We start from the raw sequence: 142,637 nt of genomic DNA on the forward strand, positions 1-142,637 counted from the left end.
TTGCAGTGACTCCCTCGGAGCTCGTATTTCTTTCCTGTGGCAAAAAGTGCTTATTTCAGCATCCATCATCTCCCTCTTTGTTGTGTAGACAATCCGCCCCGTCGGAGGATTTGTGCTGTTATTATGAGTTTGTTTATTATTGGATTTATTTCTCCTATAAGCAAATGTGTTCACAACATTCCATCAGGGAATCTTCTTAATTGTCACATAAATGTCATCTTATGTAAATTGAATATTTATCTTTCCACAGAAGGGGTGGAGGGGAAAAAAAGGATAAACAACCTTCAGTCTTGGAGAGGGGAGGCGGTTCCTGTTTCAGTTCACAACTCACCCACGTGCCTTCAAAGTCAAAGGTGAGGTTGAAGAAATTATTGGATCATCTTTGAGGGACAGCCAAAAAGGAGGGGTTAGAAAAAGTTGGCAATGATGCTTTGAGGATATTGGGCCTGGCTCCCAGGTCTCCCCCTCCCCCAAACCCCGCCTGAGTCCAGACCACCCCCTCCCTAGCTGGGAGCATCTGAGAAGGCTGCAGTTTGCCCCCCACTTCTCCCCATCCAGAAGGCCAGCCAGGCTCCTTCCTCGAGAGAAGGTGAGTGCGGCGGGCGCAGCGGGCTGGGTGGGTGTGGCTCGCGGCTCCGGGAACCGACCCAAGGCCCCGCCAGCGCCCGAGAGCCGCCCGACAGCCCGCCTGCCTGGCGAGCGCAAGCTCTTCTTCCAGAAACTGCGAGGATCCCAGCGCACTGTTTGTGCACCACAAGGTCAAGTCGGGAAGTGGAGCCGGAGGAGGAGGGGCGAGGAGGCGAAGGGTGGGGAGAGGGGCGCCCCGCTTCCTCGCCAAGTGCCAATCCTTGGAAGTTGCCCCTCGGTTTTTAACCCTTTAAGGGGAGTGGGAAGGAGCAAGGGGGAAGTGGATACCCTCGGGCAAACTCCTACAGGGACCAGGACGTGCAGCCACCCACCCACTCACACATCACAGCGTTCCCTACCCCCCGGAAATGCGGGGCTGAGCCGGGCGCCGAGAGGCACTCGGGCGGGGGGAGGGGGCGACGAACCCGAGAGGGACCCTCTCTACGGACCGCCCCTCCTTCTTGAGGTCGCCCACAATTTCAAGTTTCCCCAGCCCGGGATGTTAGTTTCCATCAGCTCTGGGTGGGGGAGGAGAGCCGCGCCCCCTCCCCCAGACTCGCGCGCGCCCCTCCCCTCCGCTCCTGCCAGCACTTTCTGCTCACTTCTGGCGCTGCAAAACGCCACGCGATTTATTCGTTTCGCATTTTTAAACCAGCGATTTAACCAGCAGGGCCTAGAGCGAGGGTCTTCCAGCGCTGGAACCCCGGGAGGCGGGGTGCTCTGTGCAAACCTCGTTCCCTCCGCGAGTGTCGCCTTCAGGCTGTTATTTGCAAAGAAACGTCTTTTTGACGCAGGGAGAAATGGCAAATTTTAAGTACGTCATTAATATGGCGCCAAAAGATTTTTTTAAGTATAAGCTCGCATTTTTTTTTTTTAAAGGTTGCGGGGGGCGCCGCCCCGGTGTGGGGCGCGAAGGGGGCGGGGTGTGAGCAGAAAGTGTGAGTGAGAGTGGAGGGGCGGGGTATGTGTGTGAGTGTGTGAAGTGTGAGCAGACCTGATGGGACTTGCACGGGCGCAGCCGCCGCTTGGGCCCGGCCCTGGGGACAGGGCGGGCTGGGGGCGCCCCAGAGCCCGTGGGGAGTACAGGCCCGAGGTGCAGGCAAGAGAGCGGCCCAGCAGGGTACCCTCCACCCGGAGGCCTGCAGCGCTACCTGAACCCGCCGCTGGAGCCAAACAACTGGGCGGGGGGGTGGGGGGGGGTCAGGAGTGGAGATCCGAGTGAATAAGAAAAAAGTGGCTACTCCCCCTCCCTCGCTCCTCCCGCCTGCCCCCACCCCACCCCCACCCCAACACATTTTTTTTTTTTTTTTTTCTAAAGAGATCACAAGGAAGTCTTGGTTTAAAAAGAAACAGAAACATACACAGGGGGGTTGGTGAATGGTGCCGACCGCGGCCATCGCAGTTGGAGGCTATTTGGGGGGGTGGGTGAGAGGCGTCCATGGAGTTACTTTGCGCCCACTCCTAGCGTCAAGGGCTTAGGTCCAGCGCGCTGACCGTCCCCGGCCAGGGTGCGGTGCTGGGGACCCCACGGCCCCGGCCGCCTCCTTCGCCACGACCCCGGATGGATGCGCGCCCCCCGCCCGCCCGCGCCGGCCCCAGGAGCTCCGGGTTTCAGGAGCATCCTTCCCACGCCGGCCCCAGCCGCGGCGCGTAACCGTGGGTAGCGCCCCTCGGAAGGGCACCGCGGAGCAAGGTAAGATCCAGCCCCCGGCGACTGGCCCTGCGCATCTCCACGGCGTTATTTTGTGTTTTTGCAACAGATCTGCCAGCGCTTCTCGCTCCCTCTCTCTCTCTTGCTCGCTCGCTCCCTCTCTCTCCTGCTGGCTGCCTGTTCTAGGAAGCCAGCGCGCGGGGGGGGGGGGGGGGGGGGGGTGCCGATGCACAGCACAGGGGAGATTGCGCATGTTGGTCAGTCGTGTTTTAAAGAGTACATTGCGGGTAGGCTGAGAGGGGCGCATGCAACAACAACTTTTGGAAGGGTGAGCTTGGCGACCTTCTTTATTAATGACTGCGGCAAAGCGCCCCTGGGCCGGGGAGGGGGGCGCGGGCGGGCGGGGGCGCGCCTGGGCTGCAACTTGCCCCGCGGGCTCTGGCTGGGCGGAGGGGCTGCGGCGGGAGACCTGTGCGGAGAGGAGGTCGCGCGGCCGGGGACGTGGGTTCGGAGGACCCAGGGCTATCTGCCCTCCTGTCTCTCCGAGTTTCATTTTGTTGATACGCAGCACGTCCGGGCGCCGAACCGGGTCGAGCCGGTGCACATGACCCCGGGCTGGGCTCACGTGCAGCCGGTTCGGTCCCAGACACCTTCCGGGGGCCACCGCCTCCGCCCTGTCGCCCCCTCTCCCGGCTGGGTGCACGCGGGCTATGCACGCGGGGGCAGCATGCTCGGCTCCCGGGCGCGGAGGCTCTGCACAAATTAAGCAGTTTTTTGGAGGGGCGGGGGATACCCTTTCCAGGTGAGTATGGAGGGTGCACAGCTCCAGCGCGGGGGGCGCGGGCTGGGGTCGGGAGCAGCCCCCCCGTCCAGGGCTGCGCGGGAGTCCAGCGGGGGAGAAACGCTGCTGGGAGTGGAAATGTACCGGCGGCCGCCGGAGCGGCGGGTGCGCGCCCGCGGGGCGACGGCAGGGGGCGTGGCCCTTGTTTACCTTCTCCCAACTCTGCCGGTTCGCGTCCCGCTCTGGGGACGGTTCTGCAGTCCCCTGCCCTCCGCCTCCTCCCCGATCCCTGGGTGGTACTGGGAAGATGTAGGCAAGTGGCGCCCCGAGCTTGGGACTTACACACCTGACCCCCAAATGAGTGACATTGCAGCCCCCGCCCCCACCAAGCACCGCTGCAGTCCCTCTCCCGGATCCCCGGCCCCGCCCCGCCCCCGGCAGTGGCATCTTCCCGGCCTCACCTCCTTCCTCCCTCTCTCCCTCCCTCCTTCCCACCCACTCGCCTGCGCCTGCGGAGCGGCTTCTGCCCGCCTCCTCTCCGCCTGGGTGCAGACTTGTGGCTCCCTCCGGTCCCTTCCCGCTTATCCCTGGTCCCTGAGATACCCTGTGCTTCAGGCCAAAGAATTGAGAGGGGGTCAGCTTGGTGGTTCGTAGCTTTAATGTCAGAAAAGGAGGATGTCTGCGAGACAAGCAGAAAGGCTTCACTGTAGCTTCTAGAGGCCCAGGACACCCACCCTCCCCACACCACACACTCTGTCCCCCACCAAACACAGCTGCCACCCCCAAGGGGCTCGACTACTCTCACCCGTTACACCTAAGCTCCTCCTTCCGCTCCCGGGTCAAGGCCACCTCCCGGCGCCACCCCCTGCCCGAACCGCTTCCAGCCAGGGCTGGAGCCCCCCGCAGCCACCTCCGGCTCCTCCTCCCGGCTCCCGCGGTCAGAATCACGCCGGCGCGCCTCCAGCCTGCTGTCCCGCGGACTACCTTTAGGGGCAGGCTGGAGGCGCGCGCCACCCCCCTCCCAATCCCCTTAGCCTTTGCTGCCGGCCGGGACGTTTTTCCTTAGCACCTTGTCTGCTGGTTTCATGCCCTGGGCTGGTGGGGGCGGGAGGGGCTGTGTTTCCCTTTGCTCAGTGCCAAGGGCAGGAAGCATACGGCGCCTCTGGTCTCTGCAAATTCCCAAACCTTGCCCTTGCGCTTAGCATTCTCTCTCGTTGTCCCCACCCCCCCACTTTGGAATTCCAAGACACAAAGTTTTATACAGGGTCTTAAGTTTGCAGGGGTCATCAGGAGGCATCGCGTTTGCACTCCTAACCGAGGAGCTGAGAGGACACAACTGACTGCTACCTTGCTTTTGTTGCAAGGGGGAGGAATCCTAAGCTTTGAGGCCAGACAAGCTGTCAGGATGTCCCTTTAACGTTTATGTTTGCTAACTTAGTCTTGGGCCTGGGTGGTGGTAGGGCCGCCTGGCCCCTCCTCCCAGGGTGACATTAACTCCCTCCCTTCACTGGTAAAATTCCCAGTAGGACATTTGGCAGAAGAGCTGGGCAAGGAGCTGCCAACCGGGTCTGGCCCTGTTTCCTGGGTTCCCAGGGTGCTGGCTTCTCCCCTACCCTGACTTCCTTTCCCACCTTAGGGCCCCAAGTGAAGGCACCATCTCTCCTGTCCCATCTTCCTCAGGCGGGTTGGGACTCGCAGAACGATCTTAACAAGCAGAGAAGGAAAATAACAACAGAATAACTGTAAGAGGAAGGAATGAGTAATAAAGCCGACCCAGGCAGGGAGGAGGGCTTTCATGTTTAAGAGATGCTATTTGCTTTTTAGGTCACAGGCTGCAAAAACAGGCTTTGATCCGATCCGAAGTGGGCGAATAATTTATTGAGAAAGTTTGCATGGTAGGGGAAAAAAGGGATGTTTGTTTGATCTGGAGGCCTCTCAGTTGTCCCAAGTGCTGTTGGCTGTTGTCTAGAGTGGAAAAGCATTTGGTTCCACAGCAAATGCCTCACTGAGGGAAGTCCTTGCCCCAGGCAGCAAGACTTGCATGAGTGTTGGTTTTGAAACTGCTTAGCCAAGGGTCTCCCCAGCACTTTTGGAGTTGAAGTGTTTAAGGGTAGAGTTGTTTGGGCTCGGGATGCAGCAAATGTTTCCAGAACATTTCCCATCCAACGTGCTTTTCCTTTCCCTAAATGGCCTGGCTGAATGGCCAATAACACTGATCCAAGAGGCAGTCGGAAATCTCCACTTAGCTTTTGTTGACAGGTGAGGTGGAACTCTGATCCCCAGACCCCAAGGCCTTCCAGAATCTTGAGGTTAGGCTTTTGGCACTGATTTCCACATCCTTGAGGTTGAGGGCAGGGTATTAATCATTGTTCCAGTTATCAGGGAGGTACTTATCTTATACCCAAGACCCAAGTCAGAGGCTTCCAGTCCAAATTCTTCACAGCTCATCCAGCAGGCTCTTTTTGGGACTCACAGTTTTCCCTTTCGGGTCTCTAAGGGGAGGCCAAGTTGAAGTTGTGAAGAGGGGAATATCCGTGCCTTGCCCTGTCCTCCATGTAAGAGCCTCACCATGTGTCTCAAAGTTGAGGAACCCAGGGAGATTCTCAGGAAACCCATAAGAATCTGGAGTACCCCAACCATACTCCCGAGTTGCAGGTCTGTGCACTGTGTGCTGTACCCCTCCTCCCCCCACCCCCTGAGGTGGGGGGCAAGGTGTTCTCTCTAAGATCAGACAGCCTAGGTTTGAGTGCTGGCTTTGCAGTCACCACCTGTGGCAATTGCTCCATGCCTCAGTTTCTTCATCTGCAACTGGGGTTACTGACAGTACCTACCTCATGGTGGGTGTGTGGATTAAGTGATACATTGCATAAAGAAGACTAAGCACAAAGCCGGGCATGGGATAAGCACCTGATTGGTATTAGCAATTCTTATTATTAATAACCTGGATAGGACCCAAACGCAGCTGACCTTTGACTTCTCCCCTTTAAGGTAGGCCAGAGAGCCAGCTCCATTCTCTGAAGAAGGAACCAGAAGGACCCTGCAGTTGCCAGCGGGCAGTCATCCATGGAATGAGTGGGCTGAACTTTGCCCTCTCTTGGGTGGAGGGTAGGGTGTGAAGGTGCTGAAGGACAACGTAGACAAAGCCCCTTTCTGTCTCCAAGGATCCCCTTGGCACGTCCTCAGAACTGGGTCTGGAGGGTGGGTGTGGAGAGTGTGTTTTAGGGGAGTTGGGTGCCCCTGGGACAGGCGAGCAGTGATGGGTGTTGGAGGAGGGTTAGGATTCCCTGTGATTGGAGAAGCAAGTCTGAGGATCTGTGTGTACAAAATCACTGTTGTCACAGCAGTTACTGTCCCTGAGAAGGCATTAAAGTTAATGAGAGATAGGAAAGAGTGGGGCTCTGACCCCCATTTAAAACGGTTTAAGAGTATGCAGCTCTTGTTTTCTGAATGTCTGGCCTTCCCGACACAAGCAGGCTCTGAGGACAGGTTTTCCAGCCGAAATATCATTAAATTGTATTAGCATCTTATTACACACACGCCTTAGCGGTCTGCCTCAGACAGGGAGAGTTTTTGTTTCTCTTTGAAAGATTGTGTCTGGAATGGTAAATTGCCTGCTTGAAAGCCTTTTCCTCCCCTTTTTAAAGGAGGAAGACGAAATCCTGCTGTGTGTGGTGGCAGGCTGGGCAGGCCTGGTGGCCCCCAGAGAGGAGAGGCCGGAGGCCAGATTGGGCTGTTTTAACTGCCCAGGGAGCTGCTGCAGTAGCAGGCCTGAAAGACCCACTGTTTCCAGGGTCAGCTGGAGGGGCGTTAATGGAGGCCCAGGGTGTTTATTTGAGTTTATTTGCGGAGAGGTCTTTAAAGGGGGCTGGCATTGGGCATTGGTGTTTCAAGTCCAGACCTGAGGTCCCCACTAAGACCAGTGGCTAGTGCTGCCAAGAAAACATCTGCCACCAAATTGCTGCCCTATTACTGAGTTGACATTGATCATTAGCCAGGAGCCCAACCAAATAAAGCCTCTTAGAAAACGTGTGAGGTTAAGACGGGGAAGGCGGGCTGTGCAAACAGGTCGAAATCTGGGGCTGGGGTGTTTGCTCCCATAGGCTGTGAGCAGGCTGCTGGGCTGTGTGGCCCCACACTTCTGGGGGGAGGGGACAAGAGCACACTCAGCACTGAGTGTGCACCAAACTCCTGTCATGTGCTAGGTACAACTCTAAGGGGTACTGGGCACCAGCAAGGATCCAAACAGTTACACTTTTTCTTGTTGTGGAACATATACTCTGAAGGAAAAGGACATTCAGCAAGTAGCTCAACAAACACTTCTAAAGAAGCTGAGTAACTGGGTGGTGGGCTTTCTGTAGATAAGGCAGCTGGCATAGACCTCCGATGTTTAAGCCGAAACCTGAAGGAGGAAAGTCAGAGATGCCTAGATTGTGTAGACCATTACAGTCATAGAGCACACCTGTGCACAGGTCTGGAGGCATGGACTGTCTGTTTCAGGAAATGAAAGGAGGCTGGTTTGACTGGCAAGTGGTGGGAAATGGGCTGGTGGTCAATATGCAGTAGGCAGGGACCAGATCATATAAAGTCTTATGGTTAGAAGTTTGAGTTTTGCCCTTGATCAACAGGAAGCCTGTGAAAGATTTCAAATAGGACATATGACATGATCGATGTATGTTTTCTGAAGATCATTCTGGCTACTGTGTGGATCCTGGATTATGAGGGAGCAGTAGTGGAAGTTGGGAGATGAATGAGCAGTCCTGTGAGAGATGAGACTGGCCTGGACCAGCGTGGAAGCAGTAAAGATGGGGAAGGTGGCTGGATTCTCCATGTGTTCTGGAGGGAGCACCCACTGCACTCGCCAAGGGTCAGCGGTGGGGTGGAGGAGCCACAGCAAGGCTGCTCACTCAGGGGACTCTAGGACATCCATACTCCCAGAGGAGAGCTGTGTGTGTCTCCATAGCTGGGGAAGGTGTAAGAGTGCAAGCAGACTGGTGGCAATGGCAGGAAAAGGGGATACTTCTTTCCCAGAGTCTCCTTTGTGGTACTTTCTGTCCCTAAAAATAAGTGCCTCATGACCCTGAATATTCTCAGGGCAGACCTTGCTTTGGGAGAGGTTAGGGGAGCCAGCAGAGAGGAAAAACGAGAGGCCAAGGTCAAGTCTTGGCACCCCCCTGCACGTGTAGCCCTGGATTTCAGCTTTGGTAAGAATCCTCCGTGTCCTCTGTGCTGGGTTGGAGGGGGACATCATGGGGCAAAGCCTTGTCCTGCAGGGGAGGCCAGGCCTCATTTGAGTCTTCATTGGCCACTGAGAAGAGGCTTACCTGAGGCAGGGAGACCTTTCGAACAGACTTGGTTCAAAGAAAAGAAGCAAAGCAGTGGTTTCCCTCTGAAGCCTAGTTATTATTCCAATTAAGCCGCCGCAAAATCTGCTCCCATAATAACACGCTATCCAGGAGGACTCTGGGGTGTTTCACGGAGGAGCTGGCTGAGGGTGGGGTACAGGTCTGCGTGCTGACAGGTCACACTGGTCCTGGGCAGCAGGAAACAGCAGTAGGAAGAGATCCTGGCAGTCAAGGGGTCCTGTTGTCAGGGACCTTCCTTACTGCACAGCTCACTGCCTTGCTGAGGAGGCCTTCAGGTGGCTGCTGGTAGAATTGTTCACCTGGCCCAAGTCTGCTGTGGTATTAATAACCAGCACCCATATGGAATGCCAGCCACTGTGCTAAGGGCTTTATGCTGCTCTCCTTCACTCACCAGCTGATTCTGGCCCATAGATGTGTTTAGTTTGGCCCTCTCTAAGTGTTTTAAATATCTAAATCAGTTGCCAGCATTTTAAGTTCAGGAGATTTATGTATAATTCCAGATCCAATTTGTGTCTTTGGGGAAGTATGTCTTTCCCAGGGTCCCTGGTCTAGTGAGGGGTGGAGATAGGATTTGAACTTGGCCTCCCTGAATCCAGTGCTGCTGCTTTTATGCTATGGGACAGCCTGGCTTGCAAGTGCCTATTTGCTGGAAATGAAGAAAAATGCAGTTCATGTAGAGGATTTCAGAAGAAAACAGATGGGTGCATGAAGAGCACTTCTCCCCCTGCTCCTACCCCACCTGTGACAGCTGGGTTGGCAAGATTCAGGCTGGAGTCAGAGTTGTGTTACAGTCACCTCTGTCACATGCAGACCCCAGAGGACAGCAAGGATGGGCACGGATCTGGGTAGTGGAGTGTTATTGCCCCATTCACTCATTCAGTCTATGACCTGAGCCACTGGGCTACACAGAGGCAGAGTAGTCTCAAGGTCAAGAGGATGGTCCCCTGAGTCAGAGAAACCTCTTAGAAGAACTGTGATCTTGGGCAAGTCACTTAACCTCTGAGCTTCATTGTCCCCACCTGCAAAAGGGAAGCAGCCATTATGCCCGCCAGCACCAAGGGCCAGTTCTGAGGCCTCATCGGGGTCCCTGTGTGCCAGGATGCGCCCCTCCCCAAGCAATGGGTGCTTATCCGTTTCAACTCTGGTTCCTGCCTCCTTGGCATCCGTGCTCCTCTCCACCAGGCATGCCTCCAGACCTCCACACCCTCTGGAGAGCCCTTGGCCTCCACCTTTGCAGCTGGGCAGCAAGCAGCCCCAATGAACCTTTCATCCTGACCCTACTCTTGGGAGACATGGGGGTGGAGAAAAGCTCCTCGCTAAGGTCAAGTTTGAGGCCAGAGGGTCCTTCTGAGTAGCTCAGAGTTCTGGGTAATTGCAACCCGCTTTAGAGAGCCAGTGCTCCTAAGGCCTCTGCAAGGCCACAGTAAAATAAGATGACCCCTCCCAGGGCTCCGTATGAGTAGACTTGGGGTGACAGCAGGTGGCAAATGGGATTCACAGTGGGGTTGGGCAGCCTAGTTGGTTGGCAGCTGGGCTTTCTCCCTACTGACACTGGCTCCTTGTCCTTTGCTGTGTACAGTGAGGCAGCCCAGGGTCTAGGCTGACAAAAACATGGTGAAAAGCCTCGTGGGCTCCGAGCCCTGGGTCTGTTCTCTGAATTGGGACTCAGCCACTGACTAGCTGTGAGACCTAAGGCAGGTTAACAAGTCTCTCAGTGTGCTCCCCTCCAAGAGGGGACCAGAGCAGGCTCTGCCACCCAGGACTCTGCAGGATTAGAGGAAATAGTGGGTAGGAAAGCACTTCCAACAGGCAGGAGCTGACAAGGGCACAAAGGCGGCTCAGTGTGGGCTTGGGGATCAGACCACGTGGATTCAAATCCCAGTTCAGCCAAGTCACTAGCAGGACAAGGCACTGAGCCTCCTCAGTAAATGAAGCTAATAGCTCACAACTCCCCAGGTTGTTAGGAACACGAGATAGCTGAGTTGGCATGGGTAGGGGAAAGAGCTCAGTATGGGAGAGCCGCCCTTCTACCTTGAAGCTAAACATTGTAGTGGAGGGAAAGTGAGTTTGTATTTCTACCTGGAGAGGGACACTGAGGGGAGGGTGGGCAGCGCAGCCCCTGCACTCTGGCCCTGGCGTGGCTCAGGAGCCCAGCGTGGAGCCTCCCTGCCCCGACCCCAGTTCCATGCCCCTCTGGCTGCCACTCTCAGGATATGCAGAGTGTAGGCTCAGTGCTTGTGGGCTGGCTTGTCCCTCAACTCCGCTCACCTGGTCCTCCTGGAAGAGTCTGTCTGTTTCTGTGCCCTCCCTCCTCTGCCTCAAGCAGGGCACCACGTGCAACTCGCAGGTGAGAGGGGATTCCGTGGTGGGTGAGGGAGCTGGGGTGAGGCAGGTCCAAGTCACTGTTCACTCTGGGGCTACTGACCCCCCTTGTCCTCCCTCATTGTCATCTTTGACTAGGCTCTCTGTTGTGTGAGGCTCTGGGCTCAGGAGATGAGAGATGCTGCCCCCTCCCCCAGCCCCAGGGCCCATGTAGGTGGGTGAGAGAAGGGGGAGGCTGCCCGAGGAGAAGGCTAGGGCATGGCCTTCTTCTCATTCTTCCTCTGCAGCGGGGCGAGTGTGGGGAGGTAGATTGACGGGCAGTTTTCTGAGAGGTTGAGGATTTCCCGAGCCACCTGTGAGTATAATGGGGCCTACTTTCGTTGCAGATGGAAGAGAAGAGGCGAAAGTACTCCATCAGCAGCGACAACTCTGACACCACCGACAGTAAGGCCTTCCGTGTGGGGCTCCTGCAGGGAAAGTGTGTGAATAATTATCAGGACCACAGGCCCAGACTGGGGGAGTGGGACGTTGCTCCAGAGTCTCCGTGTTGATGAACGCATAAAGCAGCCCGGGCTCCTCTGAGAGCCCCCACACCACCATGGCCTTCAGGGCCTTGCTGTCCTCCTCCGCTCTGCTCCCCTTTACCCTCTCGCTCTCAAGCCCTGTGTTTTGCCCTGGTTGGAACAGATCAACTCCCCTCTGGGTCTTCCTTTGCCTGTGCTGGTCCGGGCTGCTGGGAGCACACCTCACTCCCTCTGGCCCTGCTGTTGAGTTGGGGCCCTGTGGAAATGTCCGCACAACAGGCAAAAAAACCTGTCACTCTTCATTATAATTGCCTAATCAGTGTTATTTCCTAATCAAGTGCCATTTCCTTATCAAAGTAAGCCCCTTGGTAAGAGAGGTCATGACTTGCTGACTGCCATATCCAGCTAGATGGGGCACATAATAGGTGATCAGTAAATGTTTGCTGAAGAAATTAATGAAGGAGCCTGACCTTCATGGGATCTTGGCAGTAGAATCTCAGAGATAGACTTATGTGGGGGCTGGGTGTGTCAGCTGGATAGAGGGGGACACTCTTACACAGAAAATGGGGCTTAAGGAGCCTCTTCTGAAATGCGGAGGCAAAAAAGTTTGTGTTAGGTGTGGGCTTGTCCCTGGTACCAGAAGGCAGCTCTTCTCAGATGCCCCATGAACCCAGGCCTGCGTGAGCCAGTCGGAGTAAAGAGGTCCATTCTGCCCTGTGTAGGAGAGGTGTGCTGCCAGGAAGATTCCCACCTAGTGGTGCCCTCAGGTGAAAGCCTGGAGCCCTGCAGCTGTAGACTTAGCTTGTTCACATATATGGTGAGCAGCTGGGATTGGGGAGAGCCTCAAGGCCCCCTTAGAGTCCCTGGAGTTCTCTAACCCCCAGGAACCTGAGGGTTCAGGAACACATGCATTAGGATGAGAAGCCAGTCCTCGCCTGTCTCTCCCTCCGGGTTTCCTTCACTGTCCTTTGGGGTCTGTTTGCTCAGACTCCAGCTTGGCTCTGGAGTCTGACCTGGCTGGCTCTTCCTCCCCGTGGCAGTAGATCGCAGCATCTGGCCGCCTGTGAGTGCAGTCACGCTCCCTGCGGCCTGTTTCAGTGTCCTCTGCTTCTAACTTTATTTCAGGCAAAGGAACCCTTGAAGCCCTAGGCACCTGCAGGGGAGAGCACCTGGCAGCTGAGCCCTCTATCTGCACTGGAGTTGGGCTGGGCTGTGGCATACTCCCTTCTCACCAGTCCCACCACTGCCCACCTAGGCTATGCTCCTTTGACCCATAGGAGTGGAGACCACTCTTAGTGTAGTCCCACAAGGGCCTTTAGAACCCGAGTGATAATGGGTAGTGTGTATCAAAGCAGTGCCATGTGCAAGGGTCTGTACTAAGACTTTACAGGCATGGTATCATTTAATTCTCACAAAAACTCTTTGAAGATAGTTACTCTCTGCCCCCATTTTATACAAAAGCAAGCTGAGGCTCAGACTGAGTCATTTGCCCATCCTGAGGAGCTAATAAGTGGCTGAGCCAGGGCTCAAGCTTAAGTCTATGGGTCTACTTTAGAGCAACCCTCTTGGGTCACACAGAAAGCTAATACTGAGTCCTTGTCCCACTGCCTTTCACCTCCCAAGTCTCTTCTGGTTGGTGAGTGGAGGAGGCGTCATGACCCCATTCATCATTGGAGAGGCCCAGAGCAGGGACAGTCCACCAGATGCTCACAGAGGTGTCCACCCCCTGAACATTCAAGCCAGAGCTTGCCTTACAGGTGTCCTTTCCTTGGACATGGTGGGTGGTGCTCCTGGCCTTCCAGGGGCCCCTCATGGGCTGTGCTTTCTCTGCAGGTCACGCTACATCTGCATCAAGATGCTCCAAACTGCCCAGCAGCACCAAATCGGGCTGGCCCCGGCAGAACGAAAAGAAGCCCTCCGAGGTGGGTAATGACAAGTAACCTGGAGAAAGATGAAACAGAAGTGGAAGGGTGACAGGAACAGAGACCTGTGGAGAGGGAGGACTGTTCGGGGGAAGTGCAGGTGTATGGGGAGAGAGGATTCCTGGTAGAGGATGCAGTCATTGCAAAACAAGACCAGTGTGGCTGAGTGAAGTGATTGAGAGGAAAGGGTGGGAGTGCCAGTTCTCATAACCTTATAGGTTGTTGTAAAGCTGTTCCTGTTGATCTGAGTGAGGGGAGGAGCCTTTCAAGGATTCTAAGCAGGGTAATGACATAGTCTGATGTTTTAATGAAAGGTCCCACTGACTGCTGTAAGGGGGGGGGGAATGTGATGGGCAAGAGTGGGAGCAGGGAGGCTTCTTTAGCATTTGTCCAGGAGAGAAATTATGGTGGCGTTAGAGCTGGGTGATTGCAGTGGAGTAAGAAGCAGTAGGATATGGGACATTTTGGAGGCTGAACCAAGAGTGACAGGATTCACTGATGAAGGATGGCGTCTTCAGAGTCGTCCAGTTAGGTCATCCACTCTTTATTATGCCCATTTCAGATGCATCTGCACTTTATTCCTTCCCTGCTTTGACCCTGTCTTTTGGGACAGGTAAGAGACGTTTATGACATCTGGAGCTGTAGAAGTTTTGGAAGTGGGGTAGACAAATGGACATGGGGTCCTGCCTTCTGTAGCCCCTGAAAATAACATCCTAGAACCTCATTGCTCCCTCTTAGGTCTTTAATGCATTATAGTGGGCACAGAAGAGACCTTTGGAACAGATGAGGCTGCAAGAGCCCTGAGTCCCCAGTAGGGTGGTTTTGAGTCTGACCTTTAAGAGAGACATTGTTCTGCAGCCCACAGGGCTTCCCCGGTGGCTCAGCGGTAAAGAATCTACCTGTAATGCAGGAGTGCAGGAGACACAGGTTCGATCTGGTGCTCAGGAAGATCGCCTGGAGGAGGGCATGGCAACACACTCCAGTATTCTTGCCTGGAGAAATCCATGGATAAAGGACCCTGGCGGGCTACAGTCCGTAGGGTCACAAAGAGTTGGACATGACTGAGCGACTTAGCACGCAGACACGGGCTGGACACTTTACTTTTTTTAACTCTCCTGTTATAGTAAGGAAACTGAGGTTATATATATAGTCAAGATGTGAAGTTCTTGGGGCCAACAGCACGAGTGTGAAGGCTCAGAGTTCTAGGGCAAAGCACTTGGCCCTGGCCCGGACTGAAGGAAGATATCTTTGTTCTGAGCCTGGCAACCTCTTTTCCCCTTCTCGCAGCAGTGGTGATCCAGGAGCTGCTGTCCTTAGCCAGTCCCTAGGGGTGTTTTCCACAGAACCTTGCATTTCAAAAAGGACTCCCCGCGGAGCTGGCCTACCCTGGGACTCATCTTTTATGGGGATTGGAGGTGGGGACGCCATTTTGAGTTCTGAAGCCTCCTGTTCTGATCCCAACTGTCCTCCCTTGGCCCTACAGTGGAGGGGTAGAGACGGAAGGAGAAATCTCCAGGAATGCAGTAAGGACTGGAATAAAATCTGGGAGTGAGGTGGGCATGAGAGGATGTTGTTCTTGAGACTCTTAATAGGGTTCTCTCCTTGGGTCGGGAAGATCCCCTGGAGAGGGAAATGGCAACCCACTCTAGTATTCTTGCCTGGGGAATTCCATGGACAGGAGCCTGGGGGGCTTCAGTGCATGGGGTCGCAAGGAGTCGGACACATCTGAGTGACTAACAGTAGCCCTGCTCACTGGGTGGACAGGCACTGGGAAGTAGGAGGCAGAGTGTGATAGGGCCCTGGGAGTCCCTGGGACCACTCTTCTACCCACACCCTCATCTTGAGAGCTGCAAGGGCTCCCAGTTACTACTTGGGCTGGATTAGTAAAACCCTAGCCACCTTTTGTGTCTCCCTGGTCCTAAAAGGCTGGAGAAGGAAATGGCAACCCACTCCAGTGTTCTTGCCTGGAGAATCCCAGGGACGGGGGAGCCTGGTGGGCTGCCATCTATGGGGTCGCACAGAGTTGGACACGACTGAAGCGACTTAGCAGCAGCAGCAGGTCCTGAAAGGCAGTAGTCACCCTGCTGTTTTGAAGCTGAGCAACCCGCCTCTGAGAATCTCACCTCCTCACTGCGTTCGTGGGCTATTCAGATTGGAGAATGGAGGGGAAGTTCTGGGGAGCCCCTGGGGCTGGCTTAGTTCCTTCCCCTAGCTCTCACTTTAAGCAGCAGGAGGAGGAGGGGCCTCTGCTCTGGGCGGAGATCCTGGGGACCTGGCTGCTATCAATACCCAGGATAGGCGGCCGGCTAGGGGAAACAGGTGTCAAGCAGAGGCTGAGGGGAAAGTGTGATTTGCATGGCGCTGAGAATTCCCCTCCCTCTTGGATTTTCCTGTGCAGGGCCTTTGAACCTTTCTCCACCTAAAAATAGAATCGAACCATTGCATGGGTGCTGAATGGGGACTGGCTGTGCACAGCCCTGGGTTCAAGCCCAGAAGCCTCTGCAGGGGCAGGGGGGCCTCTGACGCCCTCAAGTCCTAGGCTTCTGGAGGGCTGAGGAAGTTTTCCCTGTCTTGAACTGTTGCCAAGGACAAGCTTTTCCTCCCACAGCAGGGGGAGAGCAGCCTGCGAGGTTTCCCTCGTCCCCTAAGCGAGGAGACTGAGCCATAAGCCGGCATAAATTCCAAGTTTTCGTGGGGCAGAGAGGAAACTATCGATGAAAGCTTCCAAATGACTTGGCTCGTGAGAAGGCAGAGATGAAAGCGAGGATTTGGCGGCAGATAATGCTCACACTAAATCTCTTCACTGGCTGTCCCTTCTCTGTGAACGGGCTGGAGAGAAAGGCCTTCCTAATCTGCTGGTGCTGGGGGCTGAGGGCTTCCGACACCCTGGTGAAAGGGCTTCTGGAGTCCTTCCCGCTCGGTCCCAGAGTAAGAAGCCTGGGGGGTGGTTTTCAGGCTGTTCACACGGTCTGCTCCCAGTCTGGCTCAAGTTCCCAGCTTCAATACATGCAAGTTGATGTGTGTGGTGCAGGAGTCCCTTCCTGGTAGCTGCATGCAGAGCCACGGGACTGGGAGGTCTCTTCGTCTCCTCATCTTTGAAGATGGACAGTGATGAACGGGGATTTGAGCATCAGGAGTATTTAGCATGACAGCAGCACTGGCGCATAGAGAAGCCACCAGTTCTGGAAAAGGCAGGGAATGGGTTTAGACGAGACTGGCAGGGCTGCCCCTGAGATGATATGTGCACTCTGAGGGTGCAAATCAAGGGGCGCCCTACACACCAGAGGGAGAGGCCCCAGGCTGGAATAGAATGCTCTGACCAGGAGTCAGGACCCTGGACAGGGCCGAGGCCTTGAGGCCCAGCTTCTCGTTCTGGCCCTTAACCAGTGCGTGGCTTCCTCAGCCTGACTGAGAGGGGACTGCAGGCCTCGGTACTCGGGGCTGAAAGAACAGGCCCTGGGCTTCCTGGGAGGCTGGTTTAGGAGTTTTGGTGGCAGTACACTTAGTCTGAAGTTGGCCCCAGGATCCGTTTGGCAGTGGAGGGAAAAGGTGGGGCTGACCCCAGGAACACAGGCTGCTGCCTTCCTCTGCTCTGCCTGCCAGTGGGATCCCAGCAAAGCTGAGCTCTGTCCCTTGGTGCTTAAGTTGGTCAGGCCCGTCCTGAAGGAGAGGACGGGATTATCCTAGCCCGGGGGAGCCGCTCTAGGCCTTGGGTTTCTGGCCTGGCCTGTCTCACTAAATAGCATGAATGTAACTTTGTGGGTCATACCTCTGAGAGCCTGATAGAGATCACAGACCAGGGATTATTTTTTATTTTTATTTATTTATTTATTTTAATTTTTTTTTTAAATTTTTTTATTTTTTTATTTTTTAAAATAACTATCAGACCCTTATCCCATACCATTCTCAAGAATTCTGACTTGAATGCTTTGGAGTAGGGCCCCAGGCACCTGTACTTTTTCAAAGCCCTCCTGCTGGAAGCCAGGGTTAAGAACTACTGCCGTAGACCTTTTTCCATGATCTGCTAAATGGGAGTTTCCAGCTTGGTCCTCGCTGAAAGTTGAGGGAAGAAGGGAAGGCCTTCCAGCCTGCTTCAGTGACCTAAACAAATGCTGGCCATGTGGGTGTGGCATCACCCACAGCTCCTCCCTTCTCCCACAGCGACCATGGGACTGACAGGTTTCTGCTAAGCCCTCGGCCTGGCATGGGTGGGAAGGGTAGTTTGAGAAGAGACCTGGAAGCCAGGTGGTTTGGAGACTGCTGTTTTGAAGCCATGTCTTCCTCAGGCCTAGGGCAGAGAGGCAGATGGAGGAGCAGGCTGAGAAGTGAGGATTTCCCCGGACAGGCTCTCTTGAGGTAGAAAGCTGTGTTTTCAGGAAGTCAGAGTCCCCAGAAGTCAGCCAACAGGCAGGGAGATAGGTCTTTAGGACCTTAATGATAGTGATTAAACTCAGCAAACACTCGAGAGCACCTCAGAGGCCCAGCCTAGGGCCAGGGACACAGAGAGCGCAGGCCCTGTCCCTGGGGAGCTTGTCTTCTGACTGTTAGCAGGAAGCAGGTGCTGCACAGGAAGGTGTCCGTTACGAGGGATGTAGCCAGCTTGCCACTGAGGAACTGTGAGACTTCGGGCAAGTACAGTCTCTGTGAGCCTCAGGGTGGTTGTCTGTAGAGTGCTGTCCTGCAGTTTCTGTTCTGTAGGTGTGACGGTCCTGTCCTGGGGCCCGTGGAGCCTGGGGGTGTGGGGAGAACCCAGACGTGAGTGAAGGTGGAGCTCACATGCCTGGGATGGAAGCCTGGATGGTCTCAGAACGGGGTGGGCAGGAGTTGGGCTCCTTTTTAGGCCCTGGTGACAAACTGTACGTACCTTGAGTTGAGAGAATGAGGGGCTTCTCTGTGGGTTCCACAGGGGCCCTTCACCAGTGCTCAGCCTCTCACCCCTGGAGCGGGGCCTGGGAGAAAGAGGTGACCCTGTGAACAGCCTCTGCCAGCAGTGGAGGTCTTCCAGATCCAGTGTCTGTGAAAGTTCCTATGTAAGGATGGCCCTCCCTAGGAAAGGCAACGAGTGGAGGGTGAAAATGCTGCATTTCTGCTTGACCCATTGCTTTTGAAAATGGGCCCCTTCCCCCCCTAGGTGAACGCAAGGGTGGCCAGATGGTGTTGGGGTTCAAAGCCATGGGATAAATATGGTGCTTTCCTGGAGGAGCAGAGGTATTATCCAAATGTTTGAAATGACATAATATTGTATATTAAAACAGTGATGGCATATGTTGTAGTGAAAGGCAGAGTGCTCCCAAACTTGAGAGTAAAACAGGAGACTCTCCAGAAAAGGGTTTTTTTGCTTGACCCTGTGGTTTTGAGCCATGTTTCTAGCCAACAGCTCTTTTGCTACCTTGGGAGGCAGGCGGGTGGTGAGGGGAGCCCTTCCACTGGGCCTCCCACTGCTCTGGGGTGGGGGGCAGAATCCACTTCTCATACATTTGGAAACACTGCTGCTCCCGCCAGCTGGAAAGGCCTCCCGGCCTCTGGGACTTGTCTTGCAAAAGAAATGTGTGTAATAAATTCTCTTTAAGAGCAGGAAGTGCTGTTATCCTTGTGAAAGAGAAAGAGATGTTGAGTGTGTGTGTGTGTGTGTGTGTGTGTGTAAGTGTCTGACCAAATTAGCCTAGTGGTAGCTTGACTGGGACTGGGAAGCTATTTCCAGAGCCCTTCTCTGGTGTTTTATGCTTAATTTTAAGTATCTAAGTATGCTCTTGGCTGAGATACTCTTTATCAATTTCCAGTCCAAGAAAGAGATTTTTTTTTTTTAAGAGAAGAAATAGCAGACTGGTTTGCAGGCTGGATTGCATTGGTTAAAGCACAGGGCAGACCTCAGACAAGTGGTTTAACCTCTCTGAGTCTTGGCCCCCACATCTGTAAAGTGGGAGGATTAGGTGAGATTGTATATATAAAGCGTTTAGCATAGCACCTAGCATGCTACAGCAGGGCAATTACTTTTCACCGTTAGCTGTCCTTTCTAATGAGATGAGGTGCTCAGAAAAACACGGTGATTTCAAATGAGGCATTTGGTAGTAATTTTACTTGACTCTTGCAAGACAGACTGTCAAACATCCTTTGGGAGATTAGAGAGAGTGGCCATTCCTAGCTTTGCACTAGGCCTTCTGATGTGGATAGAAGGCAAGGAGAGGCTGTCCTGGCCAAAGCTATTTTCACTGGCTTTGGGACAGCAACCAAGACCGGCTCCTGAGTTCTGCCTGGAAGAATCCTTTGGGCCAGCCCTCTGCCTTCACTGTCCCTGCTAGGCAGGAGAGGAAGTTTCAGAGTTTAGTTATATAGGATTTAGAGAAATCCTGGGGTTCATTCATTCATTCACTCACTAGTCTCACAAACATTTCTTGAATACCTGCTGTGTACCAGGCACATGGTGCCACAAATAGGCACAATGATAAGCGGGACACGTAGTCTCTGCCTCTCTCAGCTTGATTATTAGAGGAGATGGACATTAAACAAATAATTACACAGATAATTGTGCTCAGTAATTACGATAAGTGCTGGGGCTTTTCCTTAAGTAACGGAACTTCCCCTTGGTGCCTCTCTAGGTCTGAAATACACTGTGATATATAATACTTCACTCTTGAGAAAAGGAAGCAGAAACCAAGGTCCCAGGATGAAATGTTCAAATAATATTCATAAATCTCATGATCATGTACAGGAATGCTGAGGATAGCAGAGTGAAAGTTGCCTGTTGTCATCATCTTCATCTGCTTTTGGAGATCATGTCAGTCTTGAGACATGACACGCTTTCTGGCATAGCTCATTTTTGGTTCTCCGTGGGGAAATAGGCTCAGAGAGCGAGATAGACTTTTCAGTGCTTGTGGTCTCACTCTTGGGAAGAGGAACTAGAAGGCAAGCCCCATGCAGTTTCCCCACGTCTGGGCAGAGCAGGGTCTCCAGCTCTCTTCAGAGCTGCGTTGGCACCTCTGGCACTCACATTGGTTACTAGGTTAGAGTTTTAGACCTTTAAACATTCTTCATACTGTTTGAAGAAGCTACAATTAACGTCTCCCAAGCAGCTCAGCAGAACTTGGTTGCTAGGCAGCAGACCTTGAAAGACAATTTGTCAACTTCTGCCAAAAGAGAAAAATAGTAAACATTCACATTCTTAGAAAATTGCTTGTTTTCCAGCTTCCAACTTCCTTGCCATGGCAAGGCCTCCAGTTCATCAGTGTCCGTTTTATTATTTATTTAGTTTTTGTGAATAATTCAGAGGCATTTTAGGAGAATAACTGAGCTTTTTTTTGGAAGCCCAACCTTTGGCTATTCAAGACAGAAAGGTGTTTGGGTTGCCCTGTTTGTGGACAGGTTTTATATGAGTATTCAGGGGTTCCTTTGGAAGGGACAGAGTCCCCAGCTGAATCCTTGGGCAGCTACCCAGAAAGATGGTGGCAGATCCACGGGAGGCTCTTCAATCATTCAGCCTTAGTTAGCACCTAGCATGTGTCAGGCCCTGCATGCACTGTTGCAGCCTGTAGCCTGGCCAGACCTCACTGAGCTTACCTTCTAGTGGGGAAGACCTGGCAGGAAACCAAGGGATACCAGTAGAGGGGCTGTGGGAGTCCAGAGGAAGCCCAGAACCCAGCCTGGCATCAGGGAATCCTTCCTAGAGCAGTTGTGGGCTGGAGTAACACCCTAAGGGTGAAACAGGCCACCCCCACTTTGGCAGGGAGAAGTGTCCCAGTGGGGTCCTCCCCTGTGCCAAGTGTGAGACGTGCTTGGAAGGGAGACTGACTACTAATGCAGTCGTGGCTTGTCCTGAGGGCAGTGAGAAGGCAGTGGAAAGCCACTGGAGAACTTGGAACTTGCCGAGGTCACCATCTGATTTGCATATTCCAGCCTTTGGGGAAACCCCTTGATTTGGCTTTGGGTTAATTCAAGGGCATTGGCAGTGAGCAGATGGCCAAGAGGGGTGAGATTGCAGAGGAGTGCTGGATGGCTCCAGAGTTGTCTGTCTGGGTTCCTTTGCCACTTCTAACATGTAGGACCTTGTGTAGGTTATTAAGCTGACCTGAGTCCCAGGTTTCTCTAATGTAGACTAGGGATGATAACAGCATCCACCTCACAGAGTTGGAATAGGGGCCAACAGTTAATTCAAGGACAGCCATTAGATTGGTGCTGGGCACACTGTGTTCTTTTAAGTGTTGGCTGGTACCTGTGAGATAGTGCTGCCTTTCCTCTGCTTCCATCAGTCCTCTGCCCAAGGGGCCAGTGGCATCCAGTCACACCACATGAAGCTTGCAACTCTCTTGGGACCAGACTTTCTTTCTCTCCTGAATCTCCTTAGCTGAGTTGCGCATGGGATCCTTTCCTGCTCTTGAGTTCCCAGCACCAAGCCTGTTCCTAGGACAGAGCCACCTCTCCCCCGCTGGTGTGGCTTGGCACTCTGTCTGCACCTGCAGACCAGGGCTGCCTCTTGCTCCATTCGCTCCACGTACTTGGGTTGTTTCAGCTCTGGATGTATCCATGAGGTGTCTCTCCAGTTCATGGGGGTTCAAAAAGCACTGCCAAGGAGCCAGCTGGGGTCATCAGACTTATCAGGTAACTCCCCAGAGGGGCCCTTTTATTCACTCATTCATTTAATCATTCTCTCAGTTACTATTTATCGAGCATCTACTATGTGCCAGTCACTCTGCCAAGCCCTGAGAATGTTGCAGATAACAGGACAGGTGTGGCAGGAGAGATGACAAGAAGCAAGGAACATGCACACACCAGTTAATTTTCAGAAGTATACATACTCGGAAGTGAGACAGGACCATGGGCTGGAAAGTGACTCTGTTGGGTGGTTGGCCACCCTGAGTTGGAGTGATCAGGGTGATCCCACGAGGCAGCATTTGAACTATAGCTCAGGAAAAGGGAACAGCAAGAGATTTCAGACTCACCAGTGCCTTTTTGGAGGGGCACACGGTGACACTGGGCTCTGGAAGGGGCAAGATGACAGGCTTTCCCTGGAGGATGGTTCCTAATGGCATTCAGAGCAACAGGGCATTAGATGTACCACGTAGGGCTTGCCAGGGTTGGGAGAACTTTGAGACCGTCACCAGACTGCTGTGGGTTCAGTTTACCCCTGCCGGGTCCTGAACAGGGGGCCCCAGAGGGAAATAACCTGGCCCCAGCCAGCAGAGGGAGGGAGGGTGCTGAAGGACAGCACAGAAGCACCCGCTACCTGAGTTTATGTTCTTATACCAGTTGTCTTGCTACTTGCTAATAAGATATGCAAATTATCAGGGCTGTGAAATCTTTGCCACATTTCATCTTCTGTGTAATTAGCATTTAATCGTAATCTCGTTTTAATTTTTTCACACTGACACCCTAATTAAATGTTAGGGTGTTAGTCTTAACAATTAAATTATATTGGCAAATAGAGTCTTCAAGAAACTTGACCTTCTGCAAGCAAGGGCCCTCTCTGGCTAGAAGCAGACGTTAATTAGATTTCTGCAAGACGCTGCCTTGAGCCCCCTTGGCGCCCCCTTTCAGTTGTCTCCTAGATTCAAGTGAGACAGCCAGCCAGGAGGTGGGGCCTCATGCAGGCAGAGGTTACCAGTGAATGGCCACCACCCCTGGAAGGCTGGTCTTCCAGGGAGGGGAGTGGGCTTGGAGTCGGGTCTGAAACCTGGAGGACTCCCTATAGTGGTTTCTCTTCTTTCTGTGACATGAACTCTCCTTTAACTTGTGATGTTCACGGGGAAAGTTGGTACCAAAGCAAGTCACATAGTGTCTAGAGCTGCCACCAAGTCCTCCAGCAGCCCTTGGTGGGGCCCAGGTGAGGCCAACCAGCTGGGGCAGACGAGGCACTGCCAGTGCTCCTGGGGCTGGGCGTGGGGGCTGCTTTGGGGTGGGGGGCCACAGATAGAACGCTGGGAAAAGAAGTTTCCCCGAGTGAGCAGGTGCTCACAAGGAAACCAAAGCATGAGGGTGTGTCCACTCATGGCCTGGCCCCAAGGGGTTTGGAAGGGCTTGGTTGAGAAGGAATTCAACACGCTTCTCCTTCCCCGTCATATAGAGCATGGCACAGCAGAGCGCCCATTGAATAGGACATATGGTACCGTTGTTCTTCAGAGACCATGGAGACCCTGAGCCATGGGAGGCTGTTCTCTAGGCTGTCCCAAAGCCTGGCCTCTCCCTCAGCTATTTGCCTGAGGCCCTGGCATGTAGTTGCCTGGATTCTTTTACACTTGTGACTGTGGTTACAACAACAAACATAATTTTGAATCTTCAACAGAAATTCCCTAAACAGACACTTCATGGCAGTATTGCATTCACACAAGCCTTTCTGCCAACTGATTTTTTTCCTCAGTATTTTTGCCTTTCCCACATGTCTTTCCTCTTCCCTCTAAGGTCCACTCCTATCCATCACTCAGACTCTGTCCTTGAGCAGATCTGAGCATGTAAATTCAATTCAACATTTATTGGAGATCTTCTGTGTGCAAAGCACTCTGCTGGGTTCAGGGAAGATGGGTTATTGTACTTACTGCTTTTGTGTCGTATTCTCATTTTGAGTGAGTGGGCTTTTAGCATTTGCCTTTTCCTGCCCTGGGCTGTGAAGCAGATCACCTGAAGACGACCTGAAACCATTCTTTCTCCACCTTGTCTCCCCACAGGTTTTCCGGACAGACTTGATCACAGCCATGAAGATCCCAGACTCGTACCAGCTCAGCCCGGATGACTACTACGTCTTGGCAGACCCATGGCGGCAAGAATGGGAGAAGGGTGTGCAGGTGCCCGCGGGGGCAGAGGCCATTCCCGAGCCAGTGGTGAGGTGAGCCGTGGCACCCAGGCCAGGGGCCACAGGGAGGGGAGGCAAGGACCAGGAGAAGGGCATGCAGGTGCCCGCGGTGGGCAGAGGCCATTCCCGAGCCAGTGGTGAGGTGAGCCGTGGCAGCCAGGCCAGGGCCCATAGGGAGGGGAGGCAAGGACCAGGAGAAGGGCGTGCAGATGCCCGTGGGGGCAGAGGCCATTCCCGAGCCAGTGGTGAGGTGAGCCGTGGGGCCCGGGCCAGGGCCCATATGGAGGGGAGGCGTGGGGCCCAGGCAAGGGGCCATAGGGAGGGGAGGCGAGGACCAGGCAAGGGGTTCCTTTCTAGTCTGTGTCTATTCTGTTTCTTTTGTTCTTGAAAAAACATTGCAGTGTTCCAGAAATACTGCAGTTTTACCTCTGAGGCCAAGGTTTTGAGCTTGGGTTCAGCTCTGGAGCCAGACAGCCTGGGTTCAAATTGCCTCCAAGTTCAGTGGGACCTTGGGCAGGGAATGTATTCTGCCTGGGCATCAGTTTCCTTGTCTATAAAATGGGGATGATAACAACAGCACCTGCCCTATGCAATGGTCAAGATGATGTAGAGAAATGATGTGTGGAAGGCCCTGGACCCAGGACCGGGCCCACATGAACACTCAGTGAAAACTGGCCGTGGATTAGCTTGATGTCGTTACAAACTGGGTCCCGCCAGAAGATCTTCTCGGGGATATCTCCAGACCTCTAACAAGTCCTTAAAATAGGGACAACTGTGCTCTTGGCTTCTTAAAACCTTTTTGGGGAGTTCTTGGGAGCAAGAAATCCAGTGCTTGGTACACACCAGATGTCCACAAAACAGTTGCTATGATCAGATTCTGAGGAGGGCCCGCTGCCTCCTAGAAATCAGGATTGGATCAGGGCTGAGTCCTCTCTGGGCTCGGGAGCCTTGTGGCCTTGTAGGTCAGAGAGACTCCTGTGTTCTTGTCAGGAGGTGGCCTTGTGGCCGTGGGCCTTGCTTCCAGTGACAGAATTCAGCCAAGTGCTTCTTCCTGCGCCCTGGGAAACCCTCCAAGTCATGTCTTGGGCCATAGGGGCCTGCTGTCCTGGCCCTCCGTCCCCCTCTGCACATCAGCCTGCCGGGGCTGGGCAGATTTATGTTAACTGACAGTCCATTCCCAACCTTGGCAGCCCTGGGGCTCTAGCTTAGGTCCATTTTGCCAGGGCTTGGGGCAAAGATTTCAGCTGTCACCTCCCTTGACATTGGCACTGATGCTTCCCTGGCAGCCACACCTATGATGGGCTCACAGACACCCAGTGCCTGCCTGGTGCCAGGCCTGTGCTGGGCATGTGATTACAGAGGCAAAGCACATACTAAGCCCCACTTGGTGCCCAGTGAGGATTGGGTATTGGGCAGTGTTTATCGTCCTGGGCTCGCAAGGCCTGTTATCTTTGGCCCTCTGAGAATCAGGGAAGCTCCAGGCCTCTCTGGACGAGAGCATATGTGGAGTTTGGAGAAGCACTTTATTCTACACGTCCTCTGCCCAGGGCCAAAAACATGGGTCAGGCTCCCAGCCAGCTTCACCCTGTCTACTCTACAGACCAAAGAACTGTAACCGACCTCTTTGAACCTGTTTCCTTCTCCATAAAATGGATCTAATAACAGTATGTGCCTGATAGTGTAGTGGTGAGGATTAGTTGAGAATTCACATGCTAAGGGCCCAGGGTAACAAGGCAGAAGGGTAGGCCGCCAGCTGGGCGGAGAGGGGTGAGTCCTGATTAGGCTTGGCCCAGCGGTTTGTCCTCTGTCCTCAATGTCAATGTCAGGTGGTTCTGGAAGCATGTGCTGGCCTGGGTGATTAATTGCAGATGCCGCCACACAAGTAGCTTGGCTTCAGTCGGTGTCTTATCTGTTGAGATCACGACGGAAGCATGTGTTCACACAGCTCTGGCCCTACTAGGTACATTCCCCACATACACACAGGTCTAGGCTGACTAGAGCCAGGCACGCCTGGCCTATCCTGCTCTTTGGAGAGGATAAGACTGGAAGGGGAGGGATGCTCCCATGGAGATAGCTCTGGGCCCCGTCTTTCCCTGTCTCCTTGCAGCCTGACACCTCCACCTGCCGGGCCACCTTTACCTTCACAGCTCTCACCTGGAAGCCGGCACAGCAGGCGCCGTGGTCAGAACTGTTCCAGGAGCTCTGTTCCTGAGAACTTGCTGTGCTGAGCCTCAAGTTCATCTTCTCATCTAATTATCATATCAGCCCTCTAAAAGGCACACTGCTGTCCCCATTTTATAGAGGAGGAAGTTGGGAAATTCTGGGGAATTCCCTGCATGACCGCCAGGGCCTTGTGGGCTGGGCCAGGAAGTCACAAGCCACAGGAACAGGCCCTGGGCTGCCTCTGTGTGGCCCAGAGAGAGTCTCGTGCCCCAGTCACCCTGGCTTGCTGACTCTGCCCTCCCCCACTGCCTCCCTGGCCCCCTCCATCCCTCTCTTCTTGCCCAGTCCTCCCTGGCCCTTGAGCAGGTCTACCCACCTCATAGTCCTAAATGTTTCTGGAAAATGAGAACCCCTCACTGTCACATCATGAACTGAAGGAGGGCCTGCACTGTTCTTCGGGGGTGGCCGAAAGACACAGCCCAGGGCAAAACCAGCCTCTGTTTTCTATCTGGTCTTCTGGAGTGAGAGGCTCCCGCCCCCCTGCCCTCAGATCCCAGCCCAGCCACCCATCTCCTCCCCGCTGACCTCGGTTCTACTGGCTGCAGCCAAGACTGAGGCCTTGACTGAGGGTGACGTCAAACCACCCGTGATAGGAGAGCCTCCTCCATAGTCGGAGACAGAAGAGGCCAGACAGGTGACGATGAGCACCCCGGGAAGCACAGGAAATGCCTTTTCTGTTGATAGCCCTTTAACCCCAGCTTCCCCGAGAAAGGAATGTGATCTTGGCCCCAAGAGGTCTGGCCAGGTACGTCCTGAGCACATAGTGTGGGTAGTTAGGCCATTAGGCGGTGGGCGCTCGGGCTATCCCAGACCCAGCTGAGCATATGCTGGGGACACAAACAAAGCAGGGTCGTGACAAAATGACAATGTTTTTGAAAGAATGTGTTAATTTAAATAAGAGCCTCCCAAGGCAAGGCAGAACTTTGTAGGACTGAGAGTCCTGCAAAGCAAATACTATTGCTTCTATTTGAAATGGTCTGGGATTGGGGGTGGGTGTCACGTCATTCTTGTTGCCTAGGACTTTCCTTGATCTGGGCATCTTGTGTGGCAGAAGGTGACTCTAAGCCCCTTCCCTTGTATCCTGGCCTCCCTCAGTCTCCTCTGGGCCTCCCTCCTGCCTGGAGGCCATTCTGCGCCCCGCCCCCCGCCCTGCATCCTACCTGCCCCCCTTGCCGACACCCGGGGCTCTTACTGAAGCCCCAGAACCGTTCCCGTAGCTGTGCCATATCTGTGCGCCCCTGGCCCTGCCTTCCCCTTTCCAGTCTGCGCTGAGTCACAGCCCCTGGCAGCCCTGCCTTCGACCCCAGGAGGCCTCTTGGGCAAGTAAGGGGCCTCTCAGCCCTGGCAGGGCCGGCCAGATGGAGGCCAGGCTCCACAGCAATAACCATGGCAACTGGTAGGGGGTGGGAAGAGCTGGCATTCTGAACTGGCATTAGGAACTGAGGGGCAGCACACGGCTGAGCCAAGAGAGGAAGCCATGCCCTCCCAAGGCAGAAAACCCTCATATTCCATTTCAGAAGGAGCAAAGTGATATCCAGAGGTCTTAAAATACACACTCACACGAATATAGCGCTTACTACATGCCACTCACAGTTCTAAGAGCTCCACACGTGTTCATCCATTTAATCCTTATGCCAACTGTGGAAGCTAGGTTCTGTTATCATTAGTCCATTTTCTGGGGCGCAGAGGAGCTAAATGGCTTACCCAGTCACACATTAAGTGGCGGAGCTGGGCTTGGAGACCTCGCCTTGTAGCCAGGACCCTTGCAAGCTGCCTCCGAGGCAGAGCCATGGCCTGAGAGAGGGCTGACCTGAAGTGTGACCCTGGGACTGTAGCAGGTGCCTCCTCTTCACCCCAGAGGAGCCCTGGCCTCAGATCCCCTGAGGCTACTGGTGGAGGAGGGGCTGGGGCTTCTGGGGGCCTTTCCCCAGCTTTGAAAGAGTGTATGGAAGGACCTGGGGGCCAGCCGGCCCTATCCAACTTGTGCCAAAGTGACTGGCACTGGGCATTGCCCAGGACGGCAAAGGGAATGGCCTCCTACAGCCTCTGCAGGGTGGGCAGGTGGGAGGAGGGACTGGAAGGAGGCAGGCCCTGCTTGGCAGCAAAGTCTCACACCTCACTTTCCTGCTAGCCCCTCAGTCAGGCTGGCCAACTCCCTGGGGGTGGCCCTCAGAGCCAGCAAGAGTAGCAGGCTGAGGGCACCCTCTCCTCATATCTTCTCTTGAATTCCTAGGATTCTTCCACCGTTGGAAGGCCCCCCTACCCAGGTGTCCCCTAGTGGCTCTGAACTTGGTGAGGGCTCCCAGCCTGATTGGCCAGGGGGCAGCCGCTATGACTTGGACGAGATTGATGCCTACTGGCTGGAACTCATCAACTCAGAGCTCAAGGAGATGGGTAGGTGACCTGCCAGGTGAGAATGGGACGGGGCCAGGCCACACAGGGTCTTTTTCTAAACCTCAGAATGGCCGTGGCCACTGCTGGGCTTTGGCACTGCACAGATCTGGGGAAAGTCCCTGCTATGTTACTGATGACTGTGCTTCAATTTCTATAGTTGTCAGATGGAGGCAGTAATAGCATGTCATTTACAGGGTTTGGGGGAGTGTTATATGACTGAGCGTGCACCCACACACTTAGTAAGCCTGACTGTTACATGAGGAGTGAGTGAGCACTTAGAAGTCTAGTGTGACACATGGGCCTGGGGTCAGCTGGTATGGGCCTTCTGGCTGAAGGCGCACCATGTCCCAGGAAAGGCCAGCTCTGCTGGATTCAGCCACCTTCTCAGGTGCCCCCCATACACCCAGCTCAGGCAGTGGGTTCCCCATGGCGGCGTCTGCATCCCAGAGACAGACACCCTCATAGCATCTGTGTGTACACAAGCGTGTGTGTGTGGTCACCAGCAGGGTCTGAAGTCACAACACCACACCAGGCCTCCGGGGCCTTTGCATGGTTGAACCCAGTCGGTTTTCAGACGATGGAGCTGGGGCCGGAGACAGTAAACACAGCGTGCAGGTAGAAACGCTCCAGTCCACCTGCTCCGAGAGGCTGGGCTTCTGACCCCCTGCCCTGCTATCCTCGCAGAGAAGCCAGAGCTGGACGAACTGACGCTCGAGCGTGTGCTGGAGGAGCTGGAGACGCTGTGCCACCAGAACATGGCGCGGGCCATCGAGACGCAGGAGGGGCTGGGCATCGAGTACGATGAGGATGTCGTCTGTGACGTGTGCCGCTCTCCCGAGGGCGAAGATGGCAACGAGATGGTCTTCTGCGACAAATGCAACGTCTGCGTGCACCAGGTGGGCAGCCCCCGCGGCCACCGCTGTGTGATGCTGGCAGGCCCCTGCCTGACCGCTCACCCTGGCTGTGGGGCTGTAGCAGCGCTGTGGGCACAGGCCCCTGTGGAGGGCAAGTGGGGAGAAGGGAAGGGTGAGTGCCCACGGTGCCAGGGCTTAGCCCCCTCGGCCAGATTTGAGTGATGCCTATTGGATGGTCTTCCCGTCCTTTGCCGCCAGCCTCCCTCAGACTCTGCCCACGGACCGTCCTGCCCCGTCCTCCTCTGCTCCTCCACTCACAACGAGGCAGCACAGTGTAGCGATGGAGAGCACAGCCTGGAGCCAGGCCACCTGGTTTCAAATTATGGCTCTGCCCTTCGCCAGCTGTGTGATTTGGGGTCGGTTTCTTGACCTCTCTGAGCTGCTGTTTCCTCAAGTATAAATAAAAGTAAGTCGTTGTGAGGATCAAGTGCCTTACTCTGAGTTAGAACCGTACAGTGAGGGCTGTTCATATTTGTTAACATTATTAGTATTATGAGCCAGGTTCGGCCTGACTAGGCTCCCCTGTTGATATTGAGCCCCACGGCTGTAGGTCTGGGGCATCTCAGGGCCTAGCTCATGGAAGATGTGGAAGACCTGACTAGAACTCCGTGGACCCACTCTAGCCCTGACTTTGAGGCCGTCCCTCACCCACTTTTGCTGGAATAGTGCCCGGGGAGCTCCGAGTGGCTTCTCCTGGGTGGCAGGTGGGTAGGTGGTACACCACTTTCCCCATTCACCCTGTTCACATCCCTTACACCCAACAGCTCTTAGGTCCATAATCCCTGGGCGTGACCAGAAGGATCCCTGATCACAGACACCTGTGAAAAAAGACGAAAGCTCTGGGCCTTGTCCGAAGGCAGCATACATACCCAAATTTGTATTCCGTTTAAGGGAGTTCATGGATGCCCCTGAAATCCATCCCGGATTAGGAACCTCTGCTGAAGTGACTGTCCTCCCAGCAGAGGGCAGAGCTGAGCCCTTTCACAGAGGACTGTGAAACGGTGACATTTCAGTGCACAGTGCCTGCACAGGGCTTCACTGGAGCCCTTGCATTACAGTCCCTCAGGAGGTCTTTGGTGGGGCTGAGTAGCAGCGTCACTCTGTAGCTCCCAGTATGGGCTGGGGCTAGGACTGTTTGCAGCTGAATGCACATTGCAGACGCACCTTGGCCATTGCCTCTGACCTGTGTCCTCCTTGCTCTCTCCCCAGGCATGCTATGGGATCCTCAAGGTGCCCACAGGCAGCTGGCTGTGCCGGACATGTGCTCTGGGTGTCCAGCCGAAGTGCCTGCTCTGCCCGAAGCGAGGAGGAGCCTTGAAGCCCACTAGAAGTGGGACCAAGTGGGTGCACGTCAGCTGTGCCCTGTGGATTCCTGAGGTGGGCAGAGGTGGGGGTGGGGTGGCCCTGGGGCCCAGCCATGGGGAAGTGGGTCTGAACAGAACTCAGAACCCAGATGGCAGAGCACTAGGAAAAGAAGGTGATGGGCTACATGAAATGGCAGATCCCAGATGTCCAGCTTGGGAAGAACTCAGGCAGCAGCCCACAGGGAACTTTACCCTTGGACCTAGGCAGAACTCGGTGGTGGTTTCCTTGGGAAAATGGGATTTTGAGCCACTAGGGGATCCAGGTGGTAGGTGTGCGAGCTGGACAGAAGTCAGGGGAGAGCAGGTTATAGGTTTACCCAGATCTAGACAGTGGCCCCAAGCAAAGTAAAGCACTTGTTTAAAAGTGAGCCAAATGACCCAAAAGGAAATCAGGTGGGGAGCCTGGTTAAAACTGGGTAGTAGGACTGTGGCTGGGATGGAGGGGAGGGGCTATGGGTGACGGGCTGGGCCCACAGTGAGTTAGCAGAGGCCTTGTGCTCCCATCTTAATTTGATGTGTGAAATGCTGACATTCGCTGACGTTTCAGCCCTTCCCCTGCTGTGTGCCCTGAGCCAGAATGAGGCCCCACTCCAATGCTGCCTGTGCCCGGAAGCAAGCCAGGTGGCCCGGTCAGCAGGTGGCCCCTCCCTTTCCTGGGCTTGCAGTCTGAAAGTCCTTGCTGCATCCCACCTCGCAGGTTTCTGTGATCTTGGTGGTTATGTCAGCAGCAGTCGCTTGCTCCCACATCTGCATCTTGAAGGCTGGGACGACCTCTGAGTATACCCTGGGCGAGGCACAACAGAGACACAGAGAAGCAACCAGGACCTACTTGTGGGACTCTGGTTCAGGATCTCTGGACAGGGACCCTCTTCCTATCCTCAGGCATGGGCTCTGCCTCAGGGGCTGAGGGGTGGGCTGTGCCCAGGAGATGCGAGTGGTTATAGGCCTGTCCCCCTGGGAGGGGCTGAACAAAGACACATGCCGCTTGGCCAGGAAAGCCCTGGAAGTCCCCAAGAAGAGATTCTGCTGTGGGGACCTATAGTTGCCACCCAGAAACATAAGCAAAATGAGCACCAGTTCTAATAACTCTGAAGATGCTGTTAACAAAGGCCTGAGGTACAAGAGAAGGGGACCTTGCACACATACTCACCAGCACATGGAAACATCTCTGTCTTGAGACCCACACAGTCACAGGCACTCATATACTCGGTCAGCCTCACACACTGATGTGTGCTCTCCCAGTCATTGTTTAAGCCTAGCCACCGGAGAGCACACACTGACGCTTGCTCAGTGGTCCACTTGGGACTCTCCCACTGCCCTGTCTGCCCACCGCCTGGTTCCAGCAGACAGTCCTCTCTTTGGGTGAGCCCTGGAGGCCGGCTAAGGATGAGAGGCCTGACGCAGCTCCCTGTGTCCTGCCCAGGTCAGCATCGGCTGCCCCGAGAAGATGGAGCCCATCACCAAGATCTCGCATATCCCAGCCAGCCGCTGGGCCCTGTCCTGCAGCCTCTGCAAGGAGTGCACGGGCACCTGCATCCAGGTACACGTCCCCTCCACCGCGCTGCTGCCTGGGAACCCACTCAGGGGGCTGCTACAGCGATGTCAAGGGGCACGTCCGGGACACCCTCTACAGCAGGCCGCTGCCACCACCCTCCGCCTGCCCCACGGTGCTGCCGACACAGCCACTGTTGGGCCTGCGATGGGGACCGCAGTCAGCGCCCCATCTGCTGGGCCTTCCTCCATCCATAGTATCACTGGGCATGGGCTAAAGGCCTGGGGAGCCAGGCTCACCACCCCATTATAGTGCCAAGAACTCTGGCTTTCCTAACAGCGAGTGTCTCTGGGCTTCATAAAGACGTTGACTTTCCTTCCAGTGTCAGCTGGACATGTGAGAGGAATAGGAATTAAACTTTACTTTGAGCTAAATTGACTAGCTCTCCCCACACAGGGCAGGGCTGTGCTAGTTTGTTAGCAGTAACTGCTCCCAGGTTCTAGGGTGCCTCAGTATGACCCAGAGGACTTGTGAAAACACAGACTGCTGTTCCTACCTCCAGAGGTTCTGAATCTGTAGATTGGAGGTGAGGCTGAGAATTTGCCTATTTCTAGCAAGTTCTTGTGTGATACTGATGCTCCTGGTCTATAGGCTGGGAGGTGGAAAGGTCAACCTTTCTTTCTCTCATGTCTCCGGGAACAGTGGTCACTGCAAATACTGGACATGCCTCCACCGTTTGTAAGATTCTCAGAATGGCTTGTGAGTGTGGCATAAAGGGCCCCACTAATATTTTGGTGGGTTGTCACTGAAACACTTGGCAGCTGCCCACAGCCATCATTCCAGGCAACTAAGGCCGTGAGTTGGCCACACTTGCCTGGACAAGAGAGGAAGGCAGGGGCCCATCTTCAGCCCTGCTTCCCAGAGGACAAAGGAGGGGCACAGCTCCCCATCTTAGATAATGTTGTAGGAGCAGAGGAGGCAGGGACCCATCAACAGCCTCTCTCTCTTGACGTCTCAGATTCCAAAGTCATTTGTCCACACAGAAATGCAGCTCATCCTGAGAGAGGCTGTCAGTCACCTAACTGTTGCCATTTCCCTAGGGCTTATGATGCTGTACCCCATTTCCTTTTCAGCTCCCCCAGAGCTCCCCTGCCCTCTTCCATGGCTCCCTACCCCCGACACCCCGCAGGATGTTGGCAGCTGTTTTGTTTAGGATCTCACCAGCATGCTGCCTTCCCAGTGTCACCCTGAGGGATGCTCCCCCATCCTTCCCTCCCATCAGGGCTCCCTTCATACCTCATGCTGCTCTTTGTCTCCCTCCAGTGTTCCATGCCTTCCTGCGTCACAGCATTCCATGTCACATGCGCCTTTGACCACAGCCTGGAAATGAGGACTATCTTAGCAGACAACGATGAGGTCAAGTTCAAGTCGTTCTGCCAGGAACACAGTGATGGGGGCCCACGGGGTGAAGCTCCGTCCGAGCCTGTGGAGCCCAGCCCGGCTAGCGAGGACCTGGAAAAGGTGACTCTTCGGAAGCAGCGGCTGCAACAGCTGGAGGAAGACTTCTATGAGCTGGTAGAGCCAGCCGAGGTGGCCGAGCGCCTTGACCTGGCCGAGGCACTGGTCGACTTCATCTACCAGTACTGGAAGCTGAAGAGGAAAGCCAACTCCAACCAGCCGCTGCTGACGCCCAAGACGGACGAGGTGGACAACCTGGCCCAGCAGGAGCAGGATGTCCTCTACCGCCGCCTGAAGCTTTTCACGCACCTGCGGCAGGACCTGGAGAGAGTGAGTGCCCCTGCCTGGCAGGTGTCCCAGCAGGCCTTTCCGCCCCTCCCTCGCTTCCCCGGAGCAGCCGTGGCTCTCCAGGTTTCAAACGGTGAGCTCTGGCCAAGGCGCTGAGGGCCTCCGGATCTTGGACAGGTTGGGGTAACAGTTTGCAGAATAGGGGAGGATCCGGCTCTGGGCTCTCTAAGTCCCTCTTGTCCCAACCCTTTTGCAGGTCTGATCAAGGGTGAGGGCCCTGCCACGACTGTGAGGCTGGGAGACTCCAGAGCTGGGGGAGGATCTAGGCATCTGACCCACAGCTATCTCTGTGGGCCCGGCCTGGTCCCAACACAGGAGCTTTGCTTAGAGTCAGGCCGGGGAGGCATGGGACATCACAAGAGAGTTAAATCAGTATAATCCGCATGTGCTGCCACAGCAGGGAAGACAGCTGTGAGTGCAGCTCCTGGGGTTCTGGACTGAGGGAGCCATGTGAGCGGAGGCCCGGGGCGTGAGACTGGGCTAGAAACCAGCAACAGCCTGCATGGAGTGAAACGTGGGGCTGGGTGGGTGGACCACGGTGTTTCTGGAAGTTGCAGAAAGATTGTAAGCAGGGACTGTCCTGCTGTGGCTGCAGATTCCAAACACTCACCCTGGGGGTGGCATCATGGGGCCCAGATGGAGTGAGTGGGTCGGCCGGAACCCCTCAGCTGTGTGCCAGGTGGCAGGCGATCTTGCCTTGGTCCAGGCACACAGCTTTGGGGGCTGAGTGAGACAAGGCAGGTGTCAGACTTCATGGTTTTAGGTCGGGTTGTGGAGATCTGGGGCCAGTGAGAGTTGCTTTCCTAGAGCACAGAGGCCCCCCAAAAGCCTCTAATCCTTCCTCCTCCTCCCAGAGAACAGGTGAGAGTCCTGCCTTCTGTGTTGTGTGCCCTTAGACTTGGCTTTTTTGACACCCCTCCCCAACTCCTCCAGCTAAAGCCCCTCCAGATAGAGTCCCACCCCCGAGTTGGAGGCAACCTGAGCATAAAGCAGGGTGTTTCAGGTCCCTGATCGAGTCCTCCGAACCCCAGGTGCTGTTCTGGCCTCTCCTCTCCTCTCTGGGACATTCATTTCTAGGGTTCTGGAGCATGAGGGGTCATGTCAGGGTGTGCTCCATGGACACACACACAAAACGCATGCCTAGCATCTCCCAGGCCACACTAGGAAGCAGTAGGGGTGGAAGCGTTCTGGGGGCTTTGTGTGACTTAAGGCAGCTACTTTGCTCAGGTGTGTCTCAGTTGGCAACTTTGCTCAGGTGTGTCTCAGTTGGCAAGGCTGTACAATGGTTAGAGATACTCAGCATCTGCTGAGTACTGGGGTAAGGGGCAATGAGGTGGAGGCTCTGAAACTGGACCTAGCTTCTCTACCTTCCTTCACCCCCATATGCATCTGCCCTGAGGCCTGGTCAAGCAGAAATGGCCCTGTTGGCCTGGGAGGGAGGAAGCTTACTGCCTGGAGGCCAGCCTGCAACCAGAAGGTAGGGGGCGGGGAGATCATCACGTGTCCACAAGTGTCACCCGGGACAAAGAGCAAGGCCACCTGCATTGCAGTCACCACTCCCTGGGCGGCCCAGCCTCCCATCCCTGCCCCTGAGGCAGGGCCCTCAGGGACAGATCCTTCTGAGACCAGAGCTGCTTCCACACTTGTCCTCAGGCCACCCCCAGGGTCTGCAGTACACACACCCTGCCTTTAGCCCTCCTGTTTCCAAACGACACATCATGTCTGACCTCCCTGATCTCTGCTGCTCAGCACGTGTCTGACCCTGGCTGGGCTGCGTGGGGAGGTCAGGGGATAGGCTCACCTATTGAACCATCATCCTGGAGAAGGAGCTGAGAAGTTTGTGGTGCCATCCCTGATGAGCAGTGGGGCTCAGAGGTTGAGAGAGCCTTGGAGGAACGTGTGTTTTCTAGAGTTGAGCTGAATTTGGACCTGAAGAGGGAAGGGGCTCGTCAGAGAGTTGTTGGCTTATTCTCTGCTCTGTACTCTTCCTGGGCAAAAGTACTCCCTCCTCAGTCCCCCAGCCTCTCGACCCCGTTGTCAGCTGGTGCAGGTGAGTCCAGGGGCTGAGGGTGTCACTGGCTAAGATGCCGAGGCAGCTGTGGGATCCCCACCTCACAGACATCTTTGGTTGGGGCACAGAGCCCTCCCAGGTCAGGTGTGAATCAGTCCACTCTGCCCCCAGGAGGAGGAGGCAGGGCTAGCCTTGCATTCTGTTCAGCTTCTGAGGGCTCAGGAGGGCCCCTGCTTCTCCAGCAGCCTCCAAGCCAGGCTGAAGGGCAGCAGCTGAGTACACAGCCCTGGCAGGCTGAGGAGAGGAAGTTAGGCAGCCATGTGCTCTGTTGACCCCCCACTCCCGTCCAGCCTCAGAACCTTTCACGCCACGCGTTGGTGACTTGAGTGAGTGAAGCAGGCTGAGAACTGTGCCACGGGGGAGGCTTTCTGCAAAGACACATAACTGTCGGCCTGTCCAGCAGGCTCCGTCTCTGACCATGGCCTGGTGCCAACAGTCAAGAGTGTCCAGCCTGTCACTGGGCATCAGGCCAGCTTGGGCTGGATCCATCGGGGATTCAGGGGAGGAGTTGAGACTGAGGCTGTGGGTAGACTGGCTTTGCATCCAGTTCGAGCAGGCCCAGCTCTGTGCCTTCTGAGTTTCACTTTCTACTTGTCCAGGTTTCAGTTTCCTTGTCTGTGAAATGGGAATAAGAATCTCGCTGACCTTGAATCATCATGAGACATGAATCAAGTCTCGCATGACCTTGAATGTCCCAAATGGGACATTTGGCAGGGACAGGGCTTAGCACACCACCCTCCTTTGTCAGTGGTGATTGGTGTTGCTGTTCTGACCCTTAGCTGATGGGCTGCTCGGAGGGTGGGCTCCAGGGACTGAAAGGGCGGGCCCAGGGCTATGGCCTAGGAATCCTGGGTCCTCCTCTACTGATTTGCTTCCCAAGGCTAGGCGAGACTTTTGCTGAGAGAAGCAGGAGCCGGGGTCATGGTGCCACCAGCATGAAATCCCATTTTATGCTTAGCCTAGAAGACGTACTTTCCTCAGATTTCAGCCTTTGGCCTCGGCCCTGGCAGGCAACACAGGAAGGCCTGGCTACCGCAGCCTGTCAGAGTTGTTCACAGCTGACAGAGAAAAATAATTGCAGCACTGATGAGCAGCGATCAACCTGACAAACACTGGCTGGTGTCCCCTAGCAACCGGGCTGGCAGTGTGGGCTACCCAGGGCCTCACTTACTGCCTGTGGCTCCGGATCTGATTACCAAGAGTTTATTAAAGGTTTTACCTGGCCTGAGAAGAGTCGAGAGGGCAGGAGTGGCTCTCAGACACTGGCCCCAGAGGACAGACATGTAGGAACTTCCCCCCAGCTTCCGTGTCCATAGCTTTCCCCAGGAGACTTGGCCCTGCCTCCCCCACACTCCGCCTGTTTCCTTGTCAATTGTCACACACCATTACTATCTTCAGTGCCTGGGTTGTGTCTCTTGGACCTCCTACTAAAGCCGAGTGGGCAGCTGTAGCCTCTAGCCTCTAGCTTCTCAACCCCACAGCTCCCACCTCTGGGACTCTTCCACCCCATTGCCCCCTCTACCCACTCAGGCCCTGTCAGCCACTCCCGCTGCTTCTGATCAGCAGCCCCAGACCTCTAAGTCCCCTGTGCGCTCTGCTCAGCTTCTCCTTCACTGTCCCCTGCTTTCCTCACTCTTACCCTGTGGCATTAGCTCACTGCCAGTCCCTTGTCCCTGTGCAAAGGCCACATGCCGGGCAGAGCGTTACCCAGTAGGACCCACTCTGCCAACCAGCAGAGATCTTATACGAGTGAGTGGGCGAGCACCCCAAGTGCCTGCCAGCCAGCCAGCCTTGATGAAGGCATTAGCCAGCAGCATTCTGGGCTCTCCTACCACCACTGGTTCCCAGCCTTGCCCCCACTCCCTCAGGACTGCCCCTTCTCTTAGCAGACCTCATCTTCTGTTCCTCAGACCAGAACCTTTGCCTGCTAGTGCCCTCTGGACCCATTCTCTGCCCTCTGCTTTCATGTTCTCCCCTTCCTGCCCCACACCGGGATCTCTCTCCAGCCCAGACCCACAGCACAGGAGTATCTATTTTTTCTTCATCCCCTCTCTATCTCCAGGATTGCACCATTGTTTGAATCCATTTTACCTTGTCCCATCTTCAAAAGCAAGTCCTCCCTCCCCCACATCCCTCTAATCATCGGTTTCTCTACCCTCGTCTCTATCTTTCCTTTTCTGTCATCCCTCAAAGGTTTTAATTCTTTGCTTCTTACTCTTGGAGCTTCCTTGAAGCAATTTACTTCCAATATATTGTATTTTTAATACCTCATTTATATCTACCATAGTGGCAGGCCAGACCCCTGTCACCACCAGATTCCAGAACCTTCCACCAGGGCTGCCAGCAGCCTCCAATCTCTCCCACTTCTCCACCCTTGTCCTCCAGCCTTGTCAGCAGTGGTCGCCACAGTTAAACATGCCCTTGGTCTTGAGATACTTTTCCTGTGGATGCTCTGACCAGATTCCCCATTCCTGATAATTCAGTCCTGCTGCTCCCTGAGTGTTCCTTGGTCCCTGCGATCATTCACTGCACTAGGCTTTTCCTCTCATTGTGCCTCTGCTCCACAGCTTTACTCCCCATCAGGAGGCTGACTCCATCCCACACCTGCCTCCCAAGCTCCAGCATCTCATGCCCAGTATGCTCTGCTCCTCCTATACCCTCCCTAGGCTCCGTGAATGCCCCTACCCTGGTCCATTCTAGCTTAAGGTAGCTGGCTAAGAGTCCTCCCTGCCCCCTGCCCTCCTTAGCCCACGTCCAGTCTCTCTCTGCCAAACTTGCTATTGTCAAAACAACTTTATCAAGGGAATTCCCTGGTGGTCCAGCAGTTAGGATTCTGCACTTCCACTGCAGAGGGCACGGATTTGATCCCTGGTTGGGGAACTAAGATTACATGGCGTGGCCAAGAAAAAAAAAAACTTTATCAAAACATAAAACCTGCTTTTATTACTGATCCCTGCTAGTTTTGGAAGACTTTTCTACTTGACTGATTTTTATGCTCTTTGATGTTTGTTTTATCATTTTCTTTAAAAATTGGGGTATAGTTGCCTTATACCACTGTGTCAGTTTCTGCAGTACAGCAGAGTGAATCAGCCATGCATATACCTGTATCCCCTCTTTTTTGGATTTCCTTCCCATTTAGGTCATAACAGCGCACCAAGCAGAGTTCTCTGTGCTGTGCAGTGGTGTCTCACTGTCTTCTTCATGCCTAGCAGTATATATGTGTCAATCCCAGTCTCCCAGTCCATTGCACTCTCCCAGCTTTCCCCTTCGGTGTCCATACGTCTGCTCTTTACGTCTGTGTCTCTTTTTCTGCTTTGCACACAAGACCATCACTACCATTTTTCTAGATTCCACATATATGCTTTAATATACCATATTTGTTTTTCTGATTTACTGCACTCTGTGTGACAGTCTCTCGGCCCATCCACGTCTTTGCAAATGACACAATTTTGTTCCTTTTTATGGTTGAGTGTTATTCCGTTGTGTATATGCACCACAGCTTATTTATCCATTCTTCTGTTGATGGACATTTAGGTTGTTTCCATGTCCTGGCTACTGTGAATAGTGCTACCGTGAATATTGGGGTCCATGTATCTTCTGAATTATGGTTTTCTCTGGGTATGCCCGGGAGTGGGATTGCTGGATCATATGGTAGTTCCATTTTTAGTTTTCTAAGAAACCTCCATACTTTTCTCCATAGTGGCTACACCAATTTACATTCCCACCAACAGTGTAAGAGGGTTCCCTTTTCTCCACACCGTCTCCATCATATATTGTTTGTAGATTTTTTGATGATGGCCATTCTGACTGGTGTGACGTAATACCTATACCTCACTGTAGTTTTGATTTGTATTTCTCTAATAATTAGTGATGATGAGTATCTTTTCATGTGTTTGTTGGCCATCTGTATGTCTTTGGAGAAATGTCTATTTAGTTCTTCTGCCCACTTTTTTATTGGATTGTTTGTTTTTGGTTTGTATTTATAATCAGAAAAAAACAATGTGAGGAGTCCAATAGCCTGGGTTGGCTTCTAGGATGGTTGCAATACTTTTCCCTAAAAGCCATCATGGAAAAGGAATTTCACAGCATTCAGTTACATGTAGCTGTGTTACCAGAGTCTTAGGAAAAATTAGAGGAGTTGATGATTCCATAGTGAACTGGGAGTAAGGTGTAACAATGTGTTTGGATTCTCACAGAATCTTCTATAGCAGAAATCTCCAGACATTATTGATTGGGTAGTGTATGTACCCTTATCATGAAAAAAATTGAGCATTTACCTCCAATATATTGTATTTTTAATATCTCATTCATATCTACTGTGCTGTTTTGTAAAGCATACATAATCAGAATTTCTAATAGGACCAAAAAAACCCCCACTAGAATATTATCTTCCTATATGTGCTGAGCTGTCAAACTCAGTAGCCCATGCAGCTCACTTTGGAGCTTGGCAATAGTTCTCAGGTTCTGTGGTGCTATGTAAAATATATATTTGAGGGCTCCACCCCCAGAGAATTTGATACTCCCCCAAGCCTGGGAATCTGTGCTTTTAACCAGCCACCCCAGGGATTTGGGGGGTAATCTTGACCAGGAATTCATTTTGGCCTGCCTTGAGAAACCTTGTTCTAATGTTTCTAAAAGTCAAAAAAAGAAAGAAAACTGCATCTGTACTTAAATAGGAAGTAGACCTGATCTGTTTTTAGGCTAGATATATTGACTAGTTTGTTTTCAGGCCCCCAAAGTAGCCATGCATCCACCCAGCTGCCTTTATCCCCGCTGTCCCTATGCGTGCTCAGCCACATGACTGCTGGGAAGGAAGGAGACCAGGATATGAGGAGAATGAGATTGGGTTGCTTAGATGTGATGGACAGGGAAGCCTCCTGGAGGTGACCCTGGAGCCAAGACCTGAAGGATGAGGTCCTGCCTGTCTTCCCCGTTCTCCAGGGAGCCTTTTCACCACCCCCAAGTCTGGATCAGGGTTGCCTGGTCCTGTTAGGACTTGTTCAGAACGGTACTTCTCTGCCCTGCTGAGCAGCAAGCCTTAAGAAGGGGACTCTGGTGGCACCTCTCGCAGCTGAGCCCAGGGACCAGCACAAGCCTGTGCCTAGGGATGTGTAGGAGGAGGTTAGCTGGAGGGAGGTCCTAGGGAATCCAGGATTTGTGAAGAAGTCAGATGGTGCCAGTGTGCTGGAGCAAGGGCTCACAGGCTGAGCCAGGTGGCTGCCCCCTGGGGAGGTGCTGACCACAGGACAGCCTGGTATTCACACTCTAGGCTGCCGTGCAGAGTGGTGCTGAGAACCCACCCAGAGCCTGTCCTGTAGAGGCCTGCTAGCCTGGCGCAGGTGTTCCGGGGTCTCTTTCACAGTTAGGCTCAGGGAACAGAGGAGGCGGCCTATGTCAGCCAGGAGGTCTCATCATGGCTACTCCAGGGTGGGAGAAGTCATGGTCATGACAAGAGGCAAGGGCCCTGAAACCCTCAGGTCATGCCCAGGCAGCTTAATGCTATGAAGACCGAACTCAGCCTTAAACATGGAACCCAGCAGGAGGTAGAACCTGGTGGGACCCAGGATTCCAGTGGCCAGCTGTCCCTTTTGCTGGAGATTGTGACCCGATCTGAAGACCGTGTCAGACCAAGGTGGTGTCCTGAAGGGGGGAGGAGGCCTGGACTTGGTCCCAGAGAGATGATGTACACTGAGAACAGCCAGTGAGGGATGGCACACGGGGTCCAGGTGCCAGGTGGACAGGAAGCAACGTTCTTCAGGTGCTTCCAAGCCAGCTGCAGCGTGGGCCCTGTCCCATGGGCTAAGCAAGATGGTGTCCCAGGCCCCAAGAGGCTCTTCCTAGCTGGCCTAAGATAGTCCGAGAGGCCCTGCCCTTCCCCCAGAGGAGTCTGTCCCTGGCAGAGTGAACATGGCCGAGTGCACATGAGACCTTGAGCAGAGCAGCTGGGACCTGGTTCAGGGCCAGTGCAACACGTGGGCAAGGGTCAGCTGCAGACTGGACGCCAGTGCATCAGGGACCGCCTCTCTACTCAGAGCTCTTCTGCTGGAGCTCTCTCATGTGCCGGTCATTTGTGTCTCAGGATAGGAGGTGATTTTTGCCCAGGTGCTGGTGGCTGAAGAGTTCCGTTGATGTGTAAGAAGCCTTGGACAGGAGGCTGAAGGATGGACTTAGTGATCTTGTCAGGCCATGACAGGCCTTGGGGGATTTACATACAGGGGAGAGCAGTCATGTTGGAAGGGCCTTGAGCGATGGCATGACTCAGCCAGGAAGTGCAGGCCCAGGGAAGGAAGGCAGAGCTGCCAGCCTGACCATTGGCGGACACACTCCCTGCCCACACTGGCTCCACTGCGGGTCCTGGGGCCAAGCCTGTGCCCGGCCCTGTGTTTGAGATCAGAGAATTGCAGCTCAGGACTGAGAATGCATTCGGGGCCTGGGTATTGATTCCCAGATGTCCTGGGCAGGTTAGGCAGAGTGGCCCCCCAGAGTTGGGAGGTTGAGGTGGTTGCCCATGAGTAAGGTGGAAAATCTCTCTTGTGTTTCCTCAGGTTAGAAATCTGTGCTACATGGTGACAAGGCGCGAGAGAACGAAACATGCCATCTGCAAGCTCCAGGAGCAGATATTCCACCTGCAGATGAAACTTATCGAACAGGATCTGTGTCGAGGTAGGCGCTTCCCCTGCCTGCCGCTGGCCACCTCTCGTGAGCACACCCTCGAGGGGGCTAGGTTCCAGGGAGCTGTGTGTCTTCAGAGCCTGGTGGGGCATGTGTACGGGATCAGCGGCCACTGACCCTACCCCTACGCTCTGTACCCAGTTAGTGGGCCAAGGCAGGGGCCTCCCACGGTCCTGGGTGTGTGTTGGCAGGCAGGGAGCAAAGATGTGATGTGGGCATCAGGCCTACCCTCAGGGAGCTTTCTGGTTCACGGGACTCTGAGGCAGTACAGGGCCCATTGTGGTTCAGGAGGGAGCTGCACGTGTACAAGTGCAAACCAGAAGTCTCAGCGGCTCTGCTGGTTCCAGGGCAGGAAGGGAACAAGCTGGCAAGCTTCCCTGAACCCCTGTGTGCCTGTGTGTTGATTGTGAAGAAGGCAACTGCCCCAGGGGTGGAAGAGGACCTGCGTGTTCCTTCTCTCTGACCCTATCTGACAGGATTGAGGCCCTGTGCCAGTAGGTTTTTTTTCCTCTTTCTTAGGCTTTTACCATCACATGCCTTTAACAGATCTGGAAATCAAAGGTTAAAGAAGCTCTGAGAGTGGTCTGTCTTGTTAGGTGTGGATGTTGCCAGACAACAGGGCCCTTTGTGGAGTGTTAACATGTTAAAGAGGGCAGTGCTTAGTGCAGAAGATGGTGCTCTGATGTTGAATTCCATGCAGTAAAAATAGGTGGATGGAGAGATTTTTAAGCCAGAAGCTGCCCCTGCAGGTAGAGCCTGTGAGTTGGGCTAGGCTTGGAGCAGAGAGAGGAGATGGCTGGGCCACCACCAGAGTCAACAACTGAGGACCTTCTACTGCCCCATCCCTGCCCCAGAAACCAGCATTGTCTGATACAGATGCTGCATCATGGCCATTTAGAGGTCAGGGCTCACTGTGCACCCCCCGGGACTAGGGCAGCTTAGACAGGAGGCCCCCAGGCCGTCCCAGGCTCCCTCTTGTTTGTCGGTTCCTTCAGCAAGCACTGACTGAGGTTGACAGAATACTGGGCTCTGTGGTGGGCACAGGGTGCCCTGCCGTGGACTGAACGGACGGGCTTTCTGTCCTCATGGAGTTCACTTCTGGAGAGACAAAGGAAGGTGGTGTCCGGGGGCCTGCCATGGGTGCCAGTGCAGGGCACAGGTATCAGGGATGGCTTCCTGGTGGTGGTGATGCTGGAACATCTCAGGCTTCCTGGGACTCACACGGGCCATACATCCCACTGCAGGAAGGCAGTGGAGAGTGGCGAGGCATGCAGTGCCCTTAGGCACAGGATTCCAGAAACATAGTCAGGAGCTCGGAGGGTCCGCATTCTCGCATTGAGCCTGGAGACATTTGCAGCTCCTAGACTTGAGCAGCAGCAACAGGCCACGTTTTTTTGATCAGGGCAAGGCAGTTGGAGAGAAGACTGGTTTGCCTCTGCCCGAAGCCAATGCCCTCAGTGTTATGATGCTTCACCCATAGGGTGGGACACGGGCCGCAAGTATATTCCTGAGGTCTGTCTGGCCAGGAGCCTAGAGAAGGCTTCCCAGTGGCGGTGATACTTAGGCTGTGAACAGAACCAGGGGAGGGACAAAGAAACCATATATTTGGGGACCTGGAGGTGAGCTTGTCTCGTTAGAGAAACTGGAAGGACCCTGGCCTAGCTGCAGCCAGGGCAGAAAGAAAATGTCTGAAGTGACGCTAAGGGCTTGCCAGGGTCAGCTGTGTAAGGTCTGTGCCCTTGGGAGGAGCTCAGGCCACAGCGAGTGCAGTGGGGGACTTGGGAAGCCTCCCTCCAAGTATCTAGGCACTGTCCTGTGTGATAGGTGAGAAGACTGAGGCCTGGCCCGAGGTAACACCTGGAATGAACAGCAGAGCTAGGCAGAGTCCGGGAGTTGGGCCCACACTCCTCAACCTTCTCTTAAACGCTTACTCAGGAAGCCCTCCAGCCTCTGGCTGAGAAGCTAGGAGAAGAGTCAGGGCAGCTTGCCACCACAGCATGTCCCTCCCCTGCTCTGTTTTGTTCTGTGACTCCGCAGACCCATGTGGTCCTGGACTAGAAGGGTATGAGGGCCAGGGGTGTACCCCGAGTCTCCCATCAACTGTCTAACCTCCAGAGCAGACCACGAGAGCAAGGCAGGGGGCCGACCCTGTGTCAGGAGGGGAAGCCGAGGCTGCTGACACCGCAGTGACCTACGCACCTTTACCTCCGTGGCCTTGGCCTGTGAGGCCCTGTCCTGTCCACTCACCTCCAGCCAGCCTTCCTGCCCACCAGGACTCTCTCCTGGGATTTGTAGTCCGTAGAGATCAAACTGCAGCTCAGGTCCTGTAGAGTGGTCTTCCCCCTCCTCGTGTTGCTGAGCCCCTCACCAAGCCCCTCAGGGACTCTTACCCCCTTTTCCCACATAAGCTGTTCCCTGACTCACTGGAGCCACAGTTATCCCAGGTCTCACCTGGCTCTGGACGGGGGCCGCAGAGGTGCAAGGGAGGTGACCTAGAAGGCGAGACGCTAAGTGATGGGGCTCTCCTGGGATTCCATGCAGGGGTCTTGGTTCTGTCTGGCCTGCTTGGGGTAACCATCTCCCTCCTGCTCTCTCTTTCCCTGATGCAGAGCGGTCTGGGAGGAAAACAAAGGGCAAGAAGAGCGACTCAAAGAGAAAAGGCCGCGAGGGCCCCAAGGGCAGCCCCGAGAAGAAAGAGAAAGTGAAGGCAGGGTCTGACTCAGTCCTGGGGCAGCTTGGTGAGTGGCCTGGTGCACATGGCCAGGCTTATACCATCACTGCACTTGCAGCTCCCCGCATGTCCAGGCACTCCCACCTTCCAGGTATAGAGGAGACTAGGGGTGTTGGAGCCCTATCTGGCCTCCCAAGGGTTCCTCTCATAGACTAGAGGCTGGGCCTAGGAACTCAGGAGCCTCTAGACATCCTGGCCCTTCAAGGAAGCCTGTATCATGTTGTGGGGTGAGGGCCTGCCATAATTCTCTGTCCCTGTTCCCTCTGCCAGAATGTCCTCAAATAGGCCCTCCCTTCATCCCCTGCAAACTTCCTGGGAGCCACCAGAGACCCCCGCAGCAGTGGTGTTTGCCCAGTGCATCTCACTGTCACAGCTGTCTGTCACAGATCTCTTCACTGCTGCCCTGTTAAGCATGGTATTCCTAGAGGGGCTCTTGCCCTTGGGCTTTGTCTCCCAGGATGTCATATGCTTCCTCTAGAGCACTCCTCAGGGAAGGGGCATGCTCTAGAGGAACACCTCACCACTAGCAAGGAAGCCCCACCTCATCTCTAGCAAGGAAGCCCGAGGTCCCCTCTAGCAAGGAAGCCCCCACCTCACCTCTAGCATGGAAGCTCCAGGTCATCTTTTATTTTCCTCAGTCTCGGGAAGGAGACAGCTTGATATCTGATGGGAACATCAGCGGCCGCCTCCCGAGACCTCAGTAAAGGAAGGAGGGCCCGTAACTGGAGCTGGCCCTGAGAGACACCCTTATCCAAGCCCTTGCTTTGGAAGCTTTGGAAACCCACACTCATGAAAACCCAGCGCCCCCTGGTGACCAGAGGGCTCCTTCCTCCATCCCCCCATCCCTCATGGTCCCAGGGTGATGATGCCATTTGGGGTGGTGAGCAGGGCTGGGTGTGCTCCTGTGCAGTCAGCAAGGGCCCTCGCCTGGGTTAATGCGCTACTGTAGCCACTTTGAAATTCTTAATAATTTTTGAATAAGGAGTCCACATTTTCACTTTGTACTCTGCTCCTCAAACTATGAAGACAGTCCCCAGGAGCAGGACATCATCTGTCTGGGGAGAAGGGTGTTCAGGGGTTGCAGGCGGGATGGACAGAACAGGTTGACTCGGCCGGGTCTAGCGCAGAGGGAGAGAGGGAGGAAGGTCCGTGATGGCGTGCAGGGCAGCGGGGGAGAGGGCTTCCTGAAGGAGGGTGGGACACAGGCCTGCTGGTGTCTCACCTGCCTCTTTCCTCCCCTTGGCCAGGCCTGTCTACCTCGTTCCCCATCGACGGCACCTTCTTCAACAGTTGGCTGGCGCAGTCAGTGCAGATCACCGCAGAGAACATGGCCATGAGTGAGTGGTCGCTCAACAATGGGCACCGCGAAGACCCCGCCCCGGGGTTGCTGTCCGAGGAGCTGCTGCAGGACGAGGAGACACTGCTGAGCTTCATGCGGGACCCCTCGCTGCGACCTGGCGACCCTGCCAGGAAGGCCCGTGGCCGCACCCGCCTGCCTGCTAAGAAGAAACCACCACAGGATGGGCCCGGTTCACGGACGACCCCAGACAAACCCCCCAAGAAGCCCTGGGGCCAGGATACTGGCAGCAGCAAAGGGGGTCAGGGACCACCTGCCAGGAAGCCACCACGGCGAACACCTTCTCACCTGCCATCCAGCCCTACAGATGGGGACTGTCCCATCCCAGCAGCTCCCGAGAGCCCCCCACCACTGGCCCCCGAGACCCTGGAGGAGGCAGCCCCGATGGCTGCCGACTCTAATGTCCAAGTGCCTGGCCCTACAGCGAGTCCCAAGCCCTCAGGCCGGCTCCGGCTGCCCCGTGAGAGCAAGGGAAACCGGAGATCGCCAGGTGCCAGGCCTGACACGGGGACGGGACCGCCTTCTGCTGTGGCCGAGAGGCCAAAGGTCAGCCTACATTTTGACACTGAGACTGATGGCTACTTCTCTGATGGGGAGATGAGCGACTCAGATGTGGAGGCTGAGGACAGCGGGGTGCAGCGAGGTCCCCGGGAAGCAGGGGCTGAGGAGGTGGTCCGCATGGGGGTACTGGCCTCCTAAGTCACCCCTTCCCCTGTCCTGGTCCCCCCGTGAGGCCTCAGCCCAGTGACAACTGCCATTTCCAATCTCCGCTGAGTGTCTCAGACCCCTGAGGCTGCCACTCTGATGTGGTTTTATTTTTAATATAAAGAGAGTTTCGAATTCCACACTATTGTCTTTCCTCTGTGCTGGCCTAGGACGTTAGGATTCCTTCCACGGCTCTGGCCACAAGGACCAGCCCTGGTCCTGTGCACCATCACGGCCGTGGCAGCGTCCCTGCCTGGGCCACGCAGTACTGCTGGGCTCCTGGCTACATGTAGGCAAGGTGATGAAGAGCTCAGGACTCCCGCCCGCTGCCACTGGGTGACACAGACTGTCGTTTGGGCATTATATGGCAGATGGGCCTGTCCCGCTCCCAAATCCCACTGGGGTCCATCTGGGGGGGTCCTGCTGCACTTCACTGATCCCCAAGGAAGTATGATAAGTGATACCCAGCCAGAGTCTACTCACTGTCACAAGCACAATGAGCTTATACAAGAAAGCACTGAGGGGGCGAAGAGGGCCTGCTTGTTCCAAGGGAACCATAGCTGTTCCTGGTCAACCCACATCATCGGAGGCCTGCCCGCCCACCCTGCGATCCTCCACTCCCCTGCTGCTCTGCCCCTGCCAGTGCCCAGCCCGGCGGCTCTGGGGAGGGCTTCCCAGAGTCCTTCCTGAGCTGTGCCGTTTTCTCAGGGGACTCCCAGCCAGCCAGCCGCCAGTGCCGGCGGAGGGCTGCGAGGGAGGGCCAGTGCCCGGTCAGGGGCGTGGGGCTCAGACTCGCCCACTACAGAGAATCGCTCTGGGACTCCAGCTTCCTTCCTTCCTTCCTTCGGGGCCAGTCTCGGCCAGGGTCTGATCAATCCCAGACAGCTGACCAGACCAGACCATTTGCCTTTTCAAGTTTCCTGCTAAGTGATGAGCTTCTTGGTTTCCTTTTGGAAACTCCTCCTTCCAACAAGCAGTGGGATCCCGGGGCCCGGGACGGGTTAGTGATGGCCTGCCGGGGCTGTTTGAAGTCTTGCTGGATCTTCCTGGTTCCTCTTCCCCTCTGAGCCTTAACCCCCTTTCCCAGCTGTGCCCTTCTAGCCCTTCCCTCCCCACCGTCACCGTCCTGCCTTCTCCGCTTCACCCTCTAAGTCCCAGGTAGTAGCTCTGAAGAGTTTCAGTGGAGTGGCCCCAGGGTGATAGCTCAGGGAACAAATGAAAAACAAAAAGGAATTCAGTGAAAACATGTTTTTTTTTTCTTTTATGACTTACTCCTGGGTCACTTCTGCCACTGGTAAAGCCAGAACTTCTCCAACAAGAACCTTGCAAAAGTCCAGTGAATCAGTCGAATCATTCTGTGGATGCCAAAGAATATTTTGACCATAATACAGCACAGCCAGGACCTGACAACTTGTCACTTGGACTTTTTTTAAAAATGGAATTCTTTAGCAACCAAGTATAGAAACATGTTCGTTGCACACACCCAAGGAGGTTAGCCCAAGCTCTCGGACAAGATGCTGTTCTGCTGCTGCTGGTGTTGTATTTTGGATCCTGGGCCCACTGTGAGCTCTCCTGAACCCTAAAACTCCGCAGGAGGAGACTGACGGTGAAACCAGCGTGGCAAAAGTCTCACCATGGGGATCCCCCTCACATAACACAAAGCGCAAATCAGCGGGATGGGGAGCAGGCTGAGCACCCATCCCCGACTCCAGACTTTCAAGGTACGACAGTGGCGTGGTCATGGACACTCAGTTTCATGTGAATTTTATCAAAACAGGAAACAAAGATAATGACTAAGTTTAAAGGGCTGGACAGATGTGTCCAGTCGGAGCAGACTCAGAGTGGGCTTCAAGGACTCTGGGCGTTGGGATGGCATGAGCTACTGTGTAGAGTTCAGTCTGCCTGGCGCCTTGGTGGTAGTGGCCAGTGCAGCGTCAGCAGCAGCGTCCTAACCCCATTCTCTGTTTACTGCCTTTGAACAGATCTTCTTCCTTCCCCGTGCTTAGGGTCACCTCGGGTCACAACCTTGTCTGTGCTGGATTGCCTGGTCTGACCTCACAGGAAGCAAAGGGACCAGCTTTAAAGAACAACCAAACTCTGCCGGGAGGTGGGGTGCTCAGGTCCAGTAGACTCGGCATTAGCCTGCTTACCCTTCATCCATCCTGAGGCCGGGTCTGGGAGCTCTGGGGGCGAGGTAGGGCAGAGAACCAGGGCAGGAAGGTGGTAGGTCTGGTCAGGGCCTGGACTGGGTGGGCCAGGCCAGGAGACCAGCACTCCTTCAGAGGGCCTCTACTCAAGTTGGCCTGTAGATTTCAACCCACTTCTCAATTGGCTCTTGCTTTGAACTGAATTATCCCTGGGGCCCCGTGTCCTGCACGGAGTCCGGGTGCCTCTAAAGCTGGCTGCCCAGGGTCTGCCAGGCCAGACCCAAGAGCTTTGTTTGCCAGGCAGCCGTCCACTACTAGGATGTCCGGCAGGCTACAAAGAAGACAAAGATACTGGTTCTCACTGCTGGCCTTTCTGCCATCAGCCACAGCCCCTTCACACTTTTTCCAGCTTCCCATCCACAGTGCAGACAGCTTTGCTGCCTTTGAGGTCAAGATGGGAAGCTGAGGAGAAGGCAGGAGGCCTTTTCCAGACTAGAGGCTGACGTATGTCTTTCATGTGACCATATCTGCTCACACTCAGTGGCCCTCCTCAGGGAGGGACAAGCTGCTCTGGAAGTTATCCTGGCGGTCTTTGCCCCTCTCCTGGTCTCTGCTGCCCACCTCCTTCCCCCTTCTCACAGGGAGAAAGGATAATGTGCAAGGGAAGTATTTTTATGGATCATAAATGTATTTTAGAACAAATACGGAGAAGAAAGGTTAGAAGGGTTTATTTTATTAAAAGAGCTCTGACTTGGTGACAGTGTGTGAACATTTGCAGTGTGAAGGTCTCAGGTTCCTTGGAGAAGACACCCAGGTTTCCAAACATGGGTGTTGAGCTGTGGATGTGTGTGTGTGTGCCAGGGCACGTCTTGTGTGTCCATGTGCATGTGTGTCTGTGTGTCATGTATGGGCACACAGTGGGACTTGCCAGGGCAGTTTCTAGAGAATCACATGCCCAGTTCTGACAGACATTGGCAGGAGCTGGACTTGGCATTCCTTGCTTACTGCCAGATGTGGCCAACCTCTGCCCATACCCCAAGCTTTGCAGAATGGTCTGGATGCCTGTAACAAGGCCCTTGGGGAGGCCACTTCCCATGGCCCTGGCCCAGCTGGCCACATTGGCCAAAGAGCCAGGGCTGGAGTCCAGGACCTTTGGTTGTTCTTTAAGGCATTTCCTGCCACCTTGTCCCTCAGACGCACAACACTCTGCGCTCCACATCGGCTCGGGGTGGGGGGATGATATGAATGTCACAGGAGGAGACACCTTCTGTCTTTGTTTCAAAGAAAGTTGATGTGCCATTTGTTAATATACAAGAGAAATATTGAAAATATATTGAAAAGAGCAATTTTAAATTATTTTTGGCTTATGTTGCAATATTTATTTTCTTGTATTAGGAAAGATTCCTTTGTAGAAAAAAAATGTATTTTTCATTAACGCAAAAACCTATTTCTCCTTTTTGTACATTGTCCATGTTCGCTACCCTTAACGAGCAATAGAATGTATGGCTGCCTCGGGGTGGCCAGTGCCCGCGTCCCCTGCATGCTCCTGTGATCCCGCTACCACGTAGCTCCCAGTCCCATCCTGTCCTGCTCACTCATGGGGGTTTCCAGAGCCTAGCCCTCACTGGAGCCTGTGGCTTGAGGACCCCCTCTGCAATCCTCGTGTGTTGGCAAACGCAGTTAATAAAGCAATGTTTTCTGTGCTGGCTGGTCTGAGGCTCTGTTGCGCTGGGGAGTGGGAGAGGGTGGGCTCAGTGAAATAGTGAGTGGTCCCTGAGTGTCCCAAGGAATATAGTGAGTGCTCAGTATGCACTGGGGCTGGGCTTACTTCATTTGCTTCTCACAGCTGTCATCCCCTGGGGTTCAGAGTGGATGATGGAGCTTCCCAAAACCACACCTCTGATAAGAGGTGAAGTTCGGCATCAAAGTCAGGACCGCTCAAGCCACCTCCAGTGGGAAGGTTTGGGAGGAAACTCTGGTGGTGGTGGTTCAGTTCCTAAGTTGTATTCGACTCTTTGCGACCCCATGGGATGGATTTGCATGCCATGCTCCTCTGTCCTTCCCTATCTCCTAGAGTTTGCTCAAACTCATGTCCATTGAGTTGGTGATGCTATTTAACCATTTCATCCTCCGCTGCCCCATTCTTTTGCCTTCGGTCTTTCCCAGCATCAGGGTCTTTTCTAATGAATCGGCTCTTCACATCAGGTGGCCAAAGTATTGAAGCTTCAGCTTTAGCATCTGTCCTTCCAATGAATATTCAGGGTTGATTTCATTTAGAATTGACTGGTTTGATCTTCCATGCAGTCCAGGGGACTTCCAAGCATCTTTTCAAGCACCACAATTCTAAAGCATCAATTCTTCAATGTCCAGCTGCCTTTATAGTCCAACTCTCATATCCCTACATGACTACTGAAGAAAACATAGCTTTGGCAATATGGACCTTTGTCACAAAATAGTATCTCTGTTTTTTAATATACTGTCTAGGTTTGTCATAGCTTTTCTTACAAGGACCAAGCATCTTTTAATTTCATGGCTGCAATCACCATCCGCAGTGATTTTGGAGCCCAAGAAATAGAATCTCACTGCTTCCATTCTGATATCTGTCCCTAGATCAGGAAAGGTTTTAATCCAGGCTTGTTTTTCACTGGTTATTTCCTTAGTACTTACTTTGGACCAGTATGCAGAATGTATGCAGAATGAAGCCAATGTCTCTGCCCTGGGGGAGCTCACAGTCCAGCAGAGAGGCAATGAGGGAACTGGGAGGTACTGTGGAGGCCTTTATGGATGAGGTGGGGGGACACAGGAAGCAACACCATTCATGCATTCATTCATAGACAGACAATTGTCTACTGAGCATGCATCTCATTCTGCCAGTGTGCTGGGTTGTGTGCTGTGAGTGGCACCAGGACCCTGCCTTCCCAGAGCTTCCAGGTAACATAGGCTCGAAGGATAACTAGTTGCTTGCCCAAGGGGAGCTGGCTGTGAGGAAGGGACAACAAGCATTCTGGACAGAGAGGTCCACAAGAACAAAGCTGGATTCAGCTATGCATGGAAGGGTCTTGAACCTCCTCTGACAGTTCAAGGGGAGGAGCGTGGAAAGGAGCTTGAACTGAGACTCAAGGAAAATAGCTTCTGGGGCTGCTGACTTGGTTGTGAAGCACAGAGAAGTGCCCCATTTCCTCACTGATGCAGTAGACAGTGAGTCCCCAAGAGCACCTCCAGATCCAAAGTTCTGTGACTCCACAATGTAGAAGGCGGTGGAAATAAACCTGGTGTGCTTTGAACGACTGTGGAGGAAGGTGTCTCTCACTGAGGGGCCCCATGCCTGCCACATCCCTGGGGATCAGGGAACCTTGTCTGACTGAGACATGTGTGTTCTCTCACGGGGCTCAGCAGACAGTGAAGGGCTCACTTAGCACCAGCCTCAGTCAGCATGAGGTACTGGCAGATCAGTCCCCAGGCTGACAGGGCGCCTGCGTGGCCAGCTCCCCTACCTGTGATCTGGGGCTGTCGACACCCTAGATTCTCCCTCCTCCCAGAGCCAGGCCCACTTGGCCACAGTGCTCCAGAAGAGTGATGCAGGGGCCCCGCTGCCAGGCCTGCAGCTGCAAAGCTGACCCAGCTGATAACCGTGGGGCAGGAGAGGCCAAAACACTGGTAGGCCCAAAGCAGCAATGTGCAATAGAAATGAAGTGTGAGGCACAGAGGTAATTCTAGTAGCCACATTTTTAACAAGTACAAAGGAGCAGGTACAATGAATTTTAATAATATATTTTAGTTAATCCATTATATCCAAAATTTGATCACTTGAACCTGTAATCAATATAAAATAATCACTAATGAGCCAATATACAGGAATCCAAGGGGAAGCCAGGAGTGTCCACTCCCCCCACTTTGTTCCTGCACGCATTGATTCAGCATTCATGGGGCACCAGTTGCCGGGCCCTGAGGACATTGGGATGACCAAATGTCCTATGCAGAGACCAGGCCAGTGGGGGAGACAGACTTTAATCCCATAGTCCCAAAGCCAGGTGCAGTTACACACAGTGTGGCAGAGGGGAGGGACTCTTCCTCCGCCTGCCCTGAGCTTCCCTTGTTCTGATGAAACTCCTGCAAGGTAGGTAGGATCTGGAGCGCCATCTGCTGCCCAGCCTTGATGCCTGACAATGTGTGTTTTTGTTTTGTCTTTTTCCCCCACAATTCTTTGAAAAAAGAATCCTATATAGGGGGAAAAAAACCTACTACATTTAATAATGTGCAACTGCTTTGTTGTAACAACAAACACAATGTTAAGGAAAAAGAAACCATTCTAAAACATTAAAAAGCAAAAAAGCGGGTTCCCTGGTGGTCTACTGATTAGGACTTGGCACTCCTGCTGCTGGGGTTGCATTCCCTGGTTGCAGAACTAAGATCTCACAAGCCAAACAGCGTGGCAAAAGTTCCTTTCCTAGAGTATCCATGACTCCCCTGGGTCCCCCAACTCAAACTCAAGGAGATTTCTTTTCATTATTGTTAACCCCATCCCCATAGTGATTTTTGTACAGCGCAGTAGGAAAGTATGTCTAATCCAGGATCAGGAAACCGAGGTTCTAGTCTTCTGCCGTTGACTTGATGTACCTCAGTTTTTCCATCTGTCAGATAGAAGATGTTGGGGATACTGATTTCTTTAGGTCCTGGTGGGAAAGCCCATGGTCAAAGGATGTGGCCAGTGAGGGTCAGGTGAGAGCCTGCCAGGGCCCTTCCTTTTACCTTAAGGCCAGCTGGGTAGGCGAGACTGACTGGGGCTACAGTGAGCCTCCAGACTGGACTTGGGCAGAGCCAGAGCAGGAAGAAGTTTAGGGTCATCACATTGTCAGAATGCCACGGTGGCCACAGATTCATGTCACCAGGAGAGGGGTCATTAGGAGCATAGCATTAACCATGGGGGTGAACATGAAGTGAGGCACCAGATCCAGCCCCGCTGGTGACAGGGCAAAGTGCTGAGCAGGACCTGTGGGCAATGGAAGGAAGGTAAGTTATCTGTCCTGCAGGCTTGGAAGTGGGACCCACGCCTCTCTGGAAGGGCTGGGGGTGTGGGGCGGGCTCTGTGATTTGGTGACAGCAATTGTAGGGTGGCTTGCCCAGGTCTAGGGGTTTGTGTTCAGTGGGCAATCCGCCTTATTCTACCCCCATCTTTGGTTATCGTTAGCCATTTGTGGCCATTCAAGTCCAGAAAATTCACCCAGGAATGCACCGCACATGAGGAAGTGACTAGAAATGGATTCGTGTGGGCTTTGGGGTAAAGGAGAATTAGGGACTGTGTTTTGGCCCTTTCTGGGCCTCAGTTTCCTTATCTGTGAAGTGAGGATGAGCGTTCCTGCTGGGCCCCACCCCATGCATGATGGCTGAGAGTGGATCAAAGTGGGCCTGGATATGCGGTGATTAGAATGAGGAATCACTGTGACAGGAGGGGGACGGAGGTTAAGGCAGAGGGCGTCCTGACGCCGGCAGGCTGACTAGAGAGGCCAGGAAGCCAGAGGGGTTTGTTCACTGAAGCTCCGTTGTTCTCATGGGCCGCCCCATGCCCAGCCAAGGCACCTGTGGTCTGGGGGCAGGACAGAGGAAGGTCACGTGCTGCCGGCCGAGGGCGGGTTGGAAGCACCTGGCGGTCATCCGGGACACCGCTCACGTGACACCTGAGCCAATCAGCTGCCTGCGCCTGAAATACACCCACCTTCCCAGCATTCTGGGGTTCCTCCGCGGCCATTCTGAAACGGTTTAACGCAGGAGGGGGGAGATAGCTGAATTTTCCTGCTCCCCACCCCCTCACCCCACCCCCTGTTGCAGAGAAGGAACGTTGCATTGCTAGGGACTGGATGTTGGGATCAACCTGAAACTCAGAAGAGCAGCAGGGTTTGTAGGAGAAGCCAAAAAAGAAGAGTGACTCAGCAAAATAAACCGTCACCTGTGGATATTCTGAACTGCTATTTTGGGACTCTGGGTGACTGCCCGGCTCTGGTGACAAGTGCTTGGTATACAAAACCTTGTTTCCCACATGCCCGCCGTAATTATTTATGCTCTTCAGCTTACGGAAGGAGCTGCGGTGGACGGTCCCCGATAGCTGCGTCGTCCACTGTTAGACTCCTAATGTACCCTGAAGGGCCATCAGGAACCAGAGAGGATGCTCAAGTCTTAGGGACCCCTCTGCCCTCCAGGAGCACTTCCCTTCTGGTCAAGAAGGGGTACGGGACCAGTACCGACCCGCATTATCAATCCTGGTTCCTGCTCAGGCCTCAGCCGAGGAGCCTCATCTGGGTGATACCTCAGGGTTTAGGTGGTTGGGGGAGGGGGGGGGGCATGAAAGCTCGTCTTGCCCACCACCTTCTCTAGGACAGCCTCTGAATTCTAGTGACAGCGTGTCATTTTGTAAGCAACCCATTGCTAAGCCATCCATATTAAGTTTAAAACGTCTTCCTTAAATTCAACTGTAATTGTCGCCTTGAAACATGATGTTTCTGTTCACACGCTGTTCTGAGCCCTGTGGCCACAGAGATCAAGTCCGGTCCAGTGTTCACTGGGCAGTCCTTGGGCTGTGTGAGGAGTTACAATACCTTGCCCACTTGACTTTTCAAGTTCAGGAGTTTACTAGGAGATTAGAAAGCAGGGTATTCTCAGCTACTTCTATTATGCCTCTCCTGCTTGGTGGATGGAACCATCAGATCCCCACACTGTGCTGGCAAAGCAAGTCCCCAGGTAAGAGGTTCGTGGAAAAGGGGGATCAGAGAGGGACAGCTGGGGCCTCAGCTCCTGGCTCCCAGCAGTACCCTCAGGGAGCCCCAACCCTCCACCCCTTTAGCCTGATGTCTTTTATTGAACAGGTTGGCAATACTGGCTGTGTCAACAGTTCCAGCTTGTGTGTTTTTTAAAAACTTTTATTATATTGGATTATAGCCAGTTAACAGTGTTGTGGTAGTTTCAGGTGGACAGCAAAGGGACTCAGCCAGAGGTATGCATGTATCCATTCTCCCCCAGACTCCCCTCACATCCAGGCTGCCATGTAACATTGAGCAGAGTTCCCTGTGCAACATCCACCCTGTGTTATTTTTAATTTGACCTCAAACCTGTGTCTTCCTTGTTGTCACTAGCACACATTCTGGTGTGCATGCTCCGTGTGGCATTTTGGGGGCACATGTCTGTACAGATGTTCCCAACTTCAAATAGCCTATTCCTGATCTCATGGCTCCATGAGCAGGCTTTCCTGATGGATCGCTGGCTCCTGCCTTGGGTTGGAAAACGTGATCATACATCATAAACTGTTGGTTTTGGAATCAGTGTTAGAAGTAGCCTACTCTGACAGGTGAAAAATGGGCTGAAAGATGGGAAAGAGCAGCCCTGCTCTCCTGCCTTCTTAGTTTAGGCCTCATCTTCTTGTCTTTTCCTCCACTGACATCTGTCTGATATGCTGTCCACATAGCACCTCTTCAGGCTCTGGGCTCTACCAGCCCCAACTCACAGCGTGACGTTTTCTGCTGTGCCTTTTTCTTTGCTGTTCTGTCTCCTTACACTCACCTTGTTCACCCCCTCTTTACTAAACAGTTTATATGCCTTCAAGATTCAGCTCTGGTGCCCCTGTTTTAGAAACCTCGATGGTGTTTGAGGGCCTTTCCCTTTTGCCTTCCATGGTGCCTCGGGCAGATGGCTGCCCATTTTTCATCATTCCATGTAAGTCTCCAGCAAGGAGGTGTTGAGGAAATGCCGGCTGACTGACTGGCTTGCAGAAGGGCAGACAGAAAGTGTGGCCACCTGTCCCAACCTGAACCCAGCACCTGCACGGTACTTGCAAAAGACCTGGTGATAAAAAAAGGAAAAAGACCTGGTGATAACTAATAGTTTTCCACACATAAGGCTTTATGTGTAAAAGAGAGAAAACGAACCCAGTGAACAGGGACCCTCCCTCATATTTTACCCAGCCCAGCCCTGCACATGGAGCAGTGAGCAAGGCCGCCAACATGTCAAGTAATCAGAGACTGCTTCTCCAAAGAGGAAGGCAGAGTGAGGCTTCAGAATCCAAGAGGGGTCCCCCTGCCATCAGACCGCCAGAGGATTGTGGGTTCTGAACCTGGCCCCAAATAGAAGCTGAGGTGGAGAAAATTTCAGACTGGTCTCAAAATAGCTTTTTGCCCCTGTGTTTACTACCCTGAAGTCAGAAAAGAAAGTAGTGTTGCATGGTTTCCTTCAGGAACTGTCAGACTTGTTTCCCCTTGCAGTGGAGCCCCTAGTTGCAAATAAGCTCTGGGGCCCAGAACAGGGCTGGAACTCACCTATTCTGTGTTTTACTCGAAGAAAGGCCATTTGGGTCTCGAAAGAGAAGTCTGTAGAATGGAGGGAAGTCAATGTGCTTTTCTCTAGACTGCAGTCAATCTGCTGTGGCTTCCTAGTCACGAGGTGGGTCTAGAGACGTCAACCCAAACCCAAGGACTAGGAGAGAACCCTAAAAATGGTGCTGTAATGGTAATGTTTATAATCTCTCTAGTTTCTGGGATTTTCATCCTGGGTGAAATGAGGCTACAACTCCACTGATGAGGTTCACATTCAGTTCCTTTTAGCTCAAGAAAGGAGTAAACAGATATCTTCATTGTGACCCCCAAGTGTTCTCTCTCTGTTCACCTGTACCTCAGCTCCAATTATTTCTTCCCCTTGTTTACTTTTAACAGACATGAAACACGACACCTCTGAAGATTTTGACTGGAGGATTGTTACCCATTAACCCAGGTCCTTTCAGTATGATCAGGTAAGAAAGCTCTTCAGTTTCTTTTTGCAACGTTACCAGCCTGTTTGTAGTGGCATGGTGCCATCACTGAACTCAGTGACTTTCATTAGCATGTTAAATGGTTCACCGTACTGCCTCCAATCAAAATCCACATTCCAAAGCAAGGCTTCCTTTGTTTACCACATAATAGCCAGAAAATTATTGAGTTTTGGTGTCTAATTTTAAATAAATCAAGTTAAGAGGCTTTGTAAACACAGGCTTTGACGTTTGTCAACTGACTTAATACCCAGCTGAATCCTTTATAAGGGCCTGTTTTGGGGACCTTTGTTTTTAGTCATCAGGTTTCTAAGTTGTTGTTCTCACCTTTCAATTAGGAGAACGGTGGCCACCACCCAGTGGGCTTCTTTTACACTGTCTCCTGGTTCCCCTGTTCCCCACAAGGTGCTTTTCACGCTCTTGGGGGCTGTGACATTGCATTGCTGTACCTTTAGTGCAAATATCAGATAGTTTGTGCTGTGTGCTTTGGTAAGTTGCTTCGGTCATGTCCAACTCTGTGAGCCTCTATGGACTGTAGCTCCCCCAGACTCCTCTGTCCATGGGATTCTCCAGGCAAGAATACTGGAGTGGGTTGCCATGCCCTTCTCCAGGGGATTATCCCGACCCAGGGATCGAACACATGGGCCTTATGTCTCCTGTATTGGCAGGTGGGTTCTTTACCACTCATGCCACCTGGGAAGCCCATCAGATAGTCTGGTGGGATATTATGTAACTAAATTTAAGAAAATGAGGTAAATAAACTGGATTTTTTTCCATTTTAAAAACTTGTTTTTAATTGAAGGATAATTGCTTTTACAGTATTATGTTGGTTTCTGCCATACATCAACATGAATCAGCCATAGGTATACATATATCCCCTCCCTCCTAAACCTCCCTCCCACCTCTCTGCCTCATCCAACCCTTCTGGGTTGTCACAGAGCACCAGTTTGCGCTCCCTACGTCATATAGCAAATTCCCAATGACTGTCTTACATATGGTAATGTATATGTTTCCATGTTCCTGTCTCAATTTGTCCCACCCTCTCTTTCCCTCAGTGTCCACAAGTCCGTTCTCTATCTATGCATCTCCATTGCTGCTTCGCAGTAGGTTTCAGTACCATCTTTCTATTCCATGTATGTGCGTTAACACACAATATTTGTTTTTCTGACTTACTTCATTCTGTATAATAGGCTCTAGGTTCACTACCTCATTAGAACTGACTCGAATGTTTTTTATGACTGAGTATATTCCATTGAATATATGTACCACAGCTTCTTTATCCATTCATCTCTTGATGGACATCTCTTAATAGGTTGCGTCCCCATTCTAGCTCTTATAAATAGTGCTGCAGTGAACATTGGGACGCTTGTTTCAGTTATGGTTTTGTCAGGGTATATGCTCAGTAGTGGGATTGTTGGGTCATATAGTTTTATTTTTGGTTTTTTAAGGAATCTCCATACTGTTCTCCATAGTGGCTGTATCAATTTACATTCTCACCAACAGTACAAGAGTTCCCTTTTCTCCACACCCTCTCCAGCATTTATTGTTTGTAGACTTTTTGATGATGGTCATTTTGATGAATGTGAGGTGATACCTCATTGTAATTTTGATCTGGATTTCTTAATAATGAGTGATGTTGAGTATCTTTTCATGTGTTTATTAGCCATCTGTATGTCTTATTTGGAGAAATGTCTGAATAAACTGGATTTTTATTTTCTTAGCATTTATCCCTTCAGTACATTCACTGTCTACTTTGTTAGTTTCAGTTCAACAAATAGTTTGAGTGCATGCTAAATCTCTATTTGATGGGCTCAACAGTAATTGAACTTCCCTGGTGGCTCAGATGATAAGGCGTCTGCCTACAATGTGGGAGACCCAGGTTCAGTCCCTGGGTTGGGAAGATCTCTTGGAGAAGGAAATGGCAACCCACTCCAGTATTCTTGCCTGGAAAATCCCATGGATCCTGGTAGGCTACAGTCCATGGGGTCCCAAAGAGTCGGACATGACTCAGAGACTTCACTTCACTTCAACGGTAATAGAATCATGACTGGTTATGTTAAAAGAGTTAGGACAAAGCCTTATGTCATCCTGCACATTGTTAGTGGAAAGGTTAAAGGAATGGCTGTATGAAGTTTTGTTTGTTAATATGTATTTATTTGGCTGCATCAGGTCTTAGTTGTGACCTACAGGATCTTGTGTTGCTGTGCATGGACCGTCTAGTTCTGGTGCGTGGGCTCAGTGGTTGAGGGGCTTGGGCTTAGTTGTTCCGCCACATGTGGGAATCTCAGTTCTCCAGTTGGGGGCCAAACCTGCATCCCCTGTGTTGCAAGGTATATTCTTAACCACTGGGCCATCATCTTATAGTTGGATTTAAGTCTCAAAAGTAGCTTGATAATCCTTACCAAAATGATAATGTTTCATTTGCATCACCTAAGTTGAAAAAATTCTGCTACCTGGGCTTTCAGTGATTCTGAATTGTAGCCAAGGTTGAGAACCACCAGCTACAGGTTACAGTGATGTGCGTGCATGCTCAGTTGCTAATTTGTGTGTGACTCTTTGCCACCGCATGGGCTGTAGCCATCCAGGCTCCTCTGTCCGTGGGATTTCCCAGGGGAGAATACTGGAGCGGGTTGTGGTTTCCTGTTCCATGGGATCTTCCTGACCCAGGGACTGAACCTGTGTCTCCTCATTGGCCAGCAGGTTCTTTACCACTGAGCCACCAGGGAAGCCCTATATTGATGTAGGATTTACTATTAAATGAATTCTCAGAAAAAAAATTTTTTGTTTTCTTCACTGATTAGCCAATGATCATTTAGTGTTATTAGTATTTGGTGGTATATTACTGTTTCTCCTAAATGAAAATCTACACATTCTGGCATCAGAAAAACCTGAGAAACTTGTTGAAGATTTGTATGCTTGCCTTCCACTCCACCCCAGATTTACTGAATCACAGTTTTTGGTGGGATTTTTTTTTTTTCTCTAGTGTTTCTTTTTTTTTTTAAGTCCCCCCCCCGCCCCCAGGAGATTCTGATGCCTACTAAAGCTTGAGAACCTTGATGTAGATAAAACCAACCAAGTGCTTATTTTTCACATTTCAACTGAGTCAGCATTGTATAAGTCCTACTACAAAGCAAATTAGGCCTCAGTTGCTTGGAATCCTTGCACAAAGGGCACGTTCTATAACCTTAGTAATTTCAAAGTTCAAGAAGTTTCTAATAAGCACAATAAAAACTATTAGATGATAAAAACAGGACCTGACACCAGAGTGTTTCAAAGACCAGGTAATTATTTTATTTTTCTATATCTGACACTCAAATCATAGGGGGTAAAAAGATAATAGGACATAATCAAAATAACACACAAACACAATTCAAGAACATTTAACCATCTATTATAGCTGTTCTTTGCAAAACACATAAAGGTAAACAGAAACATCTTTATATAAATTAATGCTTAACAATCTGTATACACTGTAAAACAATTGTTAAAATTCACACTAAGATACTAGTGCAAGCAGTGGTGTACAAAAGTGCAAACAAGGTTAGTGATGAAGAACTTACCACTGACTCACCACTTCAGCATACTCTGCATTCAGCCAGACACTGAAGGCCTCACCACAGAAAACACTTTGAAAGTCACCTGACTGCATTCACCCTGAGTGCTCTTGCCTCAGTATGGCAACAGATTCTGAGTTCAGGTTAGGAGCAGCACCAGGGAATCCAGAAACCCAGGTGAAGTTGGCCATTCTGATGTGAATCTTTTCTAAAAGATAATGATTCTCCATGAAATCACTCAAAAGCCTTTCCCATTTCTGTCTTAAAATCTATTTGGAGTGGGGGCACTCCTGAAACAAAGTTTACTTTGAATAAATTTGCTTACTTTACTGTGATTAATTTGGAATCTGTTTAAAGGTGTGGTCAAAGCTCAGAATAATCAGAGGTATTAAATATATTATCTATTTAATGTTTTAAATTGTGAAGACAAAAATTAGTTGATTCAAAACTGCATCTTCAATAGATGGTCAGTAGTTGGTCAAATTAACAAAGGTCAATTCCCTTTATACTCAGGATTTCCAGGTATGGGCTGGGGGTATGTGAGGGGGAATGGCTATAGGGTTCAAGAGTAGAAACATGGTTTTAACAAAATCCCAATCACTTTATGCAGAGGCACAGCCCCATATTTTTAAGAGCTTGTTCTTTTTTTCTTTTTTGGTTAAAAAACACTAATTTGCATTTCAAAAGGACAGTGACTGGAAAGACCAGAAACATTAATACTGGGCTTTGAGAATTTAGTCCTTAATTTAAAATATGTTTTCTGAACTCTTACTGTCTGTAACAAAAAAATTTTTTTAAAGGTTTATAGAAAACCTATAATTCTTATTAATTTTATCCAGAAATTTATATTTTCTAATCTCATTTTTTCATGTTGTTTTGGAGATTTTTTTGAAACTTCACCAATTTTTACATATATTTAAAATGATTCAAACAATGTACTCTAAATCAACACACGATATTCTGAGAGACTTTCTTTTATATTAGCTTTGTCATTGTACTCTGATCAAAATTTATTTGGCGATAGAAGCCTTGCAAACTTCAGTCATGTAAGTGACTAACAAGACTGAAACGCCACATTGAGACACATACCAAATACAGGTTCAGAAAATATAAACCTGTCTGCTCGAGCTCAAGTCATCAACTGGAGGTATTCTGTTTTTAATGACGGAGCTTGTGAAAATGCTGGATTTTGAATGTGGTTAATCAGATCATTTTGCAGAAGACAAGAAACACTTTTATCGCAGTTATTAGTCTATTTCAGTGATTTCCAAGTAGTTTATGTGCTGGAAAGCACTATATGTAGTGTGAGCCAGTTGAAAACTAAAGAAAAGAAACAACATTCTGTGTTTATGTTGTAAACCACAGTAAAGTTGTATATGTACACAGGCACACAAAACTAAAATTTAGATCTATGCAGGCAATATCTGAATTCATACTTCTTTGGCACTCAAGGATACTGGGTTAACTAAGTCAGTAGTGAATAATATTTTTCATATTCTTCAGGGAATATCTGTGCCCAATTTTTAAAAATGCTATACTCTCCAATCTAAAAATTCATCAAGATAAACTGGAATCCATCAATTTAACCAGTTACAGAAAAGTATAATTAATAGCAGTCATTGAAACAGGTATGGGGTTAAGAATCTTTTTACAAACATAAAAGCCAGCTGAGGCCATCTGTTTTTACAGTTTTGGACTTAAGATTTTAAAACATCTTTTGAACACTTCCTGATGTATATGGAATCCAGTCTTATGTATATAATAGTGTTAATTACATTTTCACACTTTACCGAGGGAAGAAAATTAACTACATTTACCCCCAAAATACTCCACAAATGTACACACTTGCACAGGCACATACAGAGTATATATTTTTCCCACATGCTTTTGCCATTTCTTGGCATTCTCTTAACTTGCTTCTCCTGATGGAAGCAGTGATTCTCTCTGTTTTCTAAGGAGCTCTCAGAGCTGGATGATAAGCCCAATGGCTAGGGAACTCTGAGGTCCATCTCCCTTCAGCTGGCAGGAAAGTGCAGCTTCATTTCCAGAGGTTCAGACTATGGAAGACTCTTACATCATTGGGAAAATACCCACAGTTTAGCTGTGGTCCACAAAGTGACTCTGTTCCTTTGATCCCAGTGACAGACCTAGAATAAGAGTTCTGGAACAAGAGAGTTTGTGCCAGAAAGCAAATCCCCTCTAGAGAAACCAGTAAGCTTTTTCTTTTAAACGATTTATAACACAGTTAATTAACTTCTCAATTATCACAATAGATACTAGGAAATACTTGAAGAAAAGCATGTCCCTGTAAATATTGAAAACAGATACCATCAACAAGAGGCAATTACTTTGAATAAGGCTTAATTCTCTTCAGTCAAGACGTTAGAAATGAGAACTTTAAACATATCTGGCAGAATAAACCAAGAGGCTGAATGTCATTTCTACTTTTCCCTGGTGTTACTGATGTTTTTAGGCAGGGAGAAAGCTTTTTTATTTTCCTTTAGAAGGAAGCTGAAAATGAAACAGAATAGCTGAATTCCTAAAACCAAATGTCATGATGAAATGACCTTGTTGGTTTAGCTAACTAGTAATTCCTTCCAGGCATATCTTTCAATCCTTATTTGCTTTATATACAATATTATATTATTGATGACAGAAAGGACTATAGTTAACTCTGATTTGGACAAGAGCTAAAGAAAACAGTAATTCTGATATTAAAATTACTGTTGATGGAATTGGAGCAATCTATTCTCAATAGAATTGGTTAAATATACTATAAAACTTCGGTTTATGACCAAGAGAGGAAATCTTCATCTTCAGAGTCTTTAAAAATAATTATTTGGCACTTGTCTTTCAACTAATTATGGGAATCTCAGACATATCGGAAAAAAGAATTCAATTTCTTATGAAATTAAAATGCCTTAAAAAGCCAACCACAATCTGATTAGAAAATCTTACCAGTGAGGCTTGTAGAAACTATCATGTGGCAAGCATGGTATCAAAAAACAAAAGCCTTTGTGTTATAAAGTAAGAGCTGGTTGAGAATAACTAAGAAAAAAGAAAATTAAATACATGGATTCATTTTCTTTCCACCAAGAAATAAAACATACCCCAAATGCAAAAAGAGCCATAGGACAGGAACAAAATCTTCAAATATCTCAGTGACAACTGAAGCAGAACACGCTTCCTTCATCCTCAGATGCAGGCCTCCACCATGCAACTGCACAACACCCTACCCTACGTGTCACTTGCCCTGCTGAATACCATTAAGTACCATTAAGTAAGACTGGGGAGTACCTCTAAGTGTGGGGAGACTGGTGCCTGTCATCATTTTTGGTGAAAAGGCAGATTACCAAACTGGGTGCCATTAAGACTGGAGCACTTCAGAATTAGACAACTGGGATTGGCTTATCAAACCAAAAATTAACCTTGGGTTGTACCAGAACATGTGCTTTTTTTCAGAAGGCCGATCCCACAGGGACTAGGACGTGGACCCCATCAGCACTGGTAATGGTAGTGTTACAGATAAAAATATACATGAGTCAGACATAAATGTGGTATAAGGTGCAACCAAACATAACTTGTCTCTAGATAAATGCAAAAGCCTGTAGGGACTTAAACATTATCCTAAATATTTTAAAGCAATCTCCTTTCCCCACAACCCTCATATATTTAATATTAAATATGCAAAACTTCAGAGCATACTAGCTAGATAAGACACATTAAAATGAAACATTTGCCCAACAAGGATGCCAAATATTAGGGTTTGTTTTATTGCATGACGTTTGCATAACAAAAAAATAATTGAAACTGTAAGGCATCATGCAGTCATTTATAAGCTTATTATTAACTGCTTACTAAAGATAGGTGGACATATAGTCTAAAATTTAAAAACTAGTTCCAAAAAATTACATAAAAAATTTAACATGATGAGCTTTTAAATATGGTTGCTATTTGTAGTTTCATGTTGTTAAAAAGTGCTTCAAATGTCATCTGGAAAGTTGCTGTTCAAAAATGGTGCTGGGGGTAATGTCGCATTATAAACTGTAAAAACTAAGTATTTTTATGGAATTAGAAAGCTAACATTGTGATATTCAAACTTATTTGAATCAGTTTTCAATTCTCACTCAAATTAAGTTGATAAAATATTAATAATCTAAAAAACATCTGTTTTCTAACCAACAATAAAAGTCTATTGAATTCAAGTTATGCATGTTGAGTGATCAAATCTCTGAGTAGGCCTGAATGGTGAGACCTGGAACTGATGTGGGCTGGTGTTAATCAATGTATTGTGCCATCCAACGGAAGCCTTCTCCGTAGCCTTGTCTCTTGAGCACGCTGCACATGAAAACTTCTAAAGGCCGGGCATTCAGTTCTTTCAGAGATACATTGCCCTAGGAGAGAAGATGGGCATTATGTTGGGTGACCTCTTAATGAAATAAAGCCCCTACTCCCTAGGAGAGCTGCAGTTCGTACATCTTAGAACAAAGGGTGACTGTGATAAAGCCATGGCTGTTTGTCACCCAAGTCCCTTCCCCTGAACACAGAGGGCACCTCCTCTCACTCTGCTGCAGGACAGATGTTCAGTCAGTGGGACAGAGGTGAGCCTGTGAGGGGCACAAGAAGGAAAAGAATCTGTGACTTTGAAAAAATTCAAGTTACCTGGGACAACTGGCTTCACTAATATTAAAAACAAACATTCTGTGAGTAGATTTATGACCTAACAAGGCAACTCTTAAAATTAATGTGGCATTGACTTATTAAAAAGACACAGGAAACAGACCAAAGTTTACCTTATCTAACATAACAGTCTCCTTCCATAGGCCGCCATATTGCTCTACTCTGGGATTTTTCAATCCTAAGGGCCTTCCGCAAAACAAATCTCAGTAAAAATGAATGCAAAAATAATGTGTGTTAAAGCTTAATTATGAAGTGTATGTTCTGAAAACCCCATAACTCTGCTATAGCCAAGTATACATTTCATTTTTATCTGTGGTGAACTCTGGACTTAAAACACTGAACTGGGGGCCTAAACACACTACTGGTATGCTTAAACATTCAAATATATTATTTAGCTTTTTCTAATTCTGAAAATTTATGACAAAACTTTGAAAGCTTTCATTAAGTTTCCCATATGCATAGGCTGTGACATTTTTTATATCACCAAGAAAAGGTTGGTGATACTTCCAATACTTTGGCCACCTGATGCGAAGAACTAACTCATTGGAAAAGACCCTGATGCTGGGAAAGCTTGAAAGCAGGAGGAGAAGGGGACGACCGAGGATGAGATGGTTGTATGGCATCACTGACTCGATGGACAGGAGTCTGAGCAAGCTCCAGGAGTTGGTGATGGACAGGGAAGCCTGGTGTGCTGCAGTCCATGAGGTTGCAAAGAGTCGGACACGACTGAGTCACTGAACTGAACTGAAGAAAAGGTTTCATTGCATTCAGTGGTAGGAAGAAAACAAATGAGGACATTCAAAAAAGACCCAAATGTACCAAGGACAGTTTTTAAGATGAAAATGAAAATGGGCTTGTGAGGTTGGACAATAGTAATTTAAAGATATCTGGTTGGACACCTGAAACTAGTATAATATATGTCAATTATATCCCAATTAAAGAAAAGAAGCCAGACTACCAATTAGACTGATAAGCATGATTACTGTTTAACGGCAGTATGGGAACAGACCTTTTCAGAAGATTAAAAGTAAATAAAATAAAAAGATACTTGTACTACTGAATGAAGTATTCACACCTGTCAATTTTTTTTTTACCTTTCCTGTTGTCTGACCATATAAACCAAACATCTCTCGCAACCTCTCTTCACTGATGGCTTCAGGCCTGTCAATCTTATTCCCAAGAATCAGTATAGGCACATTAGCAACAGTTTCATCTGTCATTAGTGACTGAAAAAAAAAAAAAAGCAAAATGAAAGTTAAGATGTTGATATAAAACCATCTAAAGGGCTCATTGTGACAAGATAGCAAATGGGCATCAAGGGCTCACTCTCTATCATATCCTGGCAGTTTGGCTTTCTTTGGTGAACTTTCCCTACATTTTAAAGTGAGCTCAATGATCCCATGGCTCAGTTCTTCTGCCTCTCTGTCTCCTTCTGTAAATGCTCACTGAGACTAGACTCAACACTTTGAAGGTGTGCAGACCTGGTTTCATTTCTAATTCTGCTTTGAGTTGTGAGATCTTAGACAAATAAGGCTCGCTGAAGTTCAAAGAGAATCTGGAATAGTAGCACCTACCTTACAGAGTTAATCTGAGAATTAAACGAGGTAATATGCATAATGCCTGGCACAAAATAGGAACAAAGGAATTCTGTGGCTCTGTTCTATGACCATAGAACTTACCAGGACTTTTCCACATGAATAAGTACTTGTTTGCTTGCTCTTGGTGGAGGTATGGTTGGGTCAACCTTCCATCGAAGCATGGACCTCCTTTCTCTGTGGGCCCAGGTCTAGCACTGGCCTTGCCTACTGCTCCTGAGCCCCTTTACAAAGCATGTAACCTGGGAGATGGGAGAGGAGGTGGCTACACATGGCCTTGATCACTCCTGGGAATGGTGACAAAGACAGCATGTTATACCATTTCCAGGTTCTGGCCAACTCCTGAAGAAACCACCTGGAAGACCAGGGGCTTAAGACCAAGTCACTATAGGAATGCAGCAGATATGAAATAAGCTACAAGGGCACACATTGCATAGAATGAGCCTAATATTAAGCCTTCAGGAAGGAAATCTTGTTAGTACTCCTCAACAGCCACAATTACTCCAAGGTACTCTCTCTGCATTCTAAGTAATCTCTGAACTCCACAAATTGTCAGGAGTTACATCAGAGGCTGCAGAAAAGCTACACTTTCATACCTACATTTCTAACCTATTTTCTCAGGCTTACCAGAGTGATTCAGCTGTTTAGTTTTAATTATTTAACTTACATCAAGTTCTTCTTTTGATTCTAACAGCCTTTCATGGTCTGCACAATCCACCAGAAATACAATGCCATTGATAGCAGGAAGGTAGTTTTTCCACACTCTTCGAGCTAACAAAAACAATCAGGAGTTAGATTTTATTTGCTGTTCAAACCTAGCAGATGGTTTGATGGAAGAGTCCAAAAAGATATCAAGTGTAATTAGCCCTTAGCTGCTGCTACATCATTATATACTTGTTAATCTTTTACCCAGTATTGCCAAAATCTTTCCAGATGACCAAAGAAGAAATTACAGGTTTTCCTTAATTTGGGCAAGTCAAATATTTTAGTCTGCCCAGTTTACCCATGTCAGAAGAATTAATATTTGCTTACTAATGGACAAGGATGCACATTAAGTTCATCGGAGGGACCACTACTATTTGTTATATGCAGTATTCATTTCTTTCTGACATTTCTAGTTTATCAGTTTTTTTGCTAGTGATCAAGTCTGGAGTCAGTGACATAAGGAAATTAGTATCAGGTTCAGACTTGTTAAGTTAAAAAATAAAGCAAATTGTTCTACTCATAGCACAAGTCTATGAAACCATTAGGGTAATTTTTTCCATGACATTCTCTTTTAGAAAAGAAAATATTTTTGAGGGTGCCCTTAGAGGAAGGTAACTTTTTACTCCTGGCTTCGGCTTTATAATACACCTTCATATAGAGATGAAGCCTCAACCTCCATTAGGTTCTAAATCTAATCATTCTATTCTAGGAATTAGTTTATGTATATTTTAAACAATTGATATATATCTCAAATGTGCTTTCTCTAGCCACAACCTTTGTAGTATTCATTATTTATGAATTACTATGTAGTGGGTACTGCTAAGTCCTTTTGGGGATATTAAAAAGTAACTAGCATTTCAATCCCAGAAAGTTTAGTAGAATCTGAAATAAGACAGTCACTCCAATCTTTAGACATGTATACAAATGTACTAATTGCTAGGTAAGTGCAGTTGAGAGCACTCCCAGTTGGGAGTGGCTTCTCAGAGGAGGCAGCCACACTTAACACTGGGCCCTGAAAGTGGGTTACCTGTGTGCTGATGGAGACCTCATGAGCACAGAGGTGGAAGGACAGACACCAAGATGGTTTGGTTTGGATGGAGTAAAGAGAATGAGAAAGGGAACAGTGGGAAATAAAGACTCAAAAAGTAAAAAGTGCGACCAGATCATAGAAATCCTGAATACCAGGTCAGTGAGTATGGCCTTTATTTTGTAGGTAATGAATTAGTCAATGAAGGCTTTTCATATGGAGCAACAGAAGCAATAACATATTCATAACATGATTATGACAGTAAGAGAGAGGTGGGCTGAAGAAGAGAAAAAATGGAGGCAAAATTTTACTCATATGCTTTATCACCAAAAGCAATTCAGACTTAAACTGGAGTATCATATGAAAATCATCCTTTGCATTTAAAGCATTTATCCAGGGGTGATAATTCCTAAATTTTAAGTCTACTCTGGCTTTCCTTGAATAAAATGAGGTTTCATTCACTGTAACATAATGGTCACATTTTTATTAAATAAAACAATTGTAAAAGAAGTAGAATCTCACCTTGAACATGTCCACCCAGATCAAAAGTTGTAAAGGTCATGCCAGCAATGGTTAGTTCTTCTGAAGCTAAATAATAATACAAAATGTTTTAAAAACATGAAAATTAGAAGTCCGTTTCTGGCATATACTGCCACTTAAAGTTTGATTTACTTTAATTGCAAATAAGGTCAAATCAAAAAGGAATTCTTTGTTATAACTACTATATTCCATTTCATATTGCCAGTATAATGCAAGTAATTGGTAATATTCTAGTATTCAGTGCCCACCACAAATCCAACTTATTTTTCCTCCTCTATCCAGCTGAAATTGACAATTATTTACTGTGAATTCAAGTGACTGGTCTAACCTAATAATTTTTCCTGTAATTCATCTTATATGATAAAGGTGAAAAAACAATATTTTCTCATGATTGTTATATTTCACAGGTGATGGTTTGGGGGCTTCCTAGTGGCTCAGGCCATGAAGAATCCGTCTGCAATGCGGGAGACCTGGGTTCAGTCCCTGGGTTGGGAAGATCCCCTGAAGGAGGGCATGGCAACCCACTCCAATATTCTTACCTAGAGAATCCCCATGAACAGAGAAGCCTGGCGGGCTATAGTCCATGGGGTTGGCAAAGAGTCAAACACAACTGGGTGACTAAGCGCGAACACACAGTCTTTAATGGCAAACGTAATTATAATAAAAAATTTGGCTATTATTTCTTCAAATTTTTTTTCTGCTCCCTTATTTTCCTGTCTTGGACTTTAGTGATAGGTTTGTTAGACTGCTTAAATCTTCCATTCTCTGCATATTTATGGAGCATATAAATGCTCCATTCTCAGCATATTCATAACAGCTGTTTTAGTGTTCATATTTCCTAATTCCATCATATTTTTCACTTGTGCCATCAATCCGCTTTTACTGATTGACTTTTCTTCTATTTAGGGATCACACTTTCCTGCTTCTTTGCATGTCTAGTAATTTTTTATTGGATGTTGGATTTTGTTGTATCATTTTCAAGAAAGTTGGACTTTGGGAACTCTCTGGTGGTCCTGTGGTTAAGACTCAACCATCTCACTGTGGGGACCCTGGTCAGGGAACTAAGATCCTGTAAGCTCTGGAGCACGGTCCAAAAAAAAAATAAAATAAATAAAAATAAGTTGGACTTTTTTTTTTTTAATAATAAGTTGGACTTTGTTCCTTTGTTCTGGCAGGCAGTTAAACTGCTTGCAGATCAGTTTTTAAGTTTTGTTACAGCAGATCTAAAGTAGCCTTTACTTTGGAGCTACGTTAGCCTCATTACTAAGATGTGCTTTTTTGGAGTAGTCTACAAGGTCTCTTTTTTCTGGCTGGTGGGTACATGGATTGATAGCTCCGTGTGAGCTCTGGGAATGAACTGGCCAACCACTTCACTATAACTGTTCTTTTGACGGGCTATGTGTAGTTTTACCCTATGTATGCACAGATTGGTATTCAGCCATGAACATTTCTGGAGTTCTTTCTCTACAGAGCTGTTTCCTCTGTGGTAATCTGCCCAGCAAATTCTAGTCACTTCAGCCTTCCCAAGTTCTGTTCTCTTGTCTCCTCAATTCAGTAAGACTACTGAGTTACGTTTGGGTTTCTTCTCCCTACACCATGGTCTTAAAATTAACCCCTATGATAAATGTTAAAACAGACAAGGGTTTGTTTTTCTTTTCTCAGGAATCATAGCCCTGTGCTAGCTATTGCCCAATATCTGAAAACAGCTGTAGTGTATATTTTTGTCCACTTTTCTAGTCATTTTTAGTGGGAGGGTAATTCCAACTTCCATTATTCCCTCACGGACAAAAGCAGAAGGCCGCTACAATTACAGTGAAAGGTTCAGTACAACTGTTAACTATTCAGTATAGCTATGAGACCCCAGAGTAGTTTATCTTGCTAAAAAATTCTGTAGGAAGACTGCCAGCTGAATGAATAATTAATACAATTTGTGTTCAAAGCATGATCCTTTCCATTAGGAAAAGATAATGCTTGGACATGACTGGCAAACTATCTCTATGGTTACAATCTCTGGTACACTCCCTGCTTTATAAAATGAGTCCCAATTTGATTATGATACAGAACACTGTTAACATCCCAGAAAGTTCCCTCTTGCCCCTGCCGAGTCAGTTCACACCTCCACTCCCAGAAGCAAGCACTGATCTGAATTCCATCATCACAGGTTTGTTTTGCCTATTTAAGAATTTTATATAAATGGCATCATATAGTATATAACTTTTGTGACCAGCCTCTTCCATGCAATATAATATGCATTGTGTGGATCTGTACTTTACTCCTCTTTTCGTTGAATAGAATTCCATTGTTTATCCATTCTTTTTATGAAGGACATCTGAACTGCTTCCAGTTTGGAGTTAATACAGGTAAAGCTGGTATAGCAAATATTCCTGTATGAGGATTTTGGTGAACATATTTTTTCATTTTTCCTAGATAAATATCTAGCAGTGGAATTGTCAGATCATAGGGTAGATACATGTTACCTTTCTCCCATATTCATTAAAAAAATTTTTTATTGGAGCATGGTTGATTTATAATGTTGTGTTAGTTTCAGATGTACAGCAAAGTGAATCATATATATTGATCCGTTCTTTTTCAGATTCTTTTCCCATACAGGTTATTTCAGAATATTGAGTAGAGTTCCCTGTACTATACAGTAGGCTCTTGTCATCTATTTTATATATAGTGGTGTGTATATGTTAATCCGTATCTCCTAATTTATTACTTGCCTCATGTTTCCCCTTTGATGAACCATAAATGTGATTTCGAGATCTGTGAGTCTGTTTTGTAAATAAGTACATTTGTATCATTTTTTACTACATTCCACATATGGCTGATATCATATGATATTTGTCTTTGACTTACTTCACTTAGTATGATAAATCTCTAGGTCCATCCATGTTGCTGCAAATGGCATTGTTTCATTCTTTTTTATGGCTGAGTAATCAATCCCTGGGCTGGGAAGAGACCCTGGAAAGGGAAATGGCGACCCACTCCAGTTTTCTTGCCTGGGAAATTTCATGGATAGACGAGTGTGGCAGGCTACAGTCCATGGGGTCACAAAACAGTTGGACACAACTGAGTGACTAAACAACAACAACATTCCATTGTGTGTATGTACTACATCTTCTTTATCCATTCCTCTGTTGATGGACATCTGGGTTGCTTCCATGTTCTGACTATTGTAAACAGTGCTGCAGTGAACACTGGGGAGCATGTATCTTTTTAATTATGGTTTTTCTCCAGATATATGCCCAGGCATGGGACTGCTGAACCATATGGTAGTTCTATATTTAATTTTTTAAGGAACTGTCATACTATTCTCCAAAATAGTTGTAGCAATTTACATTCCCATCAACAATGTAAGAGGGTTACCTTTTCTCCAAACCCTCTCCAGCCTTTACTGTTTGTAGATTTTTCTGATGATGGCCATTATGACTGATGTGAGGTGATACCTCATGGTAGTTTTGATTTGCATTCTCTGATAATTAGTGATGTTGAATGCCTGTTCATGTGCCTTTGGCCATCCATCTGTCTTATTTGAAGAAACGTCTATTTAGATCTTCTGCCCATTTTTTGATTGGGTTGTTTGTTTTCTTGACATTGAGCTGCATGAGCTGTTTGTATATTTTGGAGATTAATCCCTTGTCAGTCTCTTCGCAGATATTTTCTCCTATTCTGTGGCTTGTTTTTTATTTTATGGTTTCCTTTGCTATACAAAAGCTTTTAAGCTTAATTAGACCCTATTTGTTTATTTTTATTTTCATTACTCTAGCAGTCGATCAAAAAAGATACTGCTGAGATTTATGTCAGCGTTCTTCCTACATTTTCCTCTAAGAGTTTTATAGTATCCAGTCTTATATTTAGATCTTTAATCCATTTTGAGTTTATTTTTGGTATGGTGTTAGGGAGTATTTTTAATTTCATTCTTAAAAATATGGAACGCTTCATAAATTTGTGTGTTATCCTTCTGCAGGGGCCATGCTTATCTTCTCTGTGTCTTTCTAATTTTAGTGTATGTGCTGCTGAAGAGAGTACACATAATGCTTTTGATTAATTGAAAAATATAAGCTAAAATGAATATGAGATGCAGGAAGGTTGAGATAACATCTATTTTGTGCCATTGTTTTTACTCTTATTACTTAGAACAATGTCTGACTTAAAGCAAGTGCTCAAAAAATATTTGTTGAATATATTAAAAAGAACATCATAAAATTTTTAAAAGTGACTTATACCTAATATAAGACCACTGTGTAATCTCTTCCAATTCTGCTGTTTTTGCAGATAATTTTATATACTCAATTTCACCATGATTTTTCTTTAATAGTATTGTTCTTGTATCAGAATCTTATTTGTCAAGCCCTACTTCCTTCTCCTAATGCAAAACAAAAGTATCAATTTTATGAAATCTTCCTTTTCCAACTTGACTCACTAACAGTTTTAGAGATAAAATGGTAGTTTGTTTTTTTCTGTTTTCCTTCCTTGTTCTTAGTATATTTACGGAATTAAATTAACTGTTGTATTATTTACTTTTTAGTCCAATTCTCAACTTTATACTCATTTTTAAGGCTGACACTCATTATTTCAAAATCTGTGGATTAGCTTGTCTTTAAACTCTCTGTGTAGTTGATTCATAGTCTTTTCAACAGTAAAACAAGTTCATAAGTTGTTGTTGTTGTTGTGCCATGCAGCATGTGGGGTATTAGTTCCCCAACCAAGGACTGAATCTGTGTGCCCCCACACTGGAAGTTCAGACTCTAAACCACTGGACTTCCAGGGAATTCCCCCACAGGTATTTTAAAATTAGACTTCTGTTTCTAATTTTAAAGTGACTAATTTTGTCACTCTAACTTGACTCTCTCAACAGTACTTATTACATAATCTTAAGAATGATACATATTAAGTGATTTACAGAATCATTATTAATGTCTTTCAATTGGCTTTCTAAAAGAAAGCACAGTAAATTCTTTTTTAATTACTTTAATACTTTCTAGGGAATTCCCTGGTGGTCCAGTGGTTAAGACTTGGCGCTTTCACTGTTGTGGGCTCAGATTCAATCCCTGGTTGAGGGACTAAGATCCTGCAAGCCATGGGGCCTGGCCAAAAACAAAATAAAAGAAAACTTTCTATAAGTGTATCAATACATGCCCTGTTTTTTGGAATAAAAATTCTATGGTCTTTATGTTAGAAACAGTTCAGGTTGTTAGAACTAGAAAAATAACTGGTTAATAAGTTAAGAGCTACAGCAAAGTATAAGACTATGATCTGTCCACTGAATAATGATTAAAATAGTACAGTTCTAAAATTTGAAAGAAATTTAAGTTATATAAGAAAGGTAATGCTGACTATTTATAACCTAAACAATATATGGTTAAATATACTATCATAATCCCTGAGACAATAACTTTTTAACTCCTCTAGTTGGACAAAGGTATACTAACTATAAGATGATATGCGTATTATTTCAAGATCTAAATATACTCCCTGGAGTTGGGTCACTTATCATTTACTATATTAAGAACAAGTGAAATGACATGATCATAATTTATCCACCAAAAAACAAACAAAACCTTTTGGTTAGGGTCTATGAATTGGAATCACTTCATCAAGTAACACACTGTATGGGAGAACATACTTACTGGGATGTAACGTGGGCACATGTTGTCCAAGTCTGTCATCTTTTAACATGTGTAGCAATGTTGTTTTTCCCGCATTATCCAATCCAAGAAATACCAATTTACCAGTTTTCTTATATAATCCTGCAGAGTAAGAGCTATGATTAGTCAGTGATATCTGACACAGATTATAGAAATAAAATGACTTTAAATAAAAATATAATATCTTCACAATTTAGTTATTTGGATACTTTTCCTAATTACCCCAGATTTTTTATAAAGAGACACTTATTAACCTTTTGAACTTCTAAGATTTTATAAATTGGCCTGAAAAAGCTTGGATTTCTAATCCATTTTTAGTTTTGAAGAACTATTTTAAATCTATTACGATTTGGGACGTCAGATCATTATGAAACTAAACTTTGCCCCAGTCAATGAATGTGTGTGACCTGAACTTATCTTGCAATACCAAAATGCCAATTCCCTTGATGATTTAACTTAAATCCTCTTTTAATTTACCCCTTGAAAAATATCTGTGCCCTCTACTAGAGACATAAAATACTTGAGATTATATATTTATGAAGCTAGACCAAAAGAAAAAGTTGAGGTTTTTCATTTTTTTCACAGGTAAAAATAAATTAACTATTTTTGACAACCAAAACTACAGTGAGTTTTTTTCAGTAAAAAAGTTTTGTTCACTGTCAAATTTACCTGAGAATAAGGTTAAACTATTCACATGACTGCGTAAAACTAAGCAACAACAAAAATATCCAAGCACATAATTTAAAATATATCAATCAAGCACTGATAGCTAAAGTGATAAACAGATAAAGACAACACTGACTGGTTTACAGTAGACTGACATTCATTGCAGAATTCCATATTGAGCTTTTCATATATATGTATTTTAAAGACTTTTCTTAGAGCACTTAGTTTTACAACAAAACTCAAAGGAAGATACAGATATTTCCCATATACCTCTGTCCCCACATATGTAGACTCTCCCCCAAAAGAGGACAGAAGTTTAATGACTTATGTCCATCATTATACAGAATATTTTCACTGCCCTAAAAAGTCTCTGTATTCTGCCTATATATCCACCCTACCCACGGCCCAGCAACCACTCATCTTTTTATGGTCTCCGTATTTTTGCCTTCTCTAGAATGTCATGTAGTTGGAATCACACAATATGTAGCCTTTCAGATTGGCTTCTTCCACTCAGTAATATGCATGTAAGGTTTCTCCATGTATTTTCATGGCTTGATAGCCCATTTTCTTTCTCATGCTGTACAGTATCCCATTATCTGGCTGTCAAGTCAGTTCAGTCAGTTTAGTCACTCAGTCACGTCCAACTCTTTGCAACCCTGTGAATCGCAGCATGCCAGGCCTCCCTGTCCATCACCAACTCCCGGAGTACCATAGTTCATTTATCCATCCACCCACTAAAGGACATCTTGGTTGCTTCCATGTTTTGGCAATTATGACTAAAGCTGCTATAAATATCTGTGTGCAGGTTTCTGGCTAGATGTAAGTTTTCAACTCCTTTGGGTAAACACCAAGGAGCACAACTGCTGGACTGAATGGTTTAAGAGTATGTTTAGTTTCATAAGAGAACAACAAACTCTCTTCTAAAGTGGTTATACCATTTTGTATTACCACCAGTAATGAATAAGAATTCCTGTTGTTTCACATCCCCACCAACATTTGGTATTGTCATTTGGTATTGACAACATTTGGTATTGTCAGCATCTGAATTCGGGGCATTCTAATAGGTGTGTAGTAGTATTGAACTTTATTTTTCATGCATTTAATTGTCTTATGGAATTATATAGAAGTATCTGAAGACAGGGAACACAGTAGCAACTCAAAAAATTTAATCAGTAAGTGAAAATTTTAAGATATTAGGGAATTACAGATTGGGCTATCCATTTTCTAGTAAGCTCATGCCAAAATAACATTTAGTTATATACCCACATTTAAGTCTAAGAAGTAAATTTTTTTTTAAGTCCTAATCTTTTGATCACCTATCAACTAACAACCTGGATCCTAAGAAGAAAATTATCTTCCACAGTCATTTGAGCTGGGATACTACAGCTCTCCTTTAATTATGAATACTGACTAATAATCTCCTTAAACATTTGTATTTCTTTAAAAGGTTTCTATATAGATTGTTTCCAATCAATGCACTCAGTCTTACCACCTTAGCTTTTAAATAGTAAAAGTGTACCGGATAAGATTCCAAAGGGGGGAAAAAAAAAAAAAGATTCCAAAGGGGAACAGCTAGAGCATTTAATCTTTCAACTGGATTGAACTAAGTTTCTGTTCAGTGGTAGGCACTGTTAAACACCTGCATACATTATTTCACTTAATCCTCAACTCTGTATAGGAGCGTCATTATTGTCTTTTTTACAGAGCAGAAATGAAGACTCAAACTTATTTACTCAAATGCTGAAGTCAGGTCTGAGATTTGAACCCATGTCTGATCCCAGACCTTTGGTTCACTTCCATTTCTCTACACTGCCTCCTGATGCTAGCTCTATTAACTTTCTTGTTCCTGACTATGATGCAATCTTTTTTGCCTTTTCAACATAATTCAGGATAGATTCATTGTTCTGTAAACTGAGATACAGATTCCAACCTGTTATAATCCAAAATGTCAGCAAAATAAAGTTTAAAAACCCCTATTTCTGACCCAGTTCTTACAAATATGTGACAAAATACTTAAGGATTCTCTTGGAGGTAGTATAACGAGATCTGACATTTGACCTGTGGTAGAGCAACAATATAAAATAATGTGAGGAATTTTATTTTTAAAACGTAAAGGAAAACATCCTGAGTTTTTTAAAATTTGCAAATATTAAGGTTCAACTAAGAAATAAAAATACAGTGACAAAGTTTGATCTTATACTTTTATCCTTTTAATATATAGTAGTCAAAATTTATATTTCCCAAGCAAAATTTACTTCCTCAGTTAAGATTATGTTTGTGGAGAAAGAAATATTTATATAGAATATATCATTCCATAAGTTGTGGCCAGTTTGAACTATGTTTATCAATCTCTAATTACATGAAATGCTTCTCTTTCTGGCAGTTCAAATTAGAGAAAAATTTGATAACGGGGGACTAGAAATATTTTTGTTAATTACTGCAATAGTAAAGTTGTGTATATCCCAAAATAAAAGTTAATCAAAAGTCTGTCTTTGGGGGGAAAAAAAGCCTGTTTCACTGAAAAATGTGAGAAGTCAAGGGTGTCAATAAAAGAAGAACGTTTTTCCTATCTGTAAAATCTATAAAGAGAAGAAAATCACTAGTCAGAATCTCTGGGTGAACGAGTCTCATTTAGTAGGTTAAAAAATGCCATTTATAACATATGAAGTACTTGATGGAACATGCATTTTTATTAAAAAAGCAAAAATAATAATGCCTTGGATTCCTGTGAGGATTACCTGAGATAAAGGATGTAAAGCTCTTATGGAAACTGGCTAATAAATAGTAGCTATTCCTGCTAGTAATATGCTTATCAACAACCTTAGGAGGTAGGAATTATTATCATTTTACACATAAGGAAATTAAGGCTAAAGTGGAGAAAGCAATTTATCTAAGATTACTTCATAACAGGTATAATGAGTAGTTGAATTTGTTTGTATGATTCCAAAGCCCACATCTGTAACTACTGGGTTACATATAAAGAGGCTCTAGACAAATAAAAGACACTTTCATATAAGTAGGATTAAATGGGATAACAAAAGAGAACAAAGGGCCAACATTACCTAAGAACTGTAGCACACTGCTGAAACCACTGTAAATCCAGTCAAATATGAAGGACATAGCCAAATCTTATAAGGTCTGGAAAAAAAAGTGGGATTTAGTAGTCAATATTAAATAGCAATGACATTAAACATCAACTGTGAGTAAATAATTCTACAGCAACCTTACTACAAAGAGTTAAATACTCTTCCAGGCCAGTCTAACCTGGTCTATACTGATGCATAAAAAATAAAATGCCATTAAAATACCATGTAGAGACCATTCCCTGCCTACCAAAGTAGCAAACATGAAAAATAATTATAACAGTCAAGACTAGAAAAAATGTGGTAAAAGAAGCATTATTAATGGCAGTATAAATTGGAACAAATCTTTTTTAAAACCAATTTGGCAATAATGTATCTGGTGATACAAATTGACCCAAGAATTTTAGAAATTGTCCTAAATATGGAAAGGCTTTATGTATAAAGATGTTCATCAAAGTGTTACATAATAGAATTTTTAGAAATAATCTATGTTCAATAGTAAATTAAATTCTATTGCCTATGAAATATTTACCAAAAACCTTGGAGTAGAGGGAAAGACAGGAGCCAAAAGGAAAAGAGAGGAAATTTATGATCATGAAATAAGTTTCTGAATCTGATTTTACTTATGGGGAGTAAAAACTCTTTTTGTTTGGGTCTTTTGTAGCAGTTGGTACCAGACAGTATATTTCTGGGTTTATTATCTTTTTGCATTTTTCAAATTGTAATCATGTTACTAAATGTAAAAAAAAAAAAAAACAATTACTAAATCAGACTAGAAAATGCAGAGTATAGTTCAATTCAGCATTTACCTGACATGTACTTAATAAACTAATATACCTAATGTGAAAAACAAGAGAAAATGTATCTTTAGAAAAGAAGTATCATTTATAAAAAAAATATGCTTTCGATCAACGAAGTTCATTTTCTAGAGCTGAACAGAAGAACCTAGGCTCCAAACTAGGGCCAACTCTGAAAAGTTTGAAGGGTTGTGCTATCTTTGCTATTCTTTAGACAAAGTACAACACATAGCCCTCCTTTCTTTAGCCACCTCTCCTCCAAAGTGGGCTAAGCTGGACAAAGATGGGCCCACCAGGCTCAGAATTTCCTAGAGGGTTAAGATGTTGAGACCACATCACCTTGAGAGTGAGAAACAGAGAACAGACAGCCTACCTAGCTTGCACAAGGCCTAGCAGTATTTACTAAGAGATTCCCTGGATCCTGGCAGTAGCTTCTCCCCTCTTCTATTAACTTCTTGCTTGTACCAGCATAAGAAGAATTTTGTTCTTACAACCAGTTGATTTCCAGATTAACACTGGCAAAATAAATAGTTTCATTTGTCAGTATCACAAGAATGTGATACTGTAACTATATGCTGTAACTACAACAGTGACATAATTATGTAAGAAGAATCTATTACCTTAGAAGTTATTATTTTACAAGTTGAAAATTACTACTCCTTCTACTATTATCATTTTAGGTCATGGATAAATTGAGACTTAGAAAAAATATATACAAGTGGCTTATCTTTTCTGAAGATTTTTAGGTATATGCTTTTCGAAGGAAATCATAATTATTTTCACTGTAGAGAATGAAATAAAGCAGTGGTGTGTTGAGTTTTTTCCCTTTCTAATTTAATACATACTTACCTAGCTCATATTACATCCAGGGTCCTAACCTAGACATCATGAGGAATACAAATACTGATGACAAACATGGCTCATTCTCTCAAAAAGGTTATAGAGTGATAAATTAGCTACACAAATACAACTAAACTGAAAAATGTTAAAACTGAATAGGATATTATCTAAAATGGTAACAACTCGCCCTATAGGGTTTCAAGAATTATTCAAGCACAAGGCGGGGGGAAAATGCCCATACTGTAAATCCTAAGGTACTAGGGGAGTAATGATCGTAAGAGCATAGAGACAAAACAATTAAAATAAATAACAGAGAGATGAGGTGGGCTTTCCTGGTGGCTCAGTGGTAAAGAATCCACCTGCCTGTGCAGGAGACACGGGTTTGATCCCTGAGCTGGGAAGATCCCACAAGCTGCAGAGCAACTAAGCCCATGCACCACAGCTATTGAGTCTGTGCTTTAGAGCTGGGAGCCACAGCTATTGAGCCCATGGGCCACTGAAGCTTGTGAACCCTAGAGCCCATGTTCCCCAACAAGAAAAGCCACCACAATAAAAGCCTGTGTACCTCAACTAGAGAGTTGACAGTGCTTGCCACAACTAGATCAAAGCTCATGGAGCAACAAAGACTCACCACAGCCAAAAATAAATTACAAAAAAAAAAAAAAAAAGACATGAGCTATGTGTGTGCATACTAACAGAAAGAGGTATAGTGAAGTGAAAGTCGCTCAGTCATGTCTGACTCTTTGCGACCCGATGGACTACACAGTCCATGGGATTCTCCAGGCTAGAATACTGAAGTGAGTAGCCTTTCCCTTCTCCAGGAGATCTTCCCAACCCAGGGATCGAACTGAGGTCTCCTGCATTGCAGGCAGATTCTTGACCAGCTGAGCCACAAGGGAAGCCTGAAAGAGGTATAGTATGCTCACAAATAACACTTTATATTATGTATGAAAACAAGAGAAAACCAGTCCTGCTTGTCTCTACATTCAAACTCCTATTTTCTCAGTTCTGTGGTGACAACAGGGTGCAGCTAAGGGAAAGGATGGTGATCGGGTACCCAGAGCCTAAATGGCTACAGCAGAGAGTCAGGAATTGTTAGATGATGTAACTGCGATTAGGGGATGGAGACAGTGAAAATCAATGGGTGCTAATTAGTGATGCAGAAGCCAGACTGATCAACAAATCTGAGATTAAATTTAGACATTTGGTTTTCATGCTGGCTACTTTTAATATGTGAACATAAGAAAAAATGCTGAATCTGCATTTCAATTTAATAAAACGGAGCAAAACAAAAAAATACCAGCTACCATTTATTAAACCTCTGTGAGCAGTATGATCTAGAGGTTAACAGCAGCAGCTCTGGAGCTAAGACTTTACTAATATTTTAAGTAACTTATTTCACTTTCCTCATCTGTAAAATGGGGATAACAATACCTATCTGAGATGGTTGTTGTGAAGATTAATTACTACACACAAAGCATTTAGTATTGAGCATGGAGGAAGCACTCAATTTTAACTGCTATTATTATTATTTCTTCCACTACGTGGCCTACAGTATTAGGCACTTTACAAATATCATCACTAAACACCTCAACAACAACAAAAAAACAACAAAAAAAACCCTCAATAACCTTTCAGAATAAATATATTATTGATTGCATTTTGCAGAAGCTGAAGTTACAAGTAAAATTCAACTTTTAGTGATTGGCACATCTAAGTTTCAAGCATGAGGCTGATTTCCACATCCATCCCCCTTTTCCTTACATTGCATTGGCTCTCTAAAGCTTTATAACAATAGTTTTAAAGGTTTAAAGTTATTTAAATTATTACATAACATTTAAAAATTACTCCAGCTCATGACTCTGACATGTAATTCCTTCTTCTCCCTCACATCCCACGGCCAGTCATTCCTTAGTTCTATCCATTTCTGCATTTTCTTTGATTCTCAAGGAGCCACCTGGTCAAAATCCTTGTGTCACTTTCCTAAATTACCATCTTAACATCAAACTGTGTTTCTACCCAGTTGTACATGCCCTCCAGAGTAGCTCCACCAAAATGTCATCTCGGACTTGTTGCATAGTCAGGGTGACTGTAACTCCTAGTTGGCTGGGGACAGTCTCAGTAAAGTTTTCTCAATGTAATCATTAATAGTGCTTCCCTTCTCAAAAGGGTCCTGATTTAGGTGTTAAATTATATGGCCATTCTGCTTGTGGATGGAGAGCCACTGGAGGTGTGTGAGCTGAGAGATGATACAGTCAAACTCCTTGGTCCAGTGTTCCACATCCTACTTGTAGCTACCTTTCCAAGCTTATAATACATATCACTTCCCTACTTGTAGCTTTCCCTGGGCTAAAGTAAACTGCTTGCTGGCAACCTGTACTTTACCTTAAAACATATGCCCATTATCCTTCCCGGCATCAGAATGTTTTCCCATCATCTGTGCCTAGAGTCTCCTTGCCAAATGCTATGGAAGAAATTAATTCTCACTTGAGATAGTCTTCAAGGTACAGATACAGGTGGAAGAACCAACAGAACCCAGGAAGGGTAAAAGAACTAGAAGAGACAGGCAAGAAAAGAAGTCAGTCACATTATATGCAGAGATGTCACTGCTGGCTTCGGTGACACGGAGGCGGCTGTTGAGAGCATGAGCAGCTCGCGGTGACTTGGTAGTCCAGGAGAGCCGACGGCCAGTACTTAAGTCCCAGCAGAGCTGTGTGACCCTGAACAAATTAAAATCTCTCAGGGTTTTATGAGCAAACAAGATAAAATGCACAAAATAAGTATTTAAAATCTGGCCTCTGTTATTGATACTATTGAGAAGAGAATGTGATGGAAGTTAGCAGGTGGAGGCAGTGAGGAAATTCTTCTGGCAAAAAATTCGAAATGGGGTGAGGGAAGTGAGATTTTCTTCTTAGGGGAGGGTGAGGCTTGATCATGTTGATTAACTGAAAGGAAGGAGCTAGTGGCAAGGAGTAAGTTAAAGATGAGCAAGAGAGGGAATTAACCAAAAGGGGCAAAGTCTCAAGAGGAGCCTGGGCAGAGAGCACGCTCTCTTTCTCTAAGATGAAAAGGAAGGAAGGCTAGGAAAGGTGAAGGAGTGTAGAGAAATTCTGAGGAGCAGAGTGAGGATTAGAATAGCTACTGTGGGGGAAAGATCAAGTTAAAAGATGGCTAAAAAGAGCCAATTGCTAAGACTGAAATATTCACAGCAGTGAATGCACCGACTTCTAGCCCTCCCGCTGCTCCCCCGGCCCCGCCCCAGCAGTGCTCAGCTTTAGAGAATAAGGAGCAAATGTGTATTAGGGACTTCCAGAAGAGCAAATGAAAAAAGGGGAACAAGAATTTGAGAGCACTAGTGACAGAGGCTGAAATGGTCTGATCAGAAGTTCAGGCTGCGTGGATAAAGTTACAAAGGTAGACAAAGTACGGGAATGGGTGAGGATCAAAAGTAGGCTTCTCACAGAATAGAACTGGAAGAATAGAGGAAGAGTCTTTAGTTAAAAATAGCAGATACAGATGTAGTAAAAGGGTGCAAGAAGTGAAGTGGAGGAAAATGTAGGTTCAGAATTTAAGGAAGGTCTGAGTGGTGGCAAGCTCCAAAGTACTGTCCACGCTGACAGGCGGTGGAATCACCAGAAGATTGGAGGGGAGCATTACAGAAAGCAGGACTGTGAGTCAAGTGGCAAAGTCCTCACTGAAGATGACTGTTGGTAGGTGAAAGACTGAGGGAGGGTAGAGTGGGTAAGATGGTAGAGAGGGTAGCCATGCAGATAAATGGATTTTTTGTGTAAGGATTTGCTTTTGTAAAATTTGTCCCAAGATAACTAATAACATATATGGGGAAACTCTTCTTCAGAAATTAATGAGATATTTATATTTCTATAAAGTCATGGCTTCTAAGATCTTTAAAACAAGCTAGGAGTCATTAGTCATTTTAAAGTAGAGGTAAAAATGCCAACTAAGAATAAAAGTTACTTAGCCGCAAACAGATACCTGAGCCCTGAGAACAGGTTACACAACACCATGAACACACTATTAAGACATGTGAAAAGCAAAGGTCAAGAACAAGGAAACATATACACGTCAGCAGATTTATTTATTGCATGAACACCAAACAGGAAAAATCGCCCCACAGATTAGAAAAGTGATCTACTCAAGTAATATGAAAATCAGTGCAAAGGGTGTAATGGAAAAGAAATTCTCAGATTACAAATAACTTTTCAAAGCCTTGCCACATTAAACTTATAAGGATGATTCCATTTATATGAAATAGTCCAGAATAGTCAAGTCTTTAGAGTCAGTAGATTGGTTGTTGTCAGACTGCGGGGGAAGGTGAAATTGGGAGTGGCTAATGAGTACTGGGTTTCTTTTGGGGTGATGAAAATGTTTCTGGAGTTACTGGTGATGGTTGCACAACATGAGTAAACTAAAAACACTCAATTGTACACTTACAATGCTAAGTAGTGTTATGTACAACTATCCTCTATGGTATGTACTCTCTCTCCATAAAATTATTATTAAAAAATGAAAGAACCGACTCATTGAAAAAGACCCTGATCTGGGAAAGATTGAAGGCAGGAGGAGAAGGGGATGACAGAGGATGAGATGGTTGGATGGCATCTACCAATTCAATGGACATGAGTCTGAGCAAGCTCTGGGAGATGATGGACAGGGAAGCCTAGTGTGCTGCAGTCCATGGGGTCGCAAAGAGTCGGACATGACTGGGTGCCAGAACAACAACAAAATAATTTGGGCTTCTCAGATGGCTCAGCGACAGAGAATCCGCCTGCCAATTCAGGAGACCGGGTTCAATCCCTGGGTCAGAATGATCCCCTGGAAAAGGAAATGGCAACCCATTCCAGTATTCTTGCCTGGGAAATCCTATGGACAGAGGAGCCTGGCAGGCTTCAATCCATGGGGTCGCAAAAGAGTCAGATATGACTTGGCAACTAAACAACAACAATGTAAGTAATTTAGCAAAATCATTTGGGTGTGAACTTTTAAAAAACATACATAAGAGAAAAAATAAACATAAGATGACAAGATACAAATACTCCAAAAAGTAGTGCTGGTAGAAAATAAAAACTAGAATATTCTAAGGAGATAAATCCTATTGAGAATAGGATTCTAGAGTAAATACATTAATAACTTTGGGAAGCAAAGCATGGTAGAGCTGTGGTAAAATGAATGAGGTAGAATGGATGTCCTAGATTTTAAGAAATCTAAACTGAATGTGCATCCCTGCCTCTTACCTGGCCGTATTACATGGCATGTAGAACTTCCCCCACCAGGGATTGAACCTGTGCCCCTGTGGTGGAAGCATGGAGTCTTAACCACTAGACTACCAGGGAAGTCCTGAATGTTCTTCTTTTGAAATACTATAATTTCATCCTGGGAAAGCCATTCTTTATGAGCCCCAGTTTACTCTTCGATATAAGGGAAATACCGCCTGCCTCACAGAGTGTTAAGAATGATTAAGTACAATAACATACATGAAAATACTTTGAATATACCATATAAGGTGGTATTAATTTAGACTAAATCAATTGAAAATCAAAGCACAGAACTTTCAATGCCAATTTTGAAATCAACTTCAATATTAATAACTACTACTAGGAAAAAGATTTTTAATGATGTTCTGATTTTACTTTAAATATTAACAACAACATCACTGTCACCAGAAAAGCACTAGAATAATTTCCTTCAAATCCAGGTAAGGAAATTTCAATAGAAGAGATTGATCATAACTTTCTACACAGTTTTGTCAGGCTTGTAATTATACAGTGCACAAATTCCATAAGATCAGTATGCTGTCTGTAAACCAATTTAGGAACTATAAATACCCCTCTCTCAGTTTCAAATAGCACTAGAAATACAAAGGCCAAATTCTGGCCTTGTTTTGTAGAATTTCAACGAGGCCCTGTGCCTTGGTCCCTTGGGGATCTAGAGGATTGTTTCCAGGCCTCTACACCCCACACCCTCTCCTTAAGCCCCTTATATAAAAATGTCATAGTATTTACATACAGTCTTCGCACTTCCTCTAGTATACTTTAAATAATCTCTCAATTACTTAAAGGATCTAACACAAAGCAAATAGTTGTAAATGCAATGTAAATGCCATGTAAATGGTTGTCAGCACTTGGCAAATTGAAGTTTTGCTTTTTCAATCTTTCTGGAATTTTTTTCCCCAAATATTTTCTATCCGTTCTTGAATCTTCAGAAACAGAATCCATGGATAAGGAGGGCCAATGTCCATACAAGTATGGACACTGATGATGTTGAATGTTTCAAAATAAGGCTGCTTTTAAATACCCACCCCTAAAATTATTAGATTTTCTTTTTACAACCTTTAAAGTACTGAAACAGTGATGCAAATAAAAAACTCAAGAAAACATTTGAGGACTGAATGTTTAGCCATTATAAAAATGGAACTAAATCTTTTGGTTCATGTAATGAACAAAAAGTACATACTCCATTTTCCTTTAAGGAAGAGTGATGCTCGACTGAAATAAGGTTAAATCTGTGACAGATATAAGTTGGATTTTTTTAAGAGGAAAAGGTAAAAAACTATATATTTTAAAAAGCTATGAGGGACTTCCCTGGCAGTTCAGTGGTTAAGACTCCAGAGGCCTTCCAATGCAGGGGATGTGGATTAGATCCCTGGTCGGGGAGCTAAGATCCCACATGCCTCGGGTGGCCAAAAAACCAAACCATAAAGACATAAGCAATACTGTAACAAATTCAATAAACACTGTAACAATGGCCCACGTCAAAAAAAATCCTAAAAGTACTGAACTTACCTATAATGAATTAAAATAAAAACTGACATAAGCAATGGCTAATTCAATCATTAAAATACTTTTAACTCAAATTGTACTAAAAGCTACATGCAAGGAAGGTAAACTTTTCAATACCATGATCTGAAAATTACTTGCTTAGTAACGTTTTGCAGAAAAATAATTTAAATGATTTTCAGCCAAGTGTACTTAAGAGGGTGGAGAAATAATGAATCATTACTACAGAATTCTGATTTATAAGCTTCAAATATATGGCACTGATTTCCATTTCTGATAGCCTATTCTCTGGTCTCAATTCTTGCTCAAAGTGCAAAGGAGTTAAAATGTACCCTATGTAAACTGCTAGTCTCAGTAATTAATGACTGCTTCTCTAATATTTCTAAAATGATGGCAACACCTTCCTCTTCCACAAACTCAGGAAATGTCAATGAACTATCCTAAAGTTTTTAAAATTCAAAATATTTTGATGACAATGCAAGTCCACTAAAATATTTGGTATGCAGATTATTTTGAAATATCAGCACCACTAATTGTTGACAAAATGTAAACCTTCCTTATTCCTCGTTTGTAAAACAGAGATACTACTATTCCCTCAGTGGATGGCTGTATGGAACTAAACCTTTTGGTTCGTGTAATGAACAAAAAGTACATTAGCGCCTTACACATAGTAGACAACAAATGTTCCTTTCCCTCTTTCATTTGCCTCATTGAGACTAATTGGTGTTCTAACACTGAACGCAGGACAGTCTTGAGATAAAAATGTGCAACTAATAATGGGTTTACTTTTTCAAATTAAAAGTATTTCTTCAGCTCATTCTGTTCAATGTACTTAATACCTTAAAATTCCTGACGAGTTTGGTTCTTTTGGTCAACGATGTCAAGAGTTTCAGCTGTTGTCAAAGTCAGTATTTAAACCTTGTTGGAAACTCTTGGGACAGTCTGTAAATAATCGCAGCTTTCCCCCAAGAGTATGGTGTATCTTTTCCCCACTCAACTGGGACTTCGGCAATGGGAAAACGTTAACTACTGGTAGTAAGGAAAGCTCGATTTGTCCCCACACTGTGTGGGAGAGTTGAAAACAACACGTCGCGTCACTGCCTCTGAGCTGTCAATGATCCCCGCAGCCTTCACCTTACCTGGTAAGGAAACTGAGGCTAAGGGCAAGGAAGGGCTTGGCTGCAGTTCAGGGTCACCTATTTGATTCCTGAAATTACCACCATTTGACAGCAGCGGTGTCCTATCCAGATGGCCGTCAGAGTGGTCCCGCGAAGCATGAAAGGAACCTGTCGTCTTTCCCGCCGCCAGATTCCAGGGCGAAAAACAGGAGCCCCTTCCCCGCCCGGCTATAGGCAGGGGCATCGAGTGGGCCCAGCCCCAAAGGCGCTCCTTCCCCGGGATCGACAGCTGCCGCCCGCCAGTTCTTCCGGGACGAGAGGCCGCCACTTACCTGCGGTTGGAGAAAACGCAATTCCTTGTTTGGAGTCGGCCCTATTCACTCCGACACCGAACTGCAAAGAACGATGGCTGCCGCGGCCGTAGTTCGCGTTAGCGCCTTCCGGGCCGGCGGGTGCTTCACTCGCGAAGGTTCGCAGGACAGCAGTGCCGAGCGCCTGCAGTTCCGCCTTCCGGCGGTTCCGCGGACAGTCCCGCGGTTGAGTGCGCTCCGAGGTGGGACCTGCTGCCCACACAGGCCTGAAGGAGTTTCAGGCAGAGAAGGTAACACTGGTGTTTAGCTTGGGGAAATTATACGTGACATCCTTTTTTCTTTCTTTTCTTTTTTTAAAATAAATTACATTTTCAAAGTGCACCTGTTTCTTGAGTTCAACGAGTAATTTACAAAATGTAACTATGTGCCAGATAATGTGTTGAGCTTTCAACAAGGCTGTCTTTAACTCCGTCGTTCTTTGCTAATGAATGTTGATCTTTAAGACTGTCTTGACTCTGCTTTTTTTGCTCATGGATGTTACTTTTCTTAAATTTATTCAAATAGGAATACTCGGGTGCCTTGAATGAAAATGTGATGGCAGTGCTTCCAAGATTGCTCTCAAGCCTAGGATTCTTTCTCGGTGATGCAGGCAGAACAAGGAGGTGCTTGGGGACTGAAGCAGTTATTCGATAGATTCCCAATAAGCCTATCACTGGCTCTGCTGGGTCTCCGCCTCTTTCATCCCTGCCTCAGGAAATGACTTACTCCAATGGTCCTCGCTCCTCACTTGTCATTCTTTCTGCCAGACGGCTTCCGCAGATAGCTCCCTCCACCCGGCTAACTCCTACACACTCTTCAGGTCTCAGCACCAATAGCTCTCTCATCAGACTCCCTCTCAGATTCAGTTAAGCCCTTTATTTCAGGTTTCCCCAGCAACTGTACAATTTATCTTATGATTGATTGAAGTTACCTTGCTTATAATTTTACAATTAAAATGTATGATTATTTATCTATAGCCTCCGCAACAGGCATTCTATCAGCTTCCTTAGGTCAAGAACCATATCTGCCTTTTCTCCTGTTGAACATATTTTCAGTGCTTGGCATACTATAGGTGCTGAATACCTTCGAGCAAGTGATTCATTCATAAAAGACTTTTAGGTACATTTTTGTCCTCAGGGGGATAAAGAATTTCACTAGAGTCCATTGGTCTAAGTTGGAGGAGCCTGCTATTCTAGTCTGGGTTTCCCTTTATTCTCCTTTCCACAGATCTAGTCTTCAGTTTGGTTTAATAAATACTTTTTTTTAAAAATTGGAGGATAATTGCTTTACAGTGTTGTGTTGGTTTCTGCCACAAAAAATGCTAATCAGCCATAATTATACATATATCGTCTCCCTCTTGAGCCTTTCTCCCCCCAACAATAAATACTTTTAAGTGGCTTGAGGCACTTCACTGGGCTTCTCAAGATTATGCCACAGCTCTTTTCCAGAATTTGAAAAGATATTCCTGATATCCTTGGCATTTGAGTTAGCCTTTAGATAGAAATCTAAATTATGATTCCTGCTGACTTCAGCAATAGACTGTAAATTGATTAGGAATGGGGGAAAGACAATAAGCAAGACAGTCTCTTTCTTCCAGGACCTTTTGATTTGACTGGGAGATATTTTAATTCACAACTGACTATAAAAGAAGGTAGGAGGAGAGAAAGGATAACAAACTACAAGCTTCTGGTAGGGGTGAGGGAGTGGAAAGGCAGGAGATATCAGTGTTTGAGGAGAGCCTTACAGGATATGTAAGATATTTACCCTTGAGCTTTTTGATGACTAATATCATGATAAAAGTAATACACAATCATGGTTATAAAGTTTGGAAAGTCAAGAAAAATGGAAACAAAAATCATCCTCTGTCACACCTCACAGATATAAACATTTTTATAAGATTATAATCATACTATGAACAGTTTTGTAAAACATTTAAAACTAAAAACATTTCAATATAATCAAGTATTCTTCTAAATCATTAATTTTAATGACTGTATCTTAATAGAGTACAGCTACAGATTATGATTCTAACATTAACCACTTGAAGTTTCAGTTACTACATATGTAAAATGGGGATTAATACTCAGCAGGGATAATATCATAATGTGAGAATAACATTTAGAAAGGAACAGAGATGGGCAAAGCACCAGGCAAGTATTATGCTTTGACTAAATAGCTTTCCACTGTAGCTTTCCACTACATCCACCAAGGATGTAGACTCCCAACCTATAGAGCCTTTTGGAGGTTCTGAGCAGAACAGGGTCAGAATCCTATTTTTGAAAGTTTGCTCTGGCAGCAGTGTGTGGGTTGTATTGGAACAGATAAGGACTGAAAACTGAGATTCGTAACGAGACAGCTGCAATCACAGAGGTGAGAGGTAATATGGGGCAGTGCTGGGTCAGTGGGAACAAAGAGTCAGGTGTGAGAAATTGTAGAAGTTAGAACCTATATGTGTTTGATTACATGTTGGTAGCAAAAGTAGAGGAAATATCAAAGTTCCAAGATTTGACCTGGCTTAGTGAGTCTACTTCTATCTCCTGTACAACTAGCTTACTGCAGGTCACTATCATCTGTGGCCTGGGTTACTGCAGCACCTCTTCTTTCCCCATCAATTGGTTATCTTCACAGCTATTGGATTGATTTTTTGATGCATTCATATTAAAGCATGAATTTAATTACTCTACTGTTTACCATTCTTCAATTGCTTCCCAAAGTCTATAAAGTCTTTACAATGCCTTATAAGGCTCTTGCTGCTCTGCCTCCTATATTTCTCCAATCTCATCTTGTGCCATTCTGTCTTGCTCACAGCAAGCTCATTCCTGTCTCTGAGCTCTTGTAGGTGCTGTTCCCTTGGCCCAGAGTCCTACTTCTCCCCATATTCTCCCTTTGTATAGCTAACTTCCTTGTCCTTTAGATCACAGCTTAAATGTCACCTCATGTCCTAACCATTCTATCCACATCAAGTCCCTGCTTCCTAGTCTCTGTCTTACTACCAGTACCTCAACAGCACTTATCAAGTTCAAAATTTAAAAAGGTATATTTATTTACATTTTTATTGCATTTCCTCCACTGAAAACTCCACAGAAGGAAGAGACCCTGTCTGTCCTGTTGTTTTTTCTTGGTACCTGTCATATGGAAGGCATTTAATCAGTATTTGTTGAATGAATGAATAAATCAATTAATGAAGGAGCTGGTGAGGTCATCCAGTAGAGAATATGGTGAAAAGATAGTTTAGAAGGGAACTGATATTTCAGATTTCTGATACCATGGTGCCAGAGTATATGTGGATAGGCAGGGACAGAGAGATATAAGGAAAGAGTGGGCCTTTGATATTGTACCAGCTACCCAGAGGAAATAAAGTCTGACCAGACACTGACAGTATTTCAGCTACACTACAGGTCAGTATCAGATGGGACACAATGTAGCATAATAGTTAAGAATAAAAGAATTAGAGAACATGATATTTCAGAAATAAGTGCTAGTGGTGTGATTCAGTCTCCAAGTGCAATAGGAACTTATAGTAGTGAACAAATGAGAGTCAAAATATTCTGAATAGAAGATTGGAAGAGATGACACTTTAAATTTATCCATTCAAAAATGTTCATTGAACACCTGTTAAATGTGAGGCCCCGAACCATGTGTTGAGAATACAGAGTTGAATAGGACACAGGCCCTGGTCTCTCTTATGGTCTAACCAAGGAGACAGACATGAAATCAAAATGACTACCTTAAAACTGTTATGAGGTATATAAAATTTTATTCCATTGAAGAAAGATAAGCATGAAAGTGAAAGAAGTTGCTCAGTCGTGTCCGACTCTGTGGGACCCCATGGACGGTAGCCTACCAGGCTCTGCGGTCCATGGGATTTTCCAGGCAAGAATACTGGAGTGGGCTGCCATTTCCTTCTCCAGGGGATCTTCCCAACCAACACAAATATATAACAATGTTGGTAAGTGCTGTGAAGAAAAAAAAAAAGAGGATGGGAGGGATAGAAAGTCAGTAGGGAGAGTATGCTGTTGTACAGGGTGTTCAGAGAAGGCCTCTCCATAAGGTACCATTTGACTAAAGAAAGGGTGAGAGATTGAGCTGGATGAGTGTCTTGGGGAAGAGCATCCCAGGTAATGGAAATAAGAATTAAGGCAGACTTGTGCTTGTATGCCTAGAGAGATTCCTTATTCCTAAATAAGGAATCAAAGTCAATGAAGTATTCTTTGTACAGTGTTGTTTCTTTAGGTCTAAAAAAAAAAAAAAAAAACCAATAGTGAGTGTGTCCCGAGTAGTGAGTGAGAGGGAGTGTAGAAGATGATGAGAGAGATAATAAGGCTGGCTGAGTGATCTGAAGCCTTGAAGGCTATGAGTCAGACTTTGGATTTTACTCAGAATGAGAAGAGAAAACTCACGCAGAGAAACTTTAACTTGATGGAGCAGGTAAAGGGAGCAATTACAGGTTTAGAGGTATAGGAAAATAAAAGTGGAATCAGTACTTCGAAGCTCAGTTCAACATGAAGGATGGGTGGGAGAGATTGAAAGCAGAAAGACCATCCCGATAGTTCAAGCGTGAGATGATGAAAACTAACTAGAGTGGGCAGTGAGAACTACATAAAATTGAAAAGTTTTCAAAGAAAGCAATTTACTGCCTTGGTGTGGGATAACAGCTTGCACCTTCAGAACCACTGACTTCAGATACAAACAGATGTCCTGTGAGAGGCAAATGAGGCCAAAGGCACTGTTTCTAAAACGGAACCACAAGACAGTTTCAAAAGAAACCTGCTGTTTGTAATTGAAACTAGTTCTTTGTTTGAAATAGGACAAATTTTAAAAAATAACTAGAAGACCTAAAATAATTTCCATTATCCTGAAAAATAAGCAGAATTGATCCTGCTTATCAGCTGACAGTTCAGTAGTTATGAGCAGGCAGGCAAAGTGGACTTAGGCTGGCATGAGCCTAAGTCCACATCTGCACATCAGCAGATTTTATTAGGAATGCATATCCCTTTTTTGGGTCTAAATAAGGAATCAAAAGTCAATGAAATAGTATACTATGAAATATTCTTAGTATAATGCTGTCTCTTTACTGAAACACTTTTGTGCACTTATTTTACTGAAACACTTTTGTGTCACTTATTTCATTGTTTATAATTTTCTTGAACAGGGTTGAAGGCTCTGAAAATAATGTACAGAAAATGTGATACATATGTATGTGGAGAGGCATATGTGGTAGAAGGGTCCTGTTCTGGAAATCAAGGATTACAAAGTAGAATATATTATTGACATTAGTTTAGAAAAGTGTATGGTAGTATAGAGTAGATATAATAATTGATCAAAGAAATATCAATACCTTTAACAACTGGTAATAGTACTAATAATTTTTCCATAAAATTTATGTGGCCACACTTTAAGAAGCCAGAGGATTTGGCACTTGTGTGGATATTTAAATATGAAAAGCACTTAACTGTTTAAATATGTTTTCTCACCTCAGTTAGTTAAACTTACTTTCCTACTATTCCTCAGGGTGTGCAGATGACAAATAATGCCTTTTCCTTCAATATTTTAAAGCTGTTACATTGAAAATGTAAAAAACACTTGAAAGACTTAACCATAGTTTTGTTTCTTGTTTTTGTTTTTGGAGTGGGGGTGATAATAGCAACAGGGATACATAAGGGTGTGACACATTTTAGAAAAAGCATTGTTTACTTATTAGCAAATTATTTATGTTTATTTAACCTGATTGAACCAGAGGTTACTTGCTTTTTAAAATGGCTAATTCTTCTTCATCAGTTGTTGCTGCTGTTGTTTTTTTGCTGAACAGAGATATTGCTTAAACAGAACAAAGTCCAAAGAAAACTTGATTTAACCAAATCCAACTCCGATGCCAAGGTTAGTAAACCAAGATCATTAAAATGTTGCATAAAAAGAATTAAACTAATGCAAGTTTGAGTCCAGGCTTAAGGATTTGCTCTTTTGAAGAGTAACACTGATTTTTCTAAGCTCGGGGAGGTTCAGTTTCTGAGGTCTATTTTCTCAGAAAATAGACCTGTGTTTATGTATCTTAAAACCATTGAGAGGCTTGTGATTGTGTATCTTTTCAAGTGGTCTTGGGACATATGTTTGGGGATTTTTGTTATGGGGCCCTAAGCTAAAAACATTTTGACCAAAAGTATCATCTTCATTCTAAAGACTTTGTACTTGTATCTTGTACAAAGAAATTGAGTTTTTCAATTTCATGCACAGCAAACAATTTTTACACATATGAGGCAAATGTTAAAAAAAAGATAAAAGTTAACAGGTGGTTATTTGAATTCTTACTGTTTTCAGGCCTCTCACAGCAGTTTAGTTCTTACTCTTTTTGTATGTAATATAACATTTCATAGTAGGTATTTGATATTAAATGAGTTAAGATGTATTTCACCTTCACAGATTTTGAAACCCTTGGCAAGACATTTTAGTCAACGATACAAGTCTATAGTTGAAAGGAGGGCTTTGTCATCAGCTCAGGACAGGAAAAACCTAAGTATAAGGAAGGTGGCTAATATGATCACTGATGTCATTAACTATGTTGTCTAATCATTCCAGTTTCTACCACCCTTTAGTCTCAAAAGTAAAAAAAAAAAGTCTACTTGCAAGAAAAAAAGAAGTCACCTTGCCTAGAAAGAAGTTTGAATGTTGTACTTTACTGTAAACTCTTAGAAGAGGAAATAAAATTGCCATTTAAATATGTTAATGAACTTTGGCATGACTTGCTATATGAATCAGCGAGTTTCAAAATTAAAATTACTTTTGAATCTTCAGGTCAAAAAGCAAAGGCCTCCTCTTCGATTTGATTACTTTGAACACCTATACCATTAACCTTTAAAAAAAATCCCTTATAAATTACACCTGGAATATGATGAAATGTGAAATGAAATACCGTGATGAACATTAATCGGTTCAACACAGGACAATGAAGTCTGTCCTCTCAGGTAATCTTCACAAAAACTGGAGAACTGTCAGTCCCACCCGTCGAAAGCTGCCACTGAAACCCTGACTGTCCTCAGATCCCGGCCTTGCCGCGTTCACGACGGCGGGTATTTCCGTGTCGGTGACACACGCCACTTCCGGCCGACGGTGAGAGTCAGTGACGTGGCAGGAGAGGCCGAGCACGGTCCTTCGGGCCGGGACACCCGGAGCTGTCAGGTGGCTTCAGGGCAGCTCCGCCGGGAGAGAAGAGCTCACCGACTGCGGCTGCCGCTGCGAGGCCGGAGCCGGAAGTGCCACGTGTCCCGATTGCGCCTGCGCGCCCAGCGGCTGACAGGCAGTTCCGGTCGGGGCCTCCCTCAGTCTCTCTCCGCTTGGCTGCTGCTTTACAACCCGGCGTTCGCGGCCCCACCGGCCCGACACCCAAGCCTCGGCACCCAGGCCAAGCTCTGACAGTCGGCGGACTGGGGAGAATGCGGCGCCATGCGTAGGGCTCCCTGCGCCGCCCTCTCTCTATTCGGTTTTCAGTCCTAAGTCGTTAGCCCCATCTCTGGCTTCCAGCCGTCGTTTTTCAACTCTCGGCTTGGGGCTGTCGCAGACCCCGACCAGACCCCTATAAACGTCGTCGTCATGTCCCAGCCCGGGATACCCGCCTCTGGCGGCGCCTCCACCGGCCTCCAGGCCCAGAATGGGGCCGCCTCGGCGTCGGGGTCTCCCTACACCAACGGTAAGTACCTCTGGGTGTTAAGAGTTGGGGAAGGCGAAGTTTGGGCCCCGGCCCGAGTTGACCTTTGGTTGTTGCCTCCGTCTGAGGGGACAGCAGGCGAGAGTGACTTCCCTGCCAGGGTCAGGAGCGCCTGGAGCTGGGAGGCTGAGCCACAGGGACCGCGACTTGCTTAGTGTTTCATATTTATTTCTTTATTCTTTCGTTCAGCACACAGTTGCTGAGCATTTGCTGTATAAAACGCCCTGGGTATACATGGGTGAAAAACACAGACTCCGTCTTTAACTCACAACTCGCATGCAAGGCTTTTGGCATCTGTTTATGTGCCCTTTCTCTCCGCGCCACCTCACCTTCGTCTTCTGGAGAGCACGGTTTGGGGTCTGATTCATTTCGGTCCGGTCGGGCCTGCATTAAGTACTCAGTGTGAACCTGCGGAGATGAATGGAGGATTATGCTTTGCCTCTTTAGGGCCTGCTCCTCTCTCCCTCAACCTTCCCCGAATTGTACCTAGGCCACCTGTTCAGTTTTTCAGCTTTAGAAGGGGAGGATCTCCTGTTTGATTTCCAGAGGTCGTTACATCACTTGGAAAGTGATTGGACACAAAGTCTCTGGACCTCTGGCCAGAGTGTACATGTGGCACTATAATTTGTCATTCGGTGTGAGGATGTCTTCTAATTTTATACTCTTTCTAGGATTCTTTAAATTGTCCTATGTTGTGATTTGCTAAGTTCTTTATAATAATAAAGAACTTATAATAAAGACAGATGTTCTCCCAACATCTGTTGGGAGATGGGTTACCAGTTTACTTATAAATCTTTAGTTCTTGGAAACAAAACTAGTAGAATAATATTAAAATGCTTCAGTTTCCCATTGAAATCTAAGATTTCTGTGGAGTTTGAGAAAATAACCACTGACTAAAATAGCTAATTTACATTGTTTTTAGAGACTACTGTTTTCTTTACAAAGAAGGCTCCAAAAGACTTTTAAAAATGTTTATGAGTAGGCAAGTATGTAGGCAGTAGCAAGAATAAGTGAGAGTAAGCACTGAAATGGTATTAAGTTGAATCAATTGTTTTTTTCCCAAACTTATGGTAACAGATTATGTAAACTATTTTTTATTCTAGGTTAGTTAGTTGCATTTTCACTGAGGATGAAATGACTTTAAGACATTAAGGCCAAAACTCTTAAGCAAGATGCCATATGACTGTGTTTTTTCTTCTTTAAGTTGCACTTTTACAGGAGCTTTAAATGGTAAACCCTGCAAATATGCTTGCAAACTTATATGTAAGTATAGTTTTGAATATTTTGAAATGGTAAAGCAGTTTAGCCATTGTGTATACTGGATTGGAGATGTTGTCACTACGTTGATTTGATCCAGTTCTGTCCTTAGGATTATAAAAGAGAATAAAAAAGGAGTCCGTGTACACAGCTTGCGCAGAGCCAATTTGGGAGTCAGATAGGGAAGGAAGTCATAGGATTGCAAATGTGTACCCCCAATTTCTAGAAAATAAGTTTCAGGTGTACAGCATTATAATTTGACATACACCACAAAGTGATCACCACCACAGGTCCAGTTACCATCCATCACTATACAGTTGACCCCTTCACCCATTTCCCCAACGCCCTTCCCTTCTGGTAACCACTAATCTGATCTCTGTATTGGTGAGTTTTTGTTTTATTTTGTCTGTTCACTTACTTTGTTTTTTTAGCTTCTAAATATGAGTGAAATTACATGGTATTTATCTTTCTTTGTCTGCTTATTTCACTTAGCATAGTACCTTCAAGTTCCATCCATGTTCTTGCAAATGGCAGGATTTCATTCTATTTATAGCTGAATTATATTAATATTCCATTGTGTGTGTGTCTATAACATCTTTATCCATTCATCCATTGATGGACAATTAGGTTATTTCCATATCTTGGCTGCTGTAAATAATGCTGTAGTGAGCACAGGGGTACATACATCTTTCTGAATTAGTGCTTTTGTATTCTTTGATAAATGCATACAAGTAGAATAGTGGGTCATATGGTATACACCCTTGTTAAGATATAACTTTGACATTCTTTTTATAAACCCGATTTCTAAAGTTTTTTTGTAAAAGTATTCTCAGTAAAATGGCTAATATCCTGCATTGGGTTCCGTTATTGTTCACATTGATCACTCCACTAATAATAAAGAGAGTAGGGATGTGGTGGAGAATTGGAGGGAAGGGTATTTCTCTAAAAGGTGAAAAAAAAGTTCAGTGCTGGATCTAATTTTTTTTGGTTAACTCTTTCTAGGCACTTATTGCTGCTTAAACACTATTGAATTCTCAGGCTTTAGGTTTAATGTAGCATGCCTAAAGTATGCATTAGAGTTTAGTTGGTTGGAGCTTCCTTTTTTTTTTAAGATTATAATTTAAAAATTGATTGAGTCAACTCTTGTTTTTCTGTAACTTACTTTCGTATTGTATAGTGTTATTACAGAATACCTCATACATCTGGACATTTCTTTCTGTGGTTGATTGTTACATTGTACTACAATCAAAGGTTGTCTAGAATGGTTTTTCTAAGTCTCTGTGTAGATTTGGGTACATTCATTTCCTTTGCAGAAGTTGACACTGAAACTGCAAGACTACTTAAACTGGCAGATTTTCATCTGATTATCATATAATAAAGACTAAAAGCAAATCATGACTCCCACTTGTAATTAGCTCCTTTGTTGACTATTTGAGTCAATTTGTCAAGGCAGTTAGAAACTGTAGTTTTATTAACACTTTTTGTAATATTTATGTAATACTCAGCTTTTCCCCTTATAGGTTAAGAGTGAGAAGGATATTCTACATTCTCTCTTCCACCCAGATTCATTCCCCTGTTACATTATAATTTTATAAAATAGTATGTTTTCCCTCTAGACTATAAGTCCTATGAGGGCAAGAATATCTGTCTTTGCTCATCATCTTCTTTCCAGCAGACTTGCATGGTGTCTAGCACATTTAAGAAATTACCAGTTTTGTTGAATGATTTTAGAATTGGGTATTTGCAGTTTAGTTCACTAAACATGTATTGACTTGTTCATTATAAGACTTGAGCTCATTTTCAACTGTTTTCTTTCTGGTGAAATTTTCTGTGGATTTTTGTACAGTTATTGTTGTTCAGTCACCAAGTTGTGTCTGATACTATCAGCTGAAACATAGTAGAATGTGATGTATGGGTTAGTCATCAGTTTAAATGCTAGACTTGTGCTCATATCTCTATTTTAGGCATGGCAGAAATGTAAATCTCTTTTAGTTTCTATGAGGTAAACCATAATTATGATTGTGTATTTTTAATACAGGCAGTCTTTAAAAAAAAATTGGTTATTTATTTTTAGCCACGCTGGGTCTTGGTTGATTTGTGTGGGCTTTTCCTCTGCGGCTACTCCCTTGCGTGCGTAGATTCCTCATTGCAGCGGCCTCTCTTTGGAGCACAGGCTCTAGGGTGCGAGGGCTCAGTAGTGGTGGTGCAGGGGCCTAGTTGCTCCAGGGCATGTGGGGTCTTGCCAGATCAGAGATTGAACCCGTGTCCCTTGCATTGGCAGACAGATTCTCATCCACTGTGCAACCAGGGAAGGAAGTCCCATTTGAAGTCTTTAGTGCTGAGACTAAGATTGGCATGTGATGTCTAACATTGGTTGTTGTGGCTGAGTTCCTTTTAGTGTTTTCTTCGGGCACAGTAACTTTGGAGTCCTACAGGACTGCACGTGTGCAGGCTTAGTCACTCAGTCACGTCCAACCCTTTGTGACCCCATGGACTGTAGCCCGCCAGGCTCCTCTTGTCATGGGATTCTCCAAGCAAGAATACTGGAGTGGGTAGCCATTTCCTTCTCCAGGGGATCTTCCTGACCCAGGGATTCAACCCACGTCTCTTGCGCTGCAGGCAAATTCTTTACTGTCTGAGCTACCAGGGAAGCCCGTAAGACTTTGCATACCTCTAGTAGAATTTACTACATTGAGCGTCTGTTTGGACTTTGCTGATAGACTGGGAATTCCTAAAAGAAATAGTAACAATCAGAATTAGCATTTATCATGTACTTACTCTATTCCTAGTCATTGTGCTAGACTGCATTATATGCATCATTTCATTTAATCCTCATAACAACCCTGTGATATGAGGACTGTTAGGTTTACTGACCAGGAAACAAAGATGAGTGGTCAAGCAGCTCATTCAAGGTTACACAGCTAATGTGTTGTGGAACCTAGATTTAAACTTGGCAGTCTTATTTGTTCAGCTTGCCTGGTGGTTATGCCTGGATCAAGGAACAGAAGCTTTTCTTTGGTTTCTTTATGTAGGTAGATATATATACTTAGCGTAAATGCTGATATTTTTTGAAATTGCCACCCAGCATAGTTTCCTTTGGATTATAATTAATACATGACCAGACCCTCACTTTTGTTAGTACTGAGTGCATTTCTTTGCTATTTCAGCATCACATCTCATAAATGTCTTGTACTTCTTGAAATTGCCGATGCCCCCACTTTGATTCTTAGCATTTGCTCTTGCCCCTTTCATTGCTTTCTTTAAAGCCGTTCTATTTAGTCACTGATCCACAAGTTGTCCTCATGCAGTAGCATCCATTTGTTGCACATATAGTGTCAATTGGTCAGCCGTAAGTGATCCGAGTGTATTTTGATGTCAGGGAGAGGTGCTAAATCGTTTTTTTTTTCTCTCTATAATTGACTTGTTCTCCAGATCCGTTGTATTTAAAAGCACACAGGCAGAAGGAACTTTTCAAAATTTAAGTAAAACATTGCCATCTAAAGCACAGTGTTTTGAATATTTGGCTACTTTTCTGTAACTTTTATTTACTTTCATGTAGGACACCATAACTAATGGAACCATATTCAAGAGAGCCTTGAATTAATTTGAACTGGTTTAGTCATTTGAATTCATGAATGGTAGGTAGAAAGTGTAAGCTGTCCCTGGCAAGTAGTAGCTCATTGTATTTTACTGGGGCTTCCTGGTGGTTCACTGATAAAGAACCTACCTGCAATGAAGGAGATGCAGGTTCAATTTTTGGGTTGGAAGATCCTCTGGAGGAGGAAATGGCAACCCACTCCAGTATTCTTGCCTGGAAAATCCCATGGACAGAGGATACTGGCAGGCTTCAGTCCATAAAGTCACTAAGAGTCAGACACGACTGCGCAACTGAGCACATGCATATATTTACTGAATGGATTGGTGAATGAGTTGTTTAAGAATACAAGACCTTAAGTCGTTGGGGAAACCATTCTGGGAGTATCATTTTTATGTATCAGTGGATTCTAAAGTTCATAAAGTTTATTCTGAAGTATGTGAGAATCACCAGTACATGTACAGTGGTAAAATTTAGATCATAAACTTTACTAGTTTAGGTTCTGGGATTCCATCAAGTATAAAATTGGAATTTATAAACGTAGAACCTAGGTTCTCTTTGTTTCTGAAACTTCTGGTTAGGTGATTGAGAAGCAGTCACCTGCATTTATTTTAATCTCTCATTTGTTTCTTTAATATAATTTCTAATTTGGCTTCCACTTTTATACATCCACCAAAACTGCCCTTAATAAGGCCACAAATAATTTCTTGGTTATTAAGTTACAAAAAATATTTTTCGTCCCTCTCTCTAATTGCTCTCTTTCTCCTAAAATATTGGTGATCTTTGGAGCTTTCTAACCTAGTTCCCTTCTTTTTCTTCCTTTCTAAACAAAACAAAACAATACAATATGAGCTTCCTTTGTGGCCCAGTGGTTAAGAAACCACCTGCCAGTGCAAGGAGCAGGGGCCCAATCCCTGGCCTGGGTAAGTCCGCACGCCTTGGAGCAGCTGAGCCTGTGTGCCCCAACTACTGTGCCCGTGCTCTCGAGCCTGCGAGTTGCATCAAGAGAAGCCACTGCAACAAGAAGCCCGAGCCCCGCAATGAGAGAAAACTTGTGTGTAGCAGTGAAGACCCAGAACAGTAAAAATAAATAAATAATAAATAGTATTTTAAAAATTAACAGTAAACATGTATTATTTCACATGATTTCTGTGGCTGGCTCTTTTCTTACTCTGTACATACACCCTGCATGATATTATTAATTCTTGTGATATCAAACACTGTATGCCAGTGATTTCCAAAGTTATATCATAAGCTGAAACCTATCTCTTTTGCTGAAAATAGATGTCTTTCTAGTTCCACTTGAATTTCTTGGTGACACTTAAAGTATACTTAAAACAATTCTTCATTCTCTGTTCTGTTATCCCCTGCCTTCTGCAGTTCTTTTCTCCCCCTTCTGTCCTAATGTATGGCACTGTCATCTACCAAGTTGCACAGGTCAGAGTCCTGGCAGTCATTTTCGGTTCCTTCCCTTCTTCAATTCCACATCAGTTCCACAGACTTATTGTGTCTCCATATTCAATTCCATGAACCCTATCAGTTCAGTTTCCTTCATCAGTTTTTTAAAGTAATGTGTAGGTGCTAAATATTTCTTTGCCACCTCAATGTTAAATTACTTTTTATAAAATGTATATACAGATACAAAACTAGGTATAAACTCCATATGTTTTAGCTATTGTACCATTGTAAAACCAAAACAAATTAAGAACATTATAACAAAAGCAGTATAATTCAAACTTAAAACAATAAATAATGCAATGGATTGTTTGGCTGAAGCCAAAATTGATCAGTCTTCTGATTTTTAACATGTTAGAACATCATTTGGGTGACTATTACGGTTATTGTTTTTCTTTTTTTTTTTTTTAAGATGAAACTAGTTTCAGGTTGTTGGAAAAGAAATATTTTTCCTCTGCACTCTTAGTTTCTAGTGCTTGGGAGCCTGTGAGTTAAACTGGCAAAAGACAGGATAGCAAGAGAAAAGGCAGAATTTACTCATGTGTATGAGGGTTCATAAATATATGCCTTGAGAATTTGAGACTTATATACTATCTTAATAGGGGAAGAGGAGAGAGAGAAGAGCAGTTACGGAAAATGAATTTTAGGAAAAATAAATGAGTCCTTACTAGAATAAATGGGAGACTTGATCATTTTATGACAACGTATGTTTAGGTGTGGGGCAACTTAATTCTTTTGAGTTATTTTGGAAGGCTGTACTTTTTGGCAGATAAGTGCTTTTAGGCAGATTCTCCGAACTCATGCCCTCTACTCAAAATAATTTTTATGTCACAGTGGTATATTCTGGACCCCTTTAAAATCGCTGATCCATTATTTTGATAGATTATATAATTTATTAATGACTTCAAAATAATTAATTAAAACTGGTGAAAACTTCATTACATGTTTACGACTGCACTTCTAAGAAACTATTGCAAGTTGATACATATGTAAAAAGACAATTTTTACATTACAAGTCACTCGAAGTGGATCTACGATAATGACTACTACAAAGCAGGTTCTTTTTTTTTTTTTAATGTCTTTTTTGTTTTCTGTTTTTTATATATTATTTATTTATTTATTATTTTAGGCTGTGCTGGGTCTTTGTTGCTGCATGTGGGCTGGGCTTTTTTTGGGGGGGAGGGGCTTTTCTTTAATTGCAATGAGTGGATTGTGGTGGCTTATCTTGTTGTGGAGCGTGGGCTCTCGGGCAAGTGGGCTTCCATAGTTGTGGCTCCTGGGCTCTAGAGCGCAGGCTCAGTAGTTGTGGTGTGTGGGCTTAGTTGCTCCGAGGCGTGTGGTATCAAATGTGTGTCACCTGCATTGGAAGGTGGATTCTTTACCACTGAGTCACCAGGGAAGCCCAGAGCAGATTCTTTTGTGTTTGTCTTTCTACCTTATAGTCTCATGACTGCATAATCTTTCCATTTTCTTCATTGATATACTGTAAGACTTTTGCTTATTTTGTGCATTTTGATGATACTTGGCTTTCACTGACTGTACTTGGCTTAAAGACCTCTAGAATAATGGCCTGTGATGAAACAATAAATAAAAATATTAGAGTGAGCCATGAAATCCTGTGGCAGTACTAGGCTGTGAGATGTTGGTTTCTATCCAGATGACCCAAAATATGCTTATATTACTTTTTACAAATGTTTTCATTGATTCAAAGATCTCTGTATTCCCACTACTGCTGTTTAGTCAATTATTTCTTACCTGGATTACTACTGTAGACTCTAGTATCTTCCAATCTCTCCTGCAATCCCCAAGAGGTTTTTTGATGTCCTAACCCCTTGCCTCACTTGAGATACTTCACACAATCACTTGACTCTGCTGTGCCACACTGATTTTTCAGAATGCTGTTTTACTACCATAAGCTATTGCACGTTGTTCCTTTTTCTGCAAGCACCCTTGACAGTCCTTTTCCTGGGGCTACCTCCTATTGTCTCTCAAGATTTTACTCTCTCTTGTCCTCACCTGGTTGTCTTTCTGTTTGGACCATAGCTTCTTGAGGACAGGGATGGAGTGGAGCTTACCTTGTGTGCTCAGAAGATTCTTCATAAAATCTGTCTTTTCAATTAGGCAATGAATGGTATGTTCCTAACCATTTGGAATAAAATATAGTGTTGACAATAAAATTAATCAATAGGCTAGTATCTAAGAGGGAAATGGAAAAATTTATTTCAGTCAACCTGAGGATTATAACCTGGGAGATAGTCTTTTAGAAAGCTCTGAGGAATATTCCCCCTGTCAGAAGTCAAAGTACAGTCATATACCTTTTTGAGACAAAGGATTGAACTTCAGATGACGTATTGACAGTTTACACAATCCAGATCTGCATGTACAGAGCTGGTAGTGAATCGTCATGACCCTTTACAAGATTAATAAGGAAGCTTATCTCCTAAGCATGTATGATTAATGCACATACACATTACACACTTAGGAGAGGAGTCCCAAGCAGACAGAGAAAAAATTTATACTTAGAATTTTTTTGTCTTGCCATAAATAGGAATTTTATTTCATTAATTTCCCTTCTTTGATCATTCATCTTTTGATAGAAAGCATTAGGTAATCAAATATTTGGTCCCTCGATGCCACAGTGATGGCTTTCCTACCCTGTGTTTATCATTTTCCTTGATGTTGGGGTCTTAATAGCCTGGTTCTTTCTTTCCTTTTAGGCAGTTATACTAGTAAGATACCTGGCAAGGACTAATGGTTAATTTCAAGTTGTCTAGTAGGATATATGCCAGTTTTATCTTGCCACATAGATTGTGCATGTTCATTAATTCATAGAGAACTGTAGATGTGATCAGTAGTTTAAAAGTTTAAGCCAGAGCCTCCTAAACCAAACCATTTTTCTATTATTTCCCCTAAATTGGGAAGAGGATTATTCAGAGTAGAAATCTGATTCTTCATGTGTGTTAAGATGAGTTGGGCTTCCCTGGTAGCTCAGCTGGTAAAGAATCCACCTGCAATGCAGGAGACGCTGGTTCAGTTCCTGGGTCGGGAAGATCAGCTGAAGAAGGGATAGGCTACCCACTCCAGTATTCTTGGACTTCCCTCATGGCTCAGCTGGTAAAGAATCCGCTTGCAATGCGGGAGACCTGGGTTCGATTCCTGGGCTGGGAAGATCTCCTGGAGAAGGGAACAGCTACCCATTCCAGTATTCTGGCCTGGAGAGTTCCATGGACTGTATAGTCCATGGGGTCGCAAAGGGTCAGACCCAATTTTCAAGATGAGTTATATCAGAAGACTATTGAATATAATATACAACATTCAGTATGTATTACAGCACAATTTCCCCCTTGGGAAGCAATTAGAATCTCAAGGGTCATATTACAGTTCTGTAGCACCACTTTTTCTCATCATGTAGACTTCTGAATTGAGCAAGCTACTGGCTTTAATAACTATCATTCAAAGCCTACTCAGTAAATCCTGTTAAAGCCTATATGTCAGTAATGATATTTTATATTTCAAGTGCGAAATAGCAGATTCTGTAGCTAAATGGTCATACCATTGGAAAACATTGAACCCAGCATGCTGGAATTGAAGGCAGATTGGCAGGGCCTGGTTCCAAGGCTGCCTGTAGGTGACCTTGAGCCCACGGGAAACCAGTTGTGCATCTTCCTGATCAGCCCAGGGAGAGCCAAGGCCATAAACTTGTTCCATAAATCCACTGGGATCAGGAGCTACCCAATAATTAACATCTAGTAAAAAGGAGATGTTATATATTTTGTGGCCAGTTTCAGAGCAAGTGTCATAAATTGGCCAGGTAACAGGGTCCCATTTAGTAATACTGATGGTAGCTTGCATGGTACTCAAGTTTCTTCTAAACTAAAATTTGTAAGGGCCATCCGATTAGAGTTTTGGAAAGGAGAAATTCACAAAGGTAACCCAGGAGTACTGGACATTGGTAATTGGCCACAAACCCAACATACTGACTTTTGAAACTTGGCGTATGATTAAGCCCAAGAAATAAATATTTGATTTATAAGCAGAAGTGTGAGCAGTTGTCCAAGTAATTAGTGTACAAGTCTGGTCCAGCATTTTGGGTCAGCTGTCTACTTCAGATGTTTTCTTCTCATCCTGATCTGGTAGGGCTGGCCTCAGTTAGTCAGAGCTGGGTGTCAGAAACAGGAGCTGCAGTCTGTTTAGGAGACGTAGCCTGATACGGCCCCTCCCAGTGTGGCTATAAGGAGTCCTTTATCTGATGTCTTTTCCAATATACATAATATCCTAGTTGCAGGTTATGGGGATTTGATCTTCATCCAAAGATAATTTACTGTGATAAACTCCAGAAACAAACTTAGAATGTCCTCTTAATAATTCAATTAAGTTGTAATTAAATTCTGTAATAATATTACATAACAAAGAGTTATTTTGGAAGTGAGTCTTTAGGCAGTAAATATAGAAAAACCTTAAAGACAACACTAAGACGTGATATGCATTGAAATATGTTTTTCTCTAGTGCTCTCTTCAGCAGCACATACACTGAAATACATTTTTTTCTCTCTAAAATTACCCTAGTTTTCATCAAATATGGCCAGATTAAAGCTAATTTATTTGCAAAAAAAATCTGGTTTCAATAAACTTGGCCTGATTATTTACATAAGTATAACTGATCATATAGGCTCTTTTTCAGCTGTGGTGGAACTTTCATAAGGAATCTCAAATTGAACTCTTAAAGGTCTTTCAAGGCCAGGAAAACCAGATCAATGGTGTGCTGTAAGATTCAGTCTGTGATACCTAAGATTTGGGTGGGTTCTTCCCTTCTCAAGATCTTCAGAATATCTTGAGATTCCTGCACCTGCCAGGAGGTAATCTTCATTATCCATCTGATAAGGCTGCTGAGAACCTAAGAGTTTCCAGTTTCTGGGGGAATCAAGTAGAGAGAAAAGGTAAATGTTTCACTTGTACTTACAAAAGTGGAATTTACCAAATCGCCGTAAGTCATAATTATCTCGAGGGGAAGGGTTTCCTTGTATTTAGAAAACACAAGATTAAAAATCAGTAATAATTTTGTTAAAAAAATCCCCCAATTATATTCATCATGCACTTAGCCCTGTGACAAATCCTTGATCTTAATCTTCTGTTAACAGTTTCATGAAGTCATCAGGTTTCCCATTGTAATTATTTAATTTCTTACCAGTTCAACAGTATTATCTGAAAGTTGTCAGAAACCCGTACTTGTCAGAAAGTCCTTTCTGTGAGTGTTCTTGAAGATGAAGCTTCTTGTTTTGCAGCAGCAGCAGCAGAGTAAAACAATAACTGTCTATGGAGGACAGAAGACTTTATTTTTTTGACAGAAGACTTTAAAAGGCATGGTTAAAGATCTGATGACAGTGTAATTGGCAGATGAATTTGGTTATTACTGTGACATACAATATGTTAAGATAATAACTAGAGTTATGGCTGATAACATTTTATTTACTAGGACATACCAGGTTTTTAGATATTCCATATTATTTCTAGAATATCTATATTAATAGAATTTACCCATACAATATAAACTTAAACAATAAACAAATAAGCCTAATTAGTTTTATATCTTTCTTTGATAACAAGATAAAACAATTTTCTTGTGTTCTAGGGCCCTTTTGCTGTGACATGCTCTGCTCAGTCGCTTCAGTTGTGTCTGACTCTTTGCGACTCCATGGATTGTGGCCTGCCAGGCTCCTCTGTCCATGGGATTTTTCACGCAAAAATACTGGAGTGGGTTGCCATGTCCCTCTCCAGAGGATCTTCCCTACCCAGAGATCAGACCTGCATCTCCTGTGTCTCCTGCATTGCAGGCGGATTCTGTACTGCTGAGCCACCGGGGAAGCCCCAATTGCCCTCTTGGAAAACCTCAAAGTTAGCTGGAGGTCAAATGAACTTCATATAAATTTGATCTTTGGGAATTTTGTCAGAGATATCAAACAGTTTTTAAAAACAGTATCATAGGTCCCTGTGAAATAATGCTTATTCACTTAACCAAGTGACTTTAGATTTCCAAGGCAAATGTAGAAAGTTATAACAGATTACTTAAAAGATAAAGAAACTTTACAATCTGGTATTAAAAGCAGCTCAGTATGCTAAGAAACTTTGTCCTCTTAACAGAGAAAGAAATAAAACTAAGGCTTTGTATCCTGTTACATTAATATTAAAATTTCTCTACTCAAATTTATTCCACTCATAGTTCTGATTACACATAGAATTCCTTTCTTACTTGTCTTCTCTTTTTTTTGTTTGTTTTTAGCCTTGCCTAGCAGCATAAGGGATCTTAGTTCCCTGATCAGGAATTGAACCCATGCCCGCTGCAGTGGAATCTCACAGTCTCAACAACTGGGCCACCAGGGAAGTCCCCATAGAATTCTGTCCTAAAGATTTTTTTCTTCTAAATCTCTACAACTTTCTATATTCATATTAATTTGACCCATATTTTCTTTCCCATTTAGAAATAACCAGCAAAATTACTGTCTTTTTCCTTAACAAAATGTATCTCTACTCCTTATATATTCAGATTTTTTAGTAGTTTTAATTACATAGTTTAATTAGGATTCTTAACCTTTAAAAACTTCAGTTTATAGTGAAAACCAAGAAGTAAGCAATTATGAACTGTCTTCTTAGCATTCTGTAGATTGGCAAACTTACACTATTTATGGTTGCTAAAAAAGCACCATGCTCTTTTATAGAAAAAAAATTATTTTAGTGTGTTGCCAAACATTAATAGTCCTAAATAGCTTTAGTTTCACTATAAAAGGAAACCTATGTTCAGTAAATGATGTTCCAGTATCTTATTTGACTTGGGAATGACTTAACTTTTTTCCGTCATTTGACTTAATTTAGCAAAACTCTTTAAGTTTCAAGTTGTCAAAAAGATTTGGAGAAACTATTTTTAAGTAGACAGTCCTAAAACATAATTTATTCCTAAAGAGTTCACCTAAAAAGTCTTCATTTGCTTTTACTTAAAAGTTTGATCACATCAACTTTATAGACAAGTTGCAAGTACACTGCAGAGAACTTTGCCCCCAGAACTATCTGAGAGTAAATTGCTGACATGGTGTCCCATCACTCTTAAATGCTTTTTTAATTCCTACACATAAGAAAGTTGTCCTAAATAACTACAATACAACTAATGAAATTAGGAAATTAACACTAATATGTTACTATTATCTAATCCTCAGACCCTGTTCAGATTTTACCAGTTGTCCCAATAAAACCCAAAAAAATCCTGTACAAAGTCACATTTAGCATTTAAGTGTCATGCCTCTGTAGTGTTCTTCAATCTGAAGCAGTTTCTCAGTCTTTCTCTGACTTTCATGACCTAGACGCTTTTGAAAATTACAAGCCAGTTATTTTGTAGAATGTCTTTCAGTTTGGGTTTGTCATATATTAATATTTCATCATGATTAGATTTAGATTATGCACTTTAGCAGGACTGTTACAGAAAAGATATTGTATTCTCATCACATCACATTAGTGGCACATGATTTCATTTTTCCCCATTATTGGTGATGTTCACTTTGATCACTTGATTAGAAGGGTGTCTGCCAAGCTTCTTCACAGTCATGTTGCTCATTTCTCCTTTGTAATTGAAAAGTATTTTGGGTGATGTAGTTTGAGACTTTGTAAATATCTCATTCCTTGTTAGAATTTTAATTTATTCATTTATTTTATTGGTGTGGACTATTCCAGTGGGTTGTTGTTGTCCAACCTTCATGACCCCATGGACTGCAGCATGCCAGGCCTCTCTGTCCCTCACCATCTCCCAAGGTTTGCCCAAGTTCATGTCTGTTGCATCAGTGATGTTATCCAGCCATCTTATCCTCTCATGCCCTCTTCTTTTGCCCTCAATCTTTCCAGTATTAAGGACTTTTCCAAAGAGTCAACTATTCACAGCAGATGACTGAAATACTGGCGTTTCAGCTTCAGCATCAGTCCTTCCAGTGTGTATTCAGGGGTGATTTCCCTTAAGATTGACTGGTTTGATGTCCTTGCTGTCCAAGGGACTCTCAGGAGTCTTCTCCAGCACAATAGTGTGAAGGCATCAATTCTTCAGCACTCTGCCTTCTTTACGGTCCAGCTCTCACAACCATCATGACCACTGGGAAGACAGCCTTGACTATACGGACCTTTGTCGGCAGAGTGATGTCTCTGCTTTTCAACACACTGTCTAGGTTTGTCTTAGCTTTCTTGCCAAGAAGCCAACGTCTTCTGATTTCATGACTTCAGTGATTTCAGTGGGTTATAACCTAGTATTATCATTGTTTATACTGATGCTTGTATTATCTCAGATTTGGCCTGTGGATGCTCTTTCAGGCTGTCTTCATGTATCCTCTTGTCATGTGTCATCATTCTTGGGCACTTTCTTGCTCTCTGGCACAGTAAGGTGTTGCAGGCTCATCTTGTACTTTTCAAGCTCATGAATCAGCCATGATTCCTTTTAGTGGAGAGTAGTATTTAGAAACCAAGAACACAAGTACTGAGAGATCAGTGCCATTAGAATGTCTCTGCTCTCAGTCTCAGCAGACGGAGCTAGGGAGTCTTAACTATATACACATTGAAGTCCATGAGTTTCAATTGTCACCTCTGTTGTAGTCCCACTACCATTGGATTCATTCTCGTTTTCCCTTTTTCATATTTGTGACTTCCTTTTCTGAGAGTAAGAGACCTTACTTCCATTATCTCATATATATTTATTTGATCAGTTCCACTGTATGCAAAGAGCTGACTATTGGAAAGGACTCTGATGCTGGGAAAGACTGAGGGCAGGAGAAGGGGACAGCAGAGGATGATGGCTTCATTGACTCAGTAGACATGAGTTTGAGCAAACTGAGAGATAATGAAGGACAGGGAAGCCTGGCATGCTGCAATTCATGAAATTGCAGAGTCAGACATGACTAGCAACTGAACAACAAAAACAAGGGTGTGTAACCATTCTGTCATTGCTTGTGCTGCCCCCTTACTCTACTCCAGTTTCCACATATGTGTATGCTCACCTCACCTAATGTTTTAGGACTGAATTTTTCAGGAAAGGGATTTTTTTTTTTTCCTTTTTTTCTAGTTTATTTAGAAGTTTTGCTTACAAGAATATGCAACATTATGGTGCTGTATTGTGGAAAAATTTCTTTACCTTTAAGAGATTCCATCATGTGATCACCATAGTAATTGAAATTATCCTTTAATCAGTTCAGTTCAGTCACTCAGTCGTGTCCGACTCTTTGCGACCCCATGAACCGCAGCACACCAGGCTTCCCTGTCCATCACCAACTCCTGGAATCCACCCAAACCCATGTCCATTGTGTTGGTGATGCCATTCAACCATCTCATCCTCTGTTGTTCCCTTCTCCTCCTGCCCTCAATCTTTCCCAACATCAGGGTCTTTTCAAATGAGTCAGCTCTCCACATCAGGTGGCCAAAGTATTGGAGTTTCAGCTTCAACATCAGTCCTTTCAATGAACACCCAGGACTGATCTCCTTCAGGATGGACTGGTTGGATCTCCTTGCAGGCCAAGGGACTCTCAAGAGTCGTCTCTAACACCACAGTTCAAAAGCATCAATTCTTCTGCACTCAGCTTTCTTTATAGTCCAACTCTCACATCCATACATGACTACTGGAAAAACCATAGCTTTGACTAGATGGACCTTTGTTGACAAAGTAATGTCTCTGCTTTTTAATATGCTGTCTAGGTTGGTCATAACTTTCCTTCCAAGGAGCAAGCATCTATTAATTTCGTGGCTGCAATCACTGTCCGCAGTGATTTTGGAGCCCAAAAAATAAAGTCCGCCACTGTTTCCCCATCCATTTGCCATGAAGTGATGGGACCAGATGCCATGATCTTAGTTTTCTGAATGTTGAGCTTTAAGCCAACTTTTTCACTCTCTTCTTTCACTTTCATCAAGAGGCTCTTTAGTTGTTCTTCACTTTCTGCTATAAGGGTGGTGTCATCTGCATATCTGAGGTTATTGATATTTCTCACGGCAATCTTGATTCCAGCTTGTGCTTCATCCAGCCCAGCCTTTCTCATGATGTACTCTGCATATAAGATAAATAAGCAGGGTGACAATATACAGCCTTGACGTACTCCTTTCCCTATTTGGAACCAGTCTGTTGTTCCATGTCCAGCTCTAACTGTTGCTTCCTGACCTGCATACAGGTTTCTCAAGAGGCAGGTCATGTGGTCTGGTATTCCCATCTCTTTCAGAATTTTCCACAGTTTATTGAGATCCACACAGTCAAAGGCTTTGGCATAGTCAATAAAGCAGAAATACATGTTTTTTTGGAACTCTCTTGCTTTTTCGATGATCCAGCGGATGTTGGCAATTTGATCTCTGGTTCCTCTGCCTTTTCTAAAACCAGCTTGAACATCTGGAAGTTCATGGTTCACGTATTGCTGAAGCCTGGCTTGGAGAATTTTGAGCATTACTTTGCTAGTGTGTGAGATGAGTAAAATTGTGTGGTAGTTTGAGCATTGTTTGGCATTGCCTTTCTTTGGGATTGGAATGAAAACTGACCTTTTCCAGTCCTGTGGCCACTGCTGAGTTTTCCAAATTTGCTGACATATTGAGTGCAGCACTTTCACAGCATCATCTTTTAGAATTTGATATAGCTCAACTGGAATTCCATCGCCTCCTTTATTAGATTCTCACTTTTCCCCAAGTGGTACTTTATTATTCAAAGTACAAGAGTTTCTGTGCTATAATATTTATTCTTAAAGTCATTCAATAAACAACATTGAGCACACATTCAACAAACTCAACTATGTAATAGGCACATTTTAGGTGCTGAGACTACAGTAATGATCAAAAGAAATCCCTACCTTCTTGGAGCTTATGTTATAGTGAAGTAGATACTATAAATAAATAACATAGTGTCAGGTAAACACTGGAAAGAAAAATAAGACAGAGTCAGAGAGGAAGAGAATGAAAGAGTTTCTGTTTTAGATGCAGTGTTCAGACAATGCCTCTGTGAGGAGATTGTGTCTGAGAGAGACTTGAATGAAGAGATGGAGTGAGATTATATCTGGGGGAACAGTATTCTAGGTGGAGAAAATAGTGACAAACGCTACAGTAGAAGCATTTTTAAGCTTGTTGAAGGAGTGTTAAGAAGGTGAATGTGACTGGAGCTGAGTAGAGAGAAAGAGTAGGAAATTATTTGAATAGTAAAATGCCTTTAGCTATTAAAGTAGAGTAATTGATGTCAGTTGACATAGTGACCTTACCAGAAGCCATTACACTCAAAGATTTTGGGTTCTATTATATGTACATATTTGAAAAGGGTTTTCAGTCTTTAGTGGAAATTATTAAGTCATTTTAGATTATATGATCAACTGATATAAGGTAGAGTTATAAAGGTGTGTGTTTGTTTAGAACTGCAAATCTGCGCCAACTTGGCTTAAACATAGCCCTGCATAGACATTTTTCCAAAATTAGAGATACCAGATAAAAAGACCCCTTGGCCCATACAGATGAACAGATATTATTAACTGAAAAGAAAATCAAATTAGGATGGGAACAGCCTTATAAGAAAAGAACCATGTGTAATTAATATGACAAATATAGAACTAATGAAGCTGTGGTTCAAGACATTGGCTATTTTCTTGTCTGACTTGGCATAATCTGTTAAACCTAATCTTAAAGGAAAATTGAACTTTATATTAAAATTTGCTGCAAGAACAGGAAAAAACAAATAGAATCAGAAGACTACAGGATACTTACTTCCAGATCAGAAACAACATATGTGTTATCCTGGCACTGTTTCATTAAAATAAAATGAATGTTCAAAATTTTTTAACAAAGGAAGTCGGAAATGAGACCAGAGGGTAAGCCAGGGACATAGAGGATCTTATAAGCTAAGATAAGGACTTTGGAAGTTTTGAGTAGAAAGTTGATCTGATCCATGTTTTAAAAGGTAATAGGATATGTAAGGAATAAATCTTAGAGGGATGAAAGAAGATTCAAAGGTATCAGCTGATCACAGGCTTTCAGACTTTGGCTATAATCTACAATAAGATATACATTTTAAATAGTGACCCAGTATCCATATTCATATATGTTTATATTTGTAATGAAACCTCACAATAGTTACCTTTATTACATTTGATATCCTGCAATATTTTCCATTCTTACTGTCTTCTATTTCTTAACTAAAAAGATAGTTTATAGCTTATTGATTTTGTGACTCATTAATTTATTGTACCTACTGTTTGAAACAGTGTTAATCCACTAGAACAAAGCATTATTGTACAATGAGAATGTTTGTAGAGACTTATATGGTGCCTTCTTTTTTGAGAAATAATTTTTGAGGAAAATCTCACCTTATAATTGGGCATTTATGGTACTTTGAATACTTGACAGCCTTTTACTAGTTAGAAGTGAAAGTAAATGTTCTATTCATAGTAATTTACAAACTACAGAATCCCTAGTATCAAGTTAACTACATTTAATTTAAAGGAAGATACCTTTACAAAAAAAGCATGAAATATAATTGAATTATATAAAACAGTTTTGAATAAATGGAGAGACATATCATGTTTATGAGAGAAAGAAAGTTGTTTTTGTGTGTGTGTGTGACTGTTGCACAGCTTGGGGTTTCTTAGTTTCTCAGCCAGGGATCAAACCCTGGCCCTCTGCAGTGAAAGCGTGGACTCCTAACCAATGGACTGTCAGAGAATTCCTGAAAGAAAGATTTTCTATTGTAAAATGTCAAACAATCCAAAATAAATGAAATATATTTCCTATTGATATTTCACTGTTTTGTGTGTGGGAGACTGCAAAAAGTGGTTTTATATTTTTGTGTTATGTATGAAAATTTTCATAATCAAAAGATTTGTGTAAGAAAGATATCATACTTCTTTCTCTATAACTTCCTTTTTCTCAGTATTATTTTCTTAAATATTTTATTTATTAATTTTTGACTGTGCTGGGTCTTTGTTGCTACGTGAGGGCTTTCTCTAGTTGCAGTAAGCAGGGGCTGCTCTCTAGTTGCGATGTGTGGGCTTCTCATTTCGGCGGTTTTGGCTTTTCTTGTTGCAAAGCACAGGCTCCAGGATGTACAGTCTCAGGAGTTGTGGCACACAGGTTTCATTGCTCCTCTGGACAGGGAATCTTCCCGGACCAGAGGTCAAATGTATGTCCCCTGCATTGGCAGGCAGATTCTTAACCAGTGGACCACCAGGGAAGTCCTTAGTTTTCTTTTTGTAGTCTATCTAAATTGATAGATGTACATCTGGTTTATTCATTTTATTCATAATTAGTCTGTTGTGTGAATAATTATAATTTTCTCAGTCTCCTGCTGATGAATATTTGTTTCCAATTTTTCATTATTATAAGCAATTAGTCAACTAACACATGTGGATCTGTTTCTTTTGTTCTGAAAGAATACCTGTATTTTTAAAAAATTTTTTGGCAGAGTAATGCATATAGATGGTGACTGCAGCCATGAAATTAAAAGACGCTTACTCCTTGGAAAGAAAGTTATGACCAACCTAGACAGCATATTAAAAAGCAGAGACATTACTTTGTCAACAAAGGTCTGTCTAGTCAGGGCTATGGTTTTTCCAGTAGTCATGTATGGATGTGAGAGTTGGACTATAAAGAAAGCTGAGTGCAGAAGAATTGATGCTTTTGAACTGTGGTGTTGGAGAAGACTCTTGAGAGTCCCTTGGACTGCAAGGAGATCCAACCAGTCCATCCTGAAGGAGATCAGTCCTGGGTGTTCATTGGAAGGACTGATGCTGAAGCTGAAACTCCAATATTTTGGCCACCTGTTGCGGAGAGCTGACTCATTTGAAAAGACCCTGATGTCGGGAAAGATTGAAGGCAGGAGAAGGGGACGACAGAGGATGAGATGGTTGGATGGCATCACCAACTCAATGGACATGAGTTTGGGTGGACTCTGGGAGTTGGTGATCGACAGGGAGGCCTGGCGTGCTGCGGTTCATGGGGTCGCAAAGAGTCGGACACGACTGAGTGACTGAACTGAACTGAACTGAATGCTTATCGACTAGCGTTCCCCAGATACATACTACTTATGTGTATGTGCTTTACACATACACAATCTTCCCTCTCCTTCTATATATATATACTTGTGTATGTTTGTGTAAGTATTGTGTAATTAATGAAAGGGTTCAAATTAAACTAATGGTATTTGTACTGTGGTTGCATGGATTGAGAGGGTATGAGTGGAAGATAAGTATTTTCTTGTTATATCTCTTAAATGTAGAGTCCACAGGAGTTGGTTTTGTATGAGTGCCACCTTTTAAAAAATATTCATCTTATTTCTTTTCATTTTCTAGTTTTATGGGCAGAAATGACTATATTCCTGAGAAGTGGTGATTCTAGAGATAAATTTTTTATATATATAACAGCTTTAAAATGTACAGTCAGGACTTCCGTAATGGTCCAGTGGCTAAGAATCTGCCTGCCAATTCAGGGGACATGAGTTCCATCCCTGGTCCTGGAAGATTCCACATGCCACCGAGCAAGTAAAAGCAACTGAACCCCACGTGCCCTAGAGCCCATGCTCTGCAACAAGAGAAACCGCCACAGTGAGAAGCCTACACCCTGCAACTAAAGAGTTGCCTTGGCTTGTGCGCAGCAGTGAAGACCCAGTGTAGCCAAAAATAAAATGAAAAAAAGTTTTTTTAAATGTACAGTTCAATGATTTGTTAGTGTACTTACTAAAAATTGCAACCATCACTATAACCAACTCTAAAACCCATAGGGATGGGATGGGGAGAGAGGTGGGAGGGGGTTCAGGATGGGGAACACATTAAACCCATGGCTGATTCATATCAATGTATGGCAAAAACCACTACAATGTTGTAAAGTAATTAGCCTCCAACTGAAATAAATAAATAAATATATCTTTATCACCCCAAAAAAGAAACCCCATACCCATTAGCAGTTACTACCTAGTCCCTCTTCCTAACCACAAATCTACCTCTGTGTCTTTGGGTTTTTCTGTTCTGGACATTTTATATAAATGATTCGTGCAGCGTATGGTCTTTTGTGAGTAGTGCCTTTCACTTATTATAAAGTTTCAAGGTTCATCTATGTTATAGCTTGCCAGCAGTACTTCATTCCTTTTTATGACCAAGTAATATTCCATTGTATGGTTATGCCCCTTTTGTTCATCTGTTCAGTAGTTAGTGGACATTTGAATGTTTCTCCTTTGGGACTGTTAAAAATAATAATAATAATATCAACATTTGTCTGCAAGTTTTTATGGAGACCAAGAGTGGAATTGCTGGATTATATGATATCTATGTTTAACATTTTGAAGAACTGCCAGATTGCTTTTCAGTGCAGTTGTGCTGTTTTACATTTCCACTAGCAAAGTATGAGGGTTCCAGTTTTTCCACATCCTTGTCAACGTTTGTTATTTGCCGTCTTTTTCTTTTTAACCATCCTAGTATAAGTGATATCTCATTGTGGTTTTGATTTGCACTTCTCTTAAGACTAATAATGTTGAACATTTTGCCATTTGTTTATGTCTTTGGAAGTATATTTGAATACTATTTAAAGCTTTTGCTCATTTTTTTTTTTTTTGCTCATTTTTAATTAGGTTATTTGTCTTTTTGTTGTTGAGTTGTAAGAGTAGCATATATTTTACTGTATTTTTTTAAGTATTGCTGTTTGTTTGTAAGACTAATTTTTCCTGCTCTTATTGGAAGGTCCTGTCCAGAATGCCCTCCTGTCTTCACAAGTGTCAGTGAGCCAAGGGTATAATTCTCAGCTTACAGGATCCTACCCTCATCTAATACCAGCAAAGACCTTGAATCCAGTCTCCGGACAGTGTAACTCTGGTAGTTCCCAGACTGTTTCTCCGTTAAGTAATTATCAGAGACATGGACAAGCTCTCTATGGACCACCTGTGGCTTCTCATCCAGTGACACCTTCACTCCATAGTGGTCCTAGTCCCCAAATGCCACGACCTACTTCTCAGAACCCAGCTGCTACACCAATGCCTTCTGGTAGCTTTCTTCCTGGAGCCAGCGTACCATCACCTTCGAATTGGCAGTATAACTATTTGTCACAGACAAACCAGTGTCCTCGTGCGTCATCCCAACCAACCATGACTGGGAATACAAATTTGATGAGTCCTCAATATGTTTCTTCTGGAGATACTTCACTTCAAAACAACGTCATAAAATCAGGTAGAGTTCTTATAGGAGTGCTAGAAATAGGAAAATTTTGCTTATTTTAAATGTTTAAATTACTATTTCGGTCTTAAAATCATATGGAAGACTTTATTTTTTTGATCACTGTTAATCTTTAGATTATTTCTGCAACTTTTGGGTTAAGTTAAAATCATGATTGTTTCTTCTTTGCTTCTTTCCTTTGAAGGTATTATCTGAGTTTCTTTGGGTCACCTATGATACTTGAGGGTTTCAGGTATACGTGCAGAATCACTTCCTTGAGGACTGGCCAGTACTTACATTAGCAAGGTTCCAACTTGTATTCTAGGGAAACTCAATCCCTGTGGTCTCTCTTTGGATTTGATCTAAGGCTTGGCTTATCTATTTGTTAAAGCCCAGACAGTTTTTGACTGCAGAAATTCGAGAATCTTGGAGGGGCAGTGAAAACAGACTTACTTTTGAAGTGAGGAGTACTATTGAGCACATCTGTCGTCAGAAAGCCATGCACAGAGGTTTATCCCTGCATTTTTTTTCTAAGGTTTTATAACTTTAGTTCCTACGTTTAGGTGTTTGATCAAATTTGAGTTAATTTTTGTATATGGTGTTTTTAGTGAAAGTTGCTCAGTCATGTCCGACTGTTTGTGACTCCATGGACTATATAGTCCTTGGAATTCTCCAGGCCAGAATACTGAAGTGGGTTGCCTTTCCCTTCTCCAGGGGATCTTCCCAACCCAGGGATTGAACCCAGGTCTCCCGCATTGCGGGCGGATTCTTTACCAGATGAACCACAAGGGAAGCCCAAGATACTGGAGTGGGTAGCCTACCCCTTCTTCAGGGGATCTTCCCGACATAGGAATTGAACTGGGGTCTCCTGCATTGCAGGCAGATTGTTTACCAACTGAGCTATCAGAGAAGCCCATATGGTGTTGGTAGGTAGGGATTTAACTTTATTCTTGTGCATGTGGATATATAGTTGTCCTAGGATAGAAAGTGTATTCTTCCTCCCATCGAATGATCTTGGCACCCCTGTTGAAAATAAGGGTTATGTTGATCATAAATGTAGGATTTATTTCTGGACTTTGAATTCTGTTCCATTGATCTATTGTTATACTGTTACCAAACATCTTGATTACTATAGCTTTATGGTAAGCTTTGAGTTTGGAAATATTGACTCCTCCAACTATTTTTTTTTCCAAGATTGTTCTATCTGTCCTCAGTCCCTTGCATTTTCTTCAAAATTTTAGGATTAGCTTGTAAATTTTTTGGGGAAAAAAAAAAAGATAGCTATGATTTTGATAGAGATTGTGCTGAATCTGTACATCAGTTTGGGAAGAAAGCTATGTATTCTTGGACTCACTTTGATCATTAAATCTTTTTAACCTCATTGTTTGGTCATATGTGGTTCAAAAAGAGGTTCATTTAACCATTTCACTATTCTTTTTTTTTTTTGACTATTAATTCAGATTCTATATTGGGATCTGCAGATTGATTCTGTTCAGCAGATATCCTCAAGGAAATGAACTAGTAAAAGTTTTCAAGTGAAATGGTATTATCAGTTGTTACCTTTTTATGTTAATATGTATTTATGCATCTAGATACTACATGGACTTCTTGCATTTTATAGTTTGTTAACTGCTGAAACTATTTTTCTTAGCCTCTTGACTAGCCACTAACCTTGGTGAATGCATTTTGGTCTTGTAAAGATTAAGGGCGCTTCTAGAAACTTGGTTTCTTTGGAGAGATCTTCTCACCTATCATTGTTAGAACCAAAATCCTTCTGATTACTTGTATCCTTATTTATTTGACACTGTGAGTGAGCATTAATCATTTGAAATTAATGAACATTCACTTCTTTATAACATTTATTGAATATTTGTTATTTTCCAGCATTTTACCAAACTTGAATGTGTGTTATCTTATTTAATTTTTATAGCAGTATGTTTTACAGATAAGAAATGTGAGGCTTGAATAATTTGCCCAAAGCCACAAGAAAATAGGTTAGGAAAAAGTACTATTTAAAAACCATTTGGGGGACTTCCCTGGTGATCTAGTGGCTAACACTCCATGTCCCCAGTGCAGGGGACCCACGTTCAATCCCTGGTCAGGGAACTACGTCCCATATACCACAACTGAAGATCTCACATGCTGCAACTAATACCCAATGCAGCCAAATAAATAAATATTTTTTTAAAAAATTAAAAAATAAAAACTACTTGGAAGTATGTGTAGCCTCTCATTACAAAGCATGTGATCAATACCCTGAAATTTTTTTTGGCTATAACGGAAGGTAGACCGCCCTGAGGTGCCCCCAGGTAGAGCACCTTGATTATAGCACAGATGTGACAGAGACGTAAGGAAGTGCCAAAATTTAGGAAGGTTTCTGTGTAAAAGAAGCATATGACTGCTGAAAGAACTATTTGACTGCTCTTCTCTTTTCTTAATGAGACCTCAAAAAATTCCCTGATTTTTACCTCTGTTTTTTCATCATTGTTGGTAGATGCCTGACTGTCTGAACTCAAAACTGTATCTAAGTTATGCAAAATATATAGTTCACATATTAAAATTCTCTAACTTTTTCTTTTCTTATAGGCCACATTTTAGCATGTAATTAGTTTTCGAGATCTCAGAAGCCAGATTCTGAAACTCTAGCTATTAATGTTCTAAATAAGAGTCATTCAACTTGAAAAAATAAAGTCTATTTTATGCAACATAGCTTATTCTGGATTCAACAGTATTCCTCTTAAGCTGTGAAAAATCTCAATAAGCTCACTTGTATTCTGTTAAACATTAGGTTGTTACATCTTTGTAGCCAGATGTATCATACATTCTTGTTCATGCTGAGTTGGTAATGTACCTTGCCCTTTTGTTCCTTTGACTGGTCTCTGTCCTTCGATAAGGGAGTTCCATGGCAATAATCTCTATCTTCACTTTTGACAACAGGGCACTGACTAGTCTTGTTGGAAGATCATTTTTCAGTTTGGTTCCTGAGTTGGGAACGTCCCCTGGAGAAGGGAATGGCTACCCACTCCAGCATTCTTGCTTGGAGAAACCCATGGACAGAGGAGGCTGGTGGGCTCCAGTCCATGGGGTCACAAAGAGTTGGACATGACTGAAGTGACTTAGCACTGAAGAATTCAACAATATTGAAGAGATACTGAAAGTTTTCATATTTGGTGTCCTTATTCCTTCAATTTTATAAAACATAGATAGAATATATTAAATTCAAAGGATAAAAAAACAAGTATTAAAATGAAAATTTAAATCACATGTATTTAATCAGTAGTATTTTATCTACTTTGTAGACTATTGCTCCTTTTTGGCAAATGAGAAGTTGGTTGTGGGTTTTGGAACTTTACATATCACACAGAATTTCCTCAAGAGTAGAACTTACTACCCTAATAGAAAATTGGTGAAATTTAGACAGTGAGATACTGGTAGATACAAGGACGAATACCATGATATTTTTTAGGTTAGTTTGATGGATACTTTTAAGCATTTTGGATAGCAGTGTTTCATAAGGTTTATACATAAACTTTGGATCATTTCCTGATTTCTAAGCCTAGGAAGTATTCTTAATATAGGATGTAAGTCATTATTGAAAGTAACCTGCTTATAATTATTACTAGGTAAACACTAAACAGTGTACACATTTATTATCTAATATTAACAGGTTATACCCCCAATAAAAATGAAGCAAAATGAGATAAAACTTGGAGAATTTAGGATAACCAGAATACTTTCTAGTTTTAGAAAGCTAAATCTAACCCTAATTGATGGTAATCGAATGGGCTATGTTGATAAGTACTCCATAAAATTTTATTCATGTTAATTTCTACTGCAATACTTGACATAGCCTGTTGAAACTCTGTGACCAGTTAATAAAAATTAAGCAATAAACAGGGCATTGTGTCTACTCTATAAGTGATTTGATCCCGACTTTATATTGCTTTAATAATTGACAGGTAAGAATTATGGTGGCCTCCCAGGTGGCACAGCAGTAAAGAATTTGCCTGCCAGTGAAGGAGACACAGGAGACTTGGGTTCGATCCCTCGGTTGGGAAGATCCCCTGGAGTGGGAAATGGCAACCCACTCCAGTATTCTTGCCTGGAGAATTCCATGAACTACAGTCTATAGGATTACAAAGAGTGACACAACTGAGCGACTGAGTGCGCACGTACACACACACACACACACACACACACACACACACACACACACACACACACACATGAATTATGGTAGGAGAGATTTGGAAATGTGTAAAGTATGCATGTAAAATTAGACAGTCAATCTGGGAAGTTAACTTATTTGTAGTAATTTGTTGGTTTATAATGAAAATATAAATTTGGAAGTTATTTAGATTTGGTGGAAGGCTGTTTTGGCCTTTTTCTTAAGTTCTTAAGTGACGCGTGAAAAACTATTGTTTCCATAGGGTCTGCACTGCCCTTAGCAAATCCACCTCTGCCTACCACTTTTCAACCAGGAGCTCCTCTTGGCCCCCCTCCAACTGGAGGACCACCTCCAGTGAGGGCCCTTACTCCTCGGAAATTGACACCTAGAACTGTGCCCCAGCCCTCATTTAATTCAACTAGCAACCAAGAAGGTAAGCAGGACAAAAACCAAGTCAAGTCCTAAAGTTTTGACTCAGGGTGGAAGGATTAATATTTTCTGAATTCTGTGCACACAAGCCATATTTTTCCAGAAAATCTGGTTGTTTTGGTTTGAGATGCCCCTTAGGAATTTAGGGTTTAAAAAAATTTCTCAGTTTTCCATTCCTCTATTCTGGGCTGTGGACTAGCCTTTGGGATCACTGTTAACTTTTTTGTTACTGTGCAGACTTTAAAAATCATGGCTATAAAGCTATGTATCTCTTGGTAGAGGGAGGTGAGAGGGGGACCTTTGCTTTTCTGGACATGATGTTTGAAGCTATATTTTTAATATATCGGCTCTTTTTTGTGGAAGCAGGTTTTTGATTGCCACCATTACTGTTAACAAACTGCCACTGTTAACAAACATTTATAAGCCTAAATAAAAAGTAAAATGTAAAAACATTTTCATGTTTTATAGTTTTAAACCATTATCTTCAGATGTAACTTTAAAATACAAGTTTATTAACTTAAAATGTTTTGTAAAGTAAGAAATTGGATTTTAGGTATAATATAACCATTGTAACAAGATTGGAAATAGGAAAACAGAAGAAGAGGGGGGAAAAGCCACTGCCCATATTCTACAACTCAGTATAATCAATATTATCATTTTTGTATTTTCTCCTACCATTTCCTTTTTTTAGTATTGTTAGTAGGGAAAAAAACTGACCTGTGTATAATTTGAAAAGGATCATGTTAACAATGAGTAACAAAATGATAAAGTAGTGTCTCACATGATAATTTTGAAAATCAAGCTAGAATAAGTATTTAAACTTTTAGCCAACTAAAAATATGCTCAGGGCTTTCCTGGTGGCTCAGTGGTAAAGAATCCACCTGCCAATGCAGCAGACATGGGTTTGATCTCTTGGCTGGAAAGGTCCCACATGCCACAGAGCAACCAAACCTGTGCTCTAGAGCCCAGGAGCTGCCACTGCTGAGCCCACATGCCACAGTTATCGAAGCCACACAGCCTGGAGCCCATGTGCTGCAGAAGAGTAGCGATGCAATGAGGAGCCCTCACGTAGCACCTGGAGAGTAGCCCCTGCTTGCTGCAACTAGAGAAAAACCTGTGCAGTATCTAAGACCCAGCACAGCCAACAGTAAATAAATAAGAATATGCTCAGTGTTTTTGTTTCTACAAGATTACCAAGATTTTCTATTAATATATCAACTCATGGGTAAAGTCATGGTGGTCTTGAGAATTGGAAAGGAGTTACTAACTTTATTGAAGTCATTAAACTTATCTATTTGGTATTAAAATGACTGTTAAAAGTTAACACGTTTATTTGTAGGTGCTAGAGGTGATGCTGTTCACTGATTTGATTTCTTCTATACCTGAATTAGAGCTAATAAATTTTAGTGATAGATTATTATTATTAGTTTAGTTTGCTGGACTAAGGCAATTGTTCTAATTACTATATATCACTTTAGAATTAATTCTAGATTCTACTCTGTTCTGTATTTCTTTTAAAGGTTTTCACCCTCATAGTTTATCTCATCCGTATTTATCCTCATTCTTAAATATTGATTTTCGTGACTTAGTTTAGTGTGTACTGCTCCTTAGAAGTTTTTAATGCTGCTCTTGAAACTGTTAAAACTTTCAGATTGTATATAATTTTGTAAACTCCACAAAGTACCATTCTTTTTAGAGGTTTATAAAGTTATTTGAAACTTTTATATATTTTGTATATTTAGAATCTTATATTATTTGAAATTTTTATTTCAACATGTGACATTTCCTGGGATGTGGTTTAAGCTATTTGTCATTTGGAACATTATCATAAATTTTAAACACTAGATCAGATCTTGCAGAAATTGTAATACTGGTTCTAATTTGAATATTGTTAAATATTGTTCCTCCTTAGGTATTATATCAAATACCAATAATGGATCTATGGTGGTTCACAATAGTTATGATGAGATTGAAGGCGGTGGCTTCTTGGGTGAGATGCTATGAAAGTTTTTATTTTTTTTATGTGTTCCTGATAGAAAACAGAGAAGAAAACCTAATAATTAGGTCATGCAATGGTATCTCCTGTTAGCATTTTCTGTCTCTATGGATTTAGACTTTTTGTTAGGTTTCCCCCCACCCCCCGCCCCCTTTAGAATTGGGATTATGGGCTTTATTATTATGATGTTATGACTATAGAATACTTTTATCAGTTAGACCTATTTAAATTTATCCATTTGAACATTTATTATATTTTAGTTAAAGTTGTTTTGAATTAAAATTTTAGTGAATACAATGTTTAGTACATGACATGAGTAAATTAAGTATACTAAACTTAACCTGTGTGTGTTTATAGCTATAGACCACATTAGTTAGATTTTAATCATTGCTCTTACTTTGTTACTAGTGTTTGTTTTATTTTACAAAATTGATGAGTTAAAGTATTAAGTTACCCAAAGGATTTTGGAGTTACAAGTTTAATGGATCTATGTGTTGATTTAAAGTACTCTGGAGTGTAAAATAGAACTTAAAAGTTACCTTGTTTCTAGCAACATCACAGCCTACTAATAAGAATCCCACAATGAGCCGAAGTGTTGGATATTCATATCCCTCTTTACCACCTGGTTATCAGAACACAACACCACCTAGTACAACAGGAACAGGAATACCACCCTCTTCCTTGAATTACGCAAGTGGTCCACAGGCTTTTACTCAGGTATACTTTTCTTTTAATAACCTGTATTCTGCTTTTTGATTTAAACTATTTTCACCTGAAAACATTTAAGGAAGGTACAATGAACATTGTTTTACCAACTTAGAATGATAATGAGTATTTCGTAAGACTTTTGTCCTGTTAGATGTCTCCAGAACCAAAAAAATTGACCAGGAAATCGAGATTACAGTTTTGTTATTAATATATGCTTTTCTTTTCAATGGAAGACATTGTAAAGGCTACTTAATGTGAAGTTATATTTCTTTAGACTCCTTTAGGTGCTAATCATTTAACTGCAAGTATGAGTGGATTAAGCCTACATCCAGAGGGGCTAAGAGTTATCAATCTTCTTCAAGAAAGAAACATGCTTCCATCGACACCTTTGCAGCCTCCAGTTCCAAATTTGCATGAAGATATCCAGAAACTGAACTGTAACCCAGAGTAAGGCTTCAAACAGTACTTTTTATTGAATATGACATTTTACTTGTTCTAAAATGCTTCCAGATTTTTTTTTTGAGCTTCATGTATTTTGAGCAAGCTATGTAGGTGTGTTAATTTATGAAAGTAGTCTGCATGCACAAAACAGTACTTTGTTAGTTGCTTACTTGATATTTGAAATGTTCTAAGTAAAGAAATAAGGTTGTAATGCCTGATCTGATAGTTGCTCTTATCAACTCTAATGGGACTGTGATATTCATTATCATTATGGTGGCTCTATTATATTTTCAAAGTCCGAAGTGTGGAGATTTGATTCTATATAATCCTTTATTTGCTATCATTTTAAATTATTTTTCATAGCAAACATAATTATAGTATGCTTTTCTCTTCTCAATTTGGTTGTGAGTTTAGGTTTATGAAGTTTTTAAGATATGAAGACTTCTGATAAATTGAATGTGTTATTTTTAAACCACCTTTTTAGAAGCTAATACAAAACTGAGCTTTCAGGTAATACATATAACTTTACATTTGCAAATTTGGGTTACCACCTTGTAATTCCAGTGCAATCTAGATTTATATAAAGAAAAAGTAAGTCCTTTGATAGTCCAGGCTGTCTTATGCACAAGCTGAGAAGAAACTGTTTTGTTATGTGAAATGGGATTGTAACCATCTACCCTTTCTTTCTGAATAGGATTTAAATATTTAGCAAGGATAAAATTTGTGAGAGCCTGTTGAAATACTTCATTTATAATTTGATCCAGTGTTACAACATGTACCTTTTAAATCTTTTGAAAATTTTTTGTTCCAAACTAGTCATAGTAATAACTGATACATGATTTTTACTTTGATACAGGTTATTTCGCTGCACACTGACTAGCATTCCTCAGACTCAGGCCTTACTGAATAAAGCCAAACTTCCTCTGGGACTGCTGCTTCATCCTTTTAAAGACCTAGTGGTATGTTTTATTAGTGACAGTAAATGTGGAAAATTATCTTAGTGGTAAGGCATCTTTTATAATAATGCAAGAATTTTGTTTGAGCTCTTTAGGAATTTGACCATTGACAAATTCCTTTATTTGTATTTCAGTCAAAAAGATTATTATCAAACACTTTTACAACAAGATAAAATAAACATATTGTTGAAAAATTCAGGAGGTACTGAGTAGGATAGATGTACTGAAGAAAATAGATAAATGAACCATAGTATTTTTTTTTTAAGTTGTAAATTGTTTACCCATTAAAATGCTTTACCTATTCTCCCAGTTCTTCTATTCTTGGAGTAAAGTCTGTTGCTTTGAGAAACTGTTTCCAAAAAAAAGGAGAAAAAAAAAAAAACCCTTCTACTTTTGTCCTAAGGCTTTGGGACCTTGACATGTGACCCATGACATGTGACCCAGTCATTTGAGTTGATCAGTTCATAAGTGAAGTGACTTTCTCTTTTTTTTTTGGTGAAATGACTTTCCCATAACCAACCTCCGTTTGGTAATAGGATTGTATTGTCTTTATTGATTTTTGATTTTAAGACTTTAGATCTTTTAATATGTAGGATAAACTTTAAATAGCATAATTGCCAAGTCAAATAAAACATTGAAATATGATTTAAACCATAACTTACTTTGTGATAGTTCTTTTATGAGAACTTAGTAGCCTATTAATGTAACATGAAGAAACTTCCCAATAATTTAATTGATTTTTTTTAGAATGTTAATCGATCCTTCAGCATTCATCTCAGAAATACACTGTAAATTTACTATGTTGATTTTGCAGTGTAAACTTTTTTCAAATCAATTTTTATTGGAGTATAGTTGCTTTACAGTGTTGTGTATGCAATGTAAACTTTTAATGAGAAAATAAAAACTTTTTAAAAGGCAAAATTTAATGAGAATAGTCTTCGGGAAAATCATTAAGGTTTAAAAATAAATACATGTCAACTACATAATATTTTGTGTGGCAGGTTGGACACATTTTTTACCCTAGTTTTTCCTCGAAAATTATAATATTGCAACAGTTGTATGGATTAATTGCTTTACCCTTAGACATGATGATTGCTGTCTTTAATAAATTAGTTGGTTGTTTTTTTTTCCAGCAATTGCCTGTGGTTACCTCTAGTACAATTGTGAGGTGCCGTTCATGCAGGACATACATCAACCCTTTTGTCAGCTTTCTTGATCAAAGGAGATGGAAATGTAATTTATGTTACCGAATTAATGATGGTATGTCTTTTTTATTAACATTATTGTATTCATTATAGGGAATCCGATAATATAAATGTAAAGTTAAAAAAGCAAAAAAAAACACAAACTCCTGTCTTATTTATGTGTAATTCTGCCACTCAGATATAACTTCTTTTCACTTTTTTCCTAGGCATTTATACTTATATATAATTGATTACATACCTTTTAAGCAAAAAAATATGGTAATATTACTTTGATACCACTTTTTTACATTTATTATATTGGGCATATAATAAATGGCATATTTCATGGTATTATTTAAGCCTATAATTTAAGAAATATTTTTATTTAGAAATTGTCCCGTGCCTTTTCTCTAGGGTGAGAGAAAATAAGTCCATAGAATAGCTGCCATTAGCTTCATTCACTGCTGTATGAAGGGAGGTGGGCAGTGCTAGAAGGTTAGTTGAATGTAGTTTTTTCAGTAATTGATGAGGAGGAGATAGCCTTCAGTAACTGTTTCACTATTTATATATTGAGAAATATCACCTAACAACATTCTATTAGGATTAGAGAAGGAAAAAGGGCATGCCGATATCCACATTGAAAATTAAGTTTTCAGTTTTTCTGAAAATCTGTTTAGAAGGACATTTCATTAAGCATTGGGAAATAGAGGAGCTTCTGATATTTTTGAAAACCACTTTTACTGTTTGTATTTTTAGAGTAGAAGAAAATGAGGGTAGAAAAAGAGCATTCTTTTTATGCTGTAATAATTCAGAAAATATATGTATGTATAGTGTTTAGTACACCCTTAAAAGCTTACGTATATGTGCTTTGGTATATGAAGTTAAATTGTAATAAAAGTTGAAGTCACTTTCATATGCAGCCCAGAGCATTTCATGAACTATAGCTTACCCTTTAGCATATATTGGGATTTGAATTTTTAAACAGTTATTGAGAAGACAGGTGCAGTGATAATTTAGAAAATATTGGAGCACTAGTGTTTTGTAAGCAGAAGGCAGCTGATATTCCATAGAGGTCTTAATAAGTTTTGAAACTCACCATGCCCCATACCCTGATACCCTAAAAATACTTAGAAGTATTTTTGCCGTAGCTTTCCAGGGGCAACCAGAGTCTGTAAACAACATCAAATGTTACTATCCTTTTACCACTGTGAAATTTAAGACAAAGTTTAGTCTTGCATTTAAGAAAATAATTAGCACTTAATGAGTTTTTATCATCCTCTTAAAGTATTTTAGGAAAGCAGCTTTCCAGGAATTAAGAGAAAAAGGATATTAGAAAATAGGAAAAGTCATAGTACTTGTAATTGTAAAAGCAAAACATACTTAGTGCTGTTCATTATGGAGAGCAATTGAATGGAACTCAAAAATAAAGTATATTTAACCCAGACTTCCCTGTCAGTCCAGTGGTTATTGAGTGGGTTCAATCCCTGGTTGGGATCCCACATGCCTCACAGCATGGCCAAGTTAAAAAAAAAAAAGTGCATTTAGCTTTTAATATTTAGTTTATATTGAATTATATATGAATCCCTAAATTAAGAAAACAGCCAAATGCAAGCTGTATTAAACGTAATCCTTTCAGTTTTAACAGTGTATGTTGTTAATTCACATAGTTCCTGAAGAATTCATGTACAACCCTTTGACCAGAGTCTATGGAGAACCTCACAGAAGACCTGAAGTTCAAAATGCTACAATTGAGTTTATGGCTCCTTCAGAATACATGGTAAAGTTTCACTTTTTATGTAGCATAAATATTTCATAATACTGGGTTTTAAATATACCATATAGTTTTTTAATGAAATTTTATATTTTTAATTTATAAGTTATCCTGTTCATTATAAACATAGTTAATTTGTATATAAGGGTTAAGTTTGGAGAGTGAAAGTATATGTGAAGTTCCGTTTATTTCTTGGGTATCCATTCAGAAATCTGCAATAGAATATTGGGATCATACTTACTTTTAGGTCTCTTCTAGGCTTCTGCTATTACAAATAATAATGTGATGTGTATCCTCTTCAAGTACTTATATATACACTTGTGTGAGTATCTGAGGTCTTGCATTTGAAAAGATAATAATTATGCCTAATGTTTGATTAGTACTGTCCATTTTACAAACCACATATATCTCTTTGATCATCAGAAACAACTCTTAATTAAGCACTGTTCATCCTGTTTTACAGGTATGAAACAGATTTACTTAAGTGACTTGCAAAATCCAGAACTTTTGGTTTCTCTTTCTCTATGCAGTAATTGCCTCTAAGAAAAGGGAATATGAAGATAAGACTTAATACCAACTTTTAATACTTTATTTTAGTGTATTTTTATGGGATAGTCTCTATCTGGTCAGTTGGGGCCATTTTACTATAGAAATTATGAGGACTCAGTCTATTTTCACCGCATGGAAATTTCAGTGTAGAAAATGTTTTTGTGACACTTAAATGGCTGTTATAGCTTTCTTTATGTAAAGCCAAAAAATCAGAAGCATTTATTTTTTTGAATTGGCTTTCCTCCGTTTCTTTACCTCTTAGCTTTTGTAAAAATGGCTTCCTTTAAATTTGGAAACTTGCCTAGGTCTGCAAGAGATGTTGCTTCTTCCAGACTTACTTCTTGGACAGCAGATTCTATGAATTTGGCAAGTGATATGTGCAAAAAAATATAAAAGTATATTATACATCAAGTTCTGAGTGTAATTATTTGATGCTTTTTATTGAATTGAAGACAAATATTTGAGCTTGGAAGTTTAAAATGTACTTGTACATTTTTCTGCAATTTTTAAAATATACTTGCACATTTTCTGCAAGTATATACAAAATACACTTGTACATTTTTCTGCAAGTTTAAAATATACTTGTGCATTTTTCTGCAACTGGTTGAAATGTATTGGTTAAATAACCAACTCAAGTTGACTTGATTTGTCATTTTCAGAACTGTAATTTCTCTAAATTGTGAAATATGATGAAAGCCTATGAATCATGAATATATAGGTTACCAACTAACCATAATACCACTGTTTCACCACTCAGGTCCAAAAATTGAACATTGCCAATACTCTCAAAAGGTTTTCTTTTTAAAAAATATTTATTTATTAATTCCTTCCTGAAGTTGCTCATTTGTGTGTCCTACTCTTTGCAACCCCATGTACTGTAGCCTACCAGGCTTCTCCGTCCATGGGATTTTTCAGGCAAGAGTACTGGAGTGGGTTGCCATTTCCTTCTCCAGGGGAATCTTCCCAACCCAGGGATCGAACCCAGGTCTCCTGCATTGTAGGCAGATGCTTTACCCTCTGAGCCACCAGGGAAGCCCATTTATTAATTAGATTGGTGCAAAAGTAATTATGGTTCTGGATCCTGAATTTTAAATCATTTTAACTAGTCTCAACCAGCTTTTTATTAATAAAAATAGGAACCACTGCAACACATTTTTGTCAACAAGAAATAAGTTTGTTTATGCCTGTAGCATAAAAATCCATGCTTCAGGATTCAGCGAACTCTTGGAAAGCATTTTCTGCATCCTGCTGGTTGTGGAAGCATTTTCCCTGCAGAAAGTTGTCAAGATACTTGAAGGAGTGGTAGTTGGTTGACAAGAAGTCAGGTGAATATGGCAGATGAGGCAAAAATGTTGTGGCCCAATTTGTTCAATTTTTGAGATGTTGATTGTGGGACAGGTGGTTGGGCATTGTTGTGAAGAATTGGGTCCTTTCTGTTGACCAATGCTGGCTGCAGGTGTTGCAGTTTTCAGTGTATCTCATCGATTTGCTGAGCATACTTCTCAGATCTAATGGTTTTTCTGGGATTCAGAAAGCTGTAGTGGATCAGATTGGCAGCAGACCACCAAACAGTGACCAGGACCCTTTATTTGGTGCAAGTTTGGCTTTGGGAAGCACTTTGGAGCTTCGTCTAGGTCCAGCCATTGAACTGATAGTTGCTGGTTGTTGTATACAATCCACTTTTTGTCACAAGTCACAATCTGATTGAGAAATGGTTTGTGTTTGTTGCATGGAATAAGAGAAGATGACACTTCAAAATGACAACCTCTTTGATTTGCGGTCAGCTCATGAGGGCACCCACTTACTGAGCTTCTTCACCTTTTCAGTTTGCTTCAAATGCCAAATGACCGTAGAATGGTTGACATTGAGCTCTTGGGCAACTTCTCATGTAGTTTTAAGAGGATCAGCTTTGATGATTGCTTTCAGTTGGTTGTGGTCGACTTCCAGTGGTTGGCCACTGTGCCTCTTATCTTCAAGGCTCTCATCTCTTTTGCAAAGCTTCTTGAACCACTACTGCACTGTTCATTCATTAGAAGTTCCTTGGCCAAAGGCATTGTTGATGTTGTGAGTTGTCTCTGCTGCTTTATGACCCATTTTGAACGCCGATAAGAAAATTGCATGAATTCGCTTTTTGTCTAGTAACAATTTCTATAGTCTAAAAATACATACAAAAATAACAAGTAATAATTCATTAGCAAAAAACATAAAGCAAGAAATGCACATTAAAATGATGTGTATCATAACCACATTTACTTAAAAAATTTTCCAATATCAAATGGCAAAGTTCAACAATGCAAAACTTTTGCACCAACCTGATATCTGGCTACACCAACTCTTAGTTGCATCATGCAGGCTCTTTTAGTTCTGGCGTGTAGGATCTAGTTCCCTGACTGGAAATTGAATCCTGGACCCCTGCATTGAGAGCACAGAGTCATAGCCACTGGACCACCAAGGAGGTCCCCTAAAAGCTTTCTGAATATATGTATTCTCCTTCCTGTCCTAGAAAAAACACTCTTCTGACAGATGACAATCATATTCTCATTTTCCTTTTTCTAAGTATGCATCTGAAAAAAACTTCTTTCTATATTATTTTCTTCATCTATTATTATTATAGGCTCCACTTGATTTGTAAATAATATTTATTTTATTGTTTTGCTATATGTAGACATGACAAATGGTAAGTTTAAATTAAATCCTGTTAATTGTGTTTAATGAGATCCTTTTTCTCCTTCAGTTACGACCACCTCAGCCTCCAGTGTACCTCTTTGTTTTTGATGTGTCTCACAATGCAGTTGAAACTGGATACTTGAATTCAGTTTGCCAGAGTTTGTTAGACAATCTGGATTTGTAAGTATCTTAACTCAGGTTAATTTAGAAACAGTGTTTGTATTAATAAAATGAACAGGTAGTTCCAAAATATATTTAAAAAGCTATGTAATTATGTTCTAAAAGTCCACTTAAATCCACAGTTAACTTTAGGTCTCCCTTTCTCTGAGAAATACTAGTTTATTTTTAACTTTTTATTATGGAAAAATTTCAAGGATGTGGTAAATAGAACTTAGTGAAGTTCCAGGTACTTAGCCTCAGGTTCAGTATTTTTAGCATTCAGCTGTTCTTACTTCATCTACCCCTGCCCCTGCTTTTTCTCCTAGAGTATTTTAATGCAAATCTCAGTCAGTATATCATTTTACCTAAAAATACGTGGAATTATTTTTAACCCTAACTTAAATATGAGAATCACATCCAACAAAATTAACAGTAATTCCATAATATGATCATTTTACCTAAAAATAAGTGGAGTTATTTTTAACTGTAACTAAAATATGAGAATCACATCTAACAAAATTAGCAGTAATTCCATAATATGATATAATATCCAGTTCAATTTTTGTTCCTGGTTGTCTCAAGAATTTTTTTTATTGTGGGTTTGTTGGAAAAAGAATCTAAACAGTGTCTACACATTGCATTTGCTGGTCATTTAAGCCTCTTAAAACAACTTTACTTTAAATGGCTCTTACAAGCTTAGTATAACCCATGAAAGCTAGCATGACCTTTCAGTGTAATGAAATACTCTTGTGCTCTTGTATGGTAAGGAAGAATGTTCAGGAGCAAATCTCATCAGAAATGGACTAACTCCCTCAGCTTGGTTACAGACATTTTTGTTCCTATCGGCATTTGTGTTTTTAATGTTGTAGGTTGTGTATAAGAATTGTTTGTTGATGAGAGGGTTTACTAACTTACCCAAGAATGAAAACTAGTTTGTTTTTCCCCTTGTAAAACTAAGGTTTACATATTTAAGTTCTTTAAAACGTCTTTTTGCTGATCTTCTTAAATGAATGCATTAAGCAATATAAAAATAAATTTAGGCAATTAAAAAGATACAGTATGTAAAGCAGTATGTAGATTTATGCAGTATGTAAATTACATTTTAGAGTTGGTATGTGGTAATTTTTTGAAGTCTTTTTTGTAAGTTAAAATCATCTACAGACTTTTGTATATACTTTCTGTTGTTTTTTATGTGTCATTTCCTAAGTGATTAATATAGCTTTATATAGGTATAATGAGTTTTGGATTGCTGTATTATTGCTTGGTTTTGTTGATTATTTGGGTTATGTGTAGTGTTTTCTTTTGAGTAGTATATGTTTCCATGGTGATTAAACACTGCACGGATTAAAAACATTTATGTTGGCACATTTTCCACAGGACAGAAGCAAATGTTTGTATGTAACTCTTTGCAGATATTTTAGGTATAATATAAAACTTTATAAAATATTCTTCTGAATTTGTTTTTAGGCTTCCTGGCAACACCAGGACAAAAATTGGCTTCATAACATTTGATAGTACAATCCACTTCTACAGTCTTCAAGAAGGTCTCTCTCAACCTCAGATGCTAATAGTTTCAGATATTGAAGGTATATATTATATACTTAAATTAATGAACTGAGGAAATATTAGTTTTAGAAATATTTCATGATTGTTCAGCCAATTCAGATCACTTGGTATGATTCTACTATATTGAGGAAAACTTTGAGTATATAGTGACAAGATTTTTGAACTTGTGACAGTTCTTCAGTCAAAGCTCTTATTTTATAGAAGAGGAAACAGAGTTATGGAGGTAAAGTGAATTCTGAACAAGGCAACAAAAGCAAGTTAATGTTAAATCTCATTCAGGAAGTATTTGAGGATAGACATAGGCTAATGGAACAGAATAGAAGCCCAGAAATAAGCCTTCACATATATGGTAACTTTATTTTTGATAAGGATACCAAGACCATTCAATGGGGAAGAGACAATCTTTTAAACAAATGGTTCAGAGAAAACTGAGCATGCAAAAGAATGAAGTTAGACCCTTATCTTCAACCATATTTAAAAAAAAAATATTAACTCAGTGGATCAAAGACCTAAACTTAAGAACTGAAACTATAAGAAAACAGTGGGGGAAAAAAAAAGAAAACAGTGGAAAATCTTGATGACATTAGGTTTGGCAGTGATTTCCTGGATATGACACTAAAAGCAGAAGCAACAAAAGAAAAATAAATAAATTGGACTTGATCACTGTTAAAAACTTTTGTACATGAAAGAAAACTATCAAGACAGTAAAAAGAAGTAGAGAAGTACAGAGAAAACACATGTATATGCAAATTTTACATAAGATAAAGGATTAATAAAAGAGCTACTAATGGCTCAGACGGTGAAGAATCCACCTGCAATGCAGGAGATCCAGGTTCAGTCCCTTGGTTGGGAAGATCCCCAGAGAAGGGAATGGCAACCCACTCCAGTATTCTTGCCTGGAGAATTCCATGGACAGAGGAACCTGGTGGGCTACAATCCATGGGGTCGCAAAGAGCTGGACATGACTGAGTGACTAACAGACATACATACAACTCAGCAGTAAATAAACCACAACTCAGAAATGGACAAAGAACTTGAATAGACAGTTCTCCAAAGAAGATGTACAAATGGTCAATAAACATAGGAAAACATGCTCAACATCATTAGTCATTAGAGAAATGCAAATCAAAATCACAATGAGATACCACTTGACATCCATTAGAATGGTTATTATTTTTAGAAATGGAAAATAACAAGGACTGGTAAGGATGTGGAAACTTTGGAATTGTTGTATATTGCTGGTAGGAATGTAAAATGGTTCAGTGCTATGGAAAACAATTTGTACACTTAAAAATGGTTAAGGTGAGGATTTTCCTGGTTGTCCGGTTGTTAAGAATCCATCTGCTAATGCAGGGGACACTGGTCCAGGAAGTTAACGCTTGCCATGGGGCAGCTAAGCCCATGTGCCACAACTACTGAGCCCACTGAGCCACTGCTCCTGAAGCTCGAGTGCTCTAGAGCCTCTGCTCTACAACAGGAAAGGCCTCTGCAGTGAGAAGCCCGGGCACCACAATAGAGAGTAACCCTGACTTACGGCAGCCAGAGAAAGTCTGTGTAGCCAAAAAAAAATTAAATAAATGAATGAAAATTTGAAAAGGAATGACAAAATTTTTTTATGGTTATGGTGATAAACTTTGCATATTATATGTGTTTGTCACAGTTTAAAAAATTAACACCAAATGGATCATAAATCTGAATATGAGACTGAAACTATAAAACTGTTAGAAAAAAACATAGAAGTGTGTGACCTTGAATTAGGCAGTGATTTCTTAGATAAAACACCAAAAGCACAAACGACAAAAGAGAAAATAGGTAAGTTGGGCTTCTTAAAAATTAAAACCTTGGGTAAACAATAAGGTCCTACTGTGTAGCACAAGGAACTGTATTTAATATTCTATGATAAACCATAATGGAAAAGAATATGTATTTGTATAACTGAGTCACTTTGCTGTACAGCAGAAATCAGCACAGCAATGTAAATCAACTGTACTTCAATAAAATAAAAAAATGAAAATGTTTTTAAAAACTAAAGCTTTTTGTGTTTCAAAGGATACTGTCATGAAAGTGAAGACACCCACAGAATGAGAAAAAATATTTGAAAGTCATATATTTGATCAAAATATATATCTAGATCATGCAAGGAATTTCTACAGCTTAATAAAAAGACAACCTAATTAAAAAGTGGGCAAAGGATTTGAATAGCCTTGTCTCTATGGTACACCATATTCAACATTGTGTCTATGCAGTTGGCTGATAAGCCCTTGAAAAGATGCTCATATCATGAGTTACCAGGGAAATGCCAATGAAAACCACAAAGAAATGCCATATCAGAGCAGTTAAAAAGAAATCTCAAAACCAGAATTTTCTGCTGCTCTGAGGATGTCTGGATAACTGGTTAAGTTCCATGAGTATTGGTTTGGGGATTACAAATAAATATTAATAAATAGGTAAGTTCACAACTATAAAATCTGTGAATTATGAGAATTGGCTGTACATCTTTAAAATGCAGTAGATTAATAGAGCCCCCCTTCTGTCCTGGTTGTTCCAAATCTCACAACAGAGCAGCCAAGTCAGTCTTTCCCCTTTCTGTTACCTATTCATGTTTCTCCAAATACTTACTTGGCATAAAATAAAATCACATAACAGGTGATTCTGGTAATGGGCCAAGTTGTGAATTTACTGATATGGTTCAGCCTCTCAATTTTATACAAAAGCTGATGAATATCCCTTGCTGGGTGTCACATAGCAAACATTTTTTTAAAGGACAGTAGCACGTTTTTTCAAGGATGTGGAGAAAGTAGAGCCTTCATTCACTAGTAGTAGGAATGGAAGATAGTGCCGCCATTAGGGAAAACATTTTGTCAGTTCCTCTAGAAGTTAAACATAGAGTTAACCATATAACCCAGCATTTTTACTTAATAGGAAAGCACCTATATTTCAATTTATTTTAATTGTTAACATGAATTATTAAAAATAAAACAGTACAGAACATGTCTACCCAAGAATGTGTACATGAATGTTTTTTAACAACTCAGCCAAGAAGTGGAAACAACCCAACATAAACAAAATGTAGGATATCCATATAATGAAATATTACTCAGCAGTAAAAAAAACAACATGGATGAATCTTGAAAATGTTAGGCTAAGAGGAAGAAGCCAGTCACAGAGGACCTCATAGTGTGGCTCCCTTATTATAAAATGTCCAGAATAGGCCAGTTCAGAGACCAGAAGACTAGAGGCTGCCTAGAGCTGTGGGAGTTGGTAGGGAAGTGAGGAGTGACTGCTAATCAGTGTGGGGTTCCCCTTTGCAAGGATGAAAAGGATCTAGAATTGGATAGTGGTGACAGTTGTACAACTCTGTGCGTACAGTAAAAAGATCACTGAAGTGTGCCTTCTGCACAAGTACATTTCATGGTGTGTGGATTATATTTTAAAACTTTTATTAAAATCTTAAAGATAAGAGGGACGAAATCTAAACAGTAGATTTTTTTATATGATAGTTAAATATTTAATGTTTCAAATTATCTGTTGGTATTATTTTTATAAGAATTATGGTGAGCCTTATTTTTGTAATTTTGTAATGAAAAACAGTACAAAAATGTAAAAGGTGAGACCCCCTCAAAGTACTCCATCACCACCCACATTTTCCTTCCAGTTTGCTTCCTTTCAGAAAACAGTATTTACTACATAAGAAGGAAGAAATTTGAATACTGAAAAACTACTCTAATGTGTCCGTTTAGCATACCTTGCGATTTACTTGATTTTATAGCCCTAAGTAGGACAGTAGCCTTCTTTGTGAGAAAGTATCCACTTTATGAATGACACAGTTGTTAGCAGGCTGTGTTACTTCTATTTCAAGACAGAATTTTTGTGTGTCTTCTTAGTCAAGATTTTTTTTTTTTTTAATGCCAGGAGTGTTTCTTTGACTGCTTTTGGGGCTAAGCAGGAATTCTAAGGCAGGATTCTAAATTGTCTTTAATCTAAGAAGCAGAGTACTTGTACAAACGTTACAGAGTGCTTGTGGATCTCTATTTTCTGAGAGACTATTTACCTTTTACATAACAGATAAGTTACAATAGAAACCTAAATCAGTGCTGTTTTGGTAACTCTTTGAACATAGGTAGACGTTGCTGTGAAAGTAGAGCTTTTCTCTAAGTGTGGGGCTGGTTAATTATATCAGTGTTATATATCTAGAACATCTGTGACAGTTGTTTTGTTTAAAAGAAATATTTATTTATCTTTTCAGATGTTTTTATACCTATGCCGGAGAACTTATTAGTAAATTTAAATGAAAGTAAAGAGGTAAGGGGCACTTTCCTATCTGACACGTTTGATTGAAATGTTGAAGGAATGTATTTTTAAAATGAACTTTATGTAGAATTTTGCTTCTTTCTGTGACATTTCTAGGATGTGTAGCATTTTATATTTGCAGTTAGTTAAAATTCATCAGATGAACAGCTTTTGAGTTTGCCCTTAAACTGATTGCTTTGAAGTTTATTGTATCAGTTTGTAATAGGGTAGAAGATAAGTCTGTTCCATAAAGCAGGATAAGATGCAGGAAACTTGCCTTGCCAGCCATTTGGGAAATTGGGAGGGTTGCTGAGATAAGCTTCTGGTCACTACGTAGAAGCACTTTAGGCTGCTTTCAGTGCCCTTTGCTTTTCTGATTCACAGAGTGTCATTGAGGTCAGTTCAGAAGAAACTCTTATTACCTGCCTGGAAATTGCCATGACATAATACAGTGAGAGGTGAACAGAATGTGTCTGAAGGGGGGATGTTGTCTACCCTGTACATGCATATATGCCATAGGGGTAACATTTTAACTAGCAAGTCTATGGTCTCAGCTGTTGGCAATGGTGACTTTGCCATATCGCAAAGTATTTTTTCCCATTAACTCTCTTTATTTGTACAACCTAACCTGAAGAGGTAGTTGTTTTTTGTTTTGTTTTTACTTTTGTAGTAATATCACTAGTTGGCAAATTTACTGGCTACCTTAGATTTTGCAATAGGGAAGAGTTAAATACACTTTGGAACTGAAAAGAATAAAGTGTATAGAGGTGATTGAGAAAGCCATATTTCATGGCATTTAAATATGTCAAATCTCTAAACTGTGATGGTTCTTTTGGATATATTTTGGACTTATAGTCTTGCTGGACTACTGCATGTGCAAGAACTGTAAGGCCCCAATTTTGATTTGTCTTGCTTGCCAATTTATAATGTTGACTTAAAATGGCTTTCTTGTCATTTGACCAACTTCATTGTTTACTGTACTGTCTGTAGATTCTCTGACCATCATCATGACTCAATGTCCTGTCTATTGTATTACTTACTGACTTATTGTGAAAAAAATTTTTTTTTATTGTAACACTCTTGAGTTTTCTTGCTTTATTTCACAAGCTCGTCCAAGATTTACTGAAAACTTTGCCGCAAATGTTCACCAAGACCTTGGAGACTCAGAGTGCCTTGGGTCCAGCTCTTCAGGCTGCCTTTAAGTTGATGTCCCCAACTGGTGGTCGCATGTCTGTTTTTCAAACACAACTCCCTACTCTTGGAGTGGGAGCCCTGAAACCTCGAGAGGAACCCAACCAAAGATCATCTGCTAAGGTTAGAAAGTCATCAAGTGTATGATAGATAAGATTTATGCTGGTGTCTTGTCCCTTTGACTAGAGAGATTATTTTAAATTTATTTTTTAAGTTATGAAAAACAGGGAATATAAGGAAATGAATAATCATTTCTCTTTTATGTAGTCATTTCTATTTCATTATTTTCTATTTGATTCACTCTTACCTTATGTTAGATCTTTAGCAGACCACTAGCAAATTTGCGTGTAGCTTCCCAGGTG

The 142,637-nt window shown here is 43.9% G+C and overlaps 3 protein-coding genes, 1 long non-coding RNA gene and 1 other non-coding gene across 16 annotated transcripts in view; 3 read left to right on the forward strand and 2 right to left on the reverse strand.

The window, feature by feature from the left end:
• Positions 1 to 558: 558 nt before the first annotated feature.
• Positions 559 to 51,546, forward strand: JADE2 (jade family PHD finger 2). Of its 9 annotated transcripts, none has more exons than XM_061151323.1 (12): positions 559 to 589; positions 11,131 to 11,188; positions 13,102 to 13,190; positions 23,843 to 24,000; positions 28,424 to 28,584; positions 29,269 to 29,480; positions 30,708 to 30,875; positions 32,286 to 32,402; positions 33,678 to 34,142; positions 42,777 to 42,894; positions 45,513 to 45,641; positions 46,882 to 51,546. In XM_061151323.1, exons 2-12 carry the CDS (start codon positions 11,131 to 11,133, stop codon positions 47,688 to 47,690), a joined length of 2,484 nt encoding a protein of 827 aa, XP_061007306.1. In that variant the 5' UTR covers positions 559 to 589; the 3' UTR covers positions 47,691 to 51,546. The 9 variants fall into 9 exon arrangements, with proteins under 9 accessions (XP_061007306.1, XP_061007303.1, XP_061007302.1 ...); XM_061151320.1 differs by lacking the exon at positions 559 to 589 and adding an exon at positions 660 to 758; XM_061151319.1 differs by lacking the exon at positions 559 to 589 and adding an exon at positions 1,969 to 2,320.
• A 4,600-nt stretch (positions 51,547 to 56,146) lies between these two features.
• On the forward strand, positions 56,147 to 76,349 carry LOC133062392 (uncharacterized). Of its 3 annotated transcripts, none has more exons than XR_009694159.1 (3): positions 56,147 to 56,575; positions 58,537 to 58,613; positions 71,137 to 76,349. It is a non-coding gene; the product is annotated as an uncharacterized LOC133062392 (long non-coding RNA). The 3 variants fall into 3 exon arrangements; XR_009694158.1 differs by lacking the exon at positions 71,137 to 76,349 and adding an exon at positions 67,351 to 67,946 and having other exon boundaries at positions 56,148 to 56,575; XR_009694157.1 differs by lacking the exon at positions 71,137 to 76,349 and adding an exon at positions 60,077 to 61,151 and having other exon boundaries at positions 56,148 to 56,575.
• SAR1B (secretion associated Ras related GTPase 1B) lies at positions 65,935 to 90,181 on the reverse strand. Of its 2 annotated transcripts, XM_061151329.1 has the most exons (8): positions 90,011 to 90,181; positions 84,354 to 84,486; positions 80,109 to 80,184; positions 76,363 to 76,482; positions 70,712 to 70,777; positions 69,125 to 69,228; positions 67,957 to 68,088; positions 65,935 to 66,576 (listed from the first exon to the last, which is right to left on the reverse strand). In XM_061151329.1, exons 3-8 carry the CDS (start codon positions 80,164 to 80,166, stop codon positions 66,460 to 66,462), a joined length of 597 nt encoding a protein of 198 aa, XP_061007312.1. In that variant the 5' UTR covers positions 80,167 to 80,184; positions 84,354 to 84,486; positions 90,011 to 90,181; the 3' UTR covers positions 65,935 to 66,459. The 2 variants fall into 2 exon arrangements, with proteins under 2 accessions (XP_061007312.1, XP_061007310.1); XM_061151327.1 differs by lacking the exon at positions 84,354 to 84,486 and having other exon boundaries at positions 90,011 to 90,174.
• Positions 74,655 to 74,761, reverse strand: LOC133062976 (U6 spliceosomal RNA). The gene has a single exon (XR_009694295.1). It is a non-coding gene; the product is annotated as a U6 spliceosomal RNA (small nuclear RNA).
• Positions 90,182 to 97,128: 6,947 nt separating the features above from the next.
• SEC24A (SEC24 homolog A, COPII coat complex component) overlaps positions 97,129 to 142,637 on the forward strand; it is a 68,570-nt gene continuing 23,061 nt past the window's right edge. Inside the window, exons 1-13 of the mRNA XM_061151326.1 lie at positions 97,129 to 97,709; positions 119,733 to 120,215; positions 124,631 to 124,801; positions 126,710 to 126,787; positions 127,344 to 127,510; positions 127,776 to 127,948; positions 128,799 to 128,901; positions 130,032 to 130,158; positions 131,750 to 131,859; positions 135,137 to 135,249; positions 136,696 to 136,814; positions 141,041 to 141,096; positions 142,192 to 142,398. Coding sequence (XP_061007309.1) covers positions 97,613 to 97,709; positions 119,733 to 120,215; positions 124,631 to 124,801; positions 126,710 to 126,787; positions 127,344 to 127,510; positions 127,776 to 127,948; positions 128,799 to 128,901; positions 130,032 to 130,158; positions 131,750 to 131,859; positions 135,137 to 135,249; positions 136,696 to 136,814; positions 141,041 to 141,096; positions 142,192 to 142,398 — 2,004 coding nt within the window. The 5' untranslated portion in view covers positions 97,129 to 97,612. The remainder of the gene's footprint in view (positions 97,710 to 119,732; positions 120,216 to 124,630; positions 124,802 to 126,709; positions 126,788 to 127,343; positions 127,511 to 127,775; positions 127,949 to 128,798; positions 128,902 to 130,031; positions 130,159 to 131,749; positions 131,860 to 135,136; positions 135,250 to 136,695; positions 136,815 to 141,040; positions 141,097 to 142,191; positions 142,399 to 142,637) is intronic.

The sequence above is a fragment of the Dama dama genome, chromosome 9 (assembly GCF_033118175.1).
Source record: "Dama dama isolate Ldn47 chromosome 9, ASM3311817v1, whole genome shotgun sequence".
Taxonomy (NCBI): Eukaryota; Metazoa; Chordata; class Mammalia; order Artiodactyla; family Cervidae; genus Dama; species Dama dama.

Bases quoted from the DNA above. Each gene is read 5' to 3' on its own strand.
- SAR1B (XM_061151329.1), bottom strand. From the start codon at position 80,166: ATGTCCTTCATATTTGACTGGATTTACAGTGGTTTCAGCAGTGTGCTA. The intron at 70,778-76,362 runs GTAAGTATGTTC...ATTATTATTTAG, and splicing joins TGTGCCCACGTTACATCCCA to CTTCAGAAGAACTAACCATT. The intron at 68,089-69,124 runs GTAAGTTAAATA...TTTTTTTTTCAG, and splicing joins AATCAAAAGAAGAACTTGAT to TCACTAATGACAGATGAAAC.
- JADE2 (XM_061151317.1), top strand. From the start codon at position 10,608: ATGCCCCTCTGGCTGCCACTCTCAGGATATGCAGAGTGTAGGCTCAGT. The intron at 24,001-28,423 runs GTGAGCCGTGGC...TTGAATTCCTAG, and splicing joins ATTCCCGAGCCAGTGGTGAG to GATTCTTCCACCGTTGGAAG. The intron at 45,642-46,881 runs GTGAGTGGCCTG...CCCCTTGGCCAG, and splicing joins CTCAGTCCTGGGGCAGCTTG to GCCTGTCTACCTCGTTCCCC.